The 144,179-nt window shown below is 43.4% G+C and overlaps 1 protein-coding gene and 1 non-coding gene across 2 annotated transcripts; one reads left to right on the forward strand and one right to left on the reverse strand.

Moving 5' to 3' along the window:
* Positions 1-7,235: 7,235 nt before the first annotated feature.
* Positions 7,236-108,186, reverse strand: MARCHF4 (membrane associated ring-CH-type finger 4). The gene is made up of 4 exons (XM_077152024.1): positions 107,653-108,186; positions 33,051-33,206; positions 27,663-27,855; positions 7,236-7,603 (listed from the first exon to the last, which is right to left on the reverse strand). The coding sequence occupies exons 1-4, from the start codon at positions 108,169-108,171 to the stop codon at positions 7,236-7,238; spliced, it is 1,236 nt and encodes a 411-aa protein (XP_077008139.1). The 5' UTR covers positions 108,172-108,186.
* Positions 79,518-79,649, forward strand: LOC143678564 (small nucleolar RNA SNORA70). The gene has a single exon (XR_013173351.1). It is a non-coding gene; the product is annotated as a small nucleolar RNA SNORA70 (small nucleolar RNA).
* Positions 108,187-144,179: the final 35,993 nt, after the last annotated feature.

A 144,179-nucleotide genomic window follows, 5' to 3' on the forward strand; every position in this document is an offset into this window, starting at 1 on the left:
AAGCAGGAATGGAACCTCTCTCCTCTGAGTCCTCCTTAAAAGGCTTCCCATGATTAGATTTAGCATCACTAATTGCAGAAGACACTCCCCTTTGGCTGATTACAAATGGAATCAGCTGTGGATGTAGCTGACATGATCATGACCTAATCCTATGAAATGTCCTCATTGCAACAGACAGGCCAGTGCTTGCCCAATCAGATAAACAGGTACCACAACTTGGCCAAGTTGACACCTGTCCCTAACCATGACAGTCCACCCCTTGTCAACTTGGCACCTATATATATATCACCTTAGACCATACTTAATTTCCAAATGAAAACAAATAAGCACACATTTTTTTTTCTTTTACCTGACAATACTCAACTGTCCTGCATATAACTGGAAACACATTAAATCTCTCCAGAATAGGGTGCAAATCCTTGGGCAACATTCATTCTTAAACTTGATATCTTACAACTTAAATAGTATAACATGAACAAAGCAGCATTACAGTCCTCGTTTCTGTAACTGATCACGTGGTCGAAGTTCATATTTATCACTACCTTCTTCCACTACCCATTCCATGTTCCCTTTCCCCTCAGCAAGCACTTCAGCTGGCCGTGGTTCTTTGCCTGGTGGGGTGACCCAAACTTTCATTCCTGAAGTTTCAGAGCCTGCTTAGTAGTCCTGCTTGGATTGTGTTGTTGCAGTTTTCCATTGATTTTAATCACAGGGCATGGTAGTACTAATAGTCGCCCCAGGGGATCTCCTATATTCCAAGAAAACTCTTCTTTACCTCCATTATGTAGTTGCACTCCTACTTCCTTCTGATAGTCAGGGTCAATTACCCCAGACAATAATGTAATCCCCTTCTTGGCGTGTTGATCCAGAGGCATAAGTAGTCCATAGTGACCAGGTGGCAATCTTAACTTCCAGTTCAGTGGTATCACTGTTGTTTCTCCTGGAGGAAGCACACCCCGTTTTGGAACTAAAACCTGTAGACCAGCAGAACTCAGGGTAGCAGGGACAGGAAGCAAAAATTTTCCTAGTGGATCACTAGGGGTAATAGTGAGTGGCACCACACCCATTTCCACCCCTTGGTTCCTGGACCCATGGATCCTGGCTATGGGAGAAACAGCACCATACAGCGGACGCTGATTCAGAGCATACACAGCTTCCTGGAGAACATTACCCCAGCCTTTCAAGTTTTTGCCACCTAGTTGGCACCGTAATTGAGTTTTCAAAAGGCCATTCCACCGTTCTATCAATCCAGCTGCTTCTGGATGATGGGGAACATGGTAAGACCAGAGAATTCCATGAGCATGTGCCCATTCCCGCACTTCATTTGCTGTGAAGTGTGTTCCTTGATCAGAAGCAATGCTGTGTGGAATACCATGATGATGGATAAGGCATTCTGTAAGCCCATGGATGGTAGTTTTGGCAGAAGCATTGCGTGCACGGAAAGCAAACCCATATCCAGAGTATGTGTCTATTCCAGTTAGAACAAATCGCTGCCCCTTCCATGAAGGGAGTGGTCCAATGTAATCAACCTGCCACCATGTAGCTGGCTGGTCACCTCGGAGAATGGTGCCATATCAGGGGCTGAGTATGGGTCTCTGCTGCTGGCAAATTGGGCACTCAGCAGTAGCTGTAGCCAGGTCAGCCTTGGTGAGTGGAAGTCCATGTTGCTGAGCCCATGCATAACCTCCATCCCTACCACCATGACCACTTTGTTCATGAGCCCATTGGGCAATGACAGGAGTTGCTGGGGAAAGAGGCTGACTGGTATCCACAGAACGGGTCATCTTATCCACTTGATTATTAAAATCTTCCTCTGCTGAAGTCACCCTCTGGTGTGCATTCACATGGGACACAAATATCTTCATGTTTTTAGCCCACTCAGAAAGGTCTATCCACATACTTCTTCCCCAGACTTCTTTGTCACCAATTTTCCAATTATGGTCTTTCCAAGTCCCTGACCATCCAGCCAAACCATTAGCAACAGCCCATGAGTCAGTATACAAACGCACCTCTGGCCAGTTTTCCTTCCAAGCAAAATGAACAACCAGGTGCACTGCTCGAAGTTCTGCCCACTGGGAGGATTTCCCCTCACCACTGTCCTTCAAGGACACCCCAGAAAGGGGTTGTAATGCTGCAGCTATCCACTTTCGGGTGGTACCTGCATATCGTGCTGAACCATCTGTAAACCAGGCCCGAGTTTTCTCTTCCTCAGTCAATTTACTGAAAGGAACTCCCCAAGAGGCCATAGCTCTGGTCTGGGAAAGAGAAGGTAATGTGGCAGCAGGAGTGGAAACCATGGGCATTTGTGCCACTTCTTCATGTAACTTACTTGTGCCTTCAGGACCTGCTCTGGCTCTATCTCGTATATACCATTTCCATTTTACAATAGAGTGCTGCTGTGCACGCCCAACTTTATGGCTTGGTGGGTCAGACAACACCCAATTCATGATAGGCAACTCAGGTCTCATGGTAACTTGGTGGCACAAGGTTAAGCGTTCAGTCTCTACTAAGGTCCAGTAGCAGGCCAAAAGCTGTTTCTTAAAAGGAGAGTAGTTATCTGCAGCAGATGGTAAGGCTTTGCTCCAAAATCCTAAGGGTCTGCGTTGTGATTCTCCTACAGGGGCCTCCCAAAGGCTCCAGACAGCATCTCTATTTGCCACTGACACTTCCAGCACCATTGGATCTGCTGGATCATATGGCCCAAGTGGCAGAGCAGCTTGCACAGCAGCCTGGACCTGTCGCAGAGCCTCCTCTTGTTCAGGTCCCCACTCAAAATTAGCAGCTTTTCTGGTCACTCGATAAATGGGCTGGAGTAGCACACCCAAATGAGGAATATGTTGTTGCCAAAATCCAAAAAGACCAACTAGGCGTTGTGCCTCTTTTTTGGTTGTGGGAGGGGCCAGATGCAGCAATTTATCCTTCACCTTAGAAGGGATATCTCAACATGCCCCACACCACTGGACACCTAAAAATTTTACTGAGGTGGAAGGCCCCTGTATTTTTGTTGGATTTATCTCCCATCCTCTGACACACAAATGCCTTACCAGTAAATCTAGAGTAGCTGCTACTTCTTGCTCACTAGGTCCAATCAACATGATATCATCAATATAATGGACCAGTGTGATGTTTTATGGGAGGGAGAAATGATCAAGGTCTCTGCGAACAAGATTATGACATAGGGCTGGAGAGTTGATACACCCCTGAGGTAGGACAGTGAAAGTATATTGCTGACCTTGCCAGCTGAAAGCAAACTGTTTCTGGTGGTCCTTACTAATAGCTATTGAGAAAAAAGCATTTGCCAGATCAATAGCTGCATACCAGGTACCAGGGGATGTATAGATTTGCTCAAGCAATGATACTACATCTGGAACAGCAGCTGCAATTGGAGTTACCACCTGGTTGAGTTTACGTTAATCCACTGTCGTTCTCCAAGACCCATCTGTTTTCTGCACAGGCCAAATAGGAGAGTTGAACGGGGATGTGGTGGGAATCACCACCCCTGCATCTTTCAAGTCCTTAAGAGTGGCAGTAATCTCTGCAATCCCTCCAGGAATACGGTATTGCTTCTGATTTACTATTTTGCTTGGTAGGGGCAGTTCTAGTGGCTTCCACTTGGCCTTCCCCACCATAATAGCCCGCACTGCACGAGTTAGAGAACCAACATGGGGATTCTGCCAGTTGCTCAGTATGTCTATGCCAATTATACATTCCGGAACTGGGGAAATAACTACAGGATGGGTCCGGGGGCCCACTGGACCCACTATGAGACGGACCTGAGCTAAAACTCCATTGATCACCTGGCCTCCATAAGCCCCCACTCTGACTGGTGGTCCAGAGTGACGTTTTGGGTCCCCTGGAATTAATGTCACTTCTGAAACAGTGTCTAATAATCCCCGAAATATCTGATCATTTCCTTTTCCCCAATGCACAGTTACCCTGGTAAAAGGCCGTCGGTCTCCTTGGGGAAGACTTAGCGGAAGATTAACAGTATAAATTTGTGGCAGTGTAACAGGTTTCTCCCCCATAGGGACCTGGCCTCCCCTTCATTCAAGGGGCTCAGGGTCTGTAAACTGTTTCAAGTCTGGAAATTGATTAAGGGGCCATGACTCTATGTTTTTGTAATTCTGGTTAGACTTCTGTTCCCTTGACCTAGAACTCTTTTGTTTATACAGCTCCAACAAGAATTTAGTAGACTGCCCTTCTATTGTATTTCTAGGCACCCCATGATTTACTAGCCAATGCCACAAATCTGTGGCATATAATTTTGTGTGTCATATAATTTTGATGCCTCCTTTGAGTTTGTTGTCTATTATAATAGCCACGTCTACCCTGTCTTTGGTGATTAAGTGCTGCCACCTGGCTTCTGCCAACTCGGGATCCTAATTGTGCACTGTCAGGGCTTTTATTTATTTTATGTATGTGAACTAGTGTTGTTTATATTTGTACTTACTTTATTATAAACAGCACTGTATATAATGTAATACAGCATATAATTCACCACATGAGTTTACTAATATGCAATTCTTTATTTGTATTCCTTTATTGTGGATTATCTTCCTTTTGTTTTCAGATGATATATTAGTCAGAGTTTTCCAGACAAATAGAACCAACAAGATGCAGATACACAGACACACTCACACACTTAGAGAGAGATTCATTATAAAGAATTGGTTCACATGACCATGGGGACTGGCAAGTCAAGTCTGAACCCCACTCTCGGTACCAAAATCTGTTCTAGTTTGCTAGCTGCCAGAATGCAACACACAAGAGACGGATTGGCTTTTAATAAAAGGGGATTTATTTTGTTGGTTCTTCAGAGGAAAGGCAGCTAACTTTCCACTGAGGTTCTTTCTTACATGGAAGGCACAAGATGGTCTCTGCTGGTCTTCTCTCCAGGCCCCTGGGTTCCAACAACTTTCCCCAGGGTAACTTCTTTCTGCATCTCCAAAGGCCCCGGCTGAGCTGCTAGTGCTGAGATGAGGAATGCCAAGCTGCTTAGGCTGTGCTACATTGCACTCTCTCATTTAAGCACCAGCCAATTAAGTCAAACGTCACTCATTACAGCAGACACGCCTCCTAGCTGACTGCAGATGTAATTGGCAACAGATGAGGTTCACGTACCATTGGCTTATGTCTGCAGCAACAAGACTAGGTATGCTCACCTGGCCAAGTTGACAACTGAATCTAACTAACACAGCTGCCCTGGGTGCTGTTTTCTGATATTAAAATGAAAATGGCCACGGAAAAGAGGTCCTAATACATCTGTCTCCTGAGGCTATCTCAGCTTCTGTGAAGAGGCATGAAAGGATGGAAGCTCTCCAAATTTCCTCCCTGCACTAATGGTCCCTGTTTCTAGGATTCCTATGCAAAAAACTTGAGAATTTAGGATTTTTTATTTTTTTTAACTTGAAGGGATCCATCCACTAGGAAGCCAAGAAGACTGTTAAAATGTCCCAGTGCTTTCACTGCAGGTTCCCACCTGTGTGCATACATGCACCTGCACACATTAACACCCACCCTTGCTGAGCCTCTGTGGTGCTCCTTTCCCCAAAAGGACAACGCTGCAGGCCTTGCCCAGCCCAGGCTGTGGAAACCTCCTGCATCTGTACCCCAACAGAATAAATGAAACCCTCTGGTTTCTTGCTATGAAAGAGACTCTGGGGGTGCCACAACCACAAGGGAGGAAGAAAACGAGAAAGAGGAGGGAAAAACTCACATATGGAAAAGGACACTAGTGGTAGGGAAAGAAATTTTATTTTCAAGCTTTTAAGAGAATATTACAAACAACAGAGAGTTTTAAAAAACCCTAAAAACTAGTTTATAAAAGTACTTGACAGTGTCCCTTTAATACCCACAGATGACATGGCTATTGTGCAATGACAACAAGAAACTGCAGGTGACCACCACCAGTGGACTGCCCTGGCAGGGTCCTTGGAACCAAAGGGTGGGCTCCAAGGACAGAGCTCGTTCCCAGGACCCCTGGGGTGACCCAGCTACACAGGAAGGACCAGGGGGCACATAGCACTGGGGCATTAGCCAGCCACACTGCCCCTTTGGGGAGGATCCAAAGAGCAAGGAATACTTTAATTGGTCTCCTCTCTACTCCTTGGGCACATACAGCCAACCTCCTCCCGTGCTCTGCAGCAGCTCTCCTGGGTGGGAGGTGCCCTGCACGGGAGGACCAGGGTCTGGGCTTGTGCCAAGGCAAGGGGAGGCATGGCACTGAGCAGATCCTGGCCATGGGTGGAGCCGGGAAGTTGTGGAAGTTGCTCCTGGATCGACAGCTTCAAAGGCCAAAGCCCCAGCAGCAGGACTGTGCTTAAGCTACCCATGGGAAAGCTATACTCTTCTCCAGTTGTATGTGTGTGTGTGTGTTTCCTGTAATCATCTTTGAACCAAATAAACCTAAAGTAAAGCAGCAAGGGCACAAAAAGACACTCTTGCCAAACCTAAACCCTCTTTGAGCCCACCTGAAATTGGGAGTTTCCATTTGGGAGGTTTTGAAGAGAGGAGAAACACCCCTTCCTCTGGCTGCACACACGTACCTCTCCCGCCCAGCTCATTCCCCCCACCCCCACCCTGGGATCCCTAAAGTCATTTGAATCCAGCCCACCCAGGAGAGTCCAGAGGCCCCAACAGCCGTGCATCATCTCTGCCATTGTCCCACCCGGCCCTCCCCCTCCCACCCCACTGCCTGGGAGAAACAAAAGCAAACCAAGGTTAACATTGGAGCAGGCCATCAAGACTTCTTCAGCAACCTTTGCCTTTCATCTCCCTCCATGTGTACAATGGGCACTACACCCAGGGGCCCTGCCCCAGCCTCTGCTTCTCCCCAGGGTTTTGCAGATGTGTACATTTGGGTGTTGTTTTTGTTTTGTTGTGTTGTGTTTTTCTTTTCTAGGGTCAGTCTAGGTTTAGTCTGTATTGCACTTGGTTGTTGAATTTGTCTTGTTTTTTTTTTTTTTTTTGTGGCTGTTCTGGTCAGAGGATGGTATTGATGGATTGGAAGTCACAAAACCAGCTCACGTGCAAGCCCCATTCCCACCCAATCCTGCCTCCAGGGCTCCATGAAGGCCACCACCCTCCCCTGCCAGCAGTCTCCTCTGTCCAGGTGTCCCCTCGCCTCCCCCACACCTGCTCCCCAGTCAGGTGGCCCAGCAGCCAGGTCCTCCCCAGCCCAGTCTCTGCACACGTGCATGATAAAGGCTTTCTTTCCTTCCTTCCAGTCCCTCCTATCACACAGTAGTGACTCTCATGACGAGCTCTCGGCTGCCACCCTGGGGACTCCGCTGTTCGTGAGGTCTCAAGTGACTCAGGATGTGCAGGATGGTGTAAGCACAGTGGTGATCGGACAGGGGGCCTGAGGGGTGGTTGGCGGTCCGGGTGGGGCCTTCCTCGGTGGCTGCAGTGCCCACAGCCTCCCCTTCGGAGGAGGGGGCATTTACCTGGGTGGATGAGGAGGTCCGGGGGTTTGTCCTGCCTCCTGACTTTTGATCCTCCAGGTCTTTTGTCTTGTCATAGTTCAGCACTTTCCACTGCTGGTTGACAGCCTGCCACCGTTTAAAGATACGGTACACTGAGGGTCCTTCATGGATGATGAGGCCTGTGGCAGTGGAGAGAGGATAAAAACAAAGGCAAGTAAGAGGAAGTAAGTACCTGTAGGGAGAAAAATCACAGTCCCACTTTATTTGAAAATGGGCATAAGCATTGGAGTAAACTGGTCTTTCATTGGCTTTGGTTTGCTCTCTTTTCAAACCTCTTTTCAGCTCTCAGACCCATCTTAACAGTCTCTAGATTCCCAGTCTCAACAAATCTTCAGAAGGTGGAAGGCCACCATGCCATGTTTGTGAAATACCACGTATATGCAATGCCTTTGCCTACCTCTGCTCCACAACTCCCACCCTGCCTTGCCTTGGCAAAATCCAAATTCATCCTCTGAGACTTATCATAAATATCTTTCCCTACCTCTACTGTGTATCCATGGCACCAGGAACTTAGCAGATGTTGAATGAATTGTGCAATTTCAAAGGCACCATAAAAGAAACCCCATGGTTGTCCCATGCCTGCTGAATGGTGTCTGAGATAACACTGGTTAACACTTTGCAAAAAATGCCTGGTGCTACTGAAATACAGACCCCCTGCAGGAGAAATAACTTCTATGCTGTTAATACTGGCCAGAGGACACATCAGACAACCAGGCAAGTAAATACATGTTGTGTGCCTGCTATGTGGCAGGCACCAGGGGTGGAGGGAATACCACAGTGAGCTGGACAGACTGAGTCCCGCTCCTGGAGAGCTTGCTTTCTAGTGGAGAGATGCACAGTAGGGATGTAAATGAATCAATAGGATTAATTCAGGTGCTGATTAATGCTATGAGAGACACAAAATAGGGCTAAAGAGGCACTGTCTGCTGGGATTGAGGGTCCTGTTTTAGCTAGGGTAATGAGAAAGGCCTTTTGGAGGAGGCAGTAGTTGAGTTGAGTTTTAAACAATGAGAAGGAGGAATCCTTACAAAGATCTGGGAAAGAGATTTTAGTGGAAGAAACTGTGTGTTCAAAGACTGAAAGGTGGGAATGGAGAGGACAAGGATCAGAAAGGTCAGTGTGGCTGTGGTGTGGGACATGCATGGGGAAGTGGAGGGCGAGGAAGTGGGCAGAAGCCAGTCCATGTTAGGCCCTTGTAGGCCATGGGGAAGGTTCTGCGTTTTATCCTGAGAACAGTGGGAAGCCACTGAAGGATTCTAATAGGGGGGAGGATGTGATCTGACTTACGCTTTAGAAAGTTCACTCTGACTCCTGTATGAGCAATCAACTGAAGAGGGCTAAGAGTTGAAGCAGGAGACCAAGCAAGAGGTTGAAATCCTTCAAGTTGGAAACGCTGGTGGCCTAGACTAGGGTTACAGCAGTGGAGAGAGTGAGGTTGCTATCAGGAGGTACATTGGAGGCCGAACCTGCAGACTTGCTGACAAATGAGATGTTGGTGAAGAGAAAATTCTGCAAAATCACAGAACTTTTGGCCTCCGCTGTACCATTTCCTGAGGTGTGGCAGGTACAAGGGCAAGGGAGTGTGGCCTCGGTGGAGTGGTGGTGGGAGTGACTGCATTATGTTCCTTTTGCTACTGTAACAAATTACCACAAATTCAGTGGTTTAAAACAATACAACTTTATTCTATCAGTTCTAGAGATCAGAAGTCTAAAATTAATCTCCTTGGACTAAAGTCAGTGTGTCACCAGGGCTGGTTCCTTCTGGAGTTTTTGAAGAGAAAATCCATTTCCTTGCTTTTTTCAGCTTTTAGAAGTTGCTTGAATTCCTTGGCCTCTTCCTTACATCATTCCAGCCTCTTTTTTTCCCCCACCTCAGTTATCACATCTCATATTATTCTCTGTTATCAAATCTCCTCTGCCTCCCTCTTATAAAGACACATGTGATTACACTTAGAGCCCACTCAGGAAATCCAAGATAATCTTCCCATCTCAAGATCCTTAACTTAATCACATCTGCAAAGTACCTTTTGCCATATAAAATAGCGTTCATAGTTTCCAGGAATTAGATCCTGGATCTCTTTGAGGGCCATTTTTCAGTGTTTAATAATTCCATTTTGGTCATTCTGAATTTAAGATACCAAACAGAAATATAAATGGGAGAGTCAAGTGGGCAGTTGGGTATATAAATTTGAAGTTTGGCCTGGAGATAGGCCTTATCAGTCTAGAGGTGGAATTTGAAGCCTTGGCCTGAGACCTCTTGGGGAAAGAGGTTAACTAGATAAGTGAAGAGGGCTCCCTCTGTTTAGAGGTTTGGTGGAAGCTTTGATGAGGTGAGCCAGCAAAGGAGGCTCTGAAGGAGTAACCAATGGGGAAGAAGCAAGACCAGCAAGAGGGGAGACCCAGAAGTCTAGAGGAGTACCTGTTTCAAGAAAGAGAGGGTGGTTATTTTAAATGCTGTTGAGAGAACAGCTCAAGTTAAATGAGAAGTGACCAATGGCACAGTGGACACATGTGGAGGTCGGATGATAGAAGCGATAGTAGGAAAACCAGGTAGTTCTCATCCTAGTGCATCTTTTTCTTCCATGAAGTCGTCAGTTAAGGTGAAGGAAATAAGGGAGGAAGTGTTAAAGATTTGAGGAGTGAGGAAAAGGTGAGAATAATTGGTTCACAAAGTAAGAATGTAACATTATTGGGGAGATGTGGCAGATCTATCTGATGGTGCTGTGTGCCCATTTGAGATTTGTGCCACACATCCGAAGTGAGTCTAGTCATTGGTTGTGTGATTTTCTTTTCCTCCACACCTTCAACTGCTTGCTCAGATTTAGGTGTAAAATAAGAAGAAAGTTGGGATTAACTGGTGTAGACTGTTTTTCCAGACAAGCAAGACAGATGAGAGAGGAACATGAGAATGATGGGTGCTTGCACGGGAGTGGCTATGGTGCTGACCCATGGAATCTAAGCTGAGGAGGAGGGACATAAGTAAATGGAGAGAGGAAAATGAAAAATGATAGGATCAGTGCTGAGTTGGAGAATTGCTGAAGTGGGACTACTGGCGTCAGTGAACTGCAAGGATGGAGGGATGGGATGGTCAGAGAGTGTTGAAACCAAGATTTTGGAAGTGGTGTGGTTATTGGTTATGGTGATGTCCAAAAGATGAACACTTGAGTAGGGGATTATGGTGGGCTGGAGGAAAAGATCTTTGGTGTAATGGAGAAGCCAGGGGTTGGGATTGATGATTTTCATCAGCCATCTTCAGCAGATCAGAACAAATGCTCCCTTTTTATAACAAATATATTCTAATATCCTCTTCCCTATACTGAAATGAAATTCATAAAATAAGCCGTTTCTCTTTTTTTAAAAAAAAATCAAATATAATGTTCTGATAGCATAAAGAGAAACAAAGGGGAAGTCATTTATAATAAAACAACATAAATTTCCATATAAATGCTGGGGCATAACTACACTAAAAAACAAATAAAAAGTCCCATGCATTTCCAAAATGCCCCTGGGGGATGGTACCACCTCTGCTTATCTTATCTTTACCACATAGATGGTGGAGACAGAAATAGTAGAGGACAAAGAGTGTACAAGCCAAGAACATCAAGCAAGTAGGGAGTAAGTAGACTCAGTAGCCAACAGCACCAATAAGGGGAAAGTGTACATGAGACCAAAGGGAGAGATGGCTATTTGGTGCAAAATTTACACTTTGGATAGTGCATTACCTAATTTAACTTGTATGATCAATTTAATTGAACTCTGTAAGTACATGGAATCTTGAATAGTGCATGAGATCTTGTTGGTTTGTCCAGGTTAGTGTGATGTCCTGATCTATTCCAGAGTAATTTGGACAGTGAATAAAGCCCACTTGGGGAAAAGGGGAGAATGGAGGAAATATTCAACTTTCCCATTTGGAGAATTCCTGATATTCTCATAGGCAGTGGGGACACCCAAATCAATGGGCCAAGCCCTCAATCCTGGGGTTTGCCCCTGTGAAACTTTTCCCTGCAAAGGATAGGTTAAGCCTACTTAAAATTAGGCCTAAGCAACAGGACTGAATGTAAAAACTCAGAAATGGACAGCACAATACTACCTAACTGTAATACAATTATGTTAAAACACCAAATAAAGCTGAATGTGAGAATGATAGAGGGAGGAGGGCTGGGGGCACAAGTGAAATCAGAAAGAAAGATAGATGATAAAGACTGAGATGGTAAAAATCTACGAATGCCTAGAGTGTATAATGATAGTGACTAAATGTACAAATTTTAAAGATGTTTTTGCATGAGGAAGAACAGAGGAATGTCATTACTGCAGGGTGCTGAAAATAGATGGTAAAAATATTTTAAAATTTTACCTTATGTGTGAGACTAAAGCAAAAAATGTTTATTTGGTACAAAATTTGTATTTTGACTAGTGCATTTCCTAATATAACTTATGTAGACAGCTTAAATGAATACTATAAATACATGGAACCTTGAGTAGGACATGAGATTTTGTTGGTTTGTCCAGAATGATGCCCCGATAAATCCCAGAGTGATTTGAACAGTGAATAAAAATGTATTTGCAAAATCCCCTTTGAGGAATGATGAGAAAGGGGGAAAATTCAACTTCCCCAAGTTGAATTCTTGATATTCTCACAAGCAGTGTGGACAATCAAAGCTATAGGCTGAGCCCCCAATCTTGGGGTTTGTTCATATGAAACTTAACCCTACCAAGGATAGGTCAAGCCTACTTAAAATTAGGCCTAAGAGTCACTCCCAAGAGAACTTTTTTTATTGCTCAGATGTGGCCTCTCTCTCCAGCCAACCCAACAAGTAAACTCACCACCTTCCCCCTCTCTATATGGGACATGACTCCCAGGGGTGTGGACCTTCCTGGCAACGTGGGACAGAAATCCTGGAATGAGCTGAGACTCAGCATCAAGGGATTGAGAAAACCGCTAGAATGAGCTGAGACTCATCATTGGGGACTGAGAAAACCTTCTCGACCAAAAGGAGGAAGTGAAAAATGAGACAAAATAAAGTGTCAATGGCTGAGAGATTCCAAACAGAATTGAGAGGTTATCCTGGAGATTATTCTTACACATTAAATAGATATCACCTTGTTAGTCAAGATGTAGTGGAGAGGCTGGAGGGAACTGCCTGAAAATGTGGAGCTGTGTTCCAGTAGCCATGTTTCTTGAGGATGATTGAATAATGATAAAGCTTTCACAATATGACTGTGTGATTGGGAATACCTTGTGTCTGATGCTCCTTTTATCTACCTTATCCACAGATGAGTAAAACATATGGAATAAAGATGAATAACAGGGGGAACAAATGTTAAAATAAATTTAGAGTGAAATGCTGGTGATTGGGGAGGGGGAGGGGTGGTATGGTATGTATGAATTTTTTTCTGTTTTCTTTTTATTTCTTTTTCTGAATAGATGCTAATATTCTAAGAAATGATCATGATGATGAATATGTAACTATGTGATGATATTGTGAATTCTTGATTATATATGTAGAATGGAATGATCAAAAAATTACAAATGTTTGTGTTTGGTGTTTTTTTTTGTATTTAAAAAAATTTTTTTTAATTAGGCATAAGAGTCACCCCCAGAGAAACTCTTTTGTTGCTCAGATGTGGCCTCTCTCTCTAAACCAACTCGGCAGGTGAACTCACTGCCCTCCACCACCTGGTAGGACATGGAACAGAACTCGTGGGATGAGCCAGGACCTGGCATTAAGGAATTGAAAAAACCTTTTTGACCAAAAAGGGGAAAAGATAAATGAGACAACATGAAGTTTCAGTGGCTGAAAGACTTTAAACAGAATCGAGAGGTTATCCTGGAGGTTATTCTTAGGCATTATTATATAGATATCCTTTTTAGTTTATGAAGTATTGGAGTGGCTGGAGGGAAGTACCTGAAACTGTTGAGCTGTTTTCCAGTAGCCTAGATTCTTGAAGACAATTGTATAAAGATATAACTTTTACAACGTGACTGTGTGATTGTGAAAACCTTGTGTCTGATGCTCCTTTCTCAGTATGGACAGATGAGTAAAAAAAATATGGATAAAAAATAAATAAATAATAGGGGGGATAAAGGGTAAAATAAATTGAGTGGATGGAAATACAGTGGTCAATGAGACAGAGGGATAAGGGATATGGTATGTATGAGTTTTTTCTTTTTATTTCTTTTTCTGGAGTGATGCAAATATTTTAAAAATGATCATCATGACTGTGTGGGTTGAAATGATGTATGTACCCTAGAAAAGCCATGTTTTAATCCTAATCCCATTTTGTAAAGGCAGCCATTTCTTCTAATCTCTATTCAGTATTATATGTTTGAAACTGTAGTTAGATCATCTCCCTGGAGATGTGATTTAATCAAGAGTGGTTGTTAAACTGGATTAGGTGGAAGCATGTCTCCATCCATTTAGGTGGGTCTTGATTAGTTTCTGGAGTCCTATAGAAGAGGAAACATTTTGGGGAATGAAAGAGATTCAGAAAGAACAGAGAAGAACAACATAGCCATGAGAAGCAGAGAGAACCGTCCAGCAACCTTTGGAGATGAAGAAGAAAAACACCTCCTGGGTAGCTTCTTTAAACAGGGAGCCAGGAGAAAAAGTTAGCCGTGATGATGCCATGTTCGCCACGTGCCCTTCCAGCTGATAGAGAAGCCCTGACTGTGTTTACCATGTGCCTTCTCACTTGAGAGAGAAACCCTGAACTTCATCGACCTTCTTGAACCAAAGTATCTTTCCCTGGATGCCTTAGGTTGGACATTTCTATAGACTTGTTTTAATAGGGACATTTTCTCAGCTTTAGAGCTGTAAACTAGCAACTTATTAAATTCTCCTTTTTAAAGCCATTCCATTTCTGGTATATTGCATTCCAGCAGCTAGCAAACTAGAACAGTGATGAATACACAACTATGTGATGATATTGTGAGCCATTGATTGTACACCATATATGGAATGTATGTGTGTGAGGATTTGTCAATAAAATATTAAAAAAAAAAGAAGAAGAAGGGGAAAGTATGATGGCATTCACATCAAAGGGGATGGGATTTCTGAGGATAAAGGAAGAGAGGCAGTTCAGAAGTGGTAATGGGATGAAAGGAGGACATGAACCCCGCCTCCAGGGATATAGTGGCGGGGAGAATAGACAGCCACCATTTGAGACAGCTGTGCAGAAAACAGTGTCAATTAAAAGAGGTTGAAACACTCAGAGAAAAGATCGCTAATGATGGGCCATAAATTGCAGATTGCACAGTGATAAGGGTAGAAGATGGAGTCAGATTAGTGGGAGAAAAGCAGAAAGGGGTTATTGCCCATTTAATGAGGGTGGTCTGGGAGGCTCAGACCTGTGACGCTGAGTGAGATGATTGGGGATGTGAGGCACGACAGCATCGGTCCTGCAGCAATTGAAACTCTAGGGGCGCTTGGTCTCTCCCCTGGGGGGAGTAGCTGACTCACACAAGCAAATGGTGATGAGTCACTCCAGTCTCCTCTATGCAAAGCAAAGGGACTGGACGGGAACACCTCAAAGCCTCTTCAATCTCCAACACACGTGATTCTAGGTCATAAGAACAGCTATCCACTGCCACTTTTTCGTCCATGATTCCAACCGTTCCTGAAATTGCACTTTGCTCAACACGTCTTCTGGGGTTCCCTGAAGCACAGTCTCCCTGCAGCCCAGTGGTTGCTAGTCCTTTGTGTGGGTCATGGACGTGTTTGAGGATCTTATGACGCTAAGAATCATCTCCCTGGGAAAACACAAGTTGTCCGTATAATTTTAGGGGGTTCATAAATTTCCTGACGAAGACCACCTGTGGACGCCTTGATCTGCTGGGCTTATTCTGCAGAAGGAGACTTCCTCTCTGTCTTGCCCCCTCATCCCTTCCAAAAGTGCCAATTCTTATCGTTTCCATCAACCTTTTGAGAATGTGTCTACACACTCTTGGCACTGCCACCTTTCATTTATTCCACAAGCTGTGCTTGAACATTGCTGTGCTATTTCCCTAGATGGTAAGCTCTATGCGCTAGCGCTGGTTGAGCCTGAGGCAGCTATCCCAGCACCTAATGAAGCCTGGTGATGACGGAGGAGAAAGGGTCTTGGAGGAAAGAGAAGCCAGATCTTCTGGAATCTCAATGGACTCATTCCGGTCAGAGCCTCTACACTTGATTCTTCATTAGCTTCTTGATCAGATAATTTTACCCTGATTGAAGAAGGTGGCTTAAATTATGGGTCTGACTGCCAAGGTTTCTAACTCTTCAGTGTTCAGGAAGTAATTAAACCATTTTAATGGCTAGGTGACTGAAGAGGAGGAAGGAATACCTGTTTTTTTAGATAAGTCCTATTTTCCAAAAGTTGGAAAAGCAAAAAATACCTCACTCACATCTGCTCCCTCAGCTCTGCCCCTGCTTCCTGGTGTACAAACTACTTATTGATTCTTTTGGGTGGCAGAATTATAAAAACAGAAGTAGGAAAGGGAGGTGAATGGGGCTTATCTGATAGGGGCAGGTGATGTGAACAAGTTGAAGAGGGATGGGAAATGGCAGAGGAAAGAGAATGAAGAAATCAGGAAAGAGTTATTGGTTAAGGAAGTCAGGGAAGTAGTAGAAGAAAACAGAAAATTAGAAACCCATTACATTGTAATTGAGTCCTTTTCCAGAATTTTCAATATAAGTTATCTTATAACCACCTGCAACACACCAAACCTTGGGCTGTATTTTGCAAGAAATTAAGTTCCAGAAGACTTGCTGCTTTCATCTTCTTAACATCTCTCCACCCTTCAGGCCTCCTCTTTCCCATCTTCCGACCCCCACCTCCACCCTTCAGGTTCCAAAGGTTGTAGGAACCCTTCATCTATCATCATTTCTCTCCCCTGAACTCCATTTGAAATGGTTCTTGCTTGGCCCATGAAGATGGGAGAGAAGAAGGAAGGGGTTGGCATTGTGATTGGGTGGATCCTCCCTGCCCTGCACCCACAGCCCCTACCTCACCACAGCACTGTTAGGGAGCTATCCCTGATGTGGGAGTACAACCAGCCTCTGCTGGATTTGGGCCATTGAATCCTGCAGTGTCTACAGCAGCTAGATTCAATTTAACTCAGTTTAGTTAGTATTTCCTGAGTACCTCTGTGTGCTTCTATGAATACCTTTTATGAAACAAAAAACTTATTCCCATCATGTATGAAGTTAACAGGCCAATGATAGCTAGAAAATATGCTTGCCATGGCTGAGCTTAGCAGTCTACTCTTTGTGCTTAGCTCCAAAAGGACATTATGGAGACTTTCTCAGTTCTGCTTACAAGAATAAGGTAACAGAATAGCATCAAGAACACCCTTTAGCCCAGTGAATCAGTGACTTCTTCAAAAGACAAAAGTTTGACATTCCTTAGGTCAGCTGAGAAGAGAATCACGAAGATCCTTCAGGTAAGAGCTTTCACATCAATATCTAAATCTAATCACTGAAGCTGGAATAAGATGTGCTTGAGACAACACAGGATTGAGAAATCTGCCCATGCCTTCCTCACAAAGATCCACATCGCCACCGACCTGACAAGAATGAATCATGTGGACATGACTTATTTTTGACCCCCACGCCCTTTTCTTTACCTATAAAAACCCAAACTCACATCCCCACTCTTAAATGGTTTGTTGAAAATTCCTCCAGTTCCTTGCAAGTGCAGGTTCAATAAATCACCTTCACATGGAGAGACAAGTTTCATGTTTCTCTTTTTATTTATTTTTTTTGGGGGGTGGGGGGGCAGTGAATGGTCCAGGAATCAAACCCGGGTCTCCTGCATGGAAGGCGAGCATTCTACCACTGAACCACCCATACACCCCTCGTGTTTCTCCTTTGTAGTGCTGAGTCAGGTGGGCCCTTCTGCAGAAAGAGCCACTCTTGCAGTAATACCAGGGCCAACCGAGAAGTGTGTAGAGAAGCCTCTGATTCCCTCAGTGAGGCCAGAAACCAACCCCCTCATACCCTCTCCCACTAACGTACTAGTTAGTGGCACAAAAATCCTAGGACATTTTCTCAAAATTTAGGGTGCATCAGAATCACCTGGAGAGCCTGCTAAAACACAGATTCCGGGCCCCACCCTCAAAGATTCTGTTTCAGTGGGTCTGGGGTGAGGCCTAGGAATTTGCATTTCTAAGAAGCCTCAAAGGTGACATTGATGCTACCTTTCTGTGGGTGCATTTGAATAGCCCTGCCGGGAACCCCCTTATTCACCCCTGCTCACTGCCTCATGGAAGACTCTATATTTTGGTCAAAAATAAGAGTAATGAGTAATTTTTTAAAATACTTGCAAATGTAACAGACGTGAAAATTTTAGGCAACTGAAGAAACAGATAACTCCTCTCCTAGACTTCTAGACCCAAACTATTTTGGACCCCACTGTTTAGAATCAAATCGTCAATGAACGTGTGATAAATATCCAGAGTGCCTACCACTTAGTAGCCTTGTTCCTTTGGTTAAGTTGCTTCCTCTTTCTGTGCCTCCATGTTCTCATTAGTAGGTTGGGGCTGATACCCTCTTTCTTCTAGGGTTATTGTGAGACTAACAAGGGAAGGGGTCAGGCATACCACCCCTGGCACTGTCCCTGGCACATGTTTAATACTCAGTGCCACATGATACTGACTTGTGTGCAGCGAGATTACTGGACAGCAGAGAAGCCCACTCATATCTTGGTTTCCTTCTTCATGGTGAATCCCATCTCCAGCCATAAGCACCTGTTCTTCTACCTTCTAACTGTCCTGCTTCCCAATACTTGGCCTGAGTCATTGTTTATAGATGATAACAGGCTAGAGCTGAAAGGTACTCTAGAGATCAAGTGATTCTGCAGGTATGGAAATTAACCTTCATGCCGGAACCTCCTCTCACAACACCAGGAGCCTTCATTGGTGCCAATGAGGAATGCTCCTCCCTCCCCTCCACCTCCCATTCCCCCAGAATCCCTCAATTTCAGACAGCTGGGGTTTCTCAGAACCTTGTATCTCAGCACTGATGACACTCTCTTCCTAATTCTACCCCTCAAGATCTCAGTCCTATTCCCAGCTTGCACTAAAGAAGATATTGGGTGCATGTAGGAAAATAAATAAATTTAATCAGCTATTTTTGCTGGGAGACACCAGACTGGTAATGCCACCACCTGCCTAATATTCTCCAGGGGGGTGACCTCATGCTCCTCACAGGTGTGGCCAGGCTGAGTTCTGGGGGCTGCCCTGAGGAACAGTACATGTGGCCCCCACTTGGGCCAGCTCTTCTTGTCTCAATTGCTTTGAGTCTTAGTTCTGGTGACTCTTCCAGCAATAAAAACGCAACAACCAATCACTGAATCACTGGAAGAGAAGCTCCCACTGATCAGGGACTTCGACTGGATAGTGGACTTTTATTGGGTAAAATCACTGAAATTTGGGAGCTCACTTTTATAGCAGTTGGGGTTACCCTAACCAATATAACCTTCAGCACTAGGTTAGGAACCACAAGAGAAAGGCAGTTTGTGGCTTGATGATGGTGCTTCACGTGGTTCCCAAAATGGCCTGAGTATCCAACCTTATTTACCAGACTGGGGCTATTTCTAGCCACATATCCTCCATCAAAGGACAGGCATGCCACTCCTGAGTCTGTTTCAAAACTCAGGCACTTTAGACAGTTCCTAAGAAGTGTTCTTGAAATATTTTGAGCCCTGTCTGCACAGCTGGAATAAGTGACTTGCCTTTCAAGGCGTCTCCATTTAAAGGTCCAGTGCTCACTTGATGTGTCTGCTTCTAAATCAGTCACATCCACTCCCTCAGCATACAGCCCATCCAGAGATGGCCAAGCACTAGGAAGCCCTGGGAGGTGACGAAGGGACTGGGAAGGATATAAAGTAACAATTAATCCCCATACCATATAAGTCACGTGCAGATATGTGCCTTGACTGGGGTTCATCTTGACATGGAACATTGATTGAGGTTGATCTTACCCACTCACTTGGTTGATGCTTCTATCATTTTTTTGTTTTGTTTTAGCTTGGCCAGAGACACCTGACATTATTGGGAATCTCCTAGCCACAACTGTCAATCTCTGATTATGACATCTTCTCTCAATGGAAGTAACTTCAAAATCCTAGAGTGCCAGACCTGGAAGGAACTTGGAGTTTATCAGGTTCAACGTTCTCACTTTATAGTTGAGGAAACTGAAGCACAGGAAGAGGAAGTGACTTGACCAAGGTCACAGAGGTTAGTCTATACAGTCACAGAGGTTGTAGTGGCCAACCTTGTCTTCAGACCTACATCTTGTACCTCCTTGTCTCATCTAATGCATGAAGTTTCTCCCTCACACTTCAAAGTCTCAGGAATTGAAAGGTTTGATAGCTAGAGTCATTTCAAGCTGAAAGAAAGGAAGAAGCAAGGAATGGAAGGAAGTGTTGTGGCATATGTCTATTTTTTAGATGATGTAAGTTAAAATTAAGCCTGGAGAAAAAAATGTTTTGACAGTTCTGCCATCCCCACCCCCATCCACTTGCTATCCAGCCAGATTTGAATCTCTTTATCTCAGGGGTCAGGAACCAGGTATTCTCAACCACTGGAAATGACCCCAGTGAACAGAGGAAACATTAACAAAAAAAGTTTTTATAGTTTTGAAAGTTATCATATTCCATTGTTTTTAAGCTTTGAAGCAATTTCTGACACATTCTTTTTTTTTTCCCTTCCCTGAGGCTCATTTCATTCAAAATTAAAAATAAACATGATGACATGATGAGGATGTGGTCCTCATTTTTGTAGAGTTGACTTTTTAGTGGCTAAGTTTCTTGGGGCTGTGGAGTAAAAAAATAAAGCCTTTTGGTGCCAAAAATCTTAGTTAATGTGCTCTTGTTAAATCTTAATAACTTGACCCACTGCAGCAGTGAATGCCCCATTTGTTCGCAGGGAGACTGTCTGCTGTGCTGGACAGCACCATTAGACATGACACCAGAGGAAGCAGGTTTGGAATGAGGACATTAGATGTAAGCAGATCTTCTCATTGAGGGGATATGGGTGAGGATATCAAGAACCTTCGAGAAAGGTCTACTTCAAATAATTGGCAACTCTTAATTATGTGAGAACTTGGGGTCAGGCTATGAGCAGATCCAAATTTCAAGTTTCAGTAGACCTTCATTGAGCACTTATTAAGAGGGGAATCTACCTTCATCACATGCTTCTGACTCCCAGTCACTGATATTGATGAGTTCCCACAGTGACATGCAAGCCTCTTGACAGCTCTGAGGATAGTAGTATTCTCCCATTTCACAGAAGAGGAAACAGAAGCATGGAGAGGTTACACAAATCACTCAAGGTAGCAAGGTTTGTAAGAAGCTGAGAATTCTACAACTCCAAATCATTATGCAGCCATGGTCAGTCACTGGACACCTGCCATGGGCCAGCAGTCCCAGATCTGATGTCATTTGACACTGGCGGCAGCACTGGGGAGGACAGAATCCCAGTGAACTCTTTCCTCTGGATTTTGTGACTCAGTCCACCCTGTATTTTCTCATTCTGTTTCCACCCACTCATTAAATGTTTAATGTCCCCTAGGCCTCTGTCCTTTGTCACCTACTCTTTGAGCACTCCTCTGAGTTTATCTCATCAAAATCCATTGTTTCAAAAAATAATAATAAAATAAGAATTTAAAAATCTACTGTTTCAACACCTCATGTTGTCAACCTACAAATCTGTCTCCATGCCTTATTATCTAGCTGCTTACAGAACCTGGTCATTGGACTAAATATCCTTCCCCTTTCTTACCTTCCATCCTATCAGTCATTAACCCTTGTCAGCACGGGCTGGATACCCTCAACATCATCTCCTTCTGTGCCAGAGGAAGAGATCAGCTGTGCATTATGAAAGGCCTTCTCCCTTTTTCTATCCTGGCAACAAGACTCTTGCTTGGCACTGCCATCTCCTCTTTGCAGCCCAGAATGTACTGCCTGCGTCTTCCTTCTTTTTCACTGCAAACTCTTGGTTGAGGAACTGGCTCTTGCCTCTGCTCACTCATCTCTGTGTTCAGAACTCAGCCCCAGTTGTTATCACATGGGCATCAGTGATTAACCTGTCCATCTCCCCTGTGAAATCTAAGATCCTAGAAAGCAGAGAGATCTTTTATTTGAACCTGTATACCCAGTGCCCTCTTAGCAAATATTTTAGAATGAGTAATGGATTCCCCAAGCTCACGTTAACCAGTAGATTTAGCTCCCCTTCCCCCAAATACATTTCACCTGAGATTCCCACTGGGAGATAGCCCAAATTTCATCTCAATTTCTAAGGTCTCCCTCTCAGTTGACATCAGGATAGCAAGGATCAAAAGAGAGGGACAACAATGGTGAACCTTCAAAATTCTAAACACAGGACAAGAGAAACCAAGGCTCACTGAATTTCTGATTGTCACCAGCAGTTACCTTGCAGGTCAAGGCACTACTGGACCAATTTTCCCTCAATTTGCCTCCCCATCAAAGCTCTGCATTTTTAACTTTACAGTACAGTCAGAGATAATAGAATTAGTAGTTAGGCCCTGGAACTGGAGCTAGAAGTTCTTGGTCCCATCCTCAGCTCCACCATTTGCTTCGCTGTGTGACCTGGAGCACAATTGCTCTAAGTCTTTCCTTGCCTGTTAAATATGGATCATAAGACTTGCCCTGCCTATATTTTAGGATGGTTGTACCCTTTCTCTAGCCCTCTTGTCCTTGTAGGGATTTGGTGTTTTGTTCTGTCCAGCAACTCACATTTGGCTAACACAGTAGAAGCTGAAACTCTAAACCAAGAGATGCTTCTTCTGTTGGGGCAGCTTGCATCACTGACTGTACCATCCTCTGATATGACCAAGTCCAGAGTCACTGTCTCCAACACTGGACCCTACTGTATAAAACAGTGAACCATGACCTTCTTGGTGACCATTTCAGGAAAAATCCTTTGGTTAGAACTAAAAGCCATTTATTTTCTGAGAGTCATCACTCTGGAAACTTCTCATTGACCACTGACTGTCCCAGAAGGCCAGCCAGATGGACACAGTCATGGATTGGGCCAATGTAGCTACATGAGCAGCAAAAAGACAGTGGCCTAGACTCAGGCAGGTCCCATTTGAGATCTGCTGAGCTGTGTTGGCTTCTGGTGGAGTTTCTTCTCATGTGTCCCTCCCTCTCTCATGAATTTTCCCTCAGGAACCTACTCCGACAGAAAAGGTAAATATATTTTTATGGATTTTTAAAAGCTATGTATTTTATGTTCAATGAGATTATCTATTACCTGTAGCCATTGGATAGTCTTAGGGCCTAGACAAATTATTCATGGAATCTGAAAAACAGAGTCCAAAGACTCACTTTAGCAAATGGTTTTATTCCCCACCACCATCACCTTACTCAGCCTTTTGAGCTAATACAGGGCTGTACTTATTTTCCTTTTGCCTGATGATGAATTTTTATTGAAGTATTAAATCGCTCCAACTATCCAAGGCGATTGGGTCTATACACATGAATTCTTTCATTCAACACATTTTTCAATCAAGATTTTTTGAGAATACACAGCTCTCCTATCATTCTTTCCACCCCTCCTTGGGGACCTGCTCTTCCTCTTCCCTGTCCTTCACACCATCTTCTACTCTCTTAGGACTTCTGGGAAAGACGTTTCCCCCTTCCCATGGAAGCAAGCTAATTTATTGGATTTTCAAACTGCTGAGTGCCTCAAAAGAATTCAAGTGCCCTTGCAGTTCTTGCTTGTATTTTCCATCTTTGTGCAGCAAGAAGACCAGGTTGTGTCTCCTTCTGGCAGGCTCAACCAGGTCTTTGTCCCCTGTTCCAGTTTCCCTGCCTCCCATCAGTAGGGTAATCAGGCTTGTATGTTCTGTGTTCACAGATGAAAGCAGCAGGCTTGTCAAAGAAGGCTGATGTGACCTTTTCCCTTCTCTCAGAACAAACTGGACCCTGGGTTCGTATTCTGGCTCTTTCCCTCTGGATATTTGATGAAGTTGAATGTTAGCTATGATACAACGTGGCCTATATTGGGAACTAACCCCCAACTGGATTAACTGTGAATGCCTGGGATGGGGAGGGGCTGTGACCTTGGGCTTTCCTGGGCACAGTGGCTCTTGTAATGGAATATGACTTTTGCAGGGAAGTTATACCAACTTCGACCCTAGACCCACTTTGTGGATCTCACCTCCTTACACCTGAGCTGTCATTTGGAGCTGGCAGATTAGCATTGAGCAAGGACATGGGGTGCCTGCTGTATGAACTTCCTGTACAGATTACCTGAACTGCCATGGAGACAGGCCCCGTGGGGTTCCTGTCCCACATCCTCTAAGTGAATCCAGTACCAAACTCTGCTAGTCCCATACGTCTCTGTTAGTCCCATAAGTCTGAATGTTTAGTTGAGTCTAAAACGAAGTAATCCCTGGTGGCCATTGTAAACCTCTTTGATTCTCTCTCCAGAGAGCCCCTAAAAAACTGTCACTTTTTGTCCACCTGTGTCAGTGTCATATGTTCTTCCTCTATTGGCCAGAACACTGCAAAGGAGAAAAAGTGACTGATATTTGAACTTTACCCTAAAAACCACCATCATCACTACTGATTCCAACCACACAAGAATCTGTTTGTGGTTCTAGCTACTGCCCTTCACCTTCCACTCTCTTCTCCAGGTCACATATTGCTCCCTTTTTATTTCATCCACTACCTTTTTCTCTCACAGACAGTCTCTCCTAGAGAGTCCTACTTTGTTGCCTGAGTCAGACTCAGACAAGTCCTTCAGGCCATAGTTTCACAATCTGAAAAATGGGGCATTTTCTGAAACTGAATTAGCTCATACTATCCTCAATAAAATAATAGAGCAGCCCATATTCCTTAAAAGGGAGATAGTCTACATGTAAATATATCTGACCATATTTGTATGGCACCAGAAGCAACTAGGATCCTTTTGTATTCCCCTCCCACAATGACTGTCTTGAAGTGGTCCCTCCCTTGTCAGAGCAGAATGGATAGACCATGGTATGGTTTTGCATCTGGGGAAATTGTGGTTTCCTAAAAGCAGGAAATAAAGGAAAGCAATGTGAAAACTCTTAATATTCAATCCATACTGCTTCTCCCAGAAATTGAGGGTCTGAGTGCCACAGGAATATAAAAAGATAAAGAATTAGAGATAGAAGTGATACTGGGGACAGGCGGGGGATAGACAGGAGCCAAGAAGAGAAGAGAGAGGCACCTTACTCTTCTTTGGGTGGTATACCACTGAGTTCTTATATATAAAAGGCTTGTTAAGCAGCAGCAAAGAAAAAAGGTCTCTATGATGGTACAGACCAGACCAACAGGCACGCCAGAGGAAGATGCTGGGTAACTCAGAGACACAGGGAACAAACCTGTGTGAGAGAGAATGTCTCCTGCTTGTAGGCCCAGGTATACGCTGTCTCAGGTGACATCTAGAGATGGGTTAGATACATGCTGACTCAAGTGGCATCTGGAGATGGCCCATAGGTGATACTGCAGGACTCTTGATACCTGATATGAGAGAACTAATGGAAAGAGTGTTGAACTAAAAGTCAGGAGACCTTGCTTCTAATCTCAACTCTGCCAGTAATAAGCTGAGTGACCTTGAACAGATCATTTCCCTTCTCTGGGCCCCAGTTCTCTCCCCAAAACAAGGAAGTTGTATTGATTGATCACACATTCGTCTCTATATTCAATTTGCTCAGTCTTCAAATCGAGAAAACCATGAGTGGTAGATAATATTAATTTTCTGCAAATATTTATGTTCTCCTCTTTCGCCCACCTTCTACCCTGAGTAAGAGGAATATAATTCCATGCCCCTCAGCCCTATTGATGTTGGGCTTCTGTGTGACTTGATTGGCCATGGACTATGGGCAGAAGGAACATTCTGCCAGTTCTGAGCAGAAACTTTGAGAGGCATTGCAAATTTCCACCAGCCCTCTTGTAATTCTCTAATCTGCTAGAAGAAAATTACATGCCAGGAGTTCCTGCACCATTAGCCTGGTCCAAGTCTGAAGAGAGACTTGAAGCAGCCCTGAACCCAATCCACAGCCAGAAGCTAAACCTAGCCAAGCCAAGCCCAGCAGAGTCACAGTCATCTCAAAGACCTCTGAATAGAAAATAAATGTTTGTTGTTGGATGGCACAGTGATTTTGGAGTTGTTATTGCAGCTAATGCTGACTAATACGCCACGTAACAGGAAAGCATCTCTCATAGAGGAGCACAACATGGGCTGATCTAAAGCCTGCTTGAAGGAGAATGAAGGGCAGTTGGAGGGGCCTCAATAGGACAGCCCTCCATTGCTTCCTCATTCTGTGCCAGAGCCGTGTACCTCCATATGGAGACACACTTGGCTTTTGGCATCAACAGCCCAGGCTTCAGCAGGAGCAAGGAAGTGTGGTGGGAGAGGTAAGTAAATTAGAATGTCTCAATGTCAAATTCTTCTCAGTTCATGGTCTTTTCTCTTCCACAGCCCTCTAAGCCTAGGCAGTCTGTTTCTCTCACTATCTATGTGTCATAATCAAAAGGTTCTTGGATTCAGAAGCGATATATTGGGTTAGCTCGCCAGGAGAGGCAACACATGACTTAGACAAGTTCGCAAATTTTAGCATCCATTATTCCTGGCTGCTGTAATCAAGTTCCTAATATTAATGGACCCCAAAGAAATTCACATCAACAGTATCCTAGCCAAAATTTAGCTAATAGATATTTTCCTGCCAACCTAGTTGATAGAGTATTGTGGTGGTATGAAGCTGTATATGACCCCCAGAAAGGCATGTTTTTGGATTTAATCCATTCCTGTGGGCATGGACCGATTGAAGTAGACCTTCTGATGAGGTTACTTCAGTTAAGGTGTGGTCCACCTCATTCAGAATGGGTCTTAATCCTCTTATTGGAGTCCTTTACAAATGGAATGAATTCAGAAAGAGAGAGAAAAAGCAACAGAAGCAAAAATAAAAGCAATGAAACCCAGAAGAGAAGAGAGAGACCAGCAGATGCTGCCATGTGCCTTATCATGCGACAGGAGCCAAGGATCACCAGCAGCTAGTCTTTGGGGAAACAGCATCACCTTGATGATGTCTTGATTTGGATCATTTTCTCAGGCTCAAAACTGTAAGCTAATAAATACCCATTGTTAAGGCCACCCATCTCATGGTATCTGCTTTCAGTAGCCTAGGAAACTAAAACAATATGCAAACTCATGCCCAAAGAAGACTATTGTGGAATTCTAATGCTTTCAGTGCTGTAGTCTAAGGGATATCTTGAGAGTTCCAGGTTAAGGTGTATGACCAGTGCCTAAGCTTGCTTTATTTCACTCAGAGAAAACCAGGGTCATTCCCCACTTCCTCAGCTACTAGGTCCAAGCATTCGCAATTGACATCCACAATCATCTGTGGAAGAAAAAACCCAACCCTCCACAAATCAGCCTAATACAGTAGAGGAAAGGAGGAATGAGATTTGGGAAATAGAGTAAGGGAAGAAGCAAGAACTAAAGCAGTGGGTTTCCAACTTTTGTCTAAATCACTGAAACCTTTTAAACAAAATCTTACCTGGAATGGAAGTATATATAAATGGATAAATGTACAGTATCTTAAGGTGAAACAACAGGATTCAGAGTCTGTCCATAATGCATCCCATTTCCCTGAAGGTAGCTCCTGCAACTTTACATGGAACACTAGGATTCCAAACAGTTTGAAAACCACTGGACTAGAGAAATCTTGAGTATGAAATAGGCCTATGGAAAGCTGGGGAAGAGGGGAAAGAATCAGGGATCATTATGGCCGTTTCTGGGCATTTTGCAATGAAGAGAATAGAATTAAATATGTGGGCATCCTTTGCCATGGCTTGGCAGCCTTGGAGTAGACAACAGAGTAGAGGCCTCCCACATCTTGCTTGAGGCAGATAGACTGGCCAATTGACATTTCTGAAATCTTCGTACAGGCAAGCCTCCTTATCCTTATCTTCAATTAGGCAAAACAGATTTGTTTGGGAAAGATTGAGCTCTTTCTTCTCTGTCCGCTGGCCCCCAACTTACCCCTAAAATCTAAGCCGCTGGCCCCTCCTGAGTTCATAGGACTCGAGCCTGATGCCACTTCTGCTTTGGGCTCTCAGAGGGAGCAATCCTGAAGGATCTGTCCAGCTCACATGTATGAGGCTCTCCACTTCCCATGGAGACAAACACCCAAGACCCACCTATGCACACCACGTCCATGAAGCCATACATCCCGTAGCAGATCTGGAAGAGGAGGTCTTGGCGCTGCCATTTTGCCGAGGGACTGAAGGTCGACCAGATGAGCCAAGAGATGCTGGCGATAAGGAAGAGGGAACCCAAGATGGCAGCTGCAATCTGAACCTTCTCAATGACCGTCAAAGAGATGGCCTGCCACTGGGGAAAGGGAATGGCAGGTTAGCTGTTGTCCATTTCCATCCCATTCCCATCCCTTTTCTTTCTGCCACCCCAACCGCTCACCTCTGGTTTAGGGTTTAAACCAGGGCTTTCATACGTGTACTAAAATGGATATTTTTGCAGATTTCTGAGTTTTACATTATACCTTTGGTGAGGAGGAAACCTATATCACACTGAGTGATCAGAAGTCAATACAGGGAAGAATTGTGGGCAGGTAGAGCTGGGAAGAATAACCTTTAAACTTGATTATAATACAGACAGAGAAATAGGAGGGAGAGAATGAAAATGCAGAGCTAGTGTGGGTAGTATTCCAGGGCCTCAAAATATTCTTTTCAGACTAAGGCTGTCTATTTTCATAATAAATGCTCAGAGGGTACAGGCATTTCTTTTCCTTGTTTTCTATGCTAGAGATTACCAATTGAATAGATGAGGAGAAGACATAGAATGTGGGAGAGGGATAAGAAAAATAGTTAATTTCTGAATGTATATGTACACCAAAATTTCATTTTTTTTTTTTAACCAAGAAAGTATTGTACTAAGAGCAACCTTGATGGATAGATTGAAGGTTGGGGTGTGAATGGGTTTCTATGATTCCTTGCCTGGTCTATGGCATAAATGAGCTTGGAGTTATATTCTAATTTAGGTTTTATTCATGCACTTGCTCAACAAATATGTACTGAATCTTCTCCACATACAAGGCATTTTGATAGGTAATGGTGATAAGCAGTAAGCAGAAATTGACAAGGTCTCTGCCCTCATGAACCTTCCTTCAGACTAGTAGGGAACACAGATGACCAAATAATTATTTACAACTGCAATTCATCAGGGGTCAGAAAGGGAGGTACATGGCACTGGGAGAGCCTATGACAGGAGGAAGCAATATCTAAGCTGAGGTTTGAAGCATGAAGAGTTTACTGGGCAAAGAGAGGAGGAAAGAGTGTTCCGCACATAGGGAACAGCATGTATAAAGGCGCTGAAAGAGTAGATGGTGCAGAGAGGCAAAAGTTGGGATGGGGTGAGACAGGTGGATAGGTAAGCAGGACAGACCAGGCAGAGTCTTGTAGAACATACACAGCATTTGGACTTTGTCCCAAGAGTAAATGTGATGTTATTGATGGGATTACTCAGAGGGCTGATGGGATCAGATTTGGGAAGGTGGAGAGAAGGACAATCTCCTTATTGGAGGGGTTTACAAAATACCCTGCAGAGAACATTCTCAGGAGAAGTATTACAGCCTGAATTCTGAAGAAGGACTGAATGGCTCCCATCTGCCAATAGGAAGCCCCTCACTCTGCTCTCAGTGACCTGGACAGAAGCCCTGATTCTGGCTCAAGCAGCCTGACCAGTGGCCCCTGAGAAATTGTAATCATTGGAACACATTTCAGTGACTAGTCTAGATGTAGAACATCAGTCTGTCCATTTAACTATACAGACAGCTTCTCATTACAGGTAATCAGGCCTTTCAATTTTCCACTGCTTTTGCCAGCATAGGGTTACGCAAAACAAGGGAATTTTCCAGACTATGACCGGATCTTAGAGGCTTCTCTGATATAGATCAAATGCTTTTTCTGGGGCCCCACTGGCTTCTGACTGAGCTTTTTGTTTCTACCATTGAGGCACCTATGTCTTCACCTCCTCCTTTTCCTCCAGGCTTCAAAAAATTCTCAATACAGAGGCACAGAAAGGCCCCATTAGCGCCCAAAGCCTCTTCCTACCACCCCCCAGCCCACCTGTAGAAACTAAACGGGGCCTCTGACCACAACATGAAGTATGATGAGGAATGAACAAGGGAGGTGTGCTAAGGGCAGTGCTCTCTCCTCCTATTTGCCCCATTTGAGACCTCCAGAGGAGGTGGGAGAAGAACTGTAAGGAAAAGCAAACAGCAAGAGAGCTCTGCAATCTGGTGGACAACCCAGAACATCCTTCCAAGCAGGAGTCCCATCCTAGTAGCAAGACTAGGGGCAGCAGACTTCTCCGCCCCCTGCCTGTCCTTCAGTATCGATGCACAGAGAGACAGAGGAAAGAAGGCACGAAGACTGGATGCTTCATCCCTTGTAACAGGAAGGAGCACTGAGCAAGGAGTCAGGTGGCCCAATTCTAGTCCAGCTCTGCCCCTAACCTACTGGGTGTGACCTTGGAGAAGCCAAAAATCATGTGGTCCTCCATCTCCCCTTCTGTAAACACGGAAATAATTGGTCCTTCCTACTCCCTAGAGTTCTGTGAGGGCTAAATGAAATAACCCTTTCAAGGGTATGAGCTGCCATCATTTCTATTCTTCATTGTGCTTTGACAAAAAAGTACAGATAAGTATGTCAAGGCGGGGATATTTCTAAACATATTTTGCAAATCTGTGCCTGTGCACTATCTATAGGGTAGAGGTTAAAAGCCTGGATCTGGAAGTCGGGCCACCTGTATGCAACCCCTGCTGCTCTGCCAGTGTTAGCTGTGCAACCATCGTGCTGAACCCCTCTGGGCTTCCAGTCCCATCTGTAAATTGGGAATAATAATAGTATCCATATTATTGGGTTGTTTCCAGGATTAAATGAGATAATATAATAATGTCATTATAATTATATAATTGTATATTGTGCTATTATAATTATATTATTTATTATATAATGCAATTATATATTGTAATTATACTTTTTTTTTCCAGATGCATGGTCTAGGAATCAAACCCAGGTTTCCCGCATGGAAGGCGAATATTCTACCACTGAACCACCTGTATATCCTATATACATAATTATATTGGAACTGGTACCCACTAAGCACTTAACAACTGTTCATTAATATAATTTCAGTTCAAGTGTAGCAGAGAGTGGGTAGGAAGCAGCCATGGAGCCTTGAGACCCACGGGGCTGTCCTGTGACTCCTCCCTTCTCGGGGCCTCTTCTGGCTAGAAAGAGAACTTCCCACAAGGCGCTGCAGAATTCTGAGACAATGTCCTGTAGTGGCCAGTGTTTCTCACATTTTTTTGTGTGCGGCATGAACCAAGAGGTGAGAGGCCCAGGAGACCCTAGACCCGCCCCCCCTCCCCACTCTGAGAGCAGAGGCTACCTCAGGACCCCTCTATGGCTCCGCTCGCTGGCCATGGGGCCTGATGAGCTGCCTGCACTGCACCCTGCACCGCAGGTGGGCCCATGAGACCGTGGGAACAGAGGCTGCCCCACTGCAGCTGAGCAGGGACCTGTCTCACACTTTTCAGGGCCAGAGGAGCCCAGGACACTTAATTGCGGAATTTAGGCTACAACACGCGATACTGCATATAAACTAAACTTCTTCCTTCTTTTGGTGCTATCTGGAAAAGTGATACGGCATTTCACACACCATTGCACTTCTAGGAGCAAGAGGATCAGAGGGAGTCTCCAGTGCTTAGAAACTCAATAGTTGAAGGCATGGTAGTAACTTAAGAATAAACTAATATATATATTTAAAAATCCACCCTAATATATCAGTGATGCCAACATTGCCTCTTGCTTATTACACTTATAAGATTAATCAGTCTGTAAGTAATGCAATTTCCAGATAATTTGACAGTCTGTAATGCCCAAAGGATAAAAAGCTGTATTTCAGTTGTACAGAATAAAATCTTAGTTAGAATAAAAAACTTTTTTTACCCCCAGGAAGAAGTTCTCCCTAACTCATTTTAGAGACAGCTGTGGATGCCTGCTTTCTTGGGGGCACTTTGGGGTGGACTTGTTAGATTGAGATTAGGCCCCTTTCAGAGGTTAGAGTCAGCTGAAAGGAAGGAGAGGGCTAACGGCCCCAGACCTCTGCTCACGCCCCAGGGAACATGGAATCAGCCATCTCCGAACACTAGTTTAATATGCTTCAATATTTTGAAATGAGCGACTCACAAAGGAACGAGCAGCAGCAGGATGCGCCACTTACTCTGACCCTTTGGCACGCCATCAGGCTGGCTGAGACGCCTGTGGCTCAGATGCACACACACCCACTCACACACTCACTCCTGGAGGTGTCCCGTGCACAGGGTCTGAAATAAAACATCCTGGATGCTGTGGCTCCAGGGGGTTGCTCCTCTGTGCAAAACCCCATCCCCACCAGTACACCAAATCACCAGGCTCTCCTGGGCCTGAAGGATCAATGGGCTGCTCGCCTCCATCCCCACCTCCCCACCCCAGCCCAAGAGGGGAGAAACAACTGTGCTAGGTAGCTAAAGTTCCATCCTCACCAGTACACTGGCTAATTGATCAACTGGCAGCTTGATTGGCTATGCACACGTGGTGATATTTTCAGAAGGCAATTGTTCTGTAATGTGTGTTTGCCTGGCAGGAAGAGCTGTTTGGTTTGGGGTGATTTACGAGGTGACGAAGAACCTGCCAGCTCCTCTAGGAATGATGGGTGCGTCAGGGCAGGGCCGGCAGGGTGGGCATGGGGACCCAGGGGGCGCCCTACCTTCCACAGGTGCAAGCCCATCTGAATCAGCTGGCAGACACCTCACCCCCAGCCCTGGCTGTCCCTGCCCTTGCCCCCAGCACAGCAGTCTTTGCAAATTCTTTCCCTTCCGCTATTTTTTCTTTCTGCACATTCTTCTATCTCTCTCTGATTCCCTCTTCCGTTTCTTCTCCAGTTTTCTCTCTGTTCCCTGCCACTCAAAGTGTGTCTGTGGATCAGAAGCAGTAGCATAACTGGATACATGTTAGAAAGGCAGAATCTCGAGCCCCACCCTAGACCTGAATCAGAACCTGCATTTTAACAGGATCCCTTTTGAGTTGCTTGCACATTGAAGTTTAAGAAGCAGCCTCGAGTCTCCTCTCTACATAAGCCTCTTTTTTCAGCCCCTCACTTTACCATCATCTTTCTCCACCTTCCTCTCACCCTCTGTCTTTTTCCCATGCCCTGCTCTTTTCTGCCCTCTGGTCATTCATTCATTCCTTCATTCATGTATGCACTAGCTCATTCAGTCTCTCTCCATCATTTCCTTCTCTATCTATGCATTCCCCTTTCTGCTCTCCTTGCCAATACTTAAGAGAAAACTAAAAGCTCCCTCATTCCCTTCCTTGCCTGCATGACATCCAGGTGCTTGCCCATCCTAGCCTTTCTAGATTCTTGTCTCCAAACTGCCCTGAATCTAAAGTAAATAATTCTTTTAAGGAAAATCAGGTGGGCAGTGCTGGGTCCCATGCCCACACCTAGCAGCCCCCAGGATGTACCTGCAGAGGATTCTTTGTGCTTATAGCAATGACGTGGTACTTGTAGTAGCACAGCTCACAGCTCCAGCAGCCCCGCTCGCTGATCCACTTGATGAGGCAGGGCTGGTGTGTGCACTTGACCGACCCGTCGCAGCGGCAAGGGCTCAGCAGCTCCCCCTGCAGGAAGAGAGGGAAAGGGCAGTAAGACTGGAGCCCCAGAGTCTGCAGGGATAGATGGATGGTGGACGGTTGCTGGAGAGCTGGTTTGGACCACCCCATAGGCCAGACCATGCCACCCACCACCAGGCCACAGGCTCTATCAGGACAGCACCAGACTCTACAGGAGAAGGTCTGGGTTCGAGAGCTCCGTCATGTGAACCTAGCCACCTTGGTCAACTCAACCACCAGTTCTGAGCCCTCCAGCTCTTACAGAAGCAGGCCAATATTTCCTCTATTGCCCAAGTAGAGGAAATGGGTTTCTGTAAAAATGAGTGGTTTGATTTATATGGACGCCTCTGCTGTCGAAAGGGGGTGTCAGCTTGAATGGGCTTCTCTTTAAAGGCTAAGCCAAGAGTCAAATGCCCTCAGGACCTGAGAGATGATTCAGAAGGGAAGCAGTTGGTGGGATCTGGGGTGAAGTAGAGGGTCCTCACCCAGGTTCAAGGGAACAGTCGTCATCAGCTCTAGCCAGCTGTAGATGTAGGATGGAGGCCATAATTTTCATAAAACATCTTCCACAGTCAAATTTTTAAAGCAGTTTTATTGAGATTTATTCACACACCATACAATCCATTCAAAGTATGCAATCAATGCCTCACAGTATAATCACAGAGCTGTGCATTCATCACCATAATAAATTTTAGAACATTTTCATTGCTTCAAAAAGAAAAACTCCATGCCCCTTATCCCACCCCTCATTATTATCCCATGGTCAAATATTAACAATAAACTCAAGCTTTTACGATATATTGTGAGGGTCCTTTTGGCCAAGTTTAAAGCGCTGGTCTTGAGGCTTTGCAGTCTCCTGAAAGCCAGTGCACAGAAATTCAGGCCCCCTCCCTGAAGCCTCTCATCCTGTGTCCTAGAGTGGGGAAGGTGGCTGGTAGGTGGGGGCTGGATCCAGGAACCCAGGGAGTTGGGTAGAAGATGTCCTGAGTCCCATCAAGCTGGCCTCGTGCCTGGGGGCCCAGCCTGGGGGTATTGGAAGCAGACAAGGAAAGAGCTTGGCCAAGCTGGATGGTGTCCAGATTTGAAACCAATGTGAATAGACAGCAGAGGGGGAGTCAGTCTCTAGACTGGCACCTGCCCTGCCCCTCTGTGTCCTGCCAGACTTGATGTGCCCTCCCTGACCTTGCCCATGGCCCCTGCTTCCCTTACTCTTAGTGCTCCCCCTGCCCCTCTCATTTATTTCTGCAATGGCCCTTCAGTCCCTGTCTGTGAGCTGCCATGCACAGCCCTAATCCCTGGGGCCCATGCTGATATGTTTGGAAGGTGGCCTGGCCACTTGAACTGTGTCCCTGCTCATGATGTGGGGATTTCACCACTCAGGAAACCACACCTTGTTCCCAATCTTGAAAAAAGGAAGTAGAGGAGCTCCGTTTGCACATCATGCTCTTTGCTGCAGACTGCAGAGCCAGCTGTTTCCTTCCAAGATGCATGGAATCCTCTTTCCCTTCCACTTCAGAGATTCTCACTCAACGGCCTCCCCTTGGCCTGGATGAGGTCTAGAATGTCCTTTTGACCCTGGTTGCCCTTTCAAACTGCTCCTCTGTCATCAAGATGGTTCTAATGTCACCTTCTACAGGGAGTTGTCCCTGACTTCTCCAAGTTGAATGCAGAGCTTTTATCTCGGAGCCCCTTATGCTGAGTGACTCGGGCATTTCTCTGTCAAGACACTCATCTCCTCATTCGGAGTATCTAGGCATTTTCAACCACCAGAGAAGCCGTGGAAGGCAGGATGGAGGTATGGTTTGATCTGCAGCCTTTCCTCCAAGCTTGAATCTACTCCCAGAAGGTGCTTCAACAACTTTTCACATTCGAGTGTGTAAATGAAAAGCCGAATCCAGCGTCAGCTCAAATTTCCTGTCTTCAGGGTTCCTGCGCTGCCCCAAGGAACAGGGATGAGACTGACCACTCCATGAGAATGGAAACCACGCTTGTCTTGTTTATCCCAGCACCTCGCCCAGGGCCTGACACTCCCTGAATATGTGTGGAATTAATGAACTTAAAAATATATATGATCAGGCCCTAGCGTGGGTGCCTTAAACCCCATGAAACCCTCCCTGGGTCCCTGTCCCACTCTTCTGAGAATGACAAGCCCTCCCCTTGCTGGGCATCCAGGTCCTTCCCATATCCCCCAGTTATAATAGCATGTCCCTCCTTTGTCTCTGGGCCAGTACACTGTGACCCTCACAGGGACACATCCATCTTCATATCCTAAAGCACATGGTACAGTGCCTGGGCAGCTGGGCATTCAATTCAGCTTTGACAGGCAGGTGCACACACATCTGTTTGATAGACAAGAAGCTTTGCTCCTCCGGACACGGCCAGCTTCTGGCTCCAGGAGGGCAGCTGTGGCACCTGGGACAGACACAGAAGAGACGGGAGATGCCCTCAGCGCTGAACACTCACCAAACAATGGGGGCATAAGGGCCCTTGGTGTCGAGTCACTGCTGTGCAGCACTGAGAAAGAAATAGGAGGGGGCAAAGTGGGAACAAGTAGGGGTGGAGGGACGAAAAGCCTTCATTATTCATGGCAGCATTTCCTAGGCTCATTAATCCTAACAGGATGAGCCGGGTTTGATTAATCGGGTTGTTAAGCAGCCATGTAAAATCGCCGATCAGGTAAGAGACATTACTTCCGGGCCCTGCCAACAGTGCTGAGTGACAGGGGAGGCTCCGGGCTTGCTGGCAATAGCCAGGACCCAGGGAAGAAGAACTACCACCCCGGGCACGACTGATACCAAGACCTGAGCTCTGGGAGGGGCTAGGGGAAGGAGGGCAGGGAAGGAGGGCGGGCTGCAGACTGCTTCCCCTGGAGCTCCTTGGTTAGCCCAAAGACAACCCCCATGCTTTCCCTTGGGACTTGCTTCAGGTACCACCAATCTCAGAAAGCAAGGATATCAAAAATGTTAGACAAGTTTCACTTTGATGAAGGAAGTGATCAGGATTCTAGGAAGAAAAAATCCGGAAGGAAGCTATTTTAACTTAGGCATTCATGCAAGTTGTGTATGTTATGATTTTGTGGAGGGTTTTTTTTTTTTCCCTTAATGTACATCTGGGAGGCGCGCCATAATCTTTTTAGTGTTTAGGGCTTTTTAAAAAGCCTTCATCTGGACCTTTCACTGAGCAGGTGCTGCTGAGCAGACCCGTACGTATGCTTTTGAGAACAAGAGACGTGGAAATGAGCCTGCAGCCTGACCGATGCAAGCCAGACTTACTGACAATGCCCTTTGCGGTAAACTCTGTTAAAGGCTAAAATGATGGAACACAGAATCTGGGAATCCATGAGTTACCTCCGTTGCAATCTCTCGATGTTAAGAGAGACCCCTGCCTAAAGAGAAAGGTGAAATAACTAAGTCAAGGCCACACAGCCAGCCCGCAACATGGCCAGAATTTAAAAGAAGGTCTTTCTGATGTCAGGCCCTGCTGCTTCTCCCCACGCTGTCCCGAGCCTTCTGCCTTCTGCACCCTGGTCCGTGCTCTCCCCACCTCCCTGTGCCTGCACCTGGACGGCTCTTCTCTGCTCCCCCTTTCAGGACCCTTCCTGGCCCAGCTCAGGCCCGACATGCTTTGCCGATTCTCCTGACTGCCAGCCACAGACCTGGCTCTCTCCCTGCATCATCACCAGTTTGTCATCGAATCATCCTGTAGCTGTGTCCTCGGGGATTTGGGCTGCTCTTGCATACCTCTCAGAACAGGGCACATCCTCGGTGCATTTACCAAGTAGTCGGACACCGGGATATAGGAAGAGCAAGCTCGGCTGGCCCAGCTCCTGGGACTCCAGGCTTTGGGTTTGGGGGATTATGATGATCATGTCTGCAGAGCTCAGCAAACTCCGCAGATCAAAGGGGCTAATTAAATGCAAAGGGCACCAGACACTTTGTCGATGATCTGCTCCGAGCTTTGAGGCCCGGAGAGTGCCCTGGGAATGACTAAGGCAAGAAAAATTGGATTTCCTTTAATCCCTGGATCCCCACGGGGCACAATGTGGGGGAATGGTTAAGCATGTGGTCTTTGGAAACAGACTGCTTGGATTTGAAAGCCACTTTCCCACTATTGGCTGTGCCAACTTGGGCAAGTCTCTTAACCTCTCTGAAACTCTGTGTCCACATCCTTCAGTTGCAAGGAATTCTTACCTCCACAAAGGGTGGTTGTGAGGATAAAGTGAGATCATGTGTGCAAAGTGCTTGACACAGTTCCTGGCACAAATCCTTGAATTAAAATATGACAATTCTAACTCACATTTCTAGAAAGACTTTAATTTCAGTTTTTTTTTCCCCACTATCACTCCTTTATTCTCCTACTGTCTCTCTAAGATAGGTCAGATTAGGAAGGAGCAGAGAGCTCCTTTAAAAAAAAGAATTTTCTAAGGAAGATGGCCCTTCTACGATGGCTAAGAGATGGGAACAGATTCCCCACTTCCAGCCTAGGGCTATTCCCCACATCACCACAGGCACAATGAGAGTGTCTGGAGAGTCCTCCTTCTCTGGGGATGTTGGACAGAAAGAGCCCACGCCTCTTGGATGGATTCAGTGGGGTCATGCTAGAGGCAGGAATTCAGACAGGGTCGGCCTGTGGCCCATGGCCGCTCCAGTGGGTCGGGGAAGAGAACAACGCTGATTCCCCCGCTCTGCCAATGACACAGCAGGCTGCAGGCGCAGAACTCCAGCGGTTTCTCCATTCATAGATTTCTTTTGTTTATGTTGGGCTCACTTTTATTTTTTTTCATCTCTCAATGCTTCTGGAGTCCTTAGGTTACCTGGTTGCTATGGCGGTTGCAGGTGAGTTAAAGACATCAATCTTTAAAGGGGTCAATCATCCCCACCACTGGGCAGAAAGAAATAAACAGCTAGTTGAGTAAAGACAGCCTGGGCCCATGCTGCCATCTGCAGCTGCGGGAAATCAGAACAAAGGAGAAAACAGAAGCACCGCGTTGGGTGCAGTTTACGGTCACCTTCCTTTACGGGGACTAATACAATGATTAAGACCTTGGGTTCTGTTCCCAGCCAGACCTAGTTATAGCCTGGCCCTGACTATCTGTGTGACCCTGGGCAAATTGCTTAACCTCTCTGTGCCTCCTTCAATCACTCCTTTATTCATTAAATCTTCATCTGCTATGTTCCAGGCACCTAGAAAGATGACAGGGATATAGCAGTGAGTGAAATCGGCCGAAATTCTCTAGCGGGGAGAGACCAACGATAAACAGGTAAATTTTAAGTACCTAAAATGCTGTTACGTGCTATGAAGAAAAATAAGGCAGGGACAGGGAAAATGGAGCACTAGGGTGGGGGCAGATTAATATCCTCAGATTCTAAATAGGATGGTGTTTTCACTTCCTAAGGCTGCCATGGCAAATCACCATGGCTGGGTGGCTTACAACAATCAAAATCTCTAGGCACACAGTTCTAGAAGTCCAAAATCAAGAGGTTGACTCAGCCATGCTCTCACTGAAAGTTTTAGGGAAGGAGTATTTCTTTCTAGCTTCTGGCGGTGGTCAGTCATCCTTGGCCTTCCATGTCTTGTAGTTGATTCACTCCTGGCTCTGTCTCCATCTTCACATGCTGTCTGCCCTCTGTGTGTGTCTCTACGTCTCCTCCTCTTATAGGGACACATGTCATATTGGATGCAGGGTCCATCCTAATCCAGCACATCCTCATTTTAACTTAACTCATTACATTGTCAAAGACACATTTCCACAGAAGGTCACATTCGGAGATACTAAGGGTTAGGACTTTAAGATATCTTTTCTGGGGACATAATTCAATCTATACCAGGTGGCTATGGAGGTCTTCACCAAGCGGAGAACATATATGGGGGCCAAGCACTCCCAGCAGAGGGAACATCACATGAAAAGGCCCTGAGGCAGGGGCATGTTTGTCATGTTCTAGGAACACCAAAGAGGTTGGTGTGTCTGGGGCAGAGTTAGTGAGAAGAAAGGGAGTAGGAGATGAAATCAGAGATGTAACAACGATTGGGAATGGAGCAGACAGATCAGGCAAGGTTTGTGAAATATTTTAGGAGCTTTGGCATTTACTCTCAATGAAATGGGAAGTCGTTAGTGTTTTGAACAGAGTAGAGTGGCATGATCTGACCATGTTTAATGAGGTTACACTGGCTGCTCTATTGATAATAGCCTGGAGAGAAACAAGGGCAGAAACAGATAAACTGTGAAGAGGTTGCTGCAGTAATCCAGGTGAGTGATGACAGTGGTTTGGATGAGGACAGTAGCAACGGAAGTGCTAAGAAATGGTCAGTTTCTGGAAATATTTTGAAGACAATGGTATTAAGATTTGCTGATGCACTAAATGCAATGTGTAAAACAAAGGGAAAAGGTGAGAGTGAAGCCAAGGAGTGGTCCTAAGCAATGGTGGAGTTGCCTTTAATTGAGGTGAGAAGCACTGAGGAGGGGCAGATTTTGACGAGAAGATGTGGAGCTCAGTTTGGGACATGTTGACTTTGAGATGCCTATTATCTGCGTGGAGATGCCTAATAAGTACTGCAATATATATATTAATCTGGAGTTTAGGGGTGAGGTCAGACTAAAGATACAAATTTGGGAGTCACTAGCATATAGATGATGTTTAAAGCCAGGGGCCTGATGAGATCACCAAAGTGGTGAGTGGAGCATACGTAGGAAAAGGAAGGGACACCAGGGCGAACCTCTGGAGGGTGCCAAGGTCTAAGAAGTTGGGAAATGTGGAGGAGACTAGGAAGGGACGGTTGATGAGTTCAGAGGAGAACATAATGGTCCAAAAGTCAAGGAAGAAGAGAAAGCGTGTCAAGAATGAGGGAGTGAACAACTTGGTCAAGTGCTACTAATTGGCTGGTTGAACGAGAACTGAAAAATTGACTATTGGATTTAGCAACTTTTCTTACTATTTTTTTTCTGGTTTTGGGGTGAAAGAGGAAGTAAAGCCATGTCCTGAGAGTGATGATGAAGATGAGAGTTATAGGAAGGGGGTTTGAAGATTGGTATAAAATAGTATCTGGGGGAATGACACATTAGACTGGCGAAATAAATTGCGGTTATGGACAGTATCAACACTTTCTATTGAAATAAAATGCCTCCAGCATCAGCTCTTTCTCTTAAAATAAAGTGGCTCATTTGTAAAATGGAAGAGGTAGTAAGAGAATATCATTAGCCCCATGTTTGGCACATAGTAAGTTTTCAGTAAATGTTGGCTATTAGTTAAGGGATGTGCAAGTTTGAAATGATGGATGTACCCTAGAAAAGCCATGTTTTAATCCTAATCCCACTTTGTAAAGGCAGCAGCTTCTTCTAATCCCTATTCAGCACTGTATGTTTGAAACTGTAATTAGATCATCTCCCTGCAGATGAAATTTAATCAAGAGTGGTTGTTAAGCTGGATTAGCTGGAGGCGTGTCCCATCTATTTGGGTGGGTCTTGATTCATTTCTGAAGTCTTATAAAAGAGGACACATTTTGGAGAATGAGAGAGAGATTCAGAGAGAGCAGAGCAGAATGACAGCCACAAGAAGCAGAGTCTGCACCAGTGACCTTTAGTGATGAAGAAGGAAAATGCCTCCTGGGGAGCTTCATGAAACAAGAAGCCAGGAGAAGAAGTTAGCAGATGACGCCATGTTCACTATGTGCCCTTCCAGATGAGAGAGGAACCTTGACCGTGTTCATCATGTGCCTTTCCAGATGAGAGAGAAACTCTATGTTTGCCATGTGCCCTTCCACTTGAGAGAGAAACCCTGAACTTCACTGGCCTTCTTGAACCAAGGTATCTTTCCCTGGATGCTTGGATTGGACATTTCTATAGACTTGCTTTAATTGGAACATTTTCTCGGCCTTAGAACTGTAAACTAGCAACTCATTAAATTCCCCTTTTTAAAAGCCATTCTGTTTCTGGTATATTGCATTCCAGTAGCTAGCAAACTAGAACAAGGGATTACAACAAGAGCTTATCTCAAAACCCACCTTCCTGCCTTCTTCAATCGTTAATCAAATGTCTTTCCAAACTTACTTTCTTTCTCCTCTCTATAAGTAACCTCTTATTAATAATCCCAATGCTATAAATGTTTCACAATTCTACAAAACACTTTCACAGACATTATGTCACCTCCATAACCTAATAGGGTTAATTAGCTCCACCATCATACAGAGGAAGACACCACTCAGAGGGGTCAATACTTGCCCAAGAAAATGGTAGAGTAAGACTCTGAAACCAGTTCTTTTGTCCATCAGCCTGCCTCAGATTATTCACATCATCTCTGTCCATGCCAGTGTCACCTGCCTTTCATCTGTTCTCCCACCTTCGGCAGACTCACCTGTCAAATCCTTACCTTTCAGCACTGACATGAAAGGGCTGAATTCCCATCATGATCTAAACACAAAAGCAGAAGCCCTATTGTGCTTTCCCCTTTGTCCCTCTCTTCTGAACATGGTTCCAGGCTGGAGTCATAGTGGTATTATTTGATGTGATGTGGGGTGGGTAGGGTGGAAATTTACTTCCTCCTCGGTCACTCCCTCTCTCCACCCTTGGTGTGGAGAAGACATTTGTTAAGACAAAGTCAAGAGACAGAGATATTTTGTAAGCATAGTAATACATTGAGAGGGTTGGGAAGAGAGGAGACAAAGGGGGAGTATAAATGGAGTCAATAAATAGAAGGAAGAAGCTAGAAGAACCTAAAAAGCTCAAGTGTCATCTTTCTGCAGGACACCAGGCAATAGTTTCTCGATTACACGGACCTATGAGAGGTCAGTGTATCCTGATATCAGGATCAGAAAAATGACCTATTATGAACCCCTTTTTGCCAGCAGAGTTTGTGGAGGAGAGAAGATGAGGAGGTGAAAGCCCTGCTTGCCCCAGAGGATAATAAAGCGAGTTTCCCTTCTTAGGTGTGGGAGGCAGGCTGATTGGCAGGATGACCTTCAAAGATCCCCAGGGCCCTGAAATCCATCATTGCACAGAGACAAGCTATGCTGAATTCTCTGCAAATTGTGGCAGGCAATGGATAGGCAGCTCTGTGTTTATTAGCTGGAGTCCTTTACAGTCAGTTTCTTAGCTCTGCCACCCATCAGTGGTATTCATAGTGACCCTGCACAGTCAGGCCTGCCCTGGCTTTTCACCCCCTTCAGTGACACCAGTGCCAACCCTTGGCTTCAAAGGACTAACAAGGTGTCCACACTGGCAGAATAAAATAAAGAACTCTTGCAAGATAATTTGATTTATAAAAGAAAGAATTCTATTACTAATTAAAAAAAACAGATTTAAGGCCTTAATGGGCTGTAGTTATCTACACTAAATCCAATTAACCACACAATTATTTCCAGCTCTACTCTCATACCAGCAGCTTACACTCAGAATTACACACACACACATACACACACAATCTGCCTTCAGCTTCTTGAAAATTTTCCAGCCTTCCTGCTCATCCCTCAAAAAACGGAATGCAAAAAGAAAAGCACAAACACATGCAGACCCAAATCAAACCCTCTAAACCGTTTTTGTTTTTTTCATTTTCACAATAATTATTTTATTCCTACAGTGTTTTTCTCCCTATAATTTAACTGGTATGAGACAAATGTACCTATTCACTCTAACTGCCTCTAAATTTACTCAAATGGTACTAGAAAGAAGAACTTAACATCAAAATAATTGAATTTAAATAACATCCAATTCTATGAAGTCAAACATGATCTGCATAATAAACAAACCAGGCTATAAGAGGGCTAGAAGAAAGAAGGTCATATTTTACGTGTACATTTATAATCATATCTACATCTCTTATGACATAAATGTGTAATATGCTGTCCATTTGTCTTTCCGTATACTCATCATTACTATCACTATTGTTACCAAAGAGATAAAATTAAAGGCTGACCTGCCCTCAGTCCTCTGTCTGGCTCAATAGGAAAACATAATTTAGATAAACTTTGGCTAGAATTGGGCAACTGGCCTAGAGCCAGCTGGGCCTGCTTCCAAGGCTCCAGGCCATGGGGCTGAAATGTCAGGGATACCAGGTCACCCTGTTCTCCATCCTTCCCAGAAATGAGGCCAAAGCAAGGGCATCAGTCTTCTCACAAGTCAAGGGTCAAACACCCAGTTGTCCCCTAGGGCCAGCCGTTTGTGGTCCCTACATTCAGCAGAGGGTACCCAGCCTCACTTTTGCAAAGCCATCCTGGTATTATTTGAAGGGGCTGTGGTGAAATTCTCCAAATATTAATTTCCCATCACTATAATTAATATACCATTCAGCACGTTAAGGGGATGCAGCAAATATTCCAAGCACACACGAGGTCTGAATAGGTGTTTCTCTTCAGAGGAACACTTCACAAGTGTTCTGAACCCCTGCCCTGGACACTTAAAACCAACCCTACTAGTGGCTGACTCTCACAAAGCAAAAATAAGGGTCCCTCCTACATGCCAATCCCAGTTTTGCCACCCTCAGGCTGAGTGACCTTGGGTTTAAGCTCTCTAGGTCTATGGTCCTTCCATGTCAGAATTCAGCATGCATAAGAATCACCTGGGCAGCTTATTAAAAATGCCAACGCCCAAACTTCACTTCCAGAGATTCGAATTCCAGATAGAACCATTCTTAGTCTGTTGAAGCAACAGTTGGCTCAGACTCATTTTGTGAAGCCCTGGGCTGACTACATTTTAGCAAACCTCCTATCTCCTTCCATCACTCTAAGACTAATGTATAGGAAGATAAAAAACAAATAGAAATGGCTAAAACTTATTGAACCCTGTCACACACCAAGGTCCTGCATGCAAACTTCGGAAGCAGACTGCTGGGTTCAAATCTTGGTTCCATCACTTAACTAAATGAGGGACGCTGTGCAAGTTACCTGACCATCCCGGGCCCTGGTCAGCCACCCTGCTCTGTAAGTGCCACTGCTGGTGCCGCCTCTATTATACTCACACTTGGTGAAACCGTGCCAGGGTCAGGCTTTGTACTATGCACTTGACATGCGTGGGGTGGGTCAGCATGGCTGGTGGGATTTCTGGACCCACGTGTTTGGGTTAAAATCCTCACCCTGCTGCAGAATACCTACGTGACCTCAGGTGAAGTTTCTTCAGAGGTAAAATAGAACCAGTGATGCTTGCTGCCTTCCCAGGTTCTCATGGGGTTCAAATGAGGTCAAACAATATGAAAAGTGCTTAGAGCACTGTCTGACATGTAGTAAGTGCACATTGTATTACCACTGTGTTGTCTCTTACGTACCCACCTATTCTTAATGAGTCTCTTCGTATCCTTTAAAAAAAAAAAAAGATGATGCTGGTTCTCGCTGTGGGGGAGGCATCTTTGCTGTTTCATCACTCAGCACCTCACTTTATTGCCTTGTGAGTGTTTACATTGCCCAGTAGCCTGTATAATGCCTCTTGGCAGTAACGTGTGGTGCAGGCCAGGAGCCTCTGGGGCCTGCAACCTGCTCGCTATTGCCAGGGGAGGGAAGAACAAAGCAGCTACTCTAGCTCAGCCTTCACCTGGCTGCCTCGGTGTCTCTTTCTTAGGACCTTGCACCTTCCGAGCCTTCTTCCCTCACATGTACATGTCCCTACCTCCCAGGAGAGGAACGAAAGGTATTAAGCTGCCTTAAAGCCATAGCTCCTTTTCCTCTTTCCCTTTTCAAGTAGGGTTGTGAACTGGCTTTCACGGTGCCCGTGGAAATACAGGGTAAGAAGAGAAGTGAAAGATGGGCCAAAAGGCCAAAATGATGGTATAATAAAGATCTTAGCAGGGAAAGGGGAGCAGGAGAGGGAAAAGGAGATTTTGCTCTACAATTTCCTCTGCCTGCTCTATAGAGCTTGCAGTAAACATTTAAATTGTTTCCAATTCTTTCTCTCTATGGGACTTGCATTCCTTCTTTGTGATCAGCTTCGTTTGAATTATACTCCATTTAGACCAAAAAACATGGAGTCCAGAGCAGGCCATGGCCTTTCCTTGGGTGGTGCAGTGGGGCATCGGGAAATAGGAAAAGCATCCCAGACCCCGCCGCCCATGTTCAGCGCTCCAGCATCAGTCCTCCCCCCGCCCCACCCCGTGGGACGGACACCTCTTCCTTTCTCACCAGGTGATGCCCATTCCAGAGTCAACGGAAAACTCAGCCCAGTTCTTTTCACACCTCTCAATGGGAAGTGTGCTATTCCTGAAATCCTGGCTTCAGCTCCCTGTCAGGAATAAGCATGCTAAGTGGAATTTGAATTACGACGGCATGTGAAGCAACTCTGCGCTGTTGACTTCAAGCTTCGGCTAAGCTGTTCCAAGTGGCTTTAGCTTCTGTCATTTTGGCAAGTTTACTTTCTGTTTCAGAGAATTCTGTACTCCTCACTTCTGGAGCTGGGGAGGGGGATGGTCTTCAAGGGTTCTTCTCTCCAGCCTCTCACCTCTGGCCAGACTACCTGCCCCCTAACCTGACACATGAGGGTTCTCTCCTGTGTAGAGATGATGCCAGGAAATTGGACCCTAGAGCCTTCCCTGCTTGCCAGTGCTTCCCAGTTTTCCCATGAAAACCAGTATCAGTCAAGGCCAAAGCTCATAGCCCAGCCCAAGCATCTACAATTATGGGGGGAATGTTTATGGACCAGCACTGTTTCCCTCCAAAAATTGAGATGAGAGCCCACAGACTTCTCCTTTTAGGAGCCACTCAGCAAGTGTCAGTTGAGCTGGGACTCTCAGCTCTGGTGTGGAGAACTCAAGATGACACTTCCATGGCACCTGCCCAGGAGGCACCCACAGACAGGGGCCCTCTTCCTCAAATCCGTTCGATTCTCAGCTTCTGCCATGGTACTTAAGCCTGCATTTCACTTCATTACTGGCTGCTATGGAAAATATTACTTCTTTTCATTGCCTTTAGCTACGTCCAGACAACAATGTGGTCAGGCATGCATCAAGACTTGATGTTTTCAATATTGGTTTTGGGTTTTGGTGACCAAAGGCCCTGTTTCTCCTCATTTTAGACTTCATGTCTGTCTAAAATTTTATTTGTCTTCCCTTCTGCCATCATCCATCCACTGAAAAGTCCTATTTTTAGATTCCATTTTCATGTCATTGATCATTTCAACCACTTTTTTCTAGACCTTCATGAGTCCCTTAGGTTTTTAAGGTAAGTTTTCCTTGTATGACCAACGTAACTGTGGTCCACCATGCCCAGAGGCTAAAACAAAAAATATCTGAAGAATTTATAGGAATTTATTAAGAATTAAATGTGTCCACATAACCAGGCCCAACACATGCACATATACCCTTACCACACACACATACACACAATTTCCCCAAATCAGGGCCATACTATAAGCGTGTTTTTACTAGTATTTTTCAATCTACAATAAGTCATGAAAAATGTCCCATGGTTCAAGACAATAGTTATTTTGGCTGTTTGTTCATTTGTTTGTTATCCTTATTTGGTCACTGAAGGGATATTTGAAAATTGAAATCTCATTTTCAATGAACAGCATACACAGCTAGTAGTTTATCTACTATAATGCGTCTATTTTAGTAAATAATTTGGGGTTTCACTATTTTCTGTTAATATTATTTAATATTAAGCCATAGGGTGAAGCAGATGTGGGGGGGAGGGTAGGGAAAGAAGCAAATGTCAAGAACCTATCACATGCCAGGAATTGTGGTAGTAATTACTTAATTAGGTCCATAGGACAATAATTTTAATGACTGCATATGAACATACCATACATATTTATTGATGAACAATTTGGGTTTTTCCCAATTTTTCTTTATTACAAGTAATGCTGCAAAACACAGCATTGATCTTTGCTCAGATCCATCATTATTGCCTTAGAAGATAGTCCTGGATAGAAATTACTATGTCAAAGGGCATGGGCATTTTTAAGGCTATTGATCCATGTTGCCAAATTGGCCTCCAGAAAGATTACACCAATTTGCATCCACATCATCAGAGTGTGTCAGTTCCTGCTACCACATCCAAGATCTTGTCCTTTCTCTACACACTCAAGGGCAATTGCCAACAGTGCTGCAGCTGTGACCCCAAGAAGAAGAACTCAGAAAATGCAGGCTGGTTGTTCCTTCTTTTCTTTCTCTCTGCCATGGGGAAGGAGCAAGATGTGGCTGCAGGATGGGTGCAGAGGTAAGTAGGGAATGAGCATCAGGGCAACTGAAGCAATCTTGTAAGAGGGTCTCAGAGAAAGAGCCGGTAGGCACCTCGCCAGCTGGAAGCTACAGAATCTTAGACCGGGTGCCATAGAGACTTTTCCTTCTCCAAGGAATGGATGGTTAATAGGGATGTCTCGGATTATTCTTGCCAAAAGTCTCAGCCCAGCTCAGTCTCTGAGATGGGAAGCTACAAGACTAAGAACGTGGGGTTGAAGGGTCCCATATCTAAGACTCAACAGCAGAATAAAAGTCCATCTACCATATCCCTTTCAAATACTACAATATGGAACCCCACACTTGTAATACTCATTTGTGACTCAGAGACTTTGTGGTTAAGAACTTATCTACTCTAACCCATATCCTTCCAACTGCATTTTCATCTTTTCCTTATCCTTTCAGGATGAATGGACAGTGTACAGGCTTTGAGATCAAGTAACTCCGAGCTCTGCTGTTAACTAGCTGTGTCAGTTAGCTTCTGCTTCTAATTTTTCATCTGTTGTATCCCAAGACTTAGTGGCTTAAAATAACAATTATTTGTGATTTTTCAGAAGTCTACAAGTTGGCTGGGTTGTTATGATGGTCCCGTTTGACTAATCTTGGCTAGACTTGTTTATGTGTCTGTGAGTTAGCTAGAGGCTGGCTAGACCCATCTCTGCCCCATCTGTCTCTCATCATCTAATAAGACAGTCCAGGTTCCCATGATGGTGGAAGGGCTCCCACAAGCCAAGAGGAGGAAGCCCCCGTGCACAAGCACTTTTAAGCTTCTGCATCAGGTTTGCTAATATTTCATTGGTCAAAACAGGTCACATGGTCTACCTCAGCATCAGTGCGGAAGGGCATTACCAAAAGGAAGTGGTTATAAAGATTTGGGTCATTAGTACAATCAATCTACCACATCAGCTCTGTGATCTTGGACACTTTCTTTAACCTCTCTGAGCTTTAGTTTCATCATCTGTAAAAAGGCAAAGTTTGGCAGAATTTCTTCATAGAATATATGTGAAAGGTCTACACATAGCAAACATTCCATATGTGCTAATTTCCTCCTCTCCTCTTTTCCATCATCTGGACTCTCTCTCTCTTTTTAAAGCATCATTCCTGTAAATGCAAGGAATTATACCTCCAAAGCCCTAACACATTAACACTAGATATTACGCCCATAGCTTTGTTGAATTCTCCCACTCCTAGCTAGAGCCTAACAAAGTAGGTCTTCAAGTCATTCCCATGATCTGGGATTTGGAGACTAAGGAAATCAAGGAGTCTCCCTTCCTTTTATTCTTGGACTATACAGTTGAGAGATGATCTCTTGGCTGTCTGATCCCACCACACCACCAAGAGTGAAACAGAAAGATTTAACATGTTTCCTTTAACTGATGACTCTGGCTACAGGCATCAAGATAGGGAACCCCCATTTCCTAATTTAAAGGTGGCCTTGCAGGTAGGATAAGTATCCTGGCCTTTCTTTAGCTAATCAGGCTCCCCAAGAGACATTAATTGCAGCCAGTCTGTCTTGCTGGGGAGACCTAAGGCTGCCAGCTCCCTTGCTGGGAATGGAATAGAATTTTAATTGGCTGTGAAAGCATCATGGCAGGAGGTGTGGGGATGAGTTGATCTTCTACCTCTAAGCAGGTGTAAAGAGCTTCAAGAGGAAGGCTGCTGAAAAGGCACACAGCAGCAAGAACGCACCACAACTAGGAGCTACCCTGGCTGCAACACGACACTGCCAGTTCCAAGGCTGGACTCCAGCCAGGGTCAAGGAACTTCCTGCATTGTGCACTTGGAGAACTCAGCACAGAGGAACTGAGCATGTGAATCCCATCATCTCTGTCCCAACCTTCACGAAAGGACACTACATAGTTGTTGTCACTTGTATGGCCAAGGCAATCAATATTGACTACTTCAAAGTACTCTTCAAATATAAGCTCAACCCCACAGTCTGTGTGTCTGTGTGTGTGTGTGTCTCCATTGGTCCATTTGTGTGTTTCAGAGCAATGACACATCATTCCTGTACTAGTGTTTCAGATTCAAATCAATTCCCCAATATTTAGCCTCTTAAATTAATTTCTTGATGTTTGGGCAGAACACATTCTCGTGGCAATGTGTATGCTCTTTCTGCCACTGCAATTCCTGGAACACACATTTAACATATGATAACACATGTAGGTCAATGGATGTATCTGAGAAACACAATACAGAGTAGTTGTGTTAATACAAATGTACAATGATACATGTTGTGGTTAACCTCCTTTCCTTATCAATAAAATGAGGGTGGTAGTGTTATTATATCTTAGGGCTATTGGGAAGAATAATGAGATGTAAAGAAGTCAGATAGTACAGAGACTCAATAAATGTGTTTTCATTATTACTTCTAGTGAAGTCAGGGGTGGAGCTTGTCATTGATCCACTTGTGTTGTGACCCCCTAATGGTCTAATGAACATGCTGGAAAAAAAACAAAACAGAACAACAAAATGTGAACAAGCAAAACCATAGCTTTGAGTAAACTATTTTTGAGATGAGAGCCTGTAAAAATTTGGACTTTTCAAGGAAACGCCACTTCATTAATTCTTTAGAACTTAAAAGCAATAAACCATTGTTTATAACTACTAAACAGTTTTATGTTATTGTGTATTTTGATTTTGATGATAGAATTTTTATCAAAAGTTCGTCCCAACTTTAGTTAGGAAGAGAGGAGAGGCATTGAAAGGGAACATAGAAAAAGGGATTTTATAAATCATAAAGATATTAAGACAAGCTTCTCATTTTTAACCAAAAAAAGTGAAAGTACAACTCATTTCAGTTTCCCGTCTCACTGTCCCCTCCTTGTGTTCATATCTCTTGTCATTGAGGCAAAAGACATCTTTCTGGTTGAAGATCAGAATAGAGGATTGAAAATAGTCAGAATAAAAGATGTGGCCAATACACAGCATCCTTTTGGAAATGATAAGAACTTCATTTTGTAAAAATGCAAATGAAAGTCGTTGACCTTTGGGAAAGACATCCTGTGGAAAGAGGCATAGACTCATCGCCTTAGAAAGCACTGTTAGAAACAGCCCTTTTCCCCGCTGAACCTGGGCCTCAGGTCACCTTTGTGTGCCCAGCCTCCTGGGCCTAATCTCCTGGCCTGGACTTCCAATGCTTGGGAAGTGAGCAGGACTGTCATTTAAGGAAGTAATTGCCACACAAATCAGCTCATGCCTTCAAGGGATGGTTTTTCTCACATTTCCTGGGTTTGTACGAGGTTAGAAGAGTCGGTGGAGACAGATCCTGCTCTTTCCTCTACTGTTCCAGGTGTTGAAAATCAGCATGGTGGGGCCCCTTGTGAGTGAGGCTATGGATGGCAACGCTAGAGCTCCAGATGTCCAAAGTGGGTGCATTAATGATGATGTAAGTGATAAAGAAGAAACTCTGGGAATAAATTGGGTGGGAACCTACTTTTGAGCTCGGGCTCCTCCACTTGTCACTTTCTGTTTCTCTCTTGGCCTCAGTTGTCTCACTGGAGGGGTTGGATTAAATAATCTCCACTCTCTGATCTTCTAAAATTCTAGAAATTAGACAAAGGCCCCATGGATGCAAACAACTGAGTACGGGACTGCAGGAATTGCTTGAAAGTGAATGAAGGTAAAGTTCAAGAAGCAGGAGCTTTCTGTGATACTCCACGGCCAGGTCAAGAGGTTGCCTGCAAGTGGCACCACCAACTACTGGAAGTCCTCTGCTCAGCTCAGGGCCCCGAGACGGTACCCAGAAAGAGATCAACTGGGTTGTGCATCTGCTGCAGAGAAGAGGGAGCAACATGTATCCATGGGAGTGCTGGGGGCTCTGAAAAGATTTGTTCCCTAGATTGGAGAAGGTGGAATTTCTATGGCTCACCCAAAGACACTTTTTTTTTGTATGCCATATGGTGGGGTCACATTTCATTATTTTTCCATGTGAAAATCATTTGTAGAACCATTTTGTTGAATTTTTGTTTGCTCATTTTTTTTGTTTCTTTGTTTTGCTTTTTTGTTTTTTGGGAAGTACATGGACTGGGAATTGAACTCAGGTCTCTCGCATGGCAGGCAAGAACCAAAGTCACTTTTAAAGAGTGTTCTAGTTTGCTGGCTGCCAGAATGCAATCTACCAGAAACAGAATGGCTTTTAAAAAGGGGAATTTAATAAGTTGCTAGTTTACAGTTCTAAGGCCGAGAAAATGTCCCAATTAAAACAAGTCTATAGAAATTCCCAATCTAAGGCACACAGTGAGAGACACCTTGGTTCAAGAAGGGTGATGAAGTTCAGGGTTTCTCTCTCAAGTGGAAGAGCACATGGCGAGCACAGTCAGAGTTTCTCTCTCAACAAGAAAGGCACATGGTGAACACAGCATCATCTGCTAGCTTCTTCTCCTGGCTTCCTGTTTCATGAAGCTCCCCAGGAGGCATTTTCCTTCTTCATCTCCAAAGGTTGCTGGCTGGTGGACTCTGCTTCTCGTGGCTATGTCGTTCTGCATTGCTCTCTCTGAATCTCTTTCATTCTCCAAAATGTTTCCTCTTTTTTTTCGGACTCCAGTAAACCAATCAAGACCCACCCAAATGGGTGGAGACATGTGGTCACCTAATCCAGTTTAACAACCACTCTTGACTAAATCACATCATCCAGGGAGATGATCTGATTACAGTTTCAAACATACAGTATTGAATAGGGATTATTCTACCTTTATGAAATGGGATTTTGATTAAAACATGACTTTTCTAGGGGGCATACATTCTTTTAAACCAGCACAAAGAGCATCCAATTCACTTCCTCATGCCCTTGGCCACTAAGGAAGTGTCTCATCTTTTATTTGGCTTCTCAGCTACATAAACTCCTAGCATGAGCTCCTTCGGCATGAAGACATAAGCACTCTTCTTAAGGTATTGAATGGAGTGTCTATTACTGTAAATATAAGTCAGCTTTCTGGTCTCTATTTTGGTTTCCTTGGCCTGACTCACTTCTTTTCAGAATATGGTTATTCAGAGTAAAACATCATTTAATCAAGGTTCTGGATTTGTAAAACCAAATCCTGATTTTGCAGCAGAGGGGGAGAAGCTGTTTGTGATGACCAAGGGCAAATATAATAGCTTTCATGAGCCCAATTTTGCAGAGTAGGGGCAAAATTCCTTGTAAGGTTGGTTGCTCCTTCTCTTCTCCTCCTCTTTTTCCTTCCACCTTATCCAATCAAAAAAGGTGCAATATTCTTGACATGTACCTGACATAAGGTAAATACCATGAATTTTTCTATTTTATTCTGTTGTCTTTGTTTTCAATCTGTACATTCCCATCAGCCAGGTCTGTCTTAGTGTAAAACACATTGGTAGATTCCACGTAAACCACTTAACTGAACCCAAACATTCCATATATGCCACCCTTAATCATTTGTCAACCTCTCGGTGATGGGGAGCTCGTTGCCTCACAAGTCAACCCACTGGACTTTTTTTTTAAGTTTTGATCAATAAATGCTTGCTGGAGGAGTGGGAAAATATTAGATTACAAACCTCAGGAGAGCAAGACTGTGTGAAGAGGCATTCATAACGATTTGCAGATGATCAGGGTATGCGGTGATGCATGACAATGCTGGAGTGAGTTTTATTCATGTGGAGCCAGGAAAGGAGACAGGCAGATGCAAGTTTAAGGTTGGGCATGCAATCTGCCTGAATGTTCATGTGGCCATAGCACACGGCCTGAATGGGAATGCCGTTTCCCATCACCTCTGCTACAATTTCTTTCATCACCTGCTCAACCTTCCTCTTCTGGAGTAAGTCCCTATCCCTATTGCCCACAAGCATCATCCCTGCCCTGGCACTAACCTTGAGAGAAATATGTCAGAGGCAAGAAAGATGGAGGAAAGGCAGAGAAGAGGAGGAGAACATGGGATAAAAGAGCCAGCCTGGGGGGCCTTGAAGCTGCCAAAAGACTCAACAAGAAGAGTGGTGGGGGCGGGCCGCGGTGGCTCAGCGGGCAAAGTGCTTGCCTGCTATGCCGGAGGACCTCGGTTCGATTCCCGGCCCCAGCCCATGTAACAAAAACGGAGAAACAGAATACAATAAAAAACAAGAAAATGTTTAAAAATGTTTCCCTTTCTTCCTTCCTTCCTTCCTTCTATCCTTCCTTCCTTCTCTCTGTCTTTAAAAAAAAAAAAAAAAAAAAAGAAGAGTGGTGGACTGGGTGGGCAAGCCCCTTATTGCCCCAGCCAAGCCAGCACTTGTCCACAGACTCAGACTGGATGCCAAGGAGCTCCAGTTCTGAGACCATTTGCCCTGGCTCCTCTCAGCCCAGAGTTATCATAGGCTCAGATGGAAACTGGGCAACTTGTGCTGCAGATGGTCCCCGGTGGTCCTGGTCATGCAGAAAGCATTCAGGGCTGGTGTCATTGTCAATCATTTCCTGGTATGAAGCCTTTCCATTTTGCCTGAGCCCCTCAGAGGACTGAGAAGGCATGAACCTCCAAGAATGGAGGCAGTCTGTACACATCTTGTCTTAGCTCTCTCAATGTAACTGCTCTCCTTTCTCACCAGGACATCTTTACACATCTCCCTAAATACACCTTGCCTTCCTTTCACCTAAAAACTTTCATAATAGAAATTATCATCACCGTCCTCATCCTCACGGTACAGATTGTTTTGATTTCACCATTTGGACTCCAAGGGCATTTTGATTCTTTATTGACAAATGCAAAATTTTCATCAGAATTATGTCTGCATGGATAAACCCTCATTGAAAATGTATTTTCCAAAGAGAAATCCATTTAAGCCAAATTAATTTTTTAATCAGTTTTTTAAAAATATAGAGCAGTTAAGTTACTGTCAATTTTTTCCATTCTCATTTAATGTTATTGAAACTTTTCATTGGGACAAATCATTTTATAGCTAAAATATGCATTAAACGATTGGTTAGTTGATCTATATGGGGTCTACATCAAGATTTACTAATTACAGCTTCTGGTCATTGAAATTTTCCTTTTATGACTTTTTAATCCTTCTGATCTAATTTTTCTAGATGACAATTTACAAATCTGAATTTTATCAAGAAACAGCATTTTCTGTTCAGATTTTAATAAATCATAAATTTTACTAAAGGCAGTTTTAACCACTATCAGTTTTATCTTGTACTGAATGTTTCTAAACATCCTCGAAGTAAAATGCTATGTAATAGAAAGGATACTTTCTGAACTGCCCAGTACATAAGGGCATTAAATCAACAGTATCTCATTTAATCCTACAACAGTCCTGAAGGGTGAGTTTTAAGATCCCCATTTTACAGATAAGCAAACTGAGGCTGAGAGAACCACTTGCCCGATGTCATACAGCAGATACGTGATGGACTTGGGAATTGAAAACTAAGCCTTAGGATGCTAAAAGCCCATGTTTTTATACTGTGCCATTCATAAATCAACTGCGTTCACTGGCTGCACACATCTCCTAGTACCTCTCGTCTTGCTCTTGTGTGTCTCCCATGTGTTCTCTGTCTCTAGGTCAGCTCTGTCTTTCTGTCTTTCATACACACATGCACACCTCATGTCTCTGACTAAGCACAGCTCATCCCCCCAACCCCCCCCCTCCAAGGCTCTGGGCCTCGAGCCTCACCCCCTCACCTCCCCTAGCAGTAACCTCCCTCTCTCCTCCCTCCTCAGTAGATCAGCCCCACTGTCATCCTAGGAGATCACCCTGGAGGAGCACTGCTTGGCAGCTTAGGTGGGTTCTCACAGCTTCACAAGCTGTGGGCCTCGAACTTCCAGTTGGGAAGCCTGAACGAGGTGGCCACGTGGTGTGTGTGGTATGTGCATGTAAGCACGTGTACCTGTGTTGTGTGTGGTGTGCATGTGTTGGTTGTGGATGTGGGGTCCCACCAAGGCAGAGGCATAGGCTGCTTGCCCGAGGCCGGGTCCTTCAGTCCTTCCACTTGCAGTGACTCACTCAGGGTCCGGCCGGCGGGCTGGGGGAGCATCAGCATGTTGTTTTATTTAGCCAGGATGAGCGTGTTTTTTCAGTGGAGCACATTCAGACAGTTTCCTTTTTTACAACAAATTACAGGGGGCTGGGAAGGAAAGGAAATGGAGGGGGAGAGGGAGGGAGGGAGGGGGGGTTTCTATTTTTAAACCTGCACCAGGCAAGAGTTATCTGGAAATTTCTTTGAGGAAGGAAGAAGAGGAGAAAAGATGGGAAGGAGGAGAGAACATGGACCCCCTCTCTCAAAGGGAGAGTGCCAGAGAATTGGGGACCATGTTTAATCTGCCACAGAAAGATAAGGGATGGAAAGAAGGTCGGTGTGGCAGGATGCAGAGTGAGAGTGCAATGTGAGAAGAGGTCAGAGAGAGGGAGGGGCCGGACCTTGTAGGCCGGTTTAGGGAACTTGAATTACCTGGCGGGGCCACAGTGTATATATGTGGAGGTCATGCACCGCGCAACTCCAGAGGGCGCCATTCCCACTGCAGTCTGAGCAAGTGCGTCCCTAGTTAAACAGAACACAATCGACATGGCCACACTGGCCCCAGGAACCACTGAAAACCATTGACTAATAGACCACCAGAGTTTTCTGTCCCACAGAGATGACATACAGGCAGCCTGAAACAGTCATCCATTTAAAGTTAAGAGCTTGGGTCTTTGCATCCTGGAAGCATCATATAGAGGTACTGTTCTAGTTTGCTAGCTGCTGGAATGCAATATACCAGAAACGGAATGGCTTTTTAAAAAGGGGAATTTAATAAGTTGCTAGTTTACAGTTTATAGGCCAAGAAAATGTCCCAATTAAAGCAAGTCTATAGAAATGTCCAATCTAAGGCATCCAGGGAAAGATACCTTGGTTCAAGAAGGCCGATGAAGTTCAGGGTTTCTCTCTCAAGTGGAAGGGCACATGGCGAACACAGTCAGAGTTTCTCTCTCACCTGGAAAGGCGCATGGTGAACATAGTGTCATCTGCTAGCTTCTTCTCCTGGCTTCCTGTTTAATGAAGCTCCCCAGGAGGCATTTTCCTTCTTCATCTCCAAAGGTTGCTGGCTGGTGGACTCTGCTTCTCGTGGCTATGTCGTTCTGCTCTGCTCTCTCTGAATCACTTTTATTCTCCAAAATGTTTCCTCTTTTATAGGACTCCAGATATTTATCAAGACCCACCCAAATGGGTGGAGACACATCTCTACCTAATCCAGTTTAACAGCCGCTCTTTGTTAAATCACATCTCCAGGGAGATGATCTAATTACAGTTTCAAACATTCAATACTGAATAGGGATTAGAAGAAATGGCTGCCTTTACAAAATGGGATTAGGATTAAAACATGGCTTTTCTAGGGTATATATGTCATTTCAAAACCAGCACAGGTACTGTCAGAGGTCACATTTGCTCCCCTTTAAAGGCAGTCATGCCCCTCAACCCAAGAAACCCAAAGGACTCTTCCTGTCTGACCGCCCTACCTGGACAATGGCAAGGGGATCCTGCTCTGCCTATTCCATTGTGTCTTCAGGAACCAGCCTTCTTTGTCCATCCCAATTTGTCTACTGGGCAGGCCCTTTCATACCCACTCCTGATTCCGCCCTGACTCCAAGGTCCAAACCAGGTTCTCCTGCCAGCCTTTTCTGTGGGCTCAGTGATTACATTTGCCCTGCTGATAGACCTGATCTTGCCTGACTCCAGTCTGACTCCATTTTGAACTGTTGCACACCTGGACAAGCTGCTGAGATTTGCCCACACCCCACTCTAGTCTTTGATGGGGACTTAGTAGAAACACAGTTACCAATGGGATCAGGTCTCTCTCTGACCTCCATTGCTCCTGATCACTGGGGGCCACGCCCTGGCACCCAGAGTGCAGGGGCACCAACCTGGAGTCGGAGGAGGAAGTGAGTAGGTAGGGTGGATGCTCAAACTTGCTACATCTGCTTCAAAAAAAGACACATTTTGAGGTCTATTGCCATCCAGATATTTAAGCTGGCTCTCAAAAAGTTGTCATCTGGAATGTAAAGTTGGAAATGAGGACAGTGGAGGAGTAGGGAGATGGGAGGGGATGAGTTGCAGGGTAAGGGTGAGCTAGCATTGAGTAGAAGAAAATGTTCTGAAGTTTTATGATATAACAGTTGTCCATGGTCCAGCCTAGGTCAGTTCTACAAAGAACTAGGATTGCTGCCCCATGTTCTCTCCACTACATAGTGATGGAGTGTCTCACAACAACCCTCAGAAAGCCTTACCAATAAATCTTAGTGATGTATTTATTTGGGTGGGCAGATTCACAAAGGGATTTGAATCTGGTCCTGAGGATCTAAAAGAAACCACAATAACCTGGAAAAAAATGCCAGGGACCAATAAAGTTAGTAGACTCTGTTTTTTGATTTTAAAAAAAAATCCTTTTTATTGTTGTTGTTATAGACCCAAGAAGAAAGGTGAAACAGAGCTAAATGGGATGAGGCTGTGAGGGGGTTGTGCATAGAAATTTCATTTTCATAAAGGAGTGTTTCACAGCTTTTCATTTAGTTAATCAAGTAAGGCTTCCTGTAAGACATGGGCTTTCCAGATCTGTTGGAAGCATCTAGAGCTGGAACAGGAGTCATATCAAGTACAACACTCAGCCTGGAGAAAGCAGAGAGGTAAGGCTGGTTGGGATGATACTGGGCAGCAACATTTGGGATATCATAAAGAGCTCTTTTTCAATTCCATACCTCCTACCCTATTAAAAGGGGCAAAGTATTCTACTCTGCTTAGATGGTCTTGTTGCTGCCTCCACCTCTTGATTCTTCCAGTTGGAAATTTCCACCAGAATCTTCCTGGTCTTGGTCATCCACCAACATGGCTGCAGAAGAGGTGGTATGATCTCTTCTCAGACCTTGCTCTGCTCTAGGAGTTCCCAACCTCCTAGCAAGCAAATATGGCAGATGACCCTCTGGATTTACCCTTCTCTAATTTTACCCTCTGCAATGAAGAGAAGAAGTTAACTCCCTTCTTCTCATTCCATGAGGTTGGAATAAGGTAAAATGGAAAGCAGGCTGGCCTAAGTTTGCCTGAAGAGAGGAGAATCATCCAATCATTGAATGATAAAATCTTAGAACAGGGTGGGATCTTGCGAGGCCATCAAGTCTAACCTTCTCATTCCCAGAGAGGAATGAAGAGGGCCAGAGTGATGATAGTACTTGCTCAAGGTCAACAGCTAATGAGTATCTGAGCTAAAACTAGAACACAGTGTTCCTTTTAAATTTGCTTTTTAAAAATTAACTTATAAGACCAGTTTGAAAGATATGTATAAAATGGATATTTATATAATCACCACCCAGTTTGAAGAAATAGAATCCTGCCCAGAAGGTCCCCACTCCCTTCCACCATGTGCCTCTTCCCAGTCATAATCTTCTCCCCTCCCAGAGGGAACCACTACACTGACTTTTCTTTTTAGTTTTGCCAAATATGTTGCATCCCTGAACAATACAATTCAATTTTACCTGCTTTTGAACTTTATTAATGGAATCAGGCTGTATGTATTTATTTTATTTTGTTTTATTTGCTCAACATGGCTTGTGAGCTTTTTCCATGTTGTCACATACAGCACTAATTTGAACATTTCATTGCTATAGAATGTTGCATTGCATAAAAATATCATAATGTATTGTCCACTCTACTGTTGACAAACATTTGGATTGTTAGTTTGGAGCTGTTAGGAATATTCTTGTACATATCTCACTATGAAGGATGGCCAAAGGAGGAAGAGGAATGAATGGAAGCAAGGTGTCCCTTTATGGCCCAATGGAAGTTTCAAACTTCCCAACAGTTATTCTCTCAGTCAGGCTCATCCTTCTCCTTCAGGAGTCTCCCCAGTGTTCCCCATGCTGTGCTTCCCAGGTAGCTTTAGTGTTGGACTGAACTAGAAGTCCTGTGCTCTAGATGTGGTCCCGATCCTTAATGGTTGAATGTGAAACTCTGAACCTTGGAAAGCCTAAGGCTTTTAGACTGACCAAAAGATGGATCACAGGCCCTCAAAAGAGGCTCCACTAGAATTTCTCTCCCCTGCTCTCTAGGAATTTACATGGAATACATGTCTAGCCCTAGTCACCATGCTTTGTCTTTTCATCCATCCTGTCTCTGGACTGTAACACTTTAAAATCCTCTCTTCTAGTTTGGCAACTCCTGTTCTGCTAGCCATGGCCTTGTACAGTAGAACACTGTTCCATGTTTATTTCAAAGACCAGGTTTTTCTCTCATCTGAACTATCCTGCAAGCCCACAATATTGTCCCATAAAGAATGCCATGTGATTCTAAGGGGGTCAACCAACATCTCTGAACCTCTCAGTCCCTTTATTAGTAAAATGGAGCTAGCAAGTCATCTTTGCCCAACTTTAGCACAGTTGTTAAGAGCCTAGCCCCTTAAAGCTAGACTTTCTAGGCTCAAATTCCAGCTCTACAACTTACTACTTAGGTGGCATTTTTCTGTATGACAAGTTCCTCTGAACCTCTCAGTTCTTTGGTGTCCTCAATTGTAAAATCAATAATCAATAACTTTATGGGGTAAAGCACTTGGAGCAGCTCTTGGTCACATAGTAAGCACTATATAAGCATCAGCTAATATTAATACTTGGGTTCATGTGATTGTTGGGAGAAACACAGGAGATGACTGTGGCAGTGAGTCATGGATCTTCTTTTGTGTCCTTGGCTGCTCAAGCAAATACCATGCAATCTGTTGGTTCAAACAATGGGAATTTATCAGCTCATGGTTTTGAGGCTAGAATAAAGTCCAAATCAAGGTGCCATCAAGGTGATGCTTTCTTCCCAAAGACTGATGTTCTGGGGCTGGCTGCCTGGGATTCTTGGCCCTGGGCTCCTCTGCCACATGCAATGCACATGGTAGCCTCTTCTGGCCTGTCCCTTCTCTTCAGCGTCCCAATGAGCTTGTGGCTTCTTGCTTCCCATGGCTTTCTCTCCTTGGTCTGAATTTCACTACTTTCATACAGGATTCAAGTAATAGAATTAAGCCCCAACCTGATTGGGTTGGGTCACACCTTAACAGAAGTAATCTCATCAAAAGGTCCTGTTTATAGTAGGTTCACACCCACAGGAATAAATGAGTTTAAGAACATTTTTTTCTGGGGTATCATGCAGCTCCAAACCACCATAGATATCACGGGCGAAGACCCTGTTAGTACAAGTCCTAAGAAATAGGTCAGTTCAACACCCTCTGGATGGGAGTGGACACTCTTTGGAGTCTAAAGGATCTCAGTTTAAGTCCCAGCTCTGCTATTTCCTGGCTGGATGACCTTGAACAAGTTACCTAAGTGAGGATTTTATTTCCTGCCTTGCGGGAATAATTATGAGAATTAAATGGGACAAGTGGATGAAGCGGCTGGCCCACTTCATGTCAGTTTTCTGTCCCTTCACAAGGCTCTACCCCATTGTAAACAATGCCTGATGGTTGTTAGATGGAGTCCTACTCCTTAAGAGTAAGATTCGGTGGTTTGCAGATGAAGGCGGGGCTGCAGGAACTTCCCGCCTCTAGCTCAGGACGTGCATGAGGCACACAAGTGCAGGTGACATTTACGCTGGGAGGCTCCCGGCGGAGTTGCTCCGTCAGACATCCACTGCGCCTCATTATGGGATCTGTCAGTGCCTGCCTCATAGAGAGCAGGGCATGTAGTGCTGCTTCCAGGGAAGGATGTTTATAAGCAATTAATAATGATTAATAATGCACTGTGTAAATCATCATTGGGGTTTACAGCTATTATCATTCCTTGGCAGAACCAGGTCAGGGATGAAAGGGAGAAGACAAATGAGGGTGCTGCATTTGCTTACAGCACCGGGGGCTGGTCTTCCAGCTGTGCTCCCCAGCGCCTGGGGGCTTGGCAGGGGTGACTCAAGGCCCTCCCCCACCCCACTCCATTTCCACCACCAACTTCACTCTGAGTTGCTTCATTTTAAATCTGCTTTATATATTGGAGTTCCACTTGATCATTGTTTCATTTGATTATTAGGTTCTGCTGATTAAAAACAAAAGTTTGAAAACTAATGCATGAAACACAGTTAAGAACTGGGATTTTGTTAGATGCTGATTTCATTTTGATACCAACTTAGAGTTTTCCTATTACGCAGAGGGTGATTTAAAAGTATTCGTACAACACAGAGTAATTATGAGGCTTCCTGGCATTTTCAAGTCATGGTCCAGTTTGCACGATGCTGTTGATCACGTCTCTTATTTGAGTCTGGCGATAACCCAGTGAGCTACTCAGGACAAGGGCTGTTCCCCCATTAGTAGATGAGGACAGCGGGGCTAGAGGGGCACAGGGAGTTTCACAGGGAGATGAAAACCTTTTTGGGGACAGGGTCTGTACGGCTCTGGGTGATGGTGACAATGACATTAATCACACAGGGAACAATATTTAGGTGCCTATTCTCGTCCGGTCCTGTGCAAAGAACTTTAGTTATTATCTCCCTTGGTTCTTATGACAACCCTATGAGGAATGTAATATGGGTAAACTGAGGCTCTGTGTCAATGTGTGATTTGCTCAAGTTCACACAGCATTTACCTTGAACCTAACTGTAAGAAAATGATAAAACAATTCAAATTGAAAGATAGCCTACAAAATAACTTGCCTCAAAAAATGTCAATGTTCTGATAAGCAAAGTTGGGGAAGCTCAACCAGGTGGAGGAGGGACAGCTATACAGGCCATTATGGGGACAATTGGAGATATTTGAATGTAGACAATAGATTAGATTTTAGCATTGTAGCAATGCTAAATTTCTTGGGTTTGATCATTGTATTGTGTGTAAGAGAATATGTTTGTTTTTAGGAGATCCATAAAGAAATATTTAGAGGTAAAGTATCATGAAGTCTGCAACTTACTCTCAAATGGTTTAGGGAAATTTTTACCTAAATGATAGATAGATGATAGATAAAGATAGATAGATAGATAGATAGATAGATAGATAGATAGATAGATAGATAGATAGATAGATAGATATAGATAATGTGTATATATGTTTATCTACAAGTACACAATGTTCCAAAATGGTGAATCAGGTAAAGGGTACTATTCTTTCAAACTTTCTATGTGTTTCAATGTCTTTAAAATAAAAAGATGGGGAAAATATTTTTTTAAAAAGGAAAAAGAATCAGGCACACAGAGACCCTGCTCTGGAGTCCATGCCTTGGTCCCTAAAATAGCCAAAAATGCTTGTTTCTTGTAGTTCGTCCCTGAAAGCTGATGATGGGCCCAAGTAATCTAAGAAAACTGGACAGGAAAGTCCTACGTGCACATGCCTGATCCTGTTTAATATGTGACTCATGAGCCAGGCCTGCACTTTGCTTCTTGAACACTGTGTTGTGATCCTCCATCATTTGTCCCCGACAGTCCCCAAAAAGGATTTTGCAGGTTGACAGAGAAGCCTAGACTATGACGTTTGCATCGTGCCCAGACAGTTATATTTCATTCATAGCTCATTGACCTGAGCTAAAAAAAGGAAAACCACTTGATATAGCCAGCTTCTAATCTTCCAGGGGCTGATCCTGGTTTGGTTCCAATTATACAGCTTGCTTAGCTACTCCTGGAACCCGTTCCCAACTTTTCCTAAGCCTTTCAGAAAGTTATGGACATTCAAACCCTTTCATGGTTGTTCTTCACATCTGCTTCTTGTAAATGGCAGAGACAAAGTATTTGGGGAAGGAAGACAGTGGTGATCATGGTTAAAATGAAGTCTCAGGACTATTCATAGATTTCCATCTCCTTGCCTCTTGCTCCATCCTCACCCCATAAGCATGAAAAACGAAGAGTTGATTCTAATGGAAATGTATCTTTATAGAGCATCTGGTTCTGGAGATCCTATGACACTTTACAGATGGTTTCTGGAAAACCTAATTAATCCTCACACTGTGTAAGGGAAGAAGGTTTGATCTAAATTGACTCTGAAGATTTAGAATAAGAAGGGCGGAAATCCTAGCAGGAGGAATTTAAGCTAGAGGAGAAGGAGAATTACCAGATGGTACACATGAAAGAGATTTCTAAGGGTGGCTGCTACATCTCTTTCCCCAAAAGATTTTGAACTTGGGAAAGAACCCCTTTTTTGTAGATACAGAACCCTTTCCATTCCATATTCTGTTCAGCCCATATGGTCCCAGGTGGGTACACATAACCTGGTCTAACCAATGGAAGGACTCGTACCCTGAAGGACAGTGATTGGTTTAGGAATCAGTCACATGACCCAAACTACCAAAGGAGGTCTTCCCTAGGATTTTGCTTAAGCTCTGGGGAGGATACTATCTTAGTCTAAGTTCCTAAGTTGTAAGTTCAAAAGAAACTCCAGGTTGTCAGAGACCATCTTGTTTCCAAATGAAGAGATCTGTTTAGCTGCAGCCAGACTTAGCTACATAGAACCAAGAGCTGGAAAATCAAACAGAGCCCTTGGCTCCAGGCATGCTGCAGCCAGTTCCTTTCAGCTTTTCTATTATTTGGCCAATGCATTTCAAATTTTGCCTAATAAAGTTTCTGTTGACTTTCTATCCATTGCATATAAAATAATGCTAATTTATCCCCATTTCCCTGATCCCATCTCATATACAAACATACATCACCTGTCTTGAGTGGCTTTGGTGCCTTCCTGTATAAAAGTGAGGCAATGGCAAGGAGAGCAGAGAATGACTTAATGATATCTCCAGGATTCTTCTCCCCATTTTATGATGGGTGAAACACAGAATCATTGGCTTAACCTAACAACTCCAACCTCTCAACACTACCACACCCCTCTCAGCATTGCCACCAAGTGGGCGCCCAGCCTTGGCTCCAGGGATGGGTAATTCTACTCTCTAAGGATACCCTTCCACTTTGAGACACTTTTAACCATTAGACTGTTCTTTTTCTATAATGAACTAAAATCTACTCTTCTATTTTCTATAGCCATTGGTCCTGCCTTCTGAGTGGCACAGAGCAAGTGTGCTCTCTTTTCTTCATGACACTCCTTTGGGTATACTTGTGGGCAGCCAGACTGGCTTCCTGCTCCTGCCTATGTATTCCAGCCATCCTTCATGTAACAGGATTTTAAGTTGCTTCATATAGTCTCTCCTTTATTTACCCATTTCTGGCAGTTTTTGCTCTTAAGGGTTTCATCCTGGTGTTAGGCTGACAAGAGAGGCAGACAGCAGGTCTCTTACTTTCTTTTTGGACTCCATACTTCTGCAAGTATAGCCGAAGATCACATTAGCACCGCCAGTGGATAGGAGAGAAGGAGAAGGGGAAGGATTTTTTAATAAAGAAGTAATAGATGCTTGTTGTAAATAATTCAGAAAATATTAAGAAGGAAACAAAATATCACCTACAATCCTATCACCTAGAGATAAGCACTGTTAACACTTTGTTACCACTCTGCTAAACTTTTTCCCGTAACAATATAAATACAATTAAAATTTGAAATTGATCTCTGGATACATATTAGAATCATGAGTCTATCTCTATGTCATTAAATCATCTATGGAAACTTCCTGGGTAATAATTCCATAATGGTCCATACCGTGGCTGGTTCTTGATTTTTTAAATCCTGACCTTATTGCTAAACAGGTTTTCTCACATCATTTCAATAAATAACCATACAATGAGAATTTTTACCCAAGATTTCTAGAAGATTAGGGTTCAGCAGGTATAAACATTTGTAAGAGTCTTGTTTCTTTCTGGCAAATTCCATTCTAGAAACTTCATATCCACGTATTCTCCCAGCAGTATTGTATGATGCACTTGTCTTATCATATTCTGCTCAACATTATCATAACTTCTTATATTGCAGCCAATTTATTAAGCTATCTAATTTCTGTTTTAAGTTGCTTTCTTCTGATTATTCATGAAGCTGAATATTTTTAGGTTTATTAAACAATTTTTAAATGGAACAAAACCGATTCCTCTTTCATGACTTCTATTGTTTTTTGAGGCAAATGGTATCTAATTGCTGTTTTAAACTGCATTCCTCTGATTATTAGTAAAGTTGAACATTTTTAGGTTTATAAAACAGTTCTTAAATGGAGCAAAGTTGCTTTCTCTTGTGACTTCTTCCATTAAATTACTTTCATAAATTGGAAAAGAAATTACTGATTTTAAATTTCAAAAACTGAAAGTCATGACCTCCCTTGACCTGCTGTGAAGCTGCCATGGCTTCAGGGGTCCATTTCCGCGGAGCAAAGGACATGCAGTGTGAGGCAGCTCTTGTAAACTTCGAAAACCCAAGTAAGCAAAGCTTGCCATCCTTCTGTCTCTCACTCCCTCTCTCTCTTGTTCTCACTCACACCTGTCAGATGTGTCCTCCCGAGACAGGGAAAAGATGCTGCTGAGAAGTCCAGTGCCTGGGGCTGCCGAGGGAGCATCGATGCTTCAAGACCTCCAGAGCTGATGTGCAGATCATACGAAGTACATCAAGGCTATCTGATTCCCTTGCCATTTAAATGATTTGAATCCGCCAGTAAATACCATTAATTAAGGATCTACTCTGGGTTAAGTGCTGAAATGAGCATTATGGGAAGCACTTAGTGCTGAGGCACTGTGGAGAAAGGAAAACCACTGTGGACAGAGGAGATGCTGGGGCTGGAGGACAGCGATAGTGTCTACTGCCCTCCTGACTGCTACACTTTGTTGCTTGGTCCAGGGAAAATGGGGATTAGAGGAGACCAGCCTGCCTTAGAGCTGCGTGTTATAATCACAAGAGACCAGCCTGCCTTAGAGCTGCGTGTTATAATCATAAGACACTATTCTGGAAAAGTTTAAATTAGAGCTTTCGTTTATCCAAATAAATTATGGATGGATTTAATGTTCAACAACTTTGAACAAATACCTTCTGTATACTTGCTCTGGGCCAGCTACTGTGCTGGGTGCTGGGAATGCAAAACACACGATTTCTGACCTCGTGGAGTTTATAGTCTAGTGGAGGATACAGATGTTGAAGAAATAGACAAAATCTTTAACTACAGTTCTTGATTAAAACTCTGAAGGAAAACTATTGGGTGCTAAAAGAAAGAAGAATGGGGGTTGGGAGAACCTTCTTTAGGCTTTACAGCCAGGAAAGGTCTCCCTGAGGAGATGATATTTAATCTGAGATTTGAGGAATGAGAAGGAGCCACCCAGTTGAAGAGTGGGGAGAGATTATTCCAGGCAGGAGTCAAAAGAGCTCCTTTATAACTTTATAACTATTATAAAATAGTTATAACTTGCATGACAATAAATTAATGTCTTTACTATATAGAAAACACTTAACACCAAACGTAAGAAAAGTTAACGCCCCCCAAAGGTTGCAAGGGAATTCACAAAGCAAGGGAATAACGTGTGTGTGTGTGTATCCAGGCTGTGTATATACAGACACACAAGTAAAAGAAACAGTGAATAGTTTTATAACCACAGCATAGAGCAGGTATTTCAAAATGTAATGCCAAAGACACTAAGTTCCCAGAAGTTAGACAACATCAAAGTTTCTAACTTCTTTATGACAGAAACCACATAAACAAAGTTAAAGACAGATGGCAAGCTGGGTAAAATAGTTATAAGTTCTATGACAATAAATTAATGTCTTTACTATATAGAAAACACTGAACACCAAATGTAAGAAAAGTTAACGCCCCCAAAGGTTGGCAAGGGAATTCACCAGTGGCCAACAAACATAGGAAAAATGTTTTAACTTCCCTGATAAATAGAGAAATGCACAACTGTGATAAACCATTTTTTCACCTGTGAGATTGGCAAAGATTTAATAGAATGGCAATATCCTGTTTCCAGAAGCATATGCAGAAGCAGGCATTCTCACACCCTGCTGGTGGGAAACCACGTGGGTATAACCTTTCCTGAGGACAGACAGAGAGCAAAACCTCAAAAATAAATGCTTACTCTTCAACTGAGCAGTGTCACTGCTAGGAATTTATTATAAGGAAATACTCTCTGTGATGCATAGACAGTTAACTATGAGGCTGCTCCTTATAGTATATTTTATCATGATTAGAAATCAGAGACAACCTTAATAGGCTATATTCACATACGCACACAATGGAATACATCGAAACCATTAAATGATTTTGTTAAATCTGTATTTTATTGGCATGGAAATGTGTTCAGTATATTAAGTGAGAAATGCAGGCTACAAAACAGTTTATGATAGGGTTATATTTTGTTGAAGATATTGTAGACATGCATAGACATGTCTTTACAATGTCAGCTGTGATGATCTCTGGATAGTGGGATTGCATGTCCTTTTTTTATTTCTTCGTTCACATACACAGAAAGCATGTGTGACCTTTCTGGAACGAGTATGAATGACTTCTTGTCATCAGAAAAAAAATAATAAATAAATCTGTTTTCCCCATCCGGATGGGTAAAACGTAAAGCAGCATTGTCTCTTCGGGCCAGAAGGACCTGTAAAATAATCCCGCCTACTTGGCTTCCTGGGAGCAGCCTGTTTGATCAGCACCCCCTGAGCCCTCAGGAGTGGGGCTGATCTCCTAGGAAGCCAATAGCCTCCTCCAATCCCCCTCTATCCCCGGTTTAGACACAGTTGCCCCATCCACATAAGCCGCTGCTCACTGTTTTCTCTTTGCTGGGGAAACAAAGCCCTGGGCACACTCTGACTCATAGCCTGGTTGGAGGCCAAGTCACCGTGGCCTTAGACGCAGGTGTCTGGGTGGCAGGACGCAACACGGCGTCTCCAGAGTGAGGGCAGCCCCTCCGCCTTCGAGGCTGTGAAATGTCAGGCGTGATTAGAAAGGTCACTTGTCCTGACAGCTCTCCGCGCTTCCTGGAGAGCAGTCTTCCTGCTGGGAACATTCTTAATTGTGCTTCCTGTTGTGGGGTCCCTGCCTGCTCACCCCCTTATTATAAAGGAGACCCTATCATCTCCTGGGTCTGTCTTGAACATGAAAAAAAAAATGCCAAGGATTGTAAAACCTTGCAAAAACAGGCTCCTGGATTTAAGAAGATATGAAAGATGAATTTCTAGGAAACAGTGTTGCATGATGGAAGAAGGAAATTCCACCCTTGGACAAAAGAAATATACAGTCCACATGTAGGGGTTCGGGGTGGGGGTGTGGTCAGAAGAACCGAGGAGACCAGAATAAACACAGAGCATGGGCTGCCAAACACCCCAAACCAGTGTCAGAAGATCAAGAAACTAAGCAAGAGTAACACGGAAACATACAAAGTACAAACTTTGAGCACTGAGGCAGAATTCTCCAATAGCTTTGTGCTCCCAGCTCCACCCCTAGAAATTCTGCTTCTGTAAATCAGAGGTGCTGCCCAGAATCTTAAATCTTTTAAAATCTGCATTTTAAATATGCACCCAGGGTGGTTCCCATGCCGATGGTCTGTGCACACCACTTGAGAATCCGCAAGTAAGGGATGAACAAGGATGGAGATGCTTGAGGGATGTTGCTGGGCACATCCGAAGGGAAACAAGGAGACAGGGTGGGGTGAGGTGGGAGAGGAGGCTTGCCTGTAAGGAAGGGGAGAGGAAGATATAATCTTCTAGCTTCTTGACCCAACCTTGTCCCAAAGTGGCTTCTGATCCTGCCAAGTACAGGCCTTATATGAGTGTCCCCCAAAGCCATGAGCTTCAGTTCATGTCTGGATAGAGGACCCCCATTCCTGGGATTTGCTGGCTGGATAGGGACTCTGTAGCAGCAGTTCTCCTTGAACGTGCCCAGGAGGGTCTTGTTAAAATGCAGATTCTGGTTCCATAGGTCTGGATGGGGCCAGAGGTTGTGATTTCCAGCCAGTTATGTTGCTTTTGGCCACCTCTGTGCAGCAGGTCCCTGGGGCAGTGGTTCCCAGCTGGGCTGCCCTGGGCAATCACTGGAGGAGCTCTGGGAAATGATGATGGCCCAGTCCCACCTCCAGAGGTTGGAACAGAATTGGTCAGGCTGACACCCACTGCTCGGGGCACCCCCAGGCAGAGGATTGGAGGGGCCCACGGCAAGCATTCCCTCTTCAACAGGCACTAATTAGGCAGATGAATATGGAAACTCTGGCCCTCAGGCAGAAGGCCCAGATACAAGCCGAGGCCCCTAGGGCCTGACTATGCCTTCAGTAATGCTCCACACTGGAATAATAATTATATTTATTAAAACAATCGCTATAAATAGCACTTTATAGCTTTGCAAAGTGATTTTCCATATATTATCTTATTAGAGCCTCCCTTTTGTGAGGTGAGATTGTTATTGTTATACTCATTTTAGAGAAGGGAAGACTGAGGATTAAAGATAATATGGAGAACGCCGCTTCAGGCCCCACCTCACAGCTGCCAAATCAGAATCCGCAGTTCAACAAGATCCTCAGGTGATTTGTTGGTGCATGTTAAGGTTTGAGAAACACTGAATACCCCCCATGCTATCTATCTCCTCGTGCTGACCCCTGAGGGGCTAAAGCAGGGTTTCTCAGGCCACCTGAGAATCTTTTTTAAAATGCAGTGTTGGGGTGTGAGGGTAGTTCAGTGGTAGAATTCTCACCTGCCATGCGGGAGACCCAGGTTCGATTCCCAGCCCATGCATTTCCCCCAAACCAAGCAAGCAAACAAACAAAACAACAAGTAAACAAAAATTCAACAAATGGTGCCGTAACAATGGAATATCCACATGGCAAAAGAATGAAATGTGACCCCACCATACAGCATACAAAAAAAACAAAAACAAAACACAGTGTTGGCTCTTGTTAATATTTACAAGAATATTAGTACAGAATCTTTGAGAATCTTGCAGTGATGTCTGGATTAGGAGATATGTTTGAGAGCATTTAGCCCAGTGTTTAGCAAAACGTGGCCTGGGTAGGTGCACTTTCGTTAAAATTCCCTGGGAGTGCTTGTAATGCCAGTAGATTTCCTGGTCCTATCCCTCCTGAATCAACATTTCTGGGGGCAGAATCAGGGATTTTACCTTTTGATAGGTTCCCCCAGTCATTCTTACACATACGCTAAGACCCACAAGCATAGGTCCATGGTGGGGGAAAGGTATTGCTGGCTTTAGATTTTGCTATTGCTATTTTAAAGAGTGTGTCTTAGCTTGCCAGGTCTGCTGTGATAAATATCACACTCTGATTGGCTTAAACAGTCGGCATTTATTGGCACAGAGAGTTGGAGGCTAGAAGTCCAACATCAGGGTATCACTGGGCCAATCTTTCTGCCGGAGTCTGCAGCGTGCTGGTGCTGGCTTGCCAACAATCCTTGGGGTTCCTTTTCATATGATGATCTCACTCTCCTCTGGTTCCTCTTCTGATTTCTACTCACTGCATACAATTTCCTCTGCTTATAAGGACTTCAGGCATATTGGATCATTCCATTTGGTGAAGCCCTACCAGACACAGGCCAATACCATCCTAGCTTCTTCACCTCATCCTCTGAGCTTTTTTATTTTCAAATGAGTCATGCCCTGTGGAGAGCTGGGTAACTGGGGAAACTCTGACTTTGAGCAAAGAGACTACACAGACTGTCTATGGAATCTTGGGCAACAAAACGAGCCTCCTCCATTGCTTCAGGCTATTGGACTTTCTGCCAAAAGCTGGTGACGGGAGAAACAGAATTGGACCAGGAAAGCTCCAGTAGATGCCAGGATTTAATTCCCCAGCCCACCACACTGCCCCTTTTCTCAGGGTGATGGAACTAGCACTTGACAAGCAGCACTCCCCATTGCCATGTGGGAAACCTCTGCCTCACAGAGACTTAGTTTGCAGCCTGGCTGTTCACTGACATGCTCATCCAATCTGGAAGCCTATGAATTCATAAGCAGCAGCAGCAGCCAATACCTTGGTTAAGTTCTTTATCTCCCAGTGTGCTGGGCAATGTCCAAAGGAAACAGGAAAAATCTGCTTAGAACTTATGCCCAAAGACACAAATATATATTCCAAGAACACAAAGAACTCATTGTTACACAAATCTATAAATTAAACAGCCATTAAAGTATTCTTCATTCCATATTTTCTAAGAAAGAAAGGCAGCGGTCACAAATGAACTCCAACTAAAAGAGTATGCTAATTTTTTGGCCCAGTTCTTATGGGTGCTCAATTCTCTACCTCTCTTATGAGAATCTTTAGTTATGCATAAATTAATAAAATAATTGCGCCCTTACTATGGGTCAAGTACTCCAGTAAACATTTTAAATGATAATAATAATGATTTATTATCCCCATTTTACAGATTAAAGTAACTAAGGCTTAGCGATATTAAGCCATTTGCTAAAATCACATACCAACAGGTGGGCAACTCAGGTTAAAAACTAGGTCTGTCTGATTCCCGAGTCCTTGCTCTTAACCAACACAATATACAGCCTCTCAGGGAAGATACATATACATAATAGTAGACTCTTTCCCTTTTAAATGAAACTTTAAAAAATTCTTCTCAAGTTAGGTGAAAGTGGAGAGGAACAATAATGTTGAAATACCAGAGCTGTAATTCATAGTTCAAAAATAGAAGGTTGGGGTAAGAGAAGAGGACCATTTATCTTGGTTCATGGGCATCCACTGGCAGCAGGACAACCTAACTCCTTAGTCAAAACTCTAAGGCTTGTCTTACTGCACAGGCTGCTATAATAGATACCACACACTGGTTGACTTGGACTTCAGGAATTTATTGTCTCATGGTTTTGGAGGCTAGAAGTCCAAAATCAAGGTATCGACAGGCCCTGCTCAGAGACTGAAGTCCACAGCATTCTAGTCGCAGCCAAATCTCTGCCTCCATCAATGGCTGTGTCTGCTGTCTCCCACTCCAGCTTCTACTAACTGACTACATCCAAATTTCTTCTGCTTATAAGGACATCAGTTATACTGGATTAAGGGCCACCGTTGTTCAGTTTGAATACCTTAACATATCTTACCATCTTCAGAGATCCCACTTACAAATGAATTCACACTCACAGGGCTGGCAGTTAAGTATTGAACATGTCTTTGTGGTGGACATGAGTCAATCTACCACAGACCTCCCACAGTCTGGGATGATTACCTCTCATTCATCCATTCATTCAAACAAATATTTAATTGAACACCTATCATGTGCCAGATAATAGGGATATAATGCAATCGTTAATACAAATAAAAGAGTCCCCACTCTCATGGAACTATAGTTTAGTGGGAGATTACATTCATACATATATAATAATATCCAAAAACAAATATTAAATTGTGATGGTGGCAAATCCAATACAAGAAAGATACACTATAAGAGCATGTGAGAGGGAACTGGTCTTTCCTTGAAGAAGAGATACTTGAACCAAGATACAAATGATGGGGAAATACTAATGGAACTATCCAGCCATTCCCATCCTCTCTCCCTCTTAGCTTGCCCTAGCAAAAACCTGAATCCTGTGAAATGGAGATGGGTCAATAAAGGAAATATAACCTTTAGGTCTCGTTTTTCCAAGCAAATGTCATCCAGGAATACTGAAAGTTTTATTCATGAGAAGAAAGAAAAGACAAGGGAACAGGTGATAACAAGACCAGAAGGGGGACACTGGTATTTTATCTTCTGATATGTCAGTCTTCTGGGCTCCTCAACGACACTGCTGATAAGGCAGGACTGCCACAATCCCATACATAAATTTGGGTGAGTAAGAAAAAGATGCCCATTTCTCTAAGTCTTGGGTCAGAGCACCAAGCTTGAGGATTTCTAGTCCCAGGAACTAGCTCCTCATCCCAAACCAGGCTCACTTGTCCAGTGAACAACATGGCCATCTTTAGAGTGGACCTGTCAAGACACCTCTGTTGTGCAAGTTCTTGGTGAATGAGATGGCTAAGAAAAATGGACTACAATGATCAAAGGTAGAGTGTGTAATGCATACTTAGGTATCTTTGTGTGTGTGTGTCCTGGTAAGCAAGGGTAAGTTGCCAAAGATAGTCAGAGAAGACCAAAGGAAATAGCAAGGATGAGACCGAGCAAAGCCATCATCTCCTGGAATGTATTTACCAGAGCCAACTGTGCTGGTTTGAAAATATTATGTACCCCAGAAAAGCCATGTTTTACTCCCGATTCAATCTTGTGGGGGCAGCCATTTCTTTTAATCCTAATTCAATATTGCAAGGCAGAAGTTTTGATTAGATTATCTCCACAGAGATGATCCTGAGACACACAATTGTGGGTATGACCTTTGATTAGATGGAGATGTGACTCCACCCATTCCAGGTGGGTCTTGATTAGTTTGCTGGAATCCTTGAAAAGAGGAGACATGTTGGAGAGTCAGAAATGACAAAGCTAACAGAAACTTCAGAGAGGAGTGACACAGATGCTGGCACATGGAGAACAGAAACACAGATGTTTGGAGATGCTTGGAGCCTACAACATCGCCATGAGATATTAAGCAAGACAGAACCTGGAGAGAGCCAAGGGAGGCCAAGAGATGAAAGCCAGCCCTGGAGAAGCAAAGTGAGGAACTCCCACAGGAACAGAAGATGAAAGCAACAGAGTTCAGGAGCAAGGGACCAGCAGATGCCAGTCACATGACTACCCAGCTGACAGGTGTTCCTGACCCTTGGACCTTCCTTGAATTAACCTATCTTTCCATGGATGCCTTAGTGTGGACATTTTTATAGGCTTAGAACTGTAAACTTGTAACTTACTAAATTCCCCTTTTAAAGGCTTCAAGTTTGATATAGCACATTCTGGCAGCTTGCAAATTAAAAACACCAACTTGGGCGGGCCGCGGTGGCTCAGCGGGCAAAGTGCTTGCCTGCTATGCCGGAGGACCTCGGTTCGATTCCCGGCCCCAGCCCATGTAACAAAAAACGGAAAAACAAAATACAATAAAACAAGAAAATGTTTAAAGATGTTTCCCTTTCTTCCTTCCTTCCTTCCTTCTATCCTTCCTTCCTTCTATCTGTCTATGTTTCCCTTTCTTCCTTCCTTCCTTCCTTCTCTCTGTCTTTCCTTTAAAAAAAAAAAAAAAAAAATAAATAAATAAATAAATAAATAAAAAATAAAAACACCAACTTACCAGGAGACAAGAAGAAAGCAAGCTGTGGACATCCAAGCCATTAGGAAAGAAGAAAACTTAAAGCAGATGAATGGCCTGGTGACCTGGTGCCTGGGAAAATCAGAGAAGTTGAAGGCTAGTTTGTAGCACCTAAAATCTGGCTAAATCCTGATTTAGAACAAGAATTTTTAACCTGAGTTCCATGAATGAGCTCCATGAGTCTCTGAACCTCCTAAAATTGTGGTATTCCTTTGTACGTATGAATACACGCACCTTTTTTTTTGTGGGAAGGGGTCTTAGCATTCATCAGATTCTCAAATTAAGGACCACTGATCTCAGGGTGCACAGACTGCCTGTCTGAGTGGGTCAGAGTGTCTGCTGTGGAGAAAGAAACATTCCATCATGAGATGTCCTGTCAGGGATCAGAACCATTTACTATTATGGTCAAGGAAACTGTTTCTTCCTTTAGGAAGCAGGTGCCCATATCTCCAAAGAACCTCTTGTATAGAATTTGATCACCCTGCCCATAGAATCAATGGTAACTCTTTGAGTGGCTTGTGTTTTGTGACTGAGGATACCTAATATTCAATGAGCAAAGTGTTCCCCAATAGATATTGTTTTAAAACAAATTTGAAAAAATATTACTTTGAGTAACTTAGATTTAAACTATCTCTCCCTCCTCAAGCTTATAAAAATTACTTTTCTACTCCTTTGAAATCACCCAAATCACCAAAACGTAGAGTTAGTGGGTGAGCATCTGGGCACTGGGGTCCTTTAATCTGGAGGTCAACACTTGGCTCTTCCAGCTACCCAGTGCAAAACTCCATACATTATTTAATCACCCTGACTTCAGTTTCTGTACCTGTAAAATGGAAAAGATAACAGTATCAACATTATGTGGTACTGTGAGAATAAACCATCAATTAATCCATGTCAGATACTTAGTACAATGCCTGGCATATAATAAGTGCCAAATACAGGTTAGTAGTATTATTCACTATATGGCTTCCTTTTTAAATTTTGGTTTTACTTTGTAGTTTTCTTTTAATTGAGATATAATTTATAAACAGTGAAATTTATAGATTTGAAGTAGAGAGTTCATAGGTTTTGATGACTCCCTGACTCTTTTTGATCAACAGAAACCTCGTGCTCTTTCTGCTGCCTATATTCTGAAACTTTTGTTTTCTGAATATGGAATTATAATATACTATCTGTCTACGAAAAATTTCCATCTCTTCCCTTCCCCTAGCAGACAAATTTTAAAATATCGCCTTCCCACCTCCAGCCCAACTTGAAACTGGAAGGAAATTTGGGCTGTCATTTTGCCCTTCCTCTGCCTCCTAGAGAGGTTGTTGATGAAGCTATTTTATATTTAGACCCCCAGGGAAAGCATTTCTACTATCTCCCTCAGTCACCTATTTCAGTGCTTAGCAACACTTAGCACTAGAAAGCTCTGTCCTCGACTTTCAAATGAGAAATCACAACTAATATTCATATCATGCTTTAGCAATGTTCACAAACCAAGAAGAGGCAGGCAGAGATGAGTAAACTTATCAACATCACACACATGCAGACATGTTGAGAATGGGGGGTTGAAGCAAACAGATCATGCTCTGACAGAACATAAGCACTACTCAGCTTCAGTCCATTGGTCCCATGTGTGAAACCAGGTGGGTCTAAAGTTGCTAGATCTTTGGATTTGGGGACTGGGAGATGAGGCAGCGGAGTAGAGAGGGAGAGAGAAACCCGTATTTTAAAAGTGAAATGTGATGTTTAAAAGTTGGCTCACTTGAAAGAACAAAGGACTCTGTAGACAGAAAAGAAAAAAATGTGCACTGTCAAATGCAGTCCATGGTTCACAGTTTATAATCTGTGTTTTCGAGTTTATGTAGTGTTTTCATGCTATACTATCATATTTGAATATATCTGAAAGGCAGGTAAGACAAGGAGCTATGCAATTCAGATTTTAAAAGATGAAATAACTGATGCTCAGAAATACTACATGAGTATTCAAAGGACACAGCTGGCAGAACCTGGGTTCTTGTGGATCTATTTCAGTATTGCTCTTGCTACATCCAAGTTTAACCTTCCAGGGGCCATTAGAGCATTTGTTCACATCTCATCAGTTGGGGCTACCACCTGCAGTTTATCAGCTTTTTACAGAAAATGCAGGAAAGAATGAGAAGCAGCAGGAAGAGTAAATATGTGGATAAATGTTGTTGCATATTTAGTGCAAAACAATAACAATGATATCTTGTGAGATTTAAAATACTTGTTGAACTAAAATCCATGAAGAAAATTAATAAAAATGGCCAGAAGTGGTTAAGAGAGTTAAAATGTTTTAAGGAATTAGTATTGACTCAGGAAAGGGAAAAGGACCAATTTGTATTAGATTGTAGTAAGCAAGGGCGACCGCTAGAAGAAGATAAAAGAATGTATAACTAAAAAGCTAATTTAGGGCAAAAATACTGGAGCAATACTAAAGAAGGTAAGAAAGGAAAGGGAAAAATAACATAAAACAGCTGTGACAAACAGAATATATATAAAGATATCTGGTAGATATAAACCCAACTGTAACAATAATTACATTAAAAGCAAATAGAATTGGGGAAAAAAAGTAAATGGACTATATACTTTAATAGAAATATGAAGATTGTCATACTGGATAAAAAAATTAAAAACCCAATGATATGCTTTTTAAGCATAAGGACACAAAAGTTTGAAAGTTAAAGATGAAAAAAAAAAAAAAAAACTTGGAAACACTAACCAAAAGAAAACTGTGTAGTTATTCTGCTAGCAGACAAAGTAGACTCTATAGCATAAGATATTTAAAAAGAGGGACATTTTGTAATGATAAAATGATCAATCTATCAGGATAACAATTCTTAATTTATATATAACATATATAACTTAAAATATATAAAGCAAAAATTGACAGAAATAAAAGGAAAAAACAGATAAAGCCACAATCACAGAAGGAAACTTAAACCTATTCCCTTCAATAACTTATAGAAAAGTAGACAAAATAATAAAAAAGGATATAGAAGTTCTGGAAAATACGATTGACAAGCCAACTTGACCCACAAGCCATCACAAAATGCTGCTTATGATGTAGACAAAATGCACACGCTATTCACCTGCACATGAACTATTTCCCAAGATTGAACACATACTGTGCCAAAAGCATTTCTAACAAAATTCTAAGAACAAGAATTACTCAGAATATTCTCTGACCATGTGAAATTAAACTAGAAAACAATGACCAAAAAAATTTTTGAAAAAACAACTAGAAAATCATCAAAACTTCAGAGATTAAGCCATACACCTCTAAATAATCCATGGATCAAAGAAGAAATCACAATGGAAATTTGCAATCTTGTTAATAATAACATGATATATCACAACTTGGTATGATGCAATGAAAGCTTTACTTACAGACATTCATGTTTACTTTAGAAACAAAAGAAAGGCTGAAAATCAATAACCTAAGTATTTACCTGCAGAATTTAGAAAAGAACAGTAAATTAAACCTAAAGTAACTAGAAGGAATGGAATGATAAAAATAAGATCAGATTTTAACAAAATAGAAAACAAAGGCACATAAGAGAAAATGAACAATGCCAAGTCTTTTAAAAGACTAATAAAAAAGATAGATCTCTAGCAAAGACTCATCAAGACAGAAAAAGCAAAAGTACAACTTGCCAATATCAGGAATTAAAGTCACCACAGATCTTTTAGATATTAAAAGTTCATAATAGGAAATAAATCTTAATGCAAGATAATTTGAAATTTTAGATGAAATGGACAAATTTCTGGAAGAACACAATTTGCAAAACCAACATAAGAATAAAAAGGAAATCTAAATATTCTACAACTACTAAAGAAATTGAATCTGTAATTGAAAATCTTCTCATAAACAAAACTCTAGGTCTGGCGAATTAGTCCAAATATTTAAGAAATACCACTCTTACACAAACTCAAAAAAAAAACAGAAAGGGGGAGGGGGAGACCACATGGTATGAAGCCAACATAACTTTGCTTCCAAAATCTGACATGAACATTATTAAAAAATAGAAAATTTCAGGCCAATTCCTTCCATAAACATAGACAGAAATGTCCTTAAAAAAATGCGAGTGACTCTCTCTCAGCCAACACAACAAGCAAACTCACTGCCCTCCCCCTGTCTACGTGGGACATGACTCCCAGGGGTGTGGACCTTCTTGGCAACGTGGGACAGAAATCCTAGAATGAGCTGGGACTCAGCATCAAGGGATTGAGAAAACCTTCTCGACCAAAATGGGAAAGAGCGAAATGAGGCAAAATAAAGTGTCAATAGCTGAGAGATTCAAAACAGAATCGAGAGGTTATCCTGGAGGTTATTCTTATGCATAATTTAGATATCCCCTTTTTAGTTAAGGTGTAACGGAGAGGCTGGAGGGAACCGCCTGAAAATGTGGAGCTGTGTTCCAGTAGCCATGTTTCTTGGGGATGATTGTATAATGATAAAGCTTTCACAATGTGACTGTGTGATTGTGAAAACCTGTGTCTGATGCTCCTTTTATCTACCTTATCGACAGACGAGTAAAACATATGGATTAAAAATAAATAAATAATAGGGGGAACAAATGTTAAAATAGATTTTGTAGATTGAAATGCTAGTGATCAATGAAAGGGAGGGGTAAGGGGTATGATATGTATGAATTTTTTTTCTGTTTTCTTTTTATTTCTTTTTCTGAATTGATGCAAATGTTCTAAGAAATGATCATGATGATGAATATACAACTATGTGATGATATTGTGAGTTACTGATTATATATGTAGAATGGAATGATCATATAGTAAGAATGATTGTGTTTGTATATTGGTATGTTTAATAAATAAAATAAAAAATAGAACGATAAAGTTTAAAGTAAAAAAAAAAATGCTAATGAACTGCATCCAGTGATACATTAATAGGACAATACATCCTGACCAAACAGATTTATTCAAGGCATACAAGGTTTGTTTAACAACGAAAGCCAATCAATGTAGTTCACCACATCAACAGAATAAAGGAGAAAAATTATATGACCATCTCAATAGCTGCAGAAAAATCAATTAATACAGTTTAACAACCAGAATGATAAAAGTTCTTAGCAAACTAGGAATAAAAGAGAGTTTCTAAATCTTTTAAAGAACAGCTACAGGGCAGGCCATGGTGGCTCAGCAAGCAGAGTTCTCGCCTGCCATGCCAGAGACCCAGGTTCGATTCCCGGTGCCTGCCCATGAAAAAAAAAAAAAAGAAGAAGAACAGCTACAAATACTGCAGCCAATTAAATTGACCATCTTCCTTTCCTCAGGGGGCCGAGTGTGCAGTGGCTGCAGGCGACAGCCTCCGTGGTAGCCTATGCACACCACTGCCTGCATGGATTGCCCTAGGACCTTGGAGACAGCGCTTCCCTGTTGATGTCCATGTCTGACCTCCTACCATCTCCTTTCTAGGCTCCAGACAGGTATATGAGGTGATGCTCCTCTGCCCCAAGCTTCCAAACAAGGAGATTGAGGCACCAGGCAGGGCCAGGTTCAGGTTCCCTGGCCGCCCGGAAATCCGTATCTCCAAAAAGCGGGGCTTTATGGAGTTTAATGCTGGTGAATTCTAGGCCACGGAGACCGAGAAGTGCAGCTCCCAATGGCTGTGGGTTAAATGCAACCCCAGCTGTGGCCCCTCGGACACGTGGGGGGCTTCGCACTCACGAAGGCTTTGCCAACCCTGCCCTCACCCGACTGGAGCCCACCGATGTACTACTTCCTCACTGATTAAAGAAAAAAGGGTCATCTACAAATATTCGACAGCAAACATAGCACTTAATGGAGGAAAAGTAATCAATTCTCCCCGAAACCAGAACTGAGACAAAAAGGCTCACCATCACCATTTCTGTTCACACTTCAGTAAAACAAGAAAGAAATAAAGTGTTACAGGACTTGAAAAGAAATAGAGAAACTGTCATTATTCATAGTCACTATGATTGTACATATAGGAAAAAAAACCAAAATAATCTATAAATTATTTTAATCAAAAAGTGAATTGAATCATGGTAATGAATATACTACTATGGGATGATATTGTGAGCCATTGGCTGTTCACCATTTATGGAATGTTTGTATGTTAAGAATGTTCATGTTTGTATGTTGTTTTTTATTTATCAATTTAAAAAGATTTTTTTAAATGAATTGAACAATATTGCTGGATTTTAAGGTTAATACAAAGAATCAATTTATGTATCAGTGGCAAACAAAGTGGCATTTAAAAATGATATCATATCATATATAGTAGCATAAAATATTTCAAATACTTAAGAATAAATGCTATGATAACCTGAAGAGTTGAAAGCAGTGACACAAACAGACATTTGTTCACTGAGAATTATAGCAGCACTATTTACAATTGCCAAAAGATGGAGACAATCCAAGTGTCTAATCATCAAGCTATGATAACATAAACAAAATGTAGTATGTATACACGATGGAATATTATACAGAAGTAAGATGAAATGAGGTCCTGAAGCATATAGCATCACAGATAAACCTAGAGGACATAATGCTGAGTGAAATAAGCCAGACACAAAAGGATAAATATAATACGATTTCATTCTTATGATGTGATAAAGACATCAAACTCGAAATCACATGACCCAGGAAGAAAATCTCTATTCATATAGCAATGAACTGGATGTTTCATCTCTGCAGCTGGAGTAAGAAAAGGACTTCACAAGCAATTGTTTCCATGTTTCACATTTTTAACATTGACCATTCATAATAAAGATTCTATAAAAAACTAAAACAAAACAAAATAGCCCTTCATTCCCTACTCACTATTTATACTCCTCACCCCAGAGACCACTATTATTTCCACTTTGAGGTGTATCCTTTCCCTCATTTACACCCAGACATACATATATCAGATGCATATGGATTAGATAAATGTGCTGAGAAGAATGTATTACACAGCAGTGGGATGCTCTCTTAGATGTGGGACCAGGGCAGGCCTCTCTGATATGGCAAAAATAAATAAATAAATAGATAGATACACAGATAGACAGATAAATAGATAATAAATAAATAATAAAAGTAGATTCACGTGTCCTAGCTGTTCCAAAGATACTTAAATTTTTTCCTATAACTAAATCAAGTATCAGTTTTTATTTTTAATGAAAATAAAATAAACAAAAATTCAGAAAAAAAGAAGAAATGCTATGAAAGACATGCAGGACCTTTATATGGAAAACCATAAAACCTTGCTGACAAATTACATAAACTGTACAAATGTTTATTCTCCCCAAATGCATCCATGGATTCAACGTAATCTTGATCAGAGTCCCAGTTTTTAATGGAAACTGACGTGTTAATTCTAAAATTTACGCAGAAAGGCAAATGGCCAAGGATAACCAATACAATCCTAAGAAGAAAAGCAAAGCTGGAGGACGTGCACTTTTGGATATCAAGACTAATGATAAAGCTACAGAAATTAATTCAGTGTAGTGTTGGAAAGGATGCAAGGAAATAGGCACTGCCCTAAGGAAGTAAGCTGGTTGTCAGAAAGAATTCACTAAATCATTGATTTTCCAAATAGCCAGTTTGTTGATAAGTTTGCAAATTTATTGCTTTAAAAAAACACATATACACAAACACACACTCAAAAATGTAGATTTTGGAGTGGTGTGAGGCTCAGCATTGGGATGGAACCGTCAGAACTGCTTTCCACTGTTCAAATGCCTATGTGCAACTCCTAATACTAATGTATGATTTATATGCAAAAAAAAGTACTATCAACTTGGTAGCAATTTGCAGAAAATTTATATAGTTCATAATTCAGGGCAAAAATAAGACAGAAGATATCAATGGCACAAAAGAATCACCAAACCTGATAAACATTCATCATAAATATGAAATAACTAAGGAAGGAGATAGACATAAATTGGTCCAAAATCTTACAAACACCAGAAGACGGGTTAAGGAAGTAAAAGGCAGAAACCGTCATATCAGTTTAATTCCAGAAATTCAAAATTAAGGCTGAGATGTCATTTGAAGAGCTGATGAAAGAATGCCCCAAATGTCTAAAAAGTCAGAAAAATAGAAAATGACAGGCAAAAGCACTAAAAAGTGCCTACAACAATCTCATCACAGGGGAGATGCTGAAATTCTAAAATTTAATTGCATTAAAGCTACATTATAAATGCATTAAAGCTGATAAGCAATTTGGAGAATTAGCAAATGAATGTTAAAATGCATTTAAAGGAAAAAATTTAAGATAGTTACCAGCATACTACAGAGGAATCAGAAACAGTCCTATGTGATATGAAATCCTGACATTCTGGTTTCTAACAAGAAGTAATTGGGATATGATGACTTGGTAGCAGACTGAGGAAGAGCTGACATAAAGCGTAAGCTGTTAAAAGCAGCAGCAGAAGTGAGTGAGAACCCAGGAGAGATCATATAATGACTAGTATGCTAAGTGCTTCAGATATGATGGACATTAAGCACCAATATAAAAATTATTGAGGAAGGATAAAGAGTAAATTGGTTACTAATCCTAAAAAATGCTGAATAACTGGCACACTAAGAGAGGTACTAAGAAATGATGGTAGCAACCATAATACATATTAAATTTTGTCTACAAATCACTAGAAATAGCAAACCAAGGTACTATTGAGAAATTGGCTGAAGACTCATAAAAATGTTGAAACTGTGATAACAGAAAATGACTTTAAAAAGGAATTAAAAAGTGATCAGTAAAAACTGAATGATTCTCATTTTAAATGCCAAAATTCTGTTTTCTAATGAGGAAATGTACTTTCTTGAATATTAAAGATACACCCATAAAACCCCATCATTTCAACAAACTGAGCAATCCTCATCTACTGCTATGAGAACAAAATGAAAACCAGCCCACTCAAATTTGATGGCAATTTCCAAAAGTCACAGGAAAACTTTCCCATGCAATAAAAATTGCTTTACAACATGTTAATCAATACATTTGTTAAAATGGTTTCTTTTGTTACTGGGTCATTTAATGAGTCGGCTTGGCTTGCTTATTTCTTTATTTATTTATCATCTGACTGGCCATTTTGTGAATTGGTCATTGGATAAATTTATTTTTTGCAGAATGGCTTTAGATGAATTTGGTGTTGAAAACTTTACCCAGTACTGTAGTATTAATGAGTATATAAAGGTTCATTGCTGAGCACAAGGAATACCAAGAGAAGGAAGACATACCTAGGTGCTAATAATACTCTGAAGAGACAGATATTCAAAAAATTGCATTGCAGTATGATAAATGCTCTAATAAAAGTATGAGCAAGAAAAAGGGTTGTAAGAGCACAGAGGTCAGTGGTGACTTCAAGGAAGAGGTAACATTTGAGCTGAATCCTGGAAGAACGAGCAGATGAGGCTTCAGTTATCGAATGCTTGCTATGACCAGATTGAGTGCTAAGGACTGTGTACTTTATCTCAGACTCCCCTCACAACAATCACATCAGGTTGATCATCAAGCTTCCTCTCCTTTTTATTCCTCTTTTTCTTAAGCAATATAGAACACAAAAGCTCAAGAGGGTTAAGTAATTGGCCCTAGGTCACTGTGCTGGTCATGCCTTGCCTTGCCCTCTTCTGCTCTATGTGGCAGGACACTGACCCCTAAAAACTCCATTTCCTGGGCTCGCTGGCCAATCGGTTCAGCCAACTGGGAGGTTAGAGAGTGGGATTAGGATCAAAGGTATTTCTCCCTTTCCTCCTGGTTTCAGCGTATCTAGCTCAGTACTGTCTGTGTCTCCTCCTTGGTTCCCACCCCCCAACCCCTGCCCCGGACTGTCCTTCTGTAATCTCAGCTCCAACGAAGAGCCACTAGAGGGGATTCTAGTAAATCAACTCCTTCCATGTCTCTCCTGCCCAGTGGTGGGAGCAGCTTCCTACATTGCCTATCCCTACTTTGCCTCAATATCTCCAGTTTGGTTTTATAGCTCCTCCAATACCTTCGTGTTCTGTTTTAATACAGTTTCCTGAATTAAAATCCCTCCTTGAATTACTTAACATGGGCTCTGTTTTCCCAAATAACCCTGACAACTATAGTAACAGCAGTGAAAGTGGACTGAGCTAGGATTTATATTCTTGGACTCTGAAGTCTTCAAAGACAAGAGCCCACACCTATTGAGCACTCACTAAGTGGCAAAGTCATTAAATGGATCATCTCATTTAATTCTCTCAACCACACTATGAAGTGGATGATATTATTATCTCCCATTTACAGGAGAAGAGACCTATGGCCCAGAAAATAAAGCAACTTGCCCAAAGCCACACAGCAAGTAGGTAGGGGGAGGAAGAGTTGGACCAAGGCAGGGTAAGTCCAGGGCCTGTGTTCTGGTGACACCAGATTGGACAGGAGGGAGTAAGGAGGTGAGGAACGTCCCTCAAGAGGAGCGGGAGTTAACAGCACATAGTAGGACTGCAAGGCCGACCTTGGATGAGTCCACTGACCTTTCAGTGGTCCAGTCCCTCAGCTATAAATTAAGAGGAGGGGCCTGGTTGCCACGCTCCCTGCCTCCATTCAACAGCAGCCCCAACACCTTGAGTATCCGTGAGAAAAGAAAGTTTCTTTGGCCTCTGATAGAAGAAAAGACGTAGTGTTAAATGACCCAGCCTTCCCTTTGCCTCCCTCATCTCTGCCCGCCCTCTTCCCAGTCCAGCATCCCAAATTGGGAAAAGCACACAATCCCCTTCGGAACATCCACCCACCCTTCAGAGTTCAGTTTCCTTGGCATTTGCACATTGCAGGGAATTCAGGTTGCTCTGACTCTAATTACAGATGCTAAGCCGTTTCCACATTTCTTAGTAAATACGTCAAAACACAAAATCCATTCATTTTTTCCTCTTCTCCCTGCCCCTTCTCCCTCCACCTTTAAAACATGCTGATCTCTCTTAGCTGCTCAGCCAACAAGTGTTTTTTCTTCATCAAGAGCGGTCACGGCATTAACCCAAAGATTCTGGCAGTTTTGTCATCCTTTCCAAACCCTCACCTGCCCCCCTGGTCATTCACACATCTGCTCATTCATTCAATCATTCATCTGCCCACTCTGGGGCAGGCAGTGACTTGGTGCTGCTGGTTTCACAGCCCAGGTACGAGGCTGGCATTACCAGGAATCCCATGGAGAACCCGGGGGAGGCGCATATAGGGTACCACGGAGCCTTGGGAGAGTCATGCCACTTCACTTCTACCATCTCTCTCACCCTCCTGCTGGGGTGATTCCAAAACAGCTCCTTACATCAAGCAGCCGCTGGCTCACCTCCCGCTGGGCTTCTCTCCCCAGCACTCGCCCCCCTTCACACACATACCCCCCACCCTGCCCTCAGAGGCTGCGGGGATGCAGGAGCAGAATTTCCAGCCCCAGCCCCCGCTGCCCTCTCCTTGCCACACCTCCCCGCCGCCCTGCCACCCGACCCCTCGCCCGGAACAAAGGAAACAGGAAGTCTAGAGGGCGTGGCGGTCTGCTCAGACTGGTCGGCTCCCGGGAGCCTGTTTTACAACCTGGAACTGCGCTTAGGTCTCATGGCCAAAATGAGGGACCTCGGGGTGGGACTGGGGAGAAAATTTCCCATCTTAGGTTTTTGGTTTGTTTTGTTTGATCTGGCGTGACACAGGAATATAAAATCCAAAATCGTTTTGAAGGCTGGAGGTCAGGTTTCAACCAGGAGGTCAGGCGGTGCCCTCCGCAGCCCTGACTCTGGCAGCCTTCGCAGCCCTGACTCTGGCAGCCTTCGTGGTGACGCGGGGCCGGGCGGGGAGCTTCCAGATTCTCAAAGTGAACACCATTAACCCCTCCCAATGCCTGCCAAAGCCGGCGATTTAGACCAACTGCATCCCCTTCCTTTGCAAGGAGCCCCGCCTGGCTGCCGGCTGCCCCCCACCCCCACCCTGTCCATCATTGCCACAAAGAACACCTTAAATGCTCCTGGCCAGGACCTCAGGTACAAAAAGGGAAAGAATCTGGAGGAACTCCTGGCTGTAGGCAACGTAGATATATAAACCCAGTAATTTCAACAGAAGAGATGGGGCTGGGCGTGGGGGTGGTAATGAAATAGGATGCAAACGACTACAGGATATCAGTGCTGGCAGGGGCTTGGCCCACGCTGCTCCTGTACACAGCTGAGGCCCAGAGAGGTGTAACGACTTGTGCAAGATCCCCCAGCCAGCCAGGGAGCCAGGGTCAGGCGTAAGGACCACGGCGAGCCTCCTGATTCCTCAGGTTGAATGTCTCCACGTTTCTGTCCGGGTTGCATAAGAGAAACCTCAATTCCACAGTTCTCTCTTCCTCCCCACCCCCCACCCCATTCTCCTCCTCGGGTCCTCGAAAGACTAACCCCACTTCCTTCTGCTATCAAGCTTTTGATTCCACAGTGCCCGGGGCACAGGGAAGCAGTTGCTAGAAACCATTGCAAGAGGGCAGGCAGGCGATGAGAAGTGCCAGCAGAATCATTTTCATTAATTTATACCATTTCTCAGCTCCTCCAGTCTGCCTGCTCCCTGCTGGTCCTGCCACGTCCTTACTGAGATTGCTGTTCTGTTTGTTTCTATTGTCTGAGAAATAAAATAGTTTTGATTACACCCACGGTCTCTCATGAATGACTACATATCTGGCTACCCACAAAGCAGAAGGCCCATCAATCCCTCTGTCGCTGGCTTCTGTCGATGGGGCTTGGGCCACGCCAGTCCCCTCCCGTCTGCGGCTGGGTATGGACGAGGCAGGGGAGAGGGAGAGCTGCGTTGAAAGGGAGGATAAGGGGGAGGCTGGTTTCCTGTTAGCTTCGAAGAAGGGGTGGGGGAAGCGAAGGAGAGACACTGAAGTGTTTTGAGGCCCTAAGGCGGGAGTCAATCAACAGCAATGCCCACTGGGCTTGGCCCTGTTCTCCAGGCTGGAGAGAGAGCTGTCAAGACAAGAGCACAAACACCAGCACATCTGGGCGGGGATGCTATGCAAAATATTCAACAACTGGACCTGCCCAGACACCAACTGGCTGTTGATGCCCTGCCCCCAACTGAGACAGAGGCTTTACCCTTTAGTGGCTAGAGACTGGTGTGGTCAGGGAGGGGGAGTCCCAAGGGAGGGGATGAAGCAGCCAGGATGGGGGAGCCCCACACAGCACCGATTCATCAACCAGCACAGAAGAATTACAATATTACAGCAATGGTAAAGTTCAGCCACGTTAGCAGAAGGTCAGGTCAGGGCATTAGATAGGGACTGTGGCAAACGACCCATAGTTAGGGGGCAGCTACTACTCAGCAAGTCCATAATTGTCACAGGGAGGAAAGGGCCCCGAAGATTCCAGATCTTCCAGTTGTTTGAGAAGTGTTAGCTCTAGAGTGTTGGGTGTCGATATAAATATATGGATATCTTTGCCCACTTCCCTGGGAACTCCCTGTTTGATCCCACTGCCCTCAAGATACCAGGAACTGTGCTAGGCTTTACAAGTCACGATTGCAACTCATTCTCACAACTAGACATAAGGGTCATACTATTTTCTCCATTTGACAGACAAGAAAACTGAAAATCTGTTTTCTATAGGGTAACAGGAATCCATCAAGCACCTGTCTGGTATAGGAGAAGGTTTGTGGTTGAACCCACAACTGTCTGTCTCCAAAGAGGAGAAAAGACGCCTTTGGGTACAAAAATGTTTTCTGCACTTACTGGCACCTGATCCGTTGATGGATGTGCCAGACGACAGGTAGACCTGCAGAGGTACTGGCGGGGTTGCTGCAGGACACTGTGACTGACAGAGGATGGCTATCAGAGTGGTGGGAAAGAGGGGGTAGATGGAGATGTAGAAGCAGGAATGGGGTAGGTACATTAGAGAGACTTTGGAGTTTATTACAGGTAGAAGAATGAATGGATTGGGTCCTGGTGATAGAGTCACAGACTCTGAAAGAAGAGTCAGGGGATGGACTGAGGTTTTATTTTCCACGTGTCTGCAGAAAGTCAACCAGCCGCCTCTGCTCTGGCCCCGGGGAGACCGGTGCCATGAGTTGCGGCACTCACTCCCCTCGAAGATGACTTTCACACCTGGGCTCAAGCCCAGTGTACTTGTCCAGATCCCGAATGGTCGCCAGCCAGTGGACGGGCTCTTGTGTTTGCCCGCTGCAGGGTGGTGCTGCAGGCATAACTGTAGGTGAGGGGTGGAGCTGAGGGAAAGAGCAGGATTGGCAGAAGGACCTGCCTAGGAAAAGGTATTGAGACAGGGATACGTCTATCTGTTGGGGAAATAGCAAAAGGTCTCACTGCCCAGAAGGGCAGGACTAGTAGAGGTGAACGTCTAAATGGAAGGCTGTGGCCACACTGGGGCTTATAAGGGATTAAAACCAGAGTTTAGATATTTTATTCAGCAGGCAATAGGAGTCATAGAATGTTTGTTACCAAAGTGTCTGATGAATTAGGAGGCAGGAAGCTAACATCTGAGTTCTTAACTTGTGCCAGCCTCTTCACAGATCATCTATCCACGTATTTATATATTATCTTCCTCTAATCGTTCGAACGGCCCTGTGAGGAAAGTATTAAATATCTCCACTTCGCAGGTAAGGATTTTGAGGCTTGGAAAAGTTAAACAATGTTCCTGAGGTCACATAACTAATAAATGACTGTTCAGGGTTGGAATTTGGAAGAGTTCGTGAAACTGGAGGTCGGGAAAGTAGTTAGAAGGCTATTGCAATATTTTGGGCATGGATAATAATATCTACAGCTGCAACTGACACAAGGAGAAACTTGCAGGTGGGGATGTTAAATACTAGAGTCCTTGTAGTAGGACCCAGAGACTGATTAGGTATGGATGGGGTGAGAGAGAAGATGGATCCAGGGAGACAGGAGCCTGGTGAAACCTTTGGCAATGCAGGGAACTGGGGAGGGGAGCTCGATTTCAAGAAGATGTTCTTAATGGAATGTTAGAAAAGTTGAGTTCGTTGCAAGGGTTTTGGAAAGGTCATTTTTACTTTCCAGCTCTGCAGTTCAGGAAAGCAAACTAGGACAGAAGTTTCCTAACTTTTTACTCATCCACAGTCAACATACATTTAGCAATAAGTACCCTTCCTAATGAGCTGTCCTGAACTCTGATTTAGACCCATCCTATTCTTCTATTTCATGGCAGGGTAAGGGGTAGGGGAGGGAAATGCTGGTAGCAATTCAATCATGCAACCAATTTCTTGACCCAACAATGGGGAATGACTCCAAACTTGGGCAGCACCTGAGCAGGAGCTGGGCGGGATGCATGTTGAAGGGCCAATACTCGTATTCACCACTCACAGACATTAAGACAAAAAACCAAGGGCTAGAAACCAAGAAAGCAAAGTACATCAGCAGGGAGGGGAGAAGCAGGAGTGTATGATGCTGCAGAGAAACAAAGGAAGGCAGGCTCTCAAAAGGCAATTTGGCTCGGGGTGGGCCACGGTGGCTCAGCAGGCAGAGTTCTTACCTGCCATGCCCGAGACCCAGATTTGATTCCCAGTGCCTACCCATGCAAAAGAACAAACCGGAAAAGGCAATTTGGCTTGACAATTAGATCCTCAGAGATTTTCCAAGAAACGTTTTCAGGCAGGCGGTGGAGGAGGAAACCAGACTGCAAAACCAAATGGACAGGAGAAAATGAAAGAGAAGTGACTCTACCTTTAAGGGATACCAAGGTAGGATTTGTTTCAAGACCTGAACTCACCTGTAAGTGGAGGAGAAGGAGCCAGTGGAGAAGCAGTGATTAGTGAGTCCAGAAATGATGTGTGGGTATACTGGGGGTGGTAATGGGCGAAGTGCAGTCCCTAGGGAGATGGGAGATGCTGGGGTGAGCCAGGACAAAGAGCACCGGCATAAGGTCATTTTGGGAAAGAGGCAAGGTGCCTCTTTTTTTTTCAGATGGGAGGCATGGCAAGAGAGTAGGTAAAGATAGACATTTGCAGGAGTGAAGAGAGAGTTGATGACAGGCAGAAGGGGGAGATGATGGAATGTGAAGAGCTGACCCCAATTTTCTCAGTAAAGTAGGAGGTAAGGTCATCTGCCTGAGACCTTGCCTCCTACTTTATGAGAATGGGAAATGTTTGCAACAGCTGCTAGGGAGTGTCAACAAGCAAGGAAATTAAAATACTCAACTGTCAGAGGACCAGTCTAAACAGCTTAATCTCTGAAAAATTTCCTTTGCTGGTGTGGAGGGCCTCTGGTTGCTTCTGTTAGATGCTTCCAGGGCAGTGGGGACCTCCCCCCCAGCCCCACCCAGGGTCTAAATTAAGGCTCCATTACCACAAGGGCTCAAGGAGTGTTGTTGATTCCCTATTAAATGGCCAAACAACACAAAAACCATTATACCCTGAATTCGTTTTTTAAGACTCTTGCCTCTAGGCTTTCTAAAATGAGCTTCTTCTTTTAGATTTCTGATTTTACTTCTAATAAATCTCTTGACAGCCCAGCCCAGCCCATCTGGACCAATCAATCAGCCTTTATCATCAACCGGGGATTTTTCTCCCTTCTTCCTTTCCTGGGATTCTCGGTCCTGGCTAAGCATTGGAATCACCTGGGGAGAGTTAAAAATACTGATGCCAGGTTCCACTTCTAGAGGTTGATTTAATTGGTCTGGGCTGGTGACCCGGCAGCTCTAAAATCCCCCAGACAATTCTAATGCATCAGCTAAGGATGAGAACAACTGATTTCCTTGCTACCAAAGGGTGGTCTGTGGACCAGAAGTACCAGCATTGGCCTGGGAACCTGTAGAAATGCAGAAACTCAGGCCCCACTGCAGACCTGTGGAATCAGAATCTGCACTTCATCAAGGACCCTGGGTGATTCATATGCATAACTGTCTCACCTCCCAACAGCTGCTATGGGGGGGGGGGGGGCAGTGATATAAACGTGGCCAGATAAAAAAACAAAAAATAAAAAAGTGACCAGGACTTATGGAATGAACTTTCTCAAGCATGCCTTCTACTGGGGAGAGGTATGTGTGATAATAGGGCAGGCAGCCTGCAGCAAGTAAGTGCTAAAGTAGAACACCCAGGGATGAGAGGAGGGACACAGAGAAGCCTCAAGGAGGAGGTGATATATGAGGCAGGGCTTGGAGAAAGTTAGGGAAGGGGTTGGTCAAGGAAAAGGGGAAGAATGTCCAAGGTGGAAGAAATCTTCGCAGGAGAAGCAAAAGGCACAGAGCCACAGGGTATATTTGGGGGCATGACAGATTTGACTGGAGGCTCTGGTGAGAAGGTGGGAAGAACAGGCTGAGGGAAGAGGTTAGGTTCAAATCTCAGTGGTCCCTGTTTGCTGCCATACTGGGGGCATTTGCCTTTTCACCCTGGCAATGGGAAGCAGGCAAGTGAATTTGTTACTCCATGGGATCGCTGGGTCAGGAGGTGGGCTAGATGCTGCCCTTGGCCTCTTCACTGAAAGGAGCAGCTGCCAGGGAAAGGGGGAAACTGGACCTGCTCAGGGGCCTCTGGTCCTCCCTCCCACCTCCTGGCACTCCTCATGTGTTCCTTTCCCATGTCAACCATCTTCTGTGCCGGGATGCCCCTGTCCCCCAGATCTCTGGTGAGCTCTTGCTGATTCTCCTGGCACAAGCTTGAGGTTCTTCTTTCTATGAAGCTCCCCTCTTCTGACTCACTCCAGCAGAGTGGACCCTCCCTCCCTCTCTTCCACCCATGCTATAACTAGAACATTCTTCAGCATGATTTTTATGGCAATCATTTGTTCCCAAGACACTTGTCTCTCTTGTTCAGGTCGAGAATGAACCATATCTTATTTATCTTTGCATTCCTAGGGCTAGTACAATGCTTGGCACATCATAGGTACTCAAAATATAGCTGCTGATTTAATTATGTTTAATCAACCAATAGAAAGAACACTGGACTTGGAGCCAGGAGCCCAGAATCTAAACCTCAGCCATACAAATCAGTAAAGAAGTCACCTGATGTTTCTGAGTCTGCCTTTTATCTATATGCAAAGTAAGTAGTGATAATCTCTATTTCACAGTTTTGTCCTGAAAAACCCTATTATATGCTGGAGCATAATAATTGTACTTCCATCTACCTGACCCATAATTAGTTGTTCAGATCTGTCTTCCCTGCCAGATGCATCACTTATCCTCTTTGGGCCTCGGTCCCCTTATTTCTAAAATGAGAGGATGTGTTTTTTTTCTCAAAACATACTATTCTATCATAACAAACCTGTTCATCTTTCCTAGCATGAGGGTAGGTAGTAAAGCTGATGGCAACTGGGGAATGATGAATCAAAAAGGGAAAGAAGCAAACGCAATATATATTCTGTGTCTACCATTTCTCCCCGGGAACGGGCAAACAGAAAGATGGGGAGGCCAGAAAAAACAGAAGGTCTAGGAAAACTATGAAGCCTGGGCCATATCTTTTATGTTTTCTTGTGGCTCTCTGTGGCGAGAAAATGGCTGCTACATAAGAGACATGAAAGAAAAGTGTACCTGGGTCATGCATGAGACACGATTTACCAACTACATTGGAGAGACCTCAGCATGTTTAGAGTCCTTTGATCTCTGTATATCCCTTTCTCCACCTGTTGCTGGTGGGGGTGGTTCTTACCACGGTGATCACCCAAGATGGCGGGACTCCTATGCTCCCCTCCCTCGAGTGGGCCAGGTAAGGCAGCCTCCTGGTAGAAGCCAGACTGGGTGTGCTGAGAAAGGAAGATGAACTAATGCTGTTATATTGAATAAACTGAGTCTTTCCATTCTCCTAGGGGCAATACTCCTTTCCTCCCTCTTTGCTTTTGAAAAAGCTCCTCTTTCCTTCCTCGAATGTCTTTCCCACTCTGTTAGCATGGTCAACCTCAGGTCTACCATAAATAAACCTCCTCATGTGAGAAGCCCTCCCTGAGCCTCAAGCCTGGGCTCCCATTACACTTGGCACAATTCTAAGAGCTTACCACATCGTGTTAAGTAATTGCCCCACCTGCAGTCACAAGAACGTAAAGCAAGGGCAGTTTTCTAGCTCTGTATAATCCGGAATCCTCAGCATATTCTGACACAAAGCAGCTGCTCAATAGATACTTGTTAAATGAACAAACTGGAGATTTTACCCTACTCTTGTGGGAGAAAGATAAACCAAGTTGATATCACAGTTTAAGTAAAATCCACCCACCAGCTTCTATGACATATCTTGTGACTTGGGAAGCTAGAACTTCATTTTCTATGCCTTCTAATTACCCCAGAACCAAACTTTAAACAATCCTCCAAAATCAGAGAAATGTTGGTGTGATGTCCAAAAGTCACTGCAGAGTAGACTCACAGTTTATGAAGATTTTCCAACAATAAAAGTTATAGGCTTAGTCCCAAATTTACTAGAGAATTAATCATAAAGTCACCTCCATCCTGCCCATTCTCCCTCTCCCATTCTCCTCCATTCCCCAAACATTCTGGTAAATTGAAACTTTACTGTAATACATTAGTGTATTAGAAAGTGAATGGATGAATATTTCTGTAACTGGAAAGGGGTGTTCATCAAGATGTATTCACTGGTATTTCCCAGCCTGAGAGACAATGAGAAAGATATGTCACATCAGTTATGGCTGAGAAACAGATCTCCACTCAGCAATTTGCCAACTGCCTTGAACAAGTCGCCTCACCTCTCCGATTCCTGGTTTCTCATGTCTACTTGGGAAACCAGATCTTCTCTTCCCTCCCTATCACCCCCACCCCCACCCCCACCCCACCCCTGGAATGAGAGTTAATGATTCTGTGTGCGTTATAGGAAAAGGAAGCTCCTGGACTCACAATGGTTCTTCCAAATGCCCCTGGGACTTCCACGTAAAAACTCAATTCAATCAAGCAAGAGTTTTTGTGTAGGTAGGTAGCTCCCAAGCCCAGCCAACCCCCTGGGCTCAATTACAGAAAGACTACAAAATCCAAGCCCAAAGAGGCCAGCATGGAGAGACTAAATGCTACAAACACACCCCCTCCCCTCCCTTAATTATACTCATGCTTTAATCCAACCCAACTCGTTGAGCTATACTGGTTAAAACATAGCAGGGCAATTTGAAAAGCAATGAGAAGGAGCAAGGGAGAGAGGCTTAGGCTGAGTGGAAAGGAGAATCAGAGTAGCTCTCTTATTGCTGTACTTTTGTACATACCTCCGACTAGTGTGGGCACACCTGGAGAGAGCCCTTAATAACTTTCCCCCTACTCATCCCCACTTCACCACTCAAAGGTTGGCTTCTCTGCGGCATCTTCTCTGGCCCTCCCAGGCATCACTAGTTACCCCTCCTGCCTGTTCCTTTACACCACTTTTGCAACCCTGGTCTAAGGTACACATCACATTGTCTTATGGCTGCTTCTCAGAGCATACTTGTCTCTTCCACTTGACTCTGAGCTCCCCATCTCTTCTCCACATTGCCTGGACTTGGAATCCAGTTTTGTTCAATTAGGGTCTACTGAGCGAATGGTTGCACTGATTCTCATGCTGGGCCAGGAAGGAAATAGATGGCAGGACATTTTCATCTTGAAATTATGATCTCTGGGGATGGAAGACCCCATAAGAGATCATCAAATTTATCCCCTTCATTGAGCAAGACTGATGAAATACCCACTGGGACTCACTTAGGTCCTATCTGTCTTTGATTCTGATCTTAGCATAATTTTGCCCAAAACTATCTTATCTACACTCAGTTAGCTCCACCTCCATTTTTGTAAAACTTGTCCTTTTTATAACATTTTTATTAACCAAACAATAGCCCTTAACTTTTTATTATGGAAAATTTCAAACATATGAAAGAAGAGAGCATAGTAGAACAAATCCCCATGTATACCCATTACCAAATTGTCAACACATAGCCAGTCTCACTTCATCCATAATCACCGCATTATTTTGAAGCAAATTCAGGCCATCTTATCAAATATACTTTTTGACTTGAATTGCATTGATAGGAAGGATGAAAATTAATTTAAATCTATGAGGAGGCTCCCTTAATGAGTCACTGCCCACTTAAGTGTTTGGTGTTTGGGGGGTAAGGGCAGGTGAAGAGCCTTGAAATAACTTCATATAGTCCTCCCAAACTCCAAACTGATGTTTTTGGCAAACAAAGACTTAATGGATGTCAGAAGCAAGATACAAGGCAATAAGTATTACATAGACTCTCAGCACTGATTTAGCGAAAAAGCAGACCCTCTGGGCTCTCTCTGGAACAAAGATGAGCAAAAGGCAAGAGCAGCTAAACCAATAGAGATCCAGTATTAACTCCTAAAGTGTCTTTATTTTCTGTATTAAGCATCTGTATTCAAAGACACACATCCACCCCTCGGCCCCACAAGCTTCTCACTCACACACACCACAGGAGCAGACCCCCTGCAGTCCAGGCCCGCTCTGTTTACCTGCAGCCACCTGGCTTTGGCAGTTGTTTTCTAAACATATTAGAGAACTCAGAACCCCAGGACTAGAAAGCTTTTCTTTCTAAAGTACTGCATTGCTCCGTGGAGGCTTAAATGTGTGACTCCTGGAGGGTTCTTACAGGATGAATCAAAACATACAACCCACACTCAATGTGTCAATCGCTCCTTTTGGGGTGTCAGGTTAAGAAGCATTAAAGAACACTGCAGCAGGGCCAATGCCGTTTGTGCTGGTGGTTATTAGCTCTGTTTACATGCTTGAGATCTTTTATTGAGAAAACTTTCCTGCCCACGCAACACTTTGCACTGCTAGGAGTCACCCTGTCAATCGCAAAAACACTAAGCGCACAGTACTTAAACCTGGGGAAAGTGCAAGGTATGCCTATCATTCACCTTGGACAGAGGAGGAAAGGAAAGATAGAGAAAGAACTAATGCGCTTATTGGAAGCCTCCTTCACGTACTTTGTGCCCGGTACTAAGTGTTGTCTACTTAAATTTTCCTAACAATTATCTGAGATACTTATCTTTATTAGTTCCACATTACAGATAGATGATTACTGAAGTTCACAGGAGTTAATGAATTTTCCAAAACCTACACAGCTAGTAAGTGCTAGGTTTTTCTAACCATCAAAACCATACTCTTGTCTCTTGGCTTGTATTTCCCAGTTTTTCCAAGTATGAGAAACCTCTCTTTTTTTTTTTTTTTTTTTTTTTTTAAAGAGAGAGGGAGGAAGGGAAGGAAAGACAGAGAGAAGGAAGGAAGGATAGAAGGAAGGAAAGGAAACATCTTTAAACATTTTCTTGTTTTATTGTATTTTTGTTTGTTTTTTACATGGGCTGGGGCCGGGAATCGAACCGAGGTCCTCCGGCATGGCAGGCAAGCACTTTGCCCGCTGAGCCACCGCGGCCCGCCCGAGAAACCTCTCTTTTAAATTATTTTTTCACTTGTCATTTTGCAGTAATTTTCCTACTTATGAAAAAGTTGCAAAAACATTACAAACACCTTCACCCAATTTCTCTAGAGGTTGACATCTTATATAACCGTAGTACAATGATCAAAGCCAGAAACTTAACAGAGATACAATACTAGCAGCTAATCCACACACCCTGCTCAAATTACACCAGCTGTCCCACTAATGTCCTTTTTCAGTCCAGGATCCAATCCAGGATCCCACAAAGCATTTGGTTTCCATGTCTCCTTAGGCTGCTCCAATAACAGCTCCCCCATTGTTCTTGACCTTGACACTTTTGGAAAATATTGGCCGGTTATTTTGTAGAATGTCCCTCGATTTGAACACCTTTTAAATTCAAACAATTTCACAAACCTCAAATGAAGGTAGTTATTCTTTGAGTATCTGTTTATTGAGATATACATATTGACAAGTGGCCACTCTAAACTGGGGAACACTTTTGATTTTATTCAACACAGTAGCTTCCATATATATTTGAAAAACTATGTGTATATGTGAGATAAGTTTTATTTAGTCTACAGGTAATGGCTGAATATATTTAGGTTCACCTCCCCCTTGTAATACAGTGGCAGCTCCATCTGGGTTCAACAGGCCACAGTCATACACAGATCAAGGCAGAAATTCTCAAAGAAAGCTCGGAGACAATTGAGAGCTGGGTGAAGTCCGGTAACAATGTCATAAGCTAATGGTATGAGTGTGATTTTATTTTATGTTTGCATTTCCACATTATGCTAAGAGTTTTTGCATGCATTATCTCATATAAGCCTCATAACAACCTCTGAGGCAAGTACTACTATCATCATTCCGATTTCATAGAGAAGAAAACAGGCTCTGTAAGTGAAAGTGACTTGCCCAAATTGCACAGCAACACTGGGATTTGATGTAGTTTTGTCTGGCTTTGAAAGCCCCAAATTCTTACCCACCAAGCTTATTTTCTCCAAAACCATCTCTGAACCTTTGCTTGGAACAGTCTTCATATCCAATTTTTCAAATTCTTTCCTGACTCCAGCCTTTAATGCCCAATTCCTTGCCCATTCTTCTAGAAAGACTTCCTCTACTGGGGGAAGGAGAAATTGGATAGATACAAGCTCCAGGTGCTGCTCTTATAAACAAGGAAATAAAAGTAATAACTACGAATATATATCGAGTGTGGGTCAGACAGTGTTCTCAGCGCTTGGTAGGTGTTATCTCATTGAACTCACACAATGGCCCTGAGACAGTAGGACAAATGTTGAAGAGAAACTTCCAGAATTCATCCGTGTCTGGCTTACCTCTTTCCAGAACCCAGGAGGATTATACTTCCCACTCCTTTTGCTGTTAGGCAGAGCCATATTGCTGGATCCAGTCAATGAGTGGTGGGCAAAAGTGATGTGTCTCTCTGGGGCTGAAGCCCTTCCTTGTTGGTACTTAGTGGGCAGTGAGAGAATAGGCTACTCTCCATCTGTTGCTCTACTGGGACTCAGGGCCTTCCCTAGGGTGGGCCCCAACAGGACTCTGCTCAAGAATGCCCTCTGAATATAAATCAGAAGTGGGAATTGACGGTTGTATTAAATAGAGAAATGAACATTAGTGAGGCGACAGACAAGCTCCCAAATTTCAGTTTTTTGTTTTTTGTTTTTTTTTTTCGCATGGGCCGGCACTGGGAATCGCACCCAGGTCTCTGGTATGGCAGGCGAGAACTCTGCCACTCAGCCACCATTGCCCACGCAAATCTCAGTATTTCTACACAGTGTGCCACTCCCTCATGTCACAGTCCTGTGTGGGTGAGGCTTTCCTTTTGCATCTTGCAGCTAACCCCTCTGGAACACATGGCATTCAGGTCACTGAGACGGGGAAAGAGAGAGATGCTAGAGGTATCCACTCCTGCTTCTGCGCTGAGTGATGCATCACTTCCTTCCTAGCCCATTTGGCCAGAGTTAGTCACACGGTTCCCACCTAACAGCAAGGAGGCTGTAAGGGAGGACAAGGATATTTAGGGAGCACTGTCTGTCTTTGCCACAGAAGCCTGTGCCCACCCGGCTGACTCCTCCCTTCTCCTCCTACTTCCCATGCCCGTGTTTCTTGTGTGACTGAAACCCGCTGTCTGGTAGAGGCATTTCTTCTCCCCATTGGCTGCCTTTTCAAGCTGCTGCCTAAACCACAGTACTCCTAAAGTTATCACCTACATCAGAATTGGCAAAGCCAGTGGTTGAAAATGCAGATTCCAGAGCCCTTCCCCAAGGTCATGGCCTGGAAGCCTGTATCTTATCACCTTCTTGGGTCACTTGGTGTCCGCGAATGCTTCAGCACAATTATAAAGTGAGCAGCTCAGGTGGGGAGTGCGCAAACTTCGGTCATTTATAATAGCACTATCTGTGCTATTTTCGTCATATTCAGCATTTTTCTTTAAATGTCTCACATTCTGACCTGCATGAACGTATTACTAAAGGAGAGTTTTTATCACTGCTATAGATGAAAAGCAGGTACCATTTGCCGTTAAAAAAATAGACCCACAAGTAGAAACAAAGCAAGGTTAACAAACTCTAGCTAGATATCATTCCATGTCCAAAGCCCCTGAGCCTGAGGCCTTCTCTCTCTTTGCTCACGAAGGAGATAGGCAAGAGTTAGAAAGGTGTTAAAATGACATGTTATCACTACAAGGAGATTTTCTCCTGGACAGAATCATAAAGCACGAGCAAACTGCAAAGGGACTCAGTGGGGTTTACTGTCACGTCTCTCTGGGGTATCCATCCCTCCCCACATACCTTTCTGTCACCTGGTTTGGGTGAGCATTTTCTCTGCCACTTCCTCTCCCTGCTGCTCAGCGTGCATGGTCTGCTCCTGGCCTGCAGGGGCTCAGAGCTCAGGTAAGTGTCTTGCTGTGCAGCTCCTGCCGAGCAGAGGCTGCTGCTTCATAAAGATCTGCCAGGGATGTGGTGATGATGGAGACAGATAAAGATGTCGATGCCGAGTGAGAGGGGCCTGGAGAGCGGAGGGGAGGGGCTCAGCTGGGCCCAGCAGCACAGAGCAGAAAGGCTGCTGTGTGTGTGTAAACCCATACCAGATTGTCAGGTGCAAAAGTAAGCAGCTGGGGGTTCTCTGTGGTCAAAGCTCAACCTTAGCACACCTGATCTTTGTCTTATGGCTCCAGTAAGAGAGGTTAGTAAGCAGCAAAGGGGGCAGTGTGATCTGGGGACCCCACTCTAGGTTTGTGACATACCACTCCCATTTAATGAACAGTTGCCCTGAGCCTGGAACATTTGTACATCTTGTCAACTCCTTACCACAAGCATTTACACTTGGAATTTTATCTCCATTTTATAACCAATGAAATCTAGGTTCGGGGAGGTTGAATAAGTAGCCCAAGACCACACAGCTGGAAAGGGCCCAAACTAGGATTTTAAATCCATGTCTTTGTCACTGCAAAGCCCATACTCTTCTCATCAGTTCTCGGACAGAAAAGGTCTGCTTCTGGTCAAGTGATCTCAAGCCAAAACAATGGTCACAAGATTACTAGGACAAGACTCATTATTTGTCATTACAGAGTCAGAAAACAAGGTAGGATGGGACCTCAAGGGATCATCCACATCCTTTGGCTTGGCATTTTAATTCATACACACACATATTCTCTCAGTCATACTCAAATACACACATACAAATATGCCTTGCACCATTTCCACCGTATACATATAACAAGACCCGAAGACAGCACTGTTAATTTGGAATGGACATGTGCCAGGAGAAGGGGGAAGTGTCAACAAGTATGTATTGAGTACCTATGGTGTGCTGAGCTCTGTCCTAGTCACCAGGGTGGCTTCTGAGAGTTTTTCCAGAAAAATAGATGCTGATTCTCTTCAATCACATCCAAAGTAATTTTTCCATAGAGAAGGAAAGTAATTTGACCTGTCCTCCTCAAGCCTCTCGGCACAGACCCTGGAGACATCCTCTTGAGGACAGTGAGTCCAAGTCTAGAACCTGGGTGTCCCCTTGTGGGGCATGAGGTCCATATCTCCTTTGATTGCCAAGTCTGATAGAATTTATATTTGCAGACCCCCATTTTCCTTCGCTAAGAGTTTGCTAGCAGTTCAGGTGCTCAAATGGTAACTAATGCAATTTTGCATTAGAAGTGAGACAGTCGGCACCTCAGGCACCCTTCTTTTCCTTTTCATAGAGAGAGGATCAAATACACACTACACGTAACAAGCACGCGTAAACTCTGTCTTCTATGTGACACATCTCAGGAGGGGGATGATGTGCAGCCCGAGCCATACAGTATTCACTTGCCAGCTCCTTTACATCCAGGCTCACTTCCAAGTTGGCTTCCTTCCCATCAAACAAGAAGCAGCTCCTTCATTCCCACACTCCCTGTGTTCAAGTTACTCTCCACCCCAAACTCATAGGCCACAATTGGGCTTCTCCAACACACTGGCTGGAAAAGAAAGCAGGAGGAAAAAGAGAGACAGACTGACAGTGAGAGGGAGAGAGAGAAGGCAGGCAATTCTCAATATCTCTTCTTCTTCTCCCATGCTGTTTTGAAATTCATATTTCCCAACCTCCAGCCCTAACGGATTTATTAGATAATCCTGTATATCGGGAGGCTCATCTAGAAGTCACACCCTATAAATAAGCCAACCCATGCCCAGATGATCCAGATGGTCCAGGCTGGCAAGTGAAGAAGGATGGCTTCAAAGGGAACAATTATGGAGGGGTCAGCAGACAATCAAATGAGAAGCGGTGAGTGAAGATTTGAGAACAACTCCACAACTGTCAAAACACCAGGGTATCTCCTCTCCTGCCCATCCCTAGTTCTGATTGTGAAAGCGAGACTGATGTGTTTGATGGTTTATTCATATGTGCACATGCCTGTACTATGTAAATAATAGATGGCTACATCCGTGAGAGAGCCAGGTACCCAATAGTGTGACTTGAACATCCTTACATCATCTCCCAATAAAGATTTGGAGCATGAGTGAACAAAGGGTCCTTGGAGATTCCAGCTTAAATAGGACCAGTCCTGGCAACAGTAAAAACTGAAAGGCCACAGTGGAGAAACCCAGAATGAAAATAGCCCACTCATGACTCTGGGGGGTAGCTGAGAAGTTTCTATGTCCTAATACCCTTGACTCTGTCTATTGCCTATTGACCATGAAGGGTTGGCTCTGCTGTCATGGTGTGTGCATGGTGTAAATTCATGATTGCTTAAACCTGGGATTTCTGTGAACAAGAAACAGAGAAAGTTCCTTGCAATCTTTGCTGAAGACACATTTGTGCATGCCATGAATTGTGTACACTGGAAGTAGAAATACCAGGACCAGTTGACCCCTTGAATTGAACAGGGATGAAGAGTCATCTCTTTCTGCTTAGGTTAAAAATATTTCTGGGACCCAAAACAATATCACTGTAATGAGCCTTGACTCTCAAGCTTGGAAGGAATTTTGAGGGCCATCTAATTCCTTCACCCATGTGACTCCCCATCTAAGGCAGCCCATACTATCTTGAGATAGCTTTGATAGAAAATTCTTTCCATATCAATACCATGTTTGCTTCCTTGGAGATTTCCTCACTGACCTGAGTACTACCCTTTGTGACCCTACAGAACAGGTCCACTCCTTCTTCCACAGAGCTACTTTCAGCTATTCGACACCAAAGAGTATTTCTTTCCTGAGTGTTATCTCCTCCCCAGTTCCCCACCTGCAGAGCTGCCTACTGGATGAGCTCCAGAGGCTCATTTATTCAACAAATATTTATAGAGCATGAAGCACCTACCAGGCACCAGGCTGGGAGCTGATGATCCAATGATGAACAAAAATCCATAGGGTTATACTTTTGGAGTATCCCCCTTAGGCCTAGGCAAGAAGGCCTTTTGCTTTAGAGGCCCTCACTCTAGCCCTTCTTTGGCTGCTCTTTTCCCACAGGGCAAGGAGTCTACAGCATTAAGGGGCCATACCCCTCTTCTAGACTATGTTCTGATTACCTAGGGTCCCAGATTTCCTGCTCAGACAGCCTCAAGCCTGCTCCCAGGGCCTACAGTTCCTCTTCTTCAGGTTCATAAACTGTTCCCTCCTTGGCCCAAGAAGGGGAGGCAAGGGGAAAGGCATTTTAGGGGATGATATGGACAGAGCTTGGACAAGCTGGACAAAGTGTGCATACATGTGTGTCCAAGACTCCTAGTGGTGCAGTACAGAGCCAGTGGTGGAAAGAAAATCAGAGCGAGTTGGGGTCCAATGGCCATAAATCCCTATTTGGAATTGGGAATTCAGAGGAATTCAAAAATTCTAAACTCAAACCTATCTTCTAGGTCATTATGAGGGTGTATTTGTCAGGATGTGAGGATAAAATATATTTTGTTAAGCAATTTGTTAGCTTGATTTATTACTTTCAAATATTTTGGCCTATGGTATGTGGGCTTCCATTGATACTCTTGTTGTAAGTCCTGGAAATGTTAGGGATAGGCCTACTCTACTCTTTTTGAAGACATAGTAATTAAATCATCACACACAAAAATGTAAAATTGAACTGTAGAGTTGAGAAGAATAAGTACATCGTCTCAGCCCCTCCTACAATGTTCTACTTGATCTCCATTCCAAGGTTCTCATTGCATCTTGGGGTCTCCAATCTCCTCTGAGACCTGCAGAGTCCTTCTCATACTCCCCAAGAACCCTACACATTGACTAAAACAAGCTTTTCGCCCTACTCTTACTCCTTCTGAACAGAAACCTCCAGGAAAGTCAATCCCAGAAAGAATAAGAGAGGCATACCAAGCCTGTTAAACTCTTCCAGACTTGTGTTCTATTTTCCTTAAGTCCAAAACAGGTGGGCCTCCCTCACTGCTATGATGGACTTCATCCTTTCCCCAACCTCCGTCACTCATAACCTAGGCGATAGTTTCTCTTCTTTGTTGAGATGTTCGTTTGTCTCACGTCTCTTCTGCTTCCAGCTGTCTAACCTCAGCCTTGCAGGCTACATATATTTCTTTTCACTTGGCCTTAAGCAACCACAGACGAGCCTTCCCTGACTAATTGGGAAAAAAGAGAGCAAATTCCCCTTCTTGTCTCTCTGAATTAAGCACCCCACACGCGAACTTCTTTTAAGCATACATCTCTTTCTTGTACCCACTAGGACCGTAATTCACGCCAGGCTCACTGTCTTTGTGTCTTGATCTCTAGCAGCCTCTGTGATGTCTGGGTTAGACTGTGAAACTCCCAGAGGGCAGGTCCACATCTGCCGTGTGTCTCCAAGCCCTACTCAGCAGAGCAGCAGGAATACATAGGCACTTAATAAAGACTTTTGATGATGGAAACAGAGAACCAATACTCTGTGCCTTGAGCATTATAAGTGCATGAGAAGGAAGCCACTATCACAGCCAGACCATAACTGCAGCAGTCCTCCTGCCAGCCTGAGAGCTGGGTGAGAATTTTCCTTTTCAATAAGGCAGGGGAACACCTGCTTGCTTCTGGGATAATAGTGATCATGGTGATGAGGATGATGACGACAGCACAGCAACAACAATCACAAAACCCTGCACCAGCATTGCTCTAAAGTATTGACTGATTTGATGCTCAGAATAACTTCATGAATTGTTATTATAGTTATTATTGCAGTTTCACAAATGAGGAATTTGAGGCACAAAAACTCTATATTACTTGCTCAGACCTCAAACTGGGGCGATCTGACCTCGGAGACCTTGGCTTACCCCCTGTGGTACAGTGTGGCCAGAAGTGAGCTAGTATAGCTTCAACCAGGAATGCAGGGAGAGAGAGAGAGAGGTTGTTGACTGAGCACTGGTCCTACACTCCCAAGGATCCTTGACTCCTGTCCAACCTAAATGAATGACTATGAAAAGAAGAGTGGCTACTCAGTCAGCTCCCCAGCATGGAGCCAAGTCAGTTCTCAAAGCATTTGTTCCAACGCTATCATTTCCCTTCTTTCTCTTTCTCAAAAAAATGCCAAACTTGTCTTTCTCAGGCCTTTGAATTTGCTATCTCCTCCACCTGGAATGCTCTTCTGCTAGACCCATACACAGTTGAGTCTTTCTCATCATTTAGGTGTCAGCTCAAATGGCACAGTCTCCAGAAGGCTGTTGCTGATGTCTTGTCTAATGCAGCTGTACCTTTCCCACCCGCTCCCTTTCATTTTTCTCTAACTCATGGTTAGGGTTCCTTCACAGACCTCAATGCCATCACAGATCATCTTACTTATCTTACCAGTTAACTTATCTCTTTCTGTATTTCCACTAGAATATCAACTTCAGGAGAGTAGCAATCTCATCTGTTTTGTCATTCCTGAATTCTTTAGTGCCTGAAACAGCATCTGGCACACTGTGGGTGCCCAAAAAACTATGTGTTATATAAATGCATGCCTGAATGAATGGAGGCGGAGTCCCTTGTAGATATTTGCAAAGGTGGCACTAGCTGGACACTCCAGTTGCCCCTCACTGCATACATTATAAGCCCTTGACAGACAGAGACCCAATCTTCACTTATGGCAGCCTTTTAGCCCCAGAAGAGTGGCAGATGACTTGGGGAGAGGGGGCTGTGTCTAGTTCTTTTGTTTGGGCAGGGAAAAAGACCAAGACATTCATCTGCTAAGATTGTGAGCTGTCTGCATTCACTCCCCAGGGCCACATGTGGACAGTTGCTGTATAGTGCATTCCTTGAACAGAAACTAAAATATTGAAATCTCAGCTTTTTGCTTTCTTCCTCTCTCTTCTCTCTTTCCCCATCTCCCCATTTTGCTTCCCCCCTCCCTTATCGAAATGCTGCAAATGAAAACAAGAGGAAAATGGGAAAATGTGTTCTCCACATTTAACCTCTATCTATATTACTTTATTACCACTATAGGAGACTCTCATTAAAACCTCCTGGCTCCTACACAGATAAAGCAAACCCCCAAAGCATAATACTCATATGCAGAAAGTGCTTGATTTGATGCATCTTAATGCATGCATGACCCTCTAGCCCTCTCACATAATAACAGAATCCATTCCTTTATTGGGGTTAGCTTCTTAATCCATTGCTTTATTTATGACATATCTTAAAATAATGAACAAGAAAGGAAAGCCCCTAACCTCCAGCCAGACCCTGTTATTACATGAGGACATTTCACAATATTGCTAATCATCCCTTTCTTTCTCTTTCTTTTTTTTTTTTTAAAAATAAAGGTTTTTCATTATCAAAAATACATGCTCATTATATATTAATCCCTTTCAAGCTATTTTTATATTTATCTCTTAGATCCTCTCAACACACTAATAAGGAAGGGGAGGGGAACATTAAAGGATGTCTCTAAATCAGAAAAGTTGGAAAAGCATCCAGAGGTGTAAAGCAATTTAAAGAAGTTCACACAGCAGATGAAATATCATTCCAGGACAGGCTCCAAGTCCTGCTGTTTTCTAGAAACAAGTGTGCTATTGCCAGGAGCCACACTCCCAGCAGCCCCTGTGACATGCAGACCTGAGCCAGCCCATATGGGAGAAGAAATAAATAGCTCAGGAAGTTAGCAAGACTAAGTAGTTCTTTCTTTTGGAAAAGATGAAGCTCCTGACTGGAGCAAACTTCTAACCCAGAATATCCTAAAGCCCCTGAAGGTTCATTATTGCTCTCCTCAAATCCATCCTGCTCTGTGGCTCTGCTGGAGATCCAGGGCTAGAAGCAGAAAGAAGGACTGAGAGTCAGAAATTGAGCAGCCCCTCTGGACCTTCTCACCTACCTGGAGTTCTCAACTCTGAGCAGCACTTCATATGGGGCTTCAGGCATCGAACCAACCATCAACCTCTCAGAGACATTTATTCACATTGAGCTTTACATCACCTCCCCTCATAATTCCCAGACTGTGACCCCAGTCCTCATGGCTCCCTACCATGTTTGGTCTATTCAAAGCAAAGACAGTGAATGTAAGTGTCAGCTAAACCTGCATATCACAGAGCAAGCACTCAGCAAGAAGCAGTCACCAAGGAGCACCAGCATGGTACCCCATTGCACTGCCACTTGTTCAAGAAGCACCCCAGAAGTCTTTCCTCCTCTTCAGGGAAACTACTGGAAGAAGTGGCTGATGTGACCACATAACTCTGCCCAGGTTGCAATTGAATATTCCTTCTCTAGCATCATTCACTAGATCAGATTTTCAGGCGAGCCTTCTCTATCTTGGAGTCTTTGGGAAATTTTGTGACAATTCATGAATCTATGAGAATATGCACATGCCATCCAAAGTCTAAGACATTAGTGGAGTTGAGATGGGTGGGGTGAGCATGTCTGTGAAAATATGAATGGAAGGAAGGAACCTCCAGACTTGGGAAAGCTCTGGCCCATGACATTCTTGGTACCCTCTACAATGGATGGAGAGAGATTAAGGGACATTCTAAATTGATGTAACTCAGCCTGAGGAGGAACAGATATGAAAAGATGTCCTACTTTCTTCTCTATGTCCCTTAAACTCACTCACACTTCCTATCTGTGCTCAACCTAGACAAATCAGGTCTGCCAAGAAGTGTCTTAACAAACCATGTGGTTTTCTGGGACCTGGAATTTCTCTCTATTTTCTCCTCAGTGATGAGAGCAGACTTCTGAGGATGTCAATGTGAAATGGGAAGGGGTAGTGCCATAGTGAAAGAACGGACTCATTGGGTTTCAGTCTATGGGGATGGGGAAAGAGAGTAAGATATCAGCACATTTTCAGAGAGGGAAGAAGTTTGAGTTGGCAAAAGATGGGCTGAGAAGAATGTCACTCACAAAAATTTAGATAAAAGGATACCTTGGCCATAGGCAGGATACAAACCACCAAATGCCTTCGTTTCATGGTTTCTGATGTATGGATTTTCTCTTTTGAAGATGCTTATGGAAATTATAGATGGAGCAGAAAAGAATAGCATTGGAAGGAAAATGCAAAAACGAGAGTACCACTGAGTCACCAGAGAAACTTCTACAGGAACTAGACACCATTTGGGCAAACTTAACCACAAGAAACCATCACTAAGGAGTGCTTACAACGTACAGCCCTCACACCAAAGAGGGCATAACGGTTCCCCAGGGCAAGTGGGCAAGTGGCAATCTGTAAAACCTGAAGATACCACAAGGAAACAGAAGTGAAAAAGAGACTCACCTGTTCCGGCCCCTGGAAGCAAATGCGACACAGCGGAGTCCTCATACCACTGTCCAGGCTGCTGCCCAAGGAGTAGCAATCCTCAGCCTTCCCTTTACAGAAGTCATCTGAGGAGGCACTGCTGAGCAGGGAGGCAGGTGGCTCTGTGGCTGGGCCACCCCAGTCCTCTTCCACAGAAGAAGGTGGCAAATGTGGTGGAGGTGGCACAGGAGGGGTCTCCCTGCCAACCCCCTCTCGGGGACCCCTCCAGCCTGCCCACCCTCCGGCACCCAGAGCCGGAAGCGTGTTGTTGTTGGCTGCCAAGCCGGGAGGCTGGGGATCTCCGTGCATGGGCGGGGGGCCTGGAGGGGGGCGCCGCAGTAGGAAAACCTTCAGGTCATTGAAAAGCATGCGGCAGCGGCACTTGAGGAGACCCTGGTGGCGCAACATCTGGGGAGCCGGGGTGCACAATCCACAGCAGGACCAGCCACAGCAAGAGCAGCAGCACCACCAGATCAGCCCACTCAGGGGCATCAGCATGTGCCCAGTGAAGACAGAAAGCCCAGGACGGGCAGCTGAAGTCTTTGCAGAAGGGCGCAGGATGGGTTTGGGGGACTCCACAGTGTATCTGTGCTACACAGATAACTGGCTCTTCTTGCACCTCTTCCAAGTAGCAAATAAACTGGCCCCAAGACTGAGAACTTGAGTATTGATTCAGGACTCTACCTGGAAAGCCCAACCACCACCATTGCAACAAAGTTTTTCTTGCCCACCTCCCCCCCTCCTCAACCCCAACCTCAAACTCTGCTCAGTGTGTCTCCTTCCAGCCTTTCACCTGAGGGCACAGATAAGGGCAGGAGGATAAAGGAAGTGCCAAGGATTAGTTGTTAGGTCTAATTGCAAGAAAGTTCCCCAGGAGAGGTTGACTAGGTTCTTCTCAAATTCCTAGGCAGTGGGAAATGTCTTTCTTCTCTATATAAGGGTAAGGGTGTGGAAGAATTGAAATCGAACTTAGAATGGATTGAGCTGAATTTAGGGCAAACCAGCTCAATGAAGAATTGGGGGCTGCATGTGTGAAAGAAAAAAGATAGTTTTCTTTCGGTAGTAGGAGATTAATTAGGGGGCTGTGGGGAAGGAGGTTGGAGAAGTTTTAATTCTCCCGGACAGAAAACTGGGGCAATTAACCCCGGAAGCACCAGAGTTGCTTATAAGAGAGCAGTAGGGTGGGTGGGGTTTGCAAGTACAATTGGGCAAGGGACTTGTGCTTTGCCTTTGCAGCCAAAGAGCTGCACAGAAATTAGGGGGAAGCCAATTAGGAGACTAGAGGTGAGAAAATAGAAGATTGGAAAGGGAGTAAGGAAAGGGGGGTGGGGGGAGAAAGAAAGATCATCCAACCCTTACAGAGCTTCCTCCTTCCTGAACATCAAGATCCTGGCTAGAGAAAGGGTGTGTGTGTATGAGAGGGTGGGCGGCAGCAGAAAAAGGGGATAGAGAAGCGGGGCGTACGAGAGGGGGCAAGAGGAAGGAGTAGCTACATGATCTCAGCCCCCAGCCCAGCCGTGCTGCAACCTGTAAATCCGCTGCCCCTCCCCTTGGCTCCATCAAAGGTCCCTTTGAGCGAGAGGCAAGGACCGGGAGAAGGACAGGTCCGAGAGAGCGCGTGGCCTCCGCTTCTCCTCCTCTTCCTCCTGTGGGTCGTGGTCGCCCTCTTCCTCCTTCGCCTCCGCCAGAGCCCGCCAAAGCTGCTGTGGCGGCGGCAGCGTCTGCTCGTCGGTTTCCGGGTGTCTCCCGGGCGGGGGCTGCTCCGGCTGGTCTGCTGGCTGCTGCCCGCCGTCCGGCGCGGTTGCGGCTCCAGGCTTCATGATCCTCCTCCTCCTCCTCCTTCCCGGGGGGCCGGCCCTGAGCCCCCGCGCCCGGGCAACGCTGCCATGCAACCCAGAGGCAAGGCAGGCGTGGGGGTGGGGGCGGCTGGGAAGCGCGGAGGAGGGGGGTAATAAAAAATGAAATAATACTAGCGGAACAATTCGGTTCCCAAATACTCAGAAAAGAGTGATTCTGGAGGGGTGGGGTGGGGGACAGAGGAGGGGGGCTGCCGGGTCTTCTCCGCAGCTCTGCCCGCCTTACCCCCACCAAGGGCGGCCTCGACCCGCTCCCTGCCCCACCCCACCCCTCCCCTCCCTCCTCTCTGCTGCTTCTGGCTGGCTGGACTCGCTGTTGCTACCTCTCTCCTCCCCGATGCAACGAGGTAGGTTTGTTTGCGGTGCAAGCTGAAGGTGGGGAAGGGGAACCAAAGCGACGTGGCCGAGATGGATGGCAGACGGGACTTGGTTCTGCTTGGACCTCGCGACTCCCCCAAACCGTGTATAAATATATCTCCTAATAAAAGGCGATAGGAAGCAAATCAGATTCCAGGCTGCTGCCAGGTGTTGTCTCGTCTTCCGCCGTTGCTCAGCACCCGCCGCCGCGGCTACTGCCCCCCCTGGCTGAGTTCCCAAAGGGGTGGTGCTGGAAAGAAGGTGTTGGGGCGTGAGCTGACTGTCCGAGGACTGGAAAGCAAGGCTCTTGGAGCGGAGAGAGCTCCCAGCTATCTCCGCCGCCGTCGCGGCCGCCGCTACTGCATTCAGCACCCGGGGCGAGTGGACAGTTACCACCCAGACCCTGCGCGTCACGCTCCTGGGGGTCTGACGCAGCCGCCGCGGAGGGTGGAGGAGGGAAAGGGAACCAGGGAGAAAAGAGAGAGAGAAAGAGAGAGAGAGGAAGAGAGAAAAACTGTGTTAGGGAAGGGGATGGGGAGGGGCCGAGGGAAAGGGAGGGAAAGGAGAAGGAGGGACTTGAGTGGAAGGGAAGAGGGAGAAAAAGTGGAGAGTAAAAGGGAGAGGGAGGAAGGCAAATGAGACGGAGAGGGGCTATTCGGATGCTAACCCGTGCATTTTTGCCCCAGCTGGAAAATATCAGTGTGGATGGCCCTGTTGTAGAATTTCTGCTCTCTGTACACTACCACCGCCCATCCCCAGCACACATACACAGAGACGTCTACCTCCCTACCAGAGTTCATGTCCCTGCTCATATTAGCATTTTGAACAAATGCAATCTGCAAGCCTTGGAAGAAATAAAGTTTGGGGATTTCCACATTAAACCTAGGGACTTAGTGGAAACTCAGTCCCTCATGACTAAGACCTAATAAGAAGGAAACGCTTCAAACAAGGAGGTGAATGTTTCTTTAGAGCTTGAGAGCTATGAGACAGGGATTTTTGTTTAGGCCCAATTTCATCCAAAATGCCTAGGTCATGCAGGCATGTAGTAGGTGCTCACATAATTTGTTGCATGGATTGTGGCCACCGGTACAACAGTTATTGTTACCCCAAGCCGTTGTCCTCTTTCAATTATGGACCATAAGAATACAAAACAATACTGCAACCTCCTCTTAACCAACATCTTCAGTCTCTTCCCTATCCAAGCCTTTCACTGAGCCACTAACAAGGGGTAATTTGAAATGGATTTTAATTTCCTCTCCTATTTCTGCTCCTGACTCATTTCATCCTACTCCATCCTTCTCAAGGAATTTCTGAAGAGCAGAAAAGTACCTCTCAAATGTGAGGAGCAAGAAAAAACAAGAAAACTTAAAATAATCTGTACAAATACTATAAACTTTGGCTGTTTAAAAGTTGGTATTGGGAGTGCAAAGGTAAGTTTGGTGGTAGAATTCTCGCCTGCCATGCGGGAGACCCGGGTTCGATTCTCGGCCCATGTGCTTCCCAGAAAATAACAACAACAAAAAATTCAACAAATGGTGCTGCAATAACAGGATACTTATATGGAAAAATAATGAAAGGTGACCCTGCCATAGAGCATACAAAAAAAAAGTTGGCATTACATTCTTACATTTCCTCATAAATCCTCTCTCTCCCTCTCCTTTTCCCTTCCTTATTTCATCTCTCAACCCAAACACACACACACACACACACACACACACACACACACCCTTCCAGAATCATAGACTTGAATAAGACATCTCATTGAGTTATCTACACAGCTAGAGTAATGCCTTTAGTCTTGAAACCATAGAGGGTAGCATGCAAAATTTCTGCACCAAAATATCATTGGCATGGAAATTCAGTTTAATGAATCACAAGATGCTGCCATCTCCATCGATGATTCATTCCTACAAGCTCTCAGGAGCAAGGACCTCAGTTATATCTGGGTCTTGGTTAATGCAGTATGGTTGCTTGTCTGAATCATGCCCCAGCACCTACCATGGATGCTGAGACCTGGCTCCAGGTGAGATGTTTAAAGATGCTTTTAATAACCACTAAATAACACATGTTATTAGCATCATCACGAAGACTATGCTACAAGAGATAACTTCCTTATTTTAAAAATTCCGTCTTCTCTCAGAGAAACTCCTCTGTCCTCCACATTACCCTGTCCCTGCTTCTGGCATGGTTCAAATTACATTTTCTATAATAAATATCTCATTACACATTCTCCCCTCACAAGATTCAGAGATCTTTGAAGCCCGGGACCATAGAATTGTATTTATATTTGTATAATCAGCACATAACACAGAGCCTGAAATCTAATAGGTGATTAAGAAAATGAATACTGAATAAGTGAATGGCCTTTTTTTTGTTTCAGTGAGGTGACCAGATTTCTCCCCTTCAACCTAGATGCATGCATTTGAGTACTCTCATACATAACTGGATAGCTGCTTTACCAAAAATTGAGTTTTGTGCTCATAAAATGCTAGCTCCATGTGTGTTGTTAAGTAAATTGAGGCAGGAGAGAGAAAACCATATCAAGCTTACAATCAGGATCATGAAAAGGGTAATGTGTCCATAAAAAGCAGACTGCTTTTCCCCACCCTTTCACTAAAGCAAAAAAAGATTTTTAGAATTACGAAGTTGCTAAGGAAGTAAAACAACAACAGGGTTTTCTCCAGAGAAAGTAAAAGTCTTGGTAGTCCAGTTTTGCATACAATGTAAATCATGAAAAATACCTTCCTACGTTAGATTCTTCTAATGCCGGTGATGAAACAGCAGTTGTGAGCCCTAAAAGTAAACACCACCATAAAGGAAATGTTAAATCAATGGATATCCATTTAAACATTTAAAAAATATGTATTGAACACCAATTATAGGCAAAACATTGTTTTAGAATATGTGGGGAATACAAAAATCAATCCAATTGCATCCTCAAAGGTCTAGTACTATAAATATACACATGATCTCAATACAAGGTATAAAATGAATGCTACAAAAGTAAAAAAAAAAAAAAAAAAAGAAATGTTTGGGGAGGGTTCAGAATAGGGAGGTAATGCTTACAGCTTGGCAGCAGTTAGGAAAGGTGAGATGACAGGGGGGAAGGAGGAGAGGCCAGAGCTCAGAGAAAGCCTTGTTCAAGAGGTGGCATTTTAAATTAGTTATGATATGTAGAACTCAGAGAAGAAGAGAAGTAGCCGGAAGTCAGAAAGATAGGCTACAGCCAGATCACAGAAGCCCTGAATATGGAGCCTGGGAGAAGATTTATTCATTGACTAGGTACTTGTTTTAATGGTTTTAAAGATTTGGAACTGAAGGTGAAGGGCAGAAATAAACTTTATCTCTGAGCAGGTTAATTAACTGAACAGCATTTCATTGCTAACAGGTGGGAGGCAATCAATATTTTTCATTTCACGCCAGAAAGTTCTCAGCTCCTTAATAGATTTATTCTTTTAAACGAGGTTGTTTTCAGATATATTTCATTATATCCAGAGATGCTACGATCATGTGAATTAGGGGAAGAGTAGAGGAATGAAAGGCGCCAAGGAATAATCTCCAGAAAGAAATATTACAAGAATAGAACTGACCTGGAGAATCAGAAAAGACTCATTATGGAGGCCATTTCACTTGTCTCTCCATCCACAGGAGCCCTAAAAAATCTTATACTAGCAGTTCTTGCTTCTTCTTTGTATAGACACAGAATATCAAGGCTAGAAGGAATTGTACAGAGAATGAAAGAGAGAGAGAGCCTAAGCATGGCTATTGCTAGATTCTATAGCAAAGTAAGAATCCACAGAGGACTCTTAGATACGGATTAGAGCCCACATATCTTCTAATCTTCAGTACAGTTTACTTTCCATAATACCATACCTGACTCTTCAAACATGTAGCTCCTCAAGAATAATTGCAGAATTACTGTTAACACATAGATTATTAACAGCCAATATTTATTGAGCCACACCCTTTTCGTATGTACTTAGAAACACCTAACACTTGTGAAAAATAGAAATTCCTAGGTGCCCCCTCAAGTCTACTGAAAAAAATTTCTTGGAACCTGAATTCTAGCAAGTGCCCCCCCGCCCCCGACCTCCCACCCCATGTGGTGGGTATTGTTCGCCACAGTTTTCAGATGAGAAAAGGGAGGCTTGTAGAAATTAACTCTAGGGTCATGCAGATGGTGAGCTCCAAACCTGAGATTCTCACAGGTCTTTCTGAACTTTATCTATGCTTTTCTTACAATGTTTTAATTTAAATGTCCAGGTGTCACATGGAATCTCCACACAGTTATTATCTATGTACCATACTGTGTTCCATGTCAAAAGATAGTTCAAAATTCAGGCAAGGGGGTGGTGCAATGGTGACTCAGTAGCAGAATTCTTGTATGCCATGCTAGAGACCTGGGTTCGATTCCCGGTGCCTGCCCATGCCAAAAAAAAATCCAGGCAAGAGTGTGGTAGGCAGTTTCCAAAATGACGCCAATGTTCTCTGGTTCGTGGAATTCAAGCCCTTCTGTGATTCCCTCCCCCTGGCCATGGACTAGGCCTGATGACTTGTTTCTAGTAAATAGAATGTGGGAAAACTGAAAGGATGTTTCTTCAGAGGTCAGGTTACAAACAACTGTAACTTCCATTTTGCTCGCCCTCTTACTCTGGCTGTTCTCTCTCTCTCTCTCTCTCTCTCTCTCTCTCTCTGATGGAAACCAGCTGCCTTGTTGTGAGCTGTCCTGGCAGAGGCCCATATCTTGCCAACAACCGTGGGAGTGAACTTGGAAGCAGAACCTTCCCTGGTTGAGCCTTGAGATGACTCCTGCCTTGGACAACATCTTAATTGCAGCCTTCTGAAAGAACTTGAACCAGAGGACACAGCTAAGATGAGCATGAATTCCGGACCCACAGAAACTGGAGATAATAACAGTAGTTGTTTTAAACCCTCTGAATACATCCACCCCAACACACACACACAGTACAGAGACTCCTACCTCTCAATCAGAGTCTACTTCCTCACTCATATAAACATTTTGAGCAAATAACAGTCTGTAAGCCTTAGAAGAGGGACTTTCACACTGGGGACTTTGATGGAGCTAAGCCCTTCGTGATGAAGCCTTCTCGAGAAGGAAATGCTCCAAACAAGGGTAGGAAATGCTAGGACCATTTCTTTCTATTCGTTGTTCTAGAACTTAAGCTCCACAGGGCAAGGATTTGTGTGCATGTGTGGTCCATTTGGATCCCAAATGCCTGGGTCAATGATGGCATCTAGTAAGAACTCATGCATATTCATTGAATGGATTATGGCCACCACCACCCCATCATCATCACCCCAAACCATAGTCCTCTTTCTTTTTTTTTTTTGTATACAAAATTTCAATTTATTTTCATCAAAAAATTAAATAAAAGTAAACATGAAAATGAGAAATTAAAACACATTCGTGTATTTTTTAAAACTTTAAAAAAATTTCTCCAAAACATTAAAATGATCAATTAAAAATAAAAAAGCAAAATATACACATTAGTTAATACAAAACATTAAATAAAAATTATTTTGAAATTTAACCAAATCTTACTAATTTTTTAAAACAAAACTTTCTGTCATAGTATTCAACATCTAGAGCTATACACAGATGAGTAGCTGTAAGATTTGTTCAATTGTAAAACATTCTTCAGCTACTGTGTGCGACTGTCGTGAATACCAAGGTAATTTGTAAGTACCTATGGTTTGGAAAACTAATTGAAATTGGAAGAGAAGCAAGAACAAGGACACTGGGCACTACTGGGAAATGAAAATTTGTTATGCAAGAATTTATTGCATTCATGCCATCAGAGAGAAAGGATTTGGTAAGTCTTTCCTCTTACCTAAGTTTTACCCCTCATTCTTCCCCAGACTCTGATGCAATGCCTGCTTCTGACAGTTGGTAGTGACACAACCTGTAAACCTTTATAGTAATCAACATAGTTGCCTTTTGTTTTGAGGAGCTAGGACAAGAGATATTAGAGGCATTCCCTGGGGCCTGAATGGTTCTAGTCCTAGAGAGTCCCATGTTTATAATTATGGGTTGTGCTGTGCCAGCGCTGAGCTTCAGATTCTAAGCAACAGAGGCACTCATGTGTTCTTTCTTTTATTTTGCGTGTGTGCGTCATGCAGGGTCCTTTAAAATATAGGGCCCCAGGCTAAGCATGGTAGTGCTAGTAAGAGCTCAGCTACTGAAGGGTACTTAAAATTTTATTCGTAAATCTTTAGTTGTTTGAGTTTGGGTAGCAGAAGTTCACTTAGTCAGGGATATCTCGTATTTTGATAATGGAGCCAATAGCATTTGGAGATAGACCAGATGTGGGATAGGAGAGAAAGAGGAGTCAAGGATAACACCAAAATTTCTGGCCCAAATACCTGGATAACTGTCATTAACTAAATGAAGGAAGACTACAAGAAGAACTAGAAATTTTTTGAAATCTCTAATTTTGAGATGTCTAATTATCCAACCAAGTGGAGATGTCAAGTTCAGGGGACAGGCCAGCCCAAAAACACAAATTTCAAAGTTATCAGTGGTAGAAAAGCCAAGAACTGGATGAGATCACCTTGGATAAGTAATGAGAGAGAAGATAAGAGGTCCAAAGACCCCACAGGAAATAGCCTCAGCCATAGTCCTCTTTCAAGGATAAGAATCCAAACTAAGATTACAGCCTCTTCTTAACCAACATCTCCAGCCTCCTCCCTTTCCAAACCTTTCACTGAGCCACTGGCAAAGGGTCATTTGAAATGTGTTTTAACTTCTGCCTCCTCATGTCACCCTGCCCCCTCCTTCTTAAGGAGTTTCTACTGAACAGAAAAACACCCCCAAATATGAGGAGCAAGCTAAGTTTGGGGGTCTTTTTTTACACAGCAATTAATAACTAAGAGATGAGAGCACACAGAACATCAATCACTGTGTCTCTGCTTTCTGTGTCCCCATATAAATTCTGACCTCGGACATAGTTTGCTCATACATAAGGCAATGCCAATGTGAATGTGACAGCTTATGAAGAAAGCCCAGCAGGGAAAAAGAAAGTGTATTGCCATGTTTAATTGATAGACTTGAACTCACATCCTACGAGAGCTCCTCTCAAGGGTCATCTCTGGTACTTGTTAAAAGTGTAGACTCCTAGGTAGGGCCTCACCTCTAGTGTGTCCATTGTAGGGCTTTGGCTATGAATTTTTTACTAGTTTCTTGGGTAATTATGACACAGGTGTTACCTGAGCTTCTCTTGGGGGGGCACTGACTTAGAAGATAAAACTCAGTGTCAGGACCCCACCCTCCAGTTATCAACCCACATGAGCAGGGCTGTTTACTCCTCTACCATGGGCTGATATTCTTCTCTAGATGTGAGTCAAGAGCAATCTCCAAGTCAACATCCCAAAAAGGCAGCAGGATCATATGGAAAGTGTACAGAACAGAGAGTTGCTTATTCACCTGTGGAGCCAGGCACCATTCCCAGTGACAGCCTTACACTAGGAAACAAGACAAATGAAATCCTTGCTCTTACAAAGTTCACGTTCTAGTGTGGAAAATAGATGCTAGATGGATAAAAGTTAATTTCACGTAGTGCTAAGTACAGTAAAAAAAATACACAGGGTAATATAATAGAGAATGACCCTCTAGTGTGCGTGTTGGCAGGAGCGAAACAGATGGTGAGGGCAGGGGAGGCGTTCTTGAGTTTCGAGAAAAGGTGAGAAGAAACAATGCTGAGAGCTGAGGCAGAGCTTTCCAATCAGGGAAGCCAGCAAGCACAGAGCCCTGAGGTGGGAATGATGTAGCATGTCAGGGGACCAGAAAGGGAGCCAGTGTGGCTGGAGACTAGGAAATGAGGGGAAGAGGGATGGAAGATGAAATCGGAAAGAGGGACAAGAATTTTATTGTCTAGAGCCCTGTAACGATGGTGAAGGAGATCACATCTGATTCTAAGTGAACTGAGAAGCTGTAGGATTTCAACCAATGGATTTCTGTTTTTCAAAAGATTGTTCTGGTTGCTTAGTAGAGAGTTATTGGAGGTGCACAAGGATGGAATTAGAGTCATGGGTTAAATAAACAGCTTGGCTACCAATTAGCTGTATGACGTCAGAGATGGGTTACAATTTGTACCTTAGTTTCCCAATCCGTAGAATGATCACTGAAGATTGAAAGCGCTTTGTGGTTACTTCTAGCTTCCCGTTCCATGAAGTACATTGTGGTAGCCTGAATTTGAACCGAGCTCTTGTATGTAAGTGGAAAATAAGTCTCTGGTTTCCCTCTCACAGCATGCCATGGTCACTTGATACCAGCTCAGCACTTCCTCTTCCTTTCCAAGTGTCCTGACTGGTGCCTGAAACCACCCAGGTGGCCTCCACTCCCTGCCACATCCTCAGCTCAAAGCCATCTGTCAGAGTTTCCTGTTTGGGGATACTGCTGGAGGGGGAAGGCCGACCAGTCTGCTCCATGTTAGCACCAGTCCTGCTGCCCACCTCCTATACCCATGACTGTGCAGGCTTCTCTGAGCTCTTTTTCTGGGAAGGCAAATGGTATTATTAAATATTTAGTAAGCCTGAAATGAGGTAGTGGACATGATGGACGGGATCTGCCTCTCAATTGTGCTGAGAGGGCAGTTGCCTGCTTGGAGGTAGGCTGGGACAAAGGGAGGGTGGCTTCAACTGAAGCTGCCCAGGGCTCCTCTGGATGTGCCTCTGATATGTCTACCCCACATCTGGTCCCTGAGCATGAGAGCTTTTGTCCTCCAAAAGGAGACAGAGTCATCACTGGTGGCCGATCATCTTGCTCAAGTGACATATGCCTACGCATAGAATAACTGGTGTCTGCTGTGTACAAGTACACACACATATGTAGTCCTAAATAGAAAAGTAATCTGTCTTTATACCTCAAACTCCCCCAGTTCATATGTGTACACCCACGTCCTGCAAAGCTTAGCCCTGTCCACATAACCATTTTAACACAGAGCCCACTTAATGCAACATGGCTTTAAAAGAGCCTGTTTTAAAAGGCTACCTGATATGGATGTGTAGATCGATAGCCAGACAGATAGAGATATTGATTTTTAGATACATACATAAAAATAATAAAACCTCGAATTTATATACCTTCTTTCTCCTGGGGAATTCACAGGATATGTCAAGACCACTTGGGAGAGCACAAAAGTTTTTCTGGGCATGAGCTGTGAAACAGAATTAATAGAAACACAGACTCACAAAATTCTGGTGCATGCTGGCACCTCACACACGCTCTGCATGTGAACCCACACGCCATTCAAAATAGGAGAGACGGGTTCTGTAAATTATGAGAAGGTGTATATAATGCCATCCATGTGTATACTATTGGATTTTTAAAAAATTGTATCTGCACTTCCTATCATATTTATCATCTCTATTATTTCAGATTAGATACAGTTATCTACATAGAAAGCAGTTATATGGGTATATAGATATGTAAAATTCTATTAAGATCTATTATCCATTTAAGATTTGTGCACTTTAATGTACAGAAGTAAATACCCCAATATAAAAAGTAAGAAAAACAAAGCTGCCTCTTGAAATCAAGGATGCATCCTCATAACCTGGGGCCAAGGCAAACAAAGGCACTTAGTGAGTGGGGCATGTCTCACAATTCTGTTAGTTAAGATAGGGTTAGACACTGAGTCCTGATTCTGACATCCTGTAGTTGTATGACCTTCGCTACTTTGTGCCTATTTCCTCATCCTCCAAAAAAAGAACCAATCACATAGAGGTGTGCAAAGACTAAATGAGAAAATTAATTAATTTTGCATGGTACCTGGCACAAAGTAAACTCTCAGTAACAATTGGCTATTTCCATTATGATCACAGCCAGCCCAATTCCCCACATCGACCCAGCCGGAGGCCACTCATTATGAAGCCCAGTTTGTTTACCAAAATCTCTGTACCCCTGAGCATCTTCAAAAGCACAGAGGATTAATTATAGCTGGAGACCTAATTAGTGACTTTTAAAATTTCCTGGTTGTCCAACCCCATTCACAACTGCCAAATGAACAAACTGTGGGCTACCAACCCCCAGCTGGGCATGGTGTTTTCTAAAAGTTTCTCAGCAAACAACACAACCTCTTCCCATCACCAGCTCCCACACCTGAACATGCCACCGTATCTCTGCTCTCCTTCCCTAATCGTGAGACTCTACCTCCCGGTTCTGTCCGCTTTTCCCCCTTATGGACATTACAGTAGATATATCCCAGAAAATCTGGTCCAGCCAACGTTCCCTCTTAATTCACTTATATGGGACAAATGAGTGTATTCACGGAGCGTGTGCATGTGTGTAGAAAATGAACTTTGTACTATGAAAGTTCTGGATATGGATCCAAGTCATGTGCTTCAGTGCAAATCACTTGATTTCTCATGGCCTTGGCTTTCTTATCTAGAAAATAAGACCCCTAATCACTACCTTACAGGGTTGTTGTAAGAAGAGAGTGAGAACACACTTATCAAGTAAGTGCTTAGCACAGTGCCTGGGTTAGAGCAAAATAAGATGTTGTAGAGTCTTTGCCTAGGAGAACGTTTGCAATTCTAGCAGGTAGGATAACTACTTGTTAGTTAGAATACAATCCTGTGTGTCCTTGAGAGTTATCTTCTCTGAGTGTTTTCCTTGAGAGTTGGTTCTAGCTAGGGCTGGCAAGATTTGTACCGTTTACGCATACTTGTGAAATTCAAGCACATTATCTCTTTCTGACAGTCTGTAATGACTGTAACAAACAGGGAAGCCTCTGTTCTAATAAACAAGTAATTATAGCTGACAATAAATGTGTAAACATGTTGCTAATTAGTAAACCTCTCATAGTTTGGGGACCCATGTACACATGCTCTGAAATGAGTAAGATTGGGCACTCTATGTTTTCATCCATATGTACATGAATATGTGGGGCAAGAGGTGCTACGTTTTGGGCAGGCCATGGTGGCTCAGCCCCAGAGTTCTCGCCTGCCATGCCGGAGACCTGGGTTTGATTCCTGGTGCTTGCCCATGCAAAAAAAAAGAGGTGCCACTTTTTTGCCAAATCTTTTTTTTTTTTTTTAACTAGAAAGTATTGTTTTCTATACTTAAGAGAAAAGGGCCATTTTAGCATCTTGGTTTCCAATGTGATCCCTTTAAACTCAGGTTTTTTCATAACCTTAGGAGGCTGTGTTTTATTAAACAAAGTGCCTTTGATTAGTGGACCCTGTACTCATTACCTTGTATCTTTCCAAGCTTAGATACAAAGACCTGACCTGTTCATCCCTAGGATACGGGAGTGGTGGATGATAGAAGGCTGAAAGGAAGAGATGGTTAAGGCTAATAAATGGCCTTAAACCAATAAATTGCCTTCATTGAACTAATAAAAAGATAAGCCACACAGGGAGATAATGACCCTGGATGAAGGTTCCGACCTGCTTGCAAGCAGAAGTGCTGTAGCTTGGAGCCTCTCTTCCAAAGCAGAAAGCATCCCCATTTATGCTTCCCTAGAGATCAGCTGCAAAATTATTTCCAATGAGGAGCAGCCACAATCAATTCTCTGGCTGAGAGCAAAAATCTCTAAGGGTTCCTCCTTTTTATTTTCTTGATTTTTGATTAATATGGGGAGCAAAGAACAGACAGGTATGATTTCTCACTAATCTGTTTCCCTACTATTTTTTTCCTCTAATAGTCCCAAGGAGTATCGCTTTCCTTTTCTTATGTCCCCTTTCTTCCATCCTTCCAATGGCACATCTTCCAGGAAATCCTCTTGGATAAAGAGGCATAGAGAAACAGTATTTCCCAATGGTTGAGGATGCTGGCTTTTGGTTTAGAAAAATGTAGTTTTTCTGGTTTTTTATTTCAATGCAATTATATTGAGATATTATTACATACCATATAATCCATCCAAAGTATACAGTTAGTAATAGTAATACATATCATCACATAGCTGTGCATTCATCAGAATTGACCATAGTCAATTTTAGAACATTTTCATTATTCCAAAAAAATAAAAATAGAAAACAACACTCAAAGTGTCCCATCCCATACCCCTGTTATCATTTATTTATTTATTTATTTCTGGCTTTATTTTATTATTTATCTGCCCAAACAGTGGCTAAAAGGAGTGTCAGTCACAAGGTTTTCACAATCTCACAGTCACACTATAAAAGCTACATAATTATACAATCATCATCAAGAATCAAAGCTTCTGGATTACAGTTCAAGAGTTTCAAATGTTTCCTTCTAGCTATTTGAATACACTAGAAACTAAAAAGGAATATCTATATAATGCATAAGAATAATCTCCAGAATGACCTCTCAACTCTATTTGAAGTCTCTTAGGTGCCAAAACTTCATTTATTTGTTTATTGCCTATTCCTTTTTTTTTAAATGTGAAACATAACATATATACAAAAAGCAATAAATTTCCAAGTGCATTTTAACAAGCAGTTATAGAAAAGATTTTAAAGTTTGGTATGGGTTACAGTTCCATTATTTTTCATTTTTTCTTCTAGCTGCTCCAAGACACTGGAGAACAACAGAAATATCAATATAATAATTCAGCAGCCATAGTCATTTGTTAAAATCTATCTTCTTTGTTGTATTCCTCCTTCTCTTTAAATAACATGTATACATAAAAGCAATATATTTCAAGGTACAGTGCAACACTTAGCTGTAACACAGATTTCAGAGTTTGGTATGGGTTACAATTCCATAACTTCAGGGTTTTATTTCTAGCTGCTTCAAGGTAATGGAAGCTAAAAGAAATATCAATATAATAATTCAGCACTCATACTCATTTGTTAAATGAAGCCCCAACCTTCTCTGCATAACTCCACCTTCTCTGTATAACTTCACCACCATCACCTTTGATCTTTCTCCCACTCTTTAGGGTTATTTGGACTATGGCTATTCTAACTTTTTCATGTTAGAAGGGGCTGTCAATTATATGGGATGGGGGATAGAACTACTCGATGTTCTGGAAAGGTTGTCTCCTCTGCATTTCAGGACTTATCTGGTTCAGGAACCCATCTGGAGGTTGTAGGTTTCTGGAGAGTTACCCTAGTGCATGGAACCTTTGTAGAATCTTATATGATGCCCTAGGTATTCTTGAGGATTGGCAGGAATGGTTTTGGTTGGGGTTTGGCAAGATGCGATAATAGTAATGCCTAATTGAAGCATATGTTATAGTGACCTCCAGTGTAAATCTATTTGAACTCTTTCAACCTGGTATCTTATTTGTTACACTTCATTTCCCCCTTTTGGTCAGGATAGCATGTTGATAGTGCAAGGGCCAGGCTCATTCCTGAGAGTCCTCTCCCACACCACCAGGGAGATTTTCATCCGTGTATGTCATGTTCCACGTAGTGGGGAGGGTAATCTTCTCACTTGAGGAGTTGGGCTTAGAAAGAAAAAGGCCACATCTGAGCAACAAAAGAGGTCCTCTGGAGGTGACTCTTAGGCACACCTATCTGTAGGCTAAGATTCTCCACCACATACATATGCTTCACAAGAGTAAGCCTCAAGATCAAGGGCTTGGCCTATTCATTTGAGTATCCCTAATGAGAAAAACTTAGTTTTGGTCTCAGATCCTTTAATCACCTACTGATGCCACCCATTGGTCACACCCAACCAGAAACCAGAAAGCAAAGTGGTCTGGGTGAGGCAATCCATAGGGATCAGCTTCCAAGATTGAGAAGTCACCTGGGGGTGGGGACCAACAGTATACCTGTGCCCTAGCATTCCTTCTCTCTGAGCTCTTCTCCTCCTCTTCTCCTTCCATTCTCTGCTCCTTCTGCTTTCATTTTGGCAGGTTGACTAAGCATCTCCTCAAGTGAAAAGTGCTGAATGGAAGAAGGTAATTAAAGCCACTTGACCAATTCATAGGAGCCAGCCAAGAATGCTCCTAGCCAGTCCCACTGACTTCTTGCTGCTGCTGTCACTGCACTACTATATTTAATTCAAGTGCAAACACAGTTCTTACCTCCATAATCTCTCAGTGAGAGGGGTGATGTGGTGGACTGCTGTTGTTTTTGTTGCCCAACATCTATTCATCGTATCTTGATTATCATTCCTAGTTATTTCTGGAGTACCACCCTTTCTCCCTCAACTCTCAGCTCATGTGTTTCAGGTAGTGTTGACTCAGTTCTGGATCAGAGGTGGAATATGTGACCGAGAGCTGAGAGGAGAGACAAGAAATGGAAAGTGACACAGGTTCAGACAGATGAAACAATGCATTTCCTTTGCTTTGCTTTAGTTTCTTTCAACAAAAAGTGATCTAACTGAATAAGCAGAACAGAAATAGGGTCCTCAGGATCAGAAAGTCACCTCAGAGCATACAAGAGATGTAAATATTTGGGATGCCAGTTCCCCCAAATTAATTTGAACCTTTTTGCTATGTCTACACCAGCAAATAAAGTGAAACAAATTACTCTCCAACCCTCCTTCACCTTTCCCAAATACACCAAAACACTTCTGCCTAAAATAGTAATAAAACATATCTTCAAATATGCGCATGTTACAATTTCAAACTCTACTGACCCATTGTAGATATTGCCCATATGCTGCTCACAGATATTTGATCATATTGGACCCCTAAAAGGAAACTTAGATACATGCTATCTGACTTTCTCATACAGAGGAGGAAACTGAGTCCCAGAGAGAGAGAATCATTGCCAAGGTTACACGGCTACTGAGTGGCAGGTCCAGAGCCTGAAGCCTTATCTCCTGACTATTATACCCCTGCTCCTTTTACCTCAATCACTGTGCCTGTTTGAAGCTATTATGTGCTCCAGAAAAGCCATGTCCTTTAATCTTCATTCGATATTGCTGGGTGGGATCTTTCTGAGTGTTTCCATGGAAATGCATCATCACCCATTCAAGGTGAGGTTGCTTACTGGAGCCCTTTAAGAGGGAACCATTTTGGAAAAAGCTTTAGAGCCAACAGAGCCCACACAGCCAGAGACCTTTGGAGAGGCATAAAGAAAATGCTCTTAAGAGAGAAGGCTGGCAGACATTGTCATGTGCTTTTCCAGCTGACAGAGGTGTTCTGGACCCATCAGTCTTTCTTGAGTCAAGGTATCTTTCCCTCGATGCCTTATGTGCTGGTTTGAAAGGAAGTATGCCCCCTAGAAAAGCCATGTTTTAATCAAAATATCATTTCATAAAGGTAGAATAATCTCTATTCAATACTGCATGTTTGAAACTATAATCAGATCCTCTCCCTGGATGATGTGATTTAGTCAAGAATGGTTGTTAAACTGGATTAGGGGATGACATGTCTCCACCCATTTGGGTGGGTCTTGATTGGTTTACTGGAGTCCTATAAAAGGGGAAATGTTTTGGAGAAAGAGACTCAGAGAGAGCAGAGAATGCTGTAGCACCACGAAGCAGAGAGTCCACCAGCCAGCGACCTTTGGAGATGAAGAAGGAAAATGCCTCCCGGGAGCTTCATGAAACAGGAAGCCAGGAGAAGAAGCTAGCAGATGACACCATGGTTGCCATATGCCCTTCCAGATGAGAGAGGAACCCTGAGCCTGTTCACCATGTGCCCTTCCAGCTGAGAGAAAAACGTTGAACGTCTGGGGGCTTCTTGAACCAAGGTATCTTTCCCCGGATGCCTTAAATTGGACATTTCTATAGACTTGTTTTGATTGGGACATTTTCTCAGCCTTGGAACTGTAAACTAGCAACTCATTAAATTCCCCTTGTTAAAGCCGTTCCGTTTCTGGTATATTGCATTCCAGCAGCTAGCAAACTAGAACACCTTAGTTTGGACATTTTCATGGCCCTAGAATTGTAAATTTGCAACTTAATAAATTAACCTTTTTAAAAGTCATTCCATTTCTGGTATATTGCATTCCAGCAGCTTTTACAAATTTAATACAATCAACTACGTAATACTGGGTCCCATTTCCTGGAATGGTCCATGTGGAAATTGGGGAATTGGGCTGATTTCCTGAAGTATGAGATGTCGCTATTCTAACATCAAGATCTTTTCACTCAGAGAAATCCATGAGAATACATGCTTTAAAATAATCTTTCTGGAGCAGCTGTACCAGTGGCCCTGGGAAGCTCTTGGATGGGCTGGCCCATTACCCTCGCCTGGGACAGATGGCCAGTCTGGGGAAGCTGGTCGTTCAGGCTGAGTTGGAACCTTCTGGATACTGGAAGGGAGGAATAATTGGAGGCAGCAGAGTGGGAGAATGGGACCTCCCAGTGGCAGGAGGCACAGTATCTTTTGTGCCACCAAAAATTTAATCCAAATTTAAAGCTGACATACAGGTGGAGTGGGTGGGCCTCTGTGATTTGATGGGTTCTCTAAGGCTCTGCCTTGCCTAAAAATATCTCCTTTACCCACCTGCCTACAACACCCTCCCTCCTTATCAGACTTGCAATTCCTACTATTATAGTCCCTAAGGTTTTAGATGACAAAGGATGGGGCATATTTTCCTGCAGGTCACTATTAAAGCAAATTTCCTGGGAGTGGAAGGGAGGCCCTTGCTCCTTTTAGCACAAATGGCTAATGCTGTCAGGAGCTTAGAAAAGACAGCAGTGGCCTACTTTACAATTTTGCCTTCTACTGAGTGACAAAACACTCAATTCATTCATGCCAATATGACCATGGTCTTGAAGAAATCAGGCAGCAGGATTTAAAGAAATTGAGGCAATGGACCAATAAGGAAACCTTCACATTCTGCCTCTCCTTTGCATTTCCATTTAGGTTTGCCTTTTTCCTTTCCAATGGGGATCTGGGTCTAAGTTGGAGAACTTTTTCAGTGTGCTTGCTGTAACCAGACATCAAGCCCAAGGCTCTGCAGGACACTGCAATTGTTGTAGTTGTGTTTTTTCCCTAAGTTCTTTCCCATTTCATCTCATTACTACTTCTCCTTGACCAATCCTAGAAGAAAATTCAAAATCCAAATGTGGTAGGTCCTGGCATGGTATTGAGAAGTAGAAGGATGATTTGGTGGGGGGCAGGGGTGAGCCGTGGAGGGGGATTCATGACCCCGTTGATAGGTTTTACCCATTCTGACAAGTGTGAGCCTCAGCTCTACTCCTTAGGGGTTGGGATGAGGGAGAGAGACTGACAGGGTCAGAGGGGAGCAGTTGCTGCCCGGGAGGGTCTTGCAGGGGCAGAGTGATTAATGATCTTGAGCTTCAGGAACAGACAATAGCTAGAGGTTGGGAGGATGGGTTGATGGAGTTGGGAGTTATGTTTAGAATTCATAAGCTTTTGTGTAAAGGGGAAGCTTTCTGAATACTTAAGAATGTGTTCAATGCAGGACTCATTAGTTGGAATCAGGGTGGTTACCTTGGTTTTGAGTCAGAAAACTCATTCATTCATTAATGAGGTACACATGGATAAGACTGGAAAATCAATGGAAGGAATGGGTTAAGGTCAGATCATTTTGTGATTGTCTTATTTGGGCCAGGCACACCCTGGAGAGTAGGGAAGGGAGGGTTTGCTGTTGAGGCAGATGGATACTCCCCCTGTCAATCTTCCTGGCAAGAATTCAATTGTGGTTCTGGCTATAAGGGATAAAAGGAGGAAGCACTTGGCGTTGGGAAGAAAAAAAATTATTCTTCCTCCCCATGGTAGGGTAGCCCTTCAGCTGGCACCTCAAGGCCTAGAGAGGCCTGGAATATTCCTGATGTGAGTACCTACTGGGGCAGGGGGAGGGCTGCCCTTTTTCAGTTGGAGGCAGGCCAGGTGGCAAGCAAGGAAACATTTCCTAAAGACGACCCTCTTATGGAGCAAGAGTTCTTGGTAATTTTCAGTTTTCATAACTTCCTTCCATTAATTCTAGACTTAGAAAAATTTCTTTAAGATTTTCAGCCTGGTCTCCATGATATTACAGTGAATGAGGGAGGAACCTGAGACAGCAGAACAATGTTTAGCATCCCCTCTGTTGAAACCAAAGTTGGTGGGTGTCGTAGCAGGACAGCCATATCCAGTAGAAATATCATGACGGCCAATGACTGAGGCAGTGGCTTGGGAATAAGGCAAAGTGAAATGATCTCATATACTTGTTCCTGGATACGTGTAAGGCAGCTCTCTGGGAAGCTTTCAGAAATGGCTGGGAATCTCAGAGGGCTAGAGTTCTTAGTGCATGCTTTTGTAATTTGAGGAGCTTTCTCTTATACACCAAACATGCCCTGAGGGGTGAGGCTCTAGGGCTAAAAGGATGACCTAAACGAACCCCTGCCCTCTGGGACCTTCCCACCTAAATGACTTTATGTGATCCTTCCAGGTGCTGGAACCAAAGCCCTGTATGGGAAAAGACATTCTGAATCCTGGGCTCCAAGGAACAACTCAATTTCCTCTGCATTGTCCATATTGCCAGACCAATGGCTCAGTTTTAGGAAACCTGGGCTTGTAAGATCTGGAAGAGAGCTTGGAGAGTGTCTGGCTCAATGATCTGATTATATGGCCTTGGAGATGGTAGGGAAGAGGGGATCCAAAGCTGTCTCTTAGGAAAGGAACACTTTCTGCAAGATTATTTCAGAGCATTGGTATCACTCAGAAGCAGAGGAAAGGAGTAGTCTTGAGGGCAAGTTTGCAGGCTCAGACAAGCAAAGATTCAAATCCCATCTCTACCGCAAACGAGCTTTGTGACCATGGACACCTATTGAAGCACTTGAAGTCTTCATTTCCTCATCCTAATGTAAAGTATGAAGTATAGTAATAGTATAATTATAATAATATTGTTTCGTTAATTGTAATAAAGGTACCACACTAATGCAATGTGTTAAAAATAGGGAAAACTGGGTGTGTGGGGTTGGGAGGATGGCATATGGGAACTCCGTATTTTCTGCACGATTTTCTGTAAACCTGCGACTTCTCTAATAAAAATTATTTTTTAAAAAAATGGTAGGGCCAAGATGGCCCCTACTTACAGGGAATCTATGAGGATTAAAAGAGGAAAGTCAGTATTAAATATCTGGTACATAAGAAATGCTCCATGGGGGCGGGCTACAGTGGCTCAGCAGGCAAGAATGCTTGCCTGCCATGCCAGAGGACCCAGGTTTGATTCCCAGTGCCTGCCCATGTAAAAAAAAAAAAAAAAAGTTCCATGGATTTCAATTGTATATATGTTTTATAGATAGATAGATAGATCTTGTTCTAAAAATGTGCTGGATTTAGGGTTGATTTACCTCTTTCTGTTTCAAAGAACATGTCAATTGTAATTCCTGCTCATTTTAATATCATCAGTCATTACCAATTGATAAAAATATTCTTGTTGATCCTCTTGACTCTCCCATTTCCCTCCAACTCTGGTGCTTTCTCCTGTTTCTCACAGCTTCTATTACAATGATCTAGACAAGAGAGACAAGAGGTAATTTTCAGTAATCTACTGTTGTGTAACAAACTACCTTAAACAAAGTGACTTAGGGCGGGCCACAGTGGCTCAGCAGGCAAGGATGCTTGCCTGCCATGCCAGAGGACCCGGGTTTGATTTCCGGTGCCTGCCCATGCACAAAAAAAACAAAACAAACAAAACAAAAACAAAGTGACTTAAAACAACAACTGTAAATATGATACTTCATGAGTTTATGGGTCAAGAATTTGGACAGGGCTTGGCTGGGTGATTCTTCCACTCTATTTAGTGCCTACAGAGGTTACTTGATAATACTTGGTTGGCAGAAAGGCTGAGAGGAAAATTCAAGGTGGCTTCACTAATGTGTCTAATGACTTGGTAGAAATGGCTGGAATTCTGGGTTCAGTGGGAATTGTCATGTACTTACACATAACCTCTTAAGAATGGTGGCATAAGGGTACCAACTTCTTACATGAAAACTCAGGTCTCTAAGAGCCTGTGTCATAAGAGGATGTCCAAGGATTAGAATTCCCAGGACATCAGTTCTGCCACATTTTATTGGTCAGTCAAGTCATTAAAGTCATCTCAGATTCAAGGGAAGGTGAATTTTAGCATACCAAAGGTAATGAGAGCACATAGATCAACATTTTAAATATAAATATATAAGTCATTGAGAAGAACATATAAAAGAATACAGACATGATTATTTATCTCCTCTATGGGTGGAGAAGCTCTAAGCATAAGAGGATTGAAAGAAATCACAAAGGCAAATTTTGATAGAATTCAAACCTGCATTTCAAAAAACATTGTGTAGAATAAAAAAATAAAGCACAAACCATAAAAACTAGCTATAACAAATGAGAGGTTAATATCCTGAAGGTAGAGTATTAATATAAATCAATAAGAAAAAAATAAGTTCAATAGAAAATTAGGTGAAGTAAATAAATAGACACTTCCCCAAATAAGAAATCCACACAACCAATAAATATGTGGAATAACCTCACATATTACCTCTCTCCAAAAATAGAAATTAAAATCACCATAAGATATGTTTTAATCTTTTCAATTTTGGCTGACCAAAAATACTCCACTGTATATTGTCAAAGAAGTTAGGAGATAGGAACTTACAACGAAATTATTTTCAGATTCTTGGAAAAGAATCTGAAATTATATATTAAAAGTTTTTAAAATGTCATATTCTTTGAACCACTAATTCTGCTTCCAGGAATTTATCCTAAGAAAGTAATTATCGCTATGAACAAAGACTAAGGTATAAAGATATTCATTGCCTACTGTACAAAACAGCAAAAAAAATGGAAAAAATCTAATATCGAAGGATTGCTTAAATAAATTATGATATATTTACAGTGTGATGCCATGCAGCCATTAAAAATGAGGTAAAATATGTTTATTGACAGGGGAAATTTTCATAAGATAGCATTAGGAGATAAAATATGCAGTATGAGGGCGGGTCATGGTGGCTCAGTGGCAGAGTTCTCGCCTGCCATGCCAAGACCCAAGTTTGATTTTTGGTGCCTGCCCATGAAAAAAAAAAAAAATATATATATATATATATATATATATATATATATATATATATATACATGCAGTATGATTCTATTTTTGCAAGAAAAAATGCATTTACACAGAAAATAAATCTGGCATCAGACAAGTGGTGTTGCTTCCACTACTCACAGTGACATGGAGAGGCAAATCTACTGACTATTCCAATATGACCTTGTCCAATATGTGAGGAGGCCCAGTTCAAACTGGCAGTATCAGAGTCTTCTGTTTAGAACTTGGAATTGGGACGCTGAAAAAATGAACCAGCTGGACTGAAAAATCATGGCAGTCCCAGCACAGGCATGAGAGCCATGTGTGAACTAATGAGTGAGCAAAGAAAAGTGGTTTGCACAGAGAAGATCAGGGCAAATGAAGAGAGGAAGCAGAGATGCAGGAGAGAAGTTATAAGGTCCCAGAGAGTCCAAGGGAGCAGCTGCAGTATCTGTTGGAGTTTGGTTTCCTTGAGACCCAGGGATATTTTGTGGCCTGTGGGTTTCCCTAGAGTTTACTGCACCCTTTGAAAAATGCCCCTTTGTTAGAGTTGGCCTGAATGGTTTTCCATTCCCCACAACCCATTAGGAATTGATGAGAATAGACTCAAAGGATATATACCAAAATGTTAGGACTGGATGGCTCCAGATGGTAGTTCCTATTCATTCCTAAGTCTTATCGTAGTTACTAATTTTTCTCCAAGGAATTCATATAATGCATTTAATTTTTTTAACCTAGCTAGATTAATTCATTTATTCATACACTTAAGTAATTATTGAGAGCTTTCTGTATGCTAGGCATTGTTCTGGATCCTAAGGATGCAATGAACAAAACCATCAAAAGTCCCTACCCTCATGGAGCTAATAATGAAGATGGATAAGTGATATGCTGTGTGTTAAATAGTGATGAGGGTTATGGAGAAAACAAAGCAGGGCAGGTGAGATGGAAGTGCCAGGTAAGGGATTTTAATCTGAGAAACAGTGACCAAGAAACGCTTCACCAGGAAGGTGAGACTAAAGCCAGGACTTGATAGAGGTAAGGGAGAAAGTCCTTTGAGTATCTGGGAGGAGAATGGTCCAAGAGACCCACAAATGTAAAACATCCAAAGAAGGAGTGTGCCTGGCACATTCCAGGAAAAGCCGAGCAGTCAGTGTATCTGAAGCAGAATGAAAGAGAGGGAGAGTGCCAGTAGATGACTCGGAGATATAAGTGGGGAGGAAAAGGGGGCAGATGGTCTAGGGTTTTGTAGGTCATTGTAAGGCATGTCCAGCACATGAGGAAATCAACACTTGATTTTTTGTGTGACTTATCTATGATGGTGTAGCAAATTGTCTCAAGATGTAGAGTCTTAGAACAAAACAAGCATTTATTATCTCCCAGTTTTAACAGTTCATGTTCAGGGTCTCTCATGCAATCAAGATGCTGACTAGGGCTGTAGTCATATGAAGGCTTGACGGGAGCTGGAGATTATACTGCCAAGGTGGCTCATTCACATGACTGGCAGGTTGATGCCGGCTGTTGGCAGAAGGCCTCAGTTCTTCACCATATGGAGCTCTCCAGACGGCTGTTTGAGTGTCCTCATGACATGGACCTTCCTTCCCAAGTGAGTGATCCAGGAGAGAACTAGGTCTTGTATGACCTGCCTGGCCTTGGAAGTCACCAGCCATCATTCTTCCTATTCGTTATGGGAGCAGGACAGGGAGCACATTATGCAGCAACACAAATATCAAGAGACAAGCATCATTCGGGACTCTCTTGAAGGCCAGCTACTACCTAAAAGCTAATTTCCAATCTATGTGAAGACCATTTGTTAAGTTCAATGCGTTTATCTAAATATAACCAAATTGAGGAGCCTAATAATTTTCCAATTTGACTTCCAAGGGACCTAATCTATGGCACCTGATCTTTATTCTGTAAATCCTCTCCTGATACATGTTTTGCCTCCAGATTGAAAGAATGTCACTAAGATTCTTTAGCTGTAAATGACCACCACGATCTGTAGCTACTTTGAGTTCAGCAGAACTTTTTGGAAGGATTCTGGGCTGATTTCATACAAACCATGAAGGGCTGAACAACCAGATCTCAAAAAGGGCAGGGTGTCACCAGGGACCTCAACACCTGCAGTGTGTGGCTCTTCTCTTGGTGTCACCATTAACATGACTCGGCAACCACACCTCACCCTGGGTCCACGTCTCTCATGCCAAACTGCCAAATTCCCACGAAAGAGGATCTGATGGGTGTAAACTGAGCCAGGTGTGCTCCATCACCATGTAGAATATTCAGCTAAGGTGGGGATCAGGGGGTGGAGCTGAGGGCTTTCCTTGAGTGTTGTATTGAGCAAGTTTACAGACAAGAGAGAACCTTTGTGAGCTGAACAGCCACCTCAAGAGGTAGTTTTTATAAAGCACTTAGACATATTGTATTTAGATGGCAGTTATTAAGATTTTATTCTGTGAGTTCTTTCCTTCATTGTAGTATCATATGTGTATTTATGTTTTGTTACCTTAAACCATGCCATTATCATACCTAACAAAATTAATAATAATTCTTTCAGATCATCTAATATCCAGTTCATATTCAAAATTTCCTGATTGGGCTCAAGTTGTTCTTGCAATTAATTGGGTTTGACTCACATTTTCATTTTTAGCTAGAACAGGATCACTCACTGAGGGGTATTTTGGGAAACTGGAGTGTTTCTTGCTTTTGTTTTTGTAAATTACAGAAGTTGCCCATTTACAGTAAAATCAGGCAGAAGATACAGAGTTTCCATATACCCTACCCCATATTATTAGCACCTGGCATTAGCGTGGTATATTTTGGTAAAGTGTGGAGCATTTTGAGTAGTCTCAGTGATGGCAGGGGACTCACTCCTAGCAGGTAGAGATTGGGACTTCGGGCAGTTTGGACTTTCGCAGCCTGTGAGACAGTCCTGCACATCACTTACCCCATGCTCCAGGCAACTTTCAGATGTCTCATTATGTATTTATGGAAGTAGAAATTATTTATAACCATCTGAGCTTCAGGATGTAACTTCCTTTCATAGGTAAGCATGAAGACTTTTTTCCATGGTTTTTAATCTACAGTAAAATTTCCAAGAATGCAACTACTGTGTAAATTAAGGGATGATTATACTTTGTTTTGTTCAGTTCTTTACCAGGAGTCATTGACCATTTTGGAAAACTGCATCGCTGACAGCAGTGCTGTATGAGGTAATTGAGTTTCCAGTATACCTGAATTAGTTTTCATTCCTAGCTGTCAGATTTGTGGTGATTTTCCTTTTAGGAACTACCATCTGACTGTTTCATTATGCCTTCCAGTCTGCTCCTTGCTGAGCTTTGGCCCATTGAAATACACCCCTAAATTCACTTTTCTAGGCCCTTCCAGCTCTCAGTTTTTCTCACCCCTCTTCCTTCTCCAGCTGCCTGTCCCTTAGGATAAATCCTGATGTCCAAGCTTGGTGAGGGTGTGGGCAAGAGGTGGGCATGGCTTTTCTGAACTCCCCTGCCATGTGGGGGTGGTGGTGAAGAGGGTCTGCTGCTGAGGGGTGCAACAGAAAGCTTACTTGGACTTATGAGGAGGAAGCATTTAGATGCCCCCTCGCCAGCCACCACTGCCACTGCTGCTGCTGCCACCATCACCACTGCCCAGCTCCATAACAAAGCTCCCAATGTCAGAGTCAATTTACATTTCCTGAGTGCCTCGCCACGCCAGCCCTTGTGCCAGGTGTTGCAAAGCTTGGAGGCACATATGATGATCCTCATTTGACAATGAGGAAATCGAGATGTCGTTTCTGCAGTTTCTGCAGGCAGGGTTGGATAAGTCCTTTGCAAATCTGGGAGGAAATGAGTCTCCTCTCTCTCCATTTTCTCTGGCACTTTTTACACTTGTGCAAGCTTGGAGAAGTGGGGCCACAAGGAGTTCTGACAGATGGCAAGGTAATAAATGACTCTGATTTAATAATTTGTGGCTATCCTCTTAATTAAAAGGCTTTACCCTAAATGACTTGCTGATAACACAAGCAGCACACTCTGGCTGTGTGAGGATGGATGAGAATTCTAGGAGAAGGAATTGGATAAAGAAGTGGTAGATGTACAGAAGAAGCCAGGATCTTCCCTGCCATCTCTGTATGTCAATTTCCTGCTTATCCTTCAAAGGCCATTTTGGGCAGCATTTCGTCCACCTAGGCTTCCTGGGCCTCTACTCCCTCTGCACCTACTGTCTCTCCAGCCAACAACGAACCTCACTAAATCCTCACAGCATCGTATCCATAAGTCTTTTCATATTACTTTCTAGGCACATGTGTCTCCTCACTTGCTCTAGCCTTTAAGCTCCTGGAAACAACTTTTCTTTTTTAGCATTGCCATAGCATCTTGCACGCAAAAATCAAGTCCGAGTTGCAGAGGTTCCTTATCTTGTTCCATCCATCTGCTCTATGGCACCAGTACCACACTGTTTTGATTATTGTAGCTTTGTAGCACATTTTAAATGTTGACTATAGCAGCAGGATAATAACTTGGATTTATTGATCACTTACTATATGCCAGGCAATGGGCTAAGTGAGCACTTTACAATATCTCATTTAATCCTCCCGGAAAGTTTATGGGATTAGTACAATTGTTTCCATAATATTGATGAGGAAGCAAAATTTGAAGAGTTTAATTTATCTTAAGATAAAGGTATAAAGGAAGAGCAGAACATCTACCATCTGTATAAACAGGAACGGGAGGAAAACACACATTTTTTTCTTAACTTTGTATAAAGTTTTTCTGGAAAAATACACAAGAAACTGATGCTTGAAGAAGAGTGGGGTAACTAGGAGACAGGAGAGGGAATAGCAGCAGATTCAAATTTTGGAGAGCCTGGCGCTCAGACAGTTGGGGATGGGGATGTGCTTTTTAAGAAAAAAGTAAAAGTCATGAATACAAAATTAGGCACAGGGCCTTAGGAGGGGCCTATGCAAATGAGGGCTCTGACGCTGCCCCTTACATATCTTCATGTTAAATCTGCCTTGTACGGACAGAGACATTTTCCTGCATACGCTTTTGTATATGTGTGGGGTTTAAATCATGTTGAATGTGATAACTATTAAAAAAAAAAAAGTAGTGGTTTTAAAGTGAATATTTATAAATGCCATTGCTTCAACTGGTAGCATGAAACAGGTCTTTTAAAAACTTCAAAAAGCAAATAAGAACATGATTTCACTTGTTTACAAGCAGAGGGGATGTGCCTATATAACAACCAGAGATGTGCAGGGTTGGCTAACAAGAAATTCTGGAGTTGTCTGTTTAGTGGAAGCAGGGTGGAGGAGGTGGGGGAACTGCTTCCATAATTTATAAGTAGATACTTGTGTGCTGGGAAGCTTAAAAGGTTTGAGGATGTAATACTTACTGGACCACACACCACTTGCTATACAGAGAGAGTTAAGAAAAAGGGTCCCTACTCTTTTGGAAGCCCATAAGAGAAAGATAAAATAAAAACTCAAATTATGCTGAACCGACTGCTAACAAGGAGCTGATTTCCTGGAAACACGTGCTGAGGACAGAGCAGGCAAGCAGAATGGACGCTAATGCTCTTTACCAAATGGATCTGATGGCCCGTGGTTTTCTATTATTGCATCCAGGATCAGGAGGTCCCTTACAGTAAACTACCTAGAAAGCATCTGTTCTCTTAACTGCTCAATTAGGATAATTTACCCTCTTGATGAATGAGTCTGTTCCATTCACTGATTTAGTCTGACCCTGCTGCCGTCTAATGCAGATGTGAACAGTTCCCTTTGCAGCCAACCTTGAATCCTCCCCACACTAAAGCTTGAACCTGCAGGGAAGGATTGCTCACCTGCCCACCAGGGCAACAGAAAGATAAGATAGCCAGCAGTTCCTCCCTGTGTCTTCCTCCTGTGGGCAGAATCAGTCTGAATTTACAGAGAGTTTGGATTAGACACCTAGAAGAATCTCCTGACAGTAAGAAATATGAAATACTCATGTGAGGGAAGGAAGGAGTTGCCTTTTGCCCAGACAGCCAGAAATCTCCTACATCAGGCAGTAATTTAGGGTTCCACTGGGCCTTTCCTTAACAATGGGATGACCTTTTGTTTGTGCACTCTTTTATTTGGATCAAGGATGTATCCCCCTTCCTTTTTCTGGTAAGGCCAATCAGCTATGAGGTGGGAAGTGACTGATGGCCAATAAGTAAAAGACAGATAAATCAGGATAAGGAAAACGCTAAAAGCGTGAAATATAACGTGTTTCACTTATACCCTTTAAGAACTAAAAACCAAGAACAATCCAACACATGCCACAAAGTCCTAATAATTAGCTTCAGTTCCATGCTATGGGCAGGTTAGAAATTGGGTTAGGGAAACAGAAAAAGAGAAAGAGGGGAAAAAAAGATGTGGTGCAAAATGTAATCTATTGATATGACATAATTAGAATAAACAAATCCACAGAGTCAGAAACTAGAATACAGCTTCCCAGGGGCTGCGGTGGGGATAGGGAATGGAGAGTTAATGCTTAATTGCTACAGAGTTTCTGTTTGGGGTGATGAATAGGGTTTGGTAATGGATGGTAGTGATGGGAGCACAGCATGTGAATGTAATTAACAGCACTGACTTATATATTTGAATGTGGTTAAAAGGGGAAATTTTAGGTTGTGTATATGTTTCTAGAATAAAAATTTGAAGGGGAAAAAACCATAGGACTGTACAGCACACTGATCCCTAATGTAAACTATGGACTGTAATTAATAGAATAATTATAGCATTGTTTCATCAATTGTAACAAAAATTCTGTGCTAATTAATGCAAAGGGATAACAATAAGGAAAATTGTGTGTGTGAGAGAGGGAGTCCATAGGAACTGTATTTTCTGCATTATTTTTCTGCAAACATGCTCTAATAAAAATAAATAAATAAATAATGTAAAGACAGGGGGAGAAAAAAGGAAAAGAAACACAGAAGAGATAAAAAAAAAAAAAACATAAACGCAGAGAATAGCAGAGGAGTCAAAGTGCGGCCCAGACAGAGGCACAGGGGAGCCAGTGACATGGGCAGGCTGTCGGGGAATATTATGCACCCCTTGTGGCCTCTAGGGAAATTGCAGCCATGACTTTTAATGTTAAATTTTCACAAGATGGGATATCACCCCTAGGACAATTTCGCACCAGATGAATAAAATTATATGGCGTGGAATATTGAGCAAAGGCTGGTGGTTCTCCCTCTTGTTGTAGGATCCAGGTAGCAGCATACTGGATGAGGAGTAGGAACTAGGACACCTGAAAATCTTTGGGGCTCCAGTATTATCTGTACCCTAGAACAAGCTACTTTGTTCGTTTTCGCGTCCCTTTTACCTTAACAATCATAAAAGAATCCAGTCCTTCTCATTCACATTTATGAACATAAACTCTTATGTATGGAAAAAAATCCATAAGAAAGTTCAGTATTTTTCCATTAACTTTCCTTCACCTCCATTGCTGCCAGTGAGGAGGTTGTCAACGAAACTGTGTGTGTGTGTGGCTGGACTCAGACATTGGCGCCCCCTGAGATGAAGAGATGGGTGCTGGAGCCACCTTCCGTGCGTCTTTCCATCTGGCCATCTTTCCCAGGCCACCGTCATCTCATTTCTGGACTACTTCAGTGACCTCCTAACAGGTCTACCTGTTGGCACACTGCCTTCCTTCAATGCCTTTTCCACTCAGCAGCAGGAGTTCTCATCTTAAAATACATATCTGAGGGAGAAGCCAGGAGGGGCTGCCATAAGCAGTGCCATATGACAGAAAAGCCAAGAATCACTGGCAGCCAGCCCCAGAATGCCAGTCACCTGGGAGAAAGGGTCACCTTGCTGACACCTTGTTTCTGGATTTCTAGCCTCAAAACCATGAGTCAATAAATGCTTGCTGTTTAAGCCAACCCACTGCATGGTATTTGTTTTAGCAGCCAGGTTTAAAACAAAGGCTTTTATTTCTTTTGCATTAATTCCTGTAAAGTGCCTCCCTGTCATAGGATTGGATCTATTTCCCTGTATATTTTCTTCTCTTTGTATTTAATCACTTACATTTAATTTAGTGAACCAAGTGGAACTTATTTGGTATATGAAGTAAGATGAACATTTATACTTTTTCCCATGTCCCATGCAATATCTGTAGGCCCTAAAACAACATTTGGGACATACTTATACCACAATTATTTGTTGTTCATTACAAATTTTATTTAGCAGGCATTCTGTATCTTATCCAGCAATCCTAACTTTAGCCAGTGTTAATTTTTTTCCCTATGTATTTTAATGAGTCTTGAATCACAAGAGGAAGACTGCTGATAATGGAGCAAATACAGTAGAATGCATTAGAGGTAACAGAACCCATGTTCAGTCATTTAATTTTAGGTTGATCTGGATCATTGAGTCACATGAGCTATAAATCCCTACTGCTATTGAAACAATCACTTTACTATCTCTTTGGCAGTAAACTAATTTTGCCTATAGGTTGGATTTTAATTAAGCCAGTATAGAACACAGGATCACAAAAAAAAAAAAAAACAGACAAGAAATAGCGGAGTCCTTAATATAATGGTAAACTTTTGAATACTTTGGTTTTCCCCACCTCAAAATAGGACAGGATAATATGCCTGAAGTCTGAAGTAGAGAAGCATCCTTTTTCATCATGACTGTACTTCAATATAGCCTTAACCATCATACTGAGATCCTCCAGCCCTATGCGGACACTTCATATTTTAGGACATAGCAATAAAGTCATTGCTGGCACAGAAGTCATCCTGAAGGCTGGAGCCGGGAGCTGGAGGGATCAGATCACTATGGGTATGTCTCCTCTGCCTCTGTTCACTTTCACCAAAAGCACAGAAGAGAGTTTGCAATTGGATTTACTGGGACTACAGGAAACACCACCAACTTTAACAAGATTGGAGAGTAGTGAGGCCTCGGCAGGAAAATGTGAGTTTTTTTTTTTTATTTTTTTTTAGAGAGAGGGAGGAAGGGAAGGAAAGACAGAGAGAAGGAAGGAAGGATGGGAAACATCTTTAAACATTTTCTTGTTTTATTATATTTTGTTTGTTTGTTTGTTTTTTACATGGGCTGGGGCCGGGAATCGAACCGGGGTCCTCCGGCATGGCAGGCAAGCACTCTTGCCCGCTGAGCCACCGCGGCCCAAAATGTGAGTTTTTAAAGGTGGTAAAAAGAGGATTCCCTGAGAAAAAGTCACCATTTGAAAGCAAGGGGTAGAATTTTCTCAACAGTCAGGAAGAGAAGAATTCTGGCATGTTATGACAGCGCACAGAGTCACTACGAGTGGAGCACTAGATGCTTTGGGGTTCAGCAATGCTGGAGTGTGGTAACCATCAGGAGGTAATGCACATTTCAATATCCCCCACATGAAAGTTTCACAAAACACTGCCATATTTATATATTAATGTGGGGGATTTTTTTCCTTCAACTGAATGCATTTATTTTGCCAAGCTACAATTTCTTAAATTGTCTTTATATTCTCTCTGCCTTTCTCAATATATTGCAACTGAAGTGTAAGTAACAGGACGTATAATCTTAAAATTCTGTGCCAGGTTATATTTTCCAAAATTCGGCTGCAACAATATCTTCCTTCCAACATGCTCTTTTGTGATGTGATCTTTCCACTACCCCATCAAGAGGTGGAGTCTATTTCTTTACTTTCTTGAAAGAGGCAAGCACTCTTACCTGCTGAACCACCGTGGCCCGCCCTGCAACACTTCATTTGTTCCTCATTTTCCATCTTTTACCACTGCAGTGAAACCCAGACAAAGGTGATTTTGGTCTTAGGAAGTTGATAGGGCTACTTTGTTTAGCTTTGCTCCTAGCTTGGATCAAGAAAAACAAACAGAGAAAAACAGTTGAGGGTCAGTGGGGAATCCAGACAATACTTCTCAGAGATTAGTCTGATTGTTCTTTCTAAATATCCTGAAAACTAGAAGACAAAGAAATTAACTTTTTCCTCCATAGAGTCTCCAAAGTACATTCAGCAGCCATTTCACAGCAGGAAAGGTAAATGTGTGTTTGAGTTTGTAAGCTGCAGGAATGCAATATACTAGAAATGGAATGTTTTTTTTTTAAAAAAAAGGGAATTTATTAAGTTGCAAGTTTACAGTTCTAAAGCCATGAAAATGTCCAAATTAAGGCAAGCCTAAAAAAATATTCAAAGTAAGGCATCCAGGGAAAGATAACTTGGTTCAAGAAGGCCGATGAGGTTCGGGGTTTCTCTCTCAGCTGGAAAGGCACATGGTGACGTCTGCTAACTTTCTCTCCCAGGCTTCTTCAATGGCTTCCCCACGGGTGTTTTCTTTCTTCATCTCCAAAGATCTCTGGCTATGTGGGCTCTGTTGGTTCTGGTGGCTCTCTCAGTTCTGGTGGCAATCTTGCTTTTTCCAAAATGGTCCCCTCTTAAACGGTTCCAGTAAGCAACCCCACCTTGAATGGGTGGAGACACATCTCCTTGGAACCGTCTAATCAAAAGTTACCACCCACAATTGGGTGGGTCACATCTCCATGGAAATGACAAAAAAGATCCCACCCAGCAATACTGAATGTGGATTAAAGGACATGGCTCTTCTGGGATACACAACAGATTCAAACTGGCACAATGTGGAATGTCTTTATTTAACAGAACTAAAGCTTTACAGGTTTTGGGAATGGTCCTTCCTTCTCCTCTAGAAGTTCTATCAAAGTGACATGATTGTAAATGAGGAAAATGAAATGAAATAATTCAAACAACTACTTCACCACAACGTGAGAAAGCTACTAGGGCAGCATCTTTGAATAAAAGAAGTGGAAAGATACATGTTTGACTGAATTGTTTATTTGTTAAATCAAAAGCTTTTGAATGCGAGGGTAGTTCAGTGGTGGAACACTTGCCTGCCATGTGGGAGACAGGGGTTTGATTCCCAGACTGTGCACCCTCAAAAAAATGAAGGCTTTTCAAAAAATATTTGTTTGTTTTTTTAAGGGATAGCCAATAGTAGTTTATGCACAACATGCACTAAAAATATGAGCCGATTAAATGATCCTAACTATTTAGAGTTCAAGATCATTTTGTGATAGACAAACCAGATGCACAGACCAGAAGTGATCTTCTAACAAGGCAGGACTTGCACCCACTTTCTACTACACATTGTAGAACGAGACTGGTCATTTTATTTAAAAGTAGTGACTTCATTAAGTTAAAGTTTTCTCAGATTTTTTTAATGTCACAAAAATAGCACATCATAGAATTTTAAGGTTGGAAAGATACATAATTGGTTGGACTCTGTGATATGATGATGGTAAAAATCTTTGACTAGCAAATTCTATCTATATATTCAGAATCCATTTCTGAAATTATTAATCTCTTCAATTGTCCATATCAAGTGGTGGATTCGTTCCCTTACCTGAAGGAAGTGTCTGAAGGGATTACTCAAAATATTTCCTGAAATCTGAAAAGCACAGTGAAGCACTACCTCCGTTTGCAAAACACAGAACAAAAAAAAGTAAAGACAATATGGTTGGATTGTTAATATAGGTTAAAATTTAAAATGATCAACTCCCCCACCCAAAAAAAAAAAAAACCCACCACACACACACACACACACACACACACACACACACACCAGATCACTCCATTCCTGTTTTTATCCTGTCATTGGCTTCCTGCTGCTCTCAGAACAAAATCCAAACTTCCTTCCTTGGCCTGCAAGACCCCCAAATGGTCTGTCCTATGCACCTCTCTGGCCTCGCCTCATGCTCACTTTTCTCCACCCACACAGACCTTCTTTCAGCTCCATAACCAGGCAGGGCCCTTTCCTTCTTGGGTGCAATTGTGCTGCCTTTGCTTTTGATTCAGAGCCCTCTTCCCTCTAACATAGAAATGGCTGCCTCTTCTCCTTTTGGTCTCAGCTTCAATGCCTCCCATCCCTGGGGTCTTTTGGAACACTCGTTCTGCAATAGCACCTCCTTTGTTCTCCGCATGCACCCTCTTTTTAGGTCCTTCACAGCACTTGTTTGCTTGTTCGTTCGGGCTGTGTGAAGCTTTATGAGGAAAGGGATGATTTCTTTTGGTCCTCATTCCCTGTTGCAGCCCCAGTGCCTTTGCACAGTGTATAGCACATAGCAGGTTCTTCGATTTTTGTTAGATGAAATAAATCAATGGATGAATAAAATGGAATTTGTCACATGAGAAGAACAGAAAATTTACAGGTCTAAGAAAATCAGATCAGAGTGGGTGGGGGGTATGGTGGGAAATGTTTTTAGCAAAAGATGTACAAAACTGTCCCAGCAGAAAATGTGCCAGATTTGAGACACTCGTGAAGTAATCATAGCCACTGAGACCAAATTATTAGAGAAACTAAGATGCTTTGAGAATCCTCACACCAAGCCGTGGAATGCATGCTGTAGAGATTGTGTAGAAATTACACTAGTGCTTCTGTCTTTACATTACATTTAGTGGGGTAGGGGATGCTGGGAGAGGCAGAGAAGAGAGACTGAACTGCCAGACTCAAGGCAATTAAGTCTATCAGAACGGAACAACCGCTAAGGAAGGTGAATTTCTTGGTTTATAAACCTCCGCATGGTTCCTCTGTGCTTTGGATATGCAAATGCCTTTGCCGCCAGGCAGCACCAAGGAGCAAACAGCCTCCTTATCCACTCAAAGTCTTGCAACTGCGCTGGGTGTATCTGATCTCAACACTCCAGGTATAATAACCCGTGTGACAGCATGCCCTTGAGGTGGCTTCAAAAAATCCTTCCCAAAGTACTGTCAAGCGCTCTCCCAAAAGCACAAAAGGAGAAGAGGGAAGCCCAGCGCTTACGTTCCTAGCATGTAAACTCCAGAGAGCGGGACTTCAATCTGCTCTAGGTGTCTGATGCATGCTATCAGGCAAGAGCAAGCATGCAATGAGCGTTTTTGTTTAATTAATGCCTAGAAAGAGCCCCGGACTCGGCCTGGATCAGTCATGCCTGTCACTGCTGACTTCTCTGGGCTTCGGGTTCCTTATCTCTAAATTCGAGAGGAGATGAATGCTCCCTAAGATCCTTTCAAAATTTCACTATATGCAAAATGAGAAAGATTCTCTGGATATGAATGAATAACACTGCCACTATACACTTGGGGACCCCAGAGTATACAAAGAAGAGAGTAAGAGTTACAGAATGGACAGGATACCTGTTAGACACAGCCCCTGTCCTTCAGTACAAGAGTCTAGGACAACGCAGAGATAATACCATGAAACCCTAAGGGACTTGGCTGAGGCCGAGTCTGAAAAATTTACAGTTTGGATCCTGTTGAAAACCCTGCCATTTTGTGCCTTTATTTTACAGTAGATACTCAGCTCAACATATGAAGGAAGGAAGGATGAAAGGGAGGGAGGGACGGGAGGAGGGAAGGGATGGGAGGAGGGGAGGGGAGGGAGGAAGGAGGAGGAAGGGCAGGAGGAGGG

Source organism: Tamandua tetradactyla, chromosome 3 (genome assembly GCF_023851605.1).
Source record: "Tamandua tetradactyla isolate mTamTet1 chromosome 3, mTamTet1.pri, whole genome shotgun sequence".
Taxonomy (NCBI): Eukaryota; Metazoa; Chordata; class Mammalia; order Pilosa; family Myrmecophagidae; genus Tamandua; species Tamandua tetradactyla.

Excerpts from the sequence above, each read along its gene's own strand:
- MARCHF4 (XM_077152024.1), bottom strand. The coding sequence starts at position 108,171 with ATGCTGATGCCCCTGAGTGGGCTGATCTGGTGGTGCTGCTGCTCTTGC. Across the intron at positions 33,207-107,652 it reads GCTTCCAGGGGCCGGAACAG|GGGGAGCTGCTGAGCCCTTG; the intron begins GTGAGTCTCTTT and ends CTCTTCCTGCAG. Across the intron at positions 7,604-27,662 it reads CATGGACGTGGTGTGCATAG|GCCTCATCATCCATGAAGGA; the intron begins GTGGGTCTTGGG and ends CCACTGCCACAG.